Below are 139,005 nucleotides of genomic sequence, written 5' to 3'. Positions count from 1 at the left end.
CTACAAATATAAAGTTATTACTATGTGAGGCAGATAAAGTAAAATAACTTTTACTATTCTAGGCCTAAAATATTAAATATGTTTAACTTTCTTTAGCATTATGCCCATCAATCAGTATAATGACCAGATTTGATAGGTTTATCATGTTATTGTGGAGTTTGTCAAGTGGCTTCATTCTGCATCCACACCGGCAGATTGACAGGTCTAATCTACGAGTTAAATCCAGATTTATTTGTTTATATAAACTGTACATTTTTAAGGGCCCATTGGAGAACACCACCCTGACTATGGGCTTATTTGGCTTTGAAACATTTTCCCACTGTAATTTAAAGATGATTTTTTTTAACAGAAGTATATGATGTGCATGATAGCATTTGTTTTCCAGAACAAGGTAAACACATCATCAATGATGCAGTCCCCCTCCCCTCCAGCCATTGTATTTCATTTTGATCTGGCATTGTGGTGCTCACTTTGAGTCAGAATAACATTTAAAGATTTCATGCACCAAAGGAGTCACTTTGAAACAATGAAACATTTATCATTTCTCTTTATTTTCAGTCACAGATATCAAACCACATAGTAGGAACAGTGCAAAGATTTCTCAGTTAGTGTGTAAATCTAGTATTTGCTATATTACCAAATACTAGATTTAGTTTACTAAATCATTAAATAGCAAGTAAGTCCTTTTAATACCTTTCTTGTCATAGTGCATTGTATGAAATTTGCTGTGCATCTCCAAAATATTATAATAAAGCATCAAAATGTCAAAAACACATCCTGGTATACTTAGGCACATAAATGTTAGAGTATAATAAGACCAACAAACGTATTAGTATTGTAAGGCAAAACAATTTCAAAAAAATCATTGCAGCAAAGGTATGTGTTCACCTGCTGGGCATTACTGCCTGTCACAACTCTAATGGGGGCCATCTGGTCAGCTGCAGTGTGAACTGCTCATGCCCATCACAGATGTTTTGCCCCTTTAAACTCAGAAAAACTCAGAAGTGGTGACGCAGCAGAAGGGAAGTCTCCCTACTGCCCCCTGCAGCTAACCCTAAGATCCTTTCTCCCTCCCTCTTTGGGTAGTTCCTTCTGAGCAAGTTCCAGAGCGCCCAAGCTCCGCCTCCTCTGCTTCTACCTGGTGATTCCGAGGGCCTTTAGGAATAACGGGGGTGGATTTTCCATTAAAGCCTCTGCAGCCAGCTTCCACTGGTTAGGTGGTTGCCTTCCATCCTGCTTTTGTATATGCTGCAGACAGTGCACTTTACTCTTTTTTTTTATCTCAAAGGCACCGTCCTGGCAGCAGTGGACCACTGGACGATGTCTGGCTTATGGAATGTTGTTGTTATCTCGTATGGAGACTGTTGGTCCAGATCAGCTCTAATTTTCCATTCTGCACCAGGTGTGAGAACAGCCAACTCCAAATGGGAGGATTTCTATATTCCACTTCTCTGTCTTTGTGGTGTACAAAGACAATCCTGTTTGCTTCAAATCTGTGTGTCTCCAAATCTACCAGTTGACACAGAGCCCTGGACGTGCCATACCAGCCTTGAGTCAAGGCTGCCTTGCAATCTGACAGGATGTGCTGCAGACTGGGGTTCTGGGCAACACAGAGGTGACAAGTAGGTAAATCACTTGAAAATGTCACAGTTCAGTATGTCGTCCGAAATCTGATGAAAATGTCATAGTTTATTTGTATAGACGGACGCCCATATTCACAAATCACAATTTGTCTCATAGGGCTTTAACAAGGTTTGACAGCCTCTGCCCTTAACCCTCAACACGAGTAAGGAAAAACTACTAAAAAAACCTTTTATGTCGTGTGTAGTATGTCATCCGAAAACACCTAAAAAAAGTCATAGGTTAGTATGAAGGTCTGTCTGTCCGTATTATTTTATTTTTTTGGGCAGATATTTTTTCGTCCGTCTGTTTGTCCAAATTTAAAAAAATTTTGGGGACTTACAAAATAATAACAATACGTCCATCTGTCGTCCAAAGTGTAGGTAAAAAACAATGTTATTTAATAGTGCTAATGCATGTCCTGGAACTCTAATTCATAAAGAAAGAAAACAAATATATTTCTTCTGTAAGTTTATTCAAGAATTTGCAAAATAATTCAAGCATTCAAATCAATGGACTCCCCAACAAAAAGGGAAATGCTGAATACACAGTAAGTAAGGTCATTGGTGGAATCCTTCGATCACTGGTAGACATCGTTTGTTGGATCAGGAATCCTCCTAAAGGGGCTGGCATGTATCCAGGTTGTCCTCTCCGTGGCCTTTAGGTGCTGTTTTCATGGTTAGGAGGATGTCATTTTCTTAAGTCGTTCAAAACCACCTAAAAAATGGTAAAAAAGTCATAGGTTTGCATGTCGTTCGAAAACGGGTCAAAATGTCATAGGTTTGCATGTCGTTTGAAAACTGGTCAAAATGTCATAGGTTTGTATGTCGTTCGAAATCACGTAAAAAGTCATGGGTTTGCATGTCGCTGAAAACTGGTCAAAATGTCATAGGTTTGTATGTCGTTCCAAAACTGGTCAAAATGTCATAGGTTTGTATGTCGCTCCAAAACTGGTCAAATGTCATAGGTTTGCATGTCGCTGAAAACTGGTCAAATGTCATAGGTTTGTATGTCGCTCCAAAACTGGTCAAAATGTCTAGGTTTGTATGTCGCCTGAAAACTGGTAAAAGTCATAGGTTTGTATGTCGCTCCAAACTGGTCAAAATGTCATAGGTTTGTATGTCGTCTGAAAACTGGTCAAAAGTCATAGGTTTGTATGTCGTTGAAATCATGAAAAGTCATAGGTTTGTATGTCGTTCCAAAACTGGTCAAAATGTCATAGGTTTGCATGTCGTCTGAAAACTGGTCAAAATGTCTTTTGTATGTCGTCTGAAAACTGGTCAAAAAGTCATAGGTTTGTATGTCGTTTGAAATCACGTAAAAAGTCATAGGTTTGTATGTCGTTCGAAAACTGGTCAAAATGTCATAGGTTTGCATGTCGTCTGAAAACTGGTCAAAATGTCATAGGTTTGTATGTCGTCTGAAAACTGGTCAAAATGTCTTTGTATGTCGCTAAAACTGGTCAAAAGTCATAGGTTTGCATGTCGTCTGAAAACTGGTCAAAAAGTCATAGGTTTGCATGTCGCTCCAAAACTGGTCAAAATGTCATAGGTTTGCATGTCGCTGAAAACTGGTCAAAATGTCATAGGTTTGCATGTCGCTTGAAATCACGTAAAAAGTCATAGGTTTGCATGTCGTTTGAAAACTGGTCAAAATGTCATAGGTTTGCATGTCGTTCGAAAACGGGTCAAAATGTCATAGGTTTGTATGTCGTTTGAAAACTGGTCAAAATGTCATAGGTTTGCATGTCGTTGAAAACTGGTCAAAATGTCATAGGTTTGTATGTCGTTTGAAAACTGGTCAAAATGTCATAGGTTTGTATTCGCTCAAATCACGTAAAAAGTCATGGGTTTGCATGTCGCCTGAAAACTGGTCAAAATGTCATAGGTTTGTATGTCGTTTGAAAACTGGTCAAATGTCATAGGTTTGTATGTCGTTCGAAATCACGTAAAAAGTCATGGGTTTGCATGTCGTCTGAAAACTGGTCAAAATGTCATAGGTTTGTATGTCGCTCAAATCTAAGTCATGGGTTATGTCGTGAAACTGGTCAAATGTCATAGGTTGTGTCGTTCCAAAACTGGTCAAATGTCATAGGTTTGTATGTCGCTCCAAAACTGTCATGTGTTGCATGTCGTAAAACACAAGGTCAAATGTCATAGGTTTGTATGTCGCAAAACTGGTCAAAAGTCATAGGTTTGTATGTCGCTCCAAAACTGGTCAAATGTCATAGGTTTGTATGTCGCCTAAAACTGGTCAAAAGTCATGGTTGTATGTCGTTGAAATCACGTAAAAGTCATGGTTTGTATGTCGCTCCAAAACTGGTCAAAATGTCATAGGTTTGCATGTCGTCTGAAACTGGTCGGTCCAAAACTGGTCAAAATGTCATAGGTTTGTATGTCGTCCAAAACTGGTCAAAATGTCATAGGTTTGTATGTCGTCTGAAAACTGGTCAAAATGTCATAGGTTTGTATGTCGTTTGAAAAAAGTCATAGGTTTGTATGTCGTTCCAAAACTGGTCAAAATGTCATAGGTTTGCATGTCGTCTGAAAACTGGTCAAAATGTCATAGGTTTGTATGTCGCTGTTCCGAAAACTGGTCAAAATGTCATGGTTTGCATGTCGTCTGAAAACTGGTCAAAATGTCATAGGTTTGCATGTCGTTCCAAAACTGGTCAAAATGTCATAGGTTTGTATGTCGTCTCAAAACTGGTCAAAAAGTCATAGGTTTGTATGTCGTCTGAAAACTGGTCAAAAGTCATAGGTTTGTATGTCGTCTGAAAACTGGTCAAAATGTCATAGGTTTGTATGTCGCTGAAAACTGGTCAAAAAGTCATAGGTTTGTATGTCGTTTGAAAACTGGTAAAATGTCATAGGTTTGTATGTCGTTCGAAAACTGGTCAAAATGTCATAGGTTTGTATGTCGTTCCAAAACTGGTCAAAATGTCATAGGTTTGTATGTCGTCTGAAAACTGGTCAAAAAGTCATAGGTTTGTATGTCGTTCGAAATCACGTAAAAAGTCATGGGTTTGCATGTCGTCTGAAAACTGGTCAAAATGTCATAGGTTTGCATGTCGTTCCAAAACTGGTCAAAATGTCATAGGTTTGTATGTCGTCTGAAAACTGGTCAAAATGTCATAGGTTTGTATGTCGTTTGAAAACTGGTAAAAACTCATAGGTTTGTATGTCGTTCGAAAACTGGTCAAAAACTCATAGGTTTGTATGTCGTTCAAAAAGTCATCGGTTAGCTGTCGTTGAAACCACCTCAAAAAGCTTTGTTTTACAACTATCATTCGATTTACATAAAATGTTCACAGTGTGATGTCCAATTGATAGCGTGGACCGTAATGAGCAATTAGCAGGCAAGGATCGACATCGCGTGACGGACGCCTGGTCATTGATCGCTCTCTCCACTAACCGCAACAGGCTTAAAAATGCCTGTGCTACAACATGATTTGCTCTGCTATTCGACGCAATTTTTAAAACGACATGAAAACCTATGACTTTTACCAGTTTTAAAACGACATGCTAACCTATGACTTTTGACCAGTTTTCACAACCACACGTTCAAGCAAGACCGTGTAATGAAAATTCGAGGTAGTTTATACCTCCATCTTGTTGAGATGACATTCACCTCAATTTGAAGTTGATCTGATGAAATCCCTGGGACAAGTTTGTCAAAGTAAAAATGTGGAAAATGGTCGATTTTCCTGTTGCCTTTTTCATAATGCCAGTGCCAGAGACTTTTTTGTGCATCTGGTTATGATACACAACTGTCGGTGAAAGCTAACTGAGGGGCTTTTTTTCCGTAGGTGGCGCTGTTGAGCCATTTTGCCAGGCCCATTTCAAATTACTCCAGAATACAATTACTTTTTGGGGTTTTGAATTTCCTGCAAACTTTGGTCGGAATTTGAGCATGTCTAGGTCCTGAAAAAGCCCAAAAAGGGAAATAATAATAAGAAAAATCCTTACAATTTCAATAGGGCCTCCCACCGTTCGGTGCTCGGGCCCTAATAATAAAGAAACAATTTTCTGTCATTTGATGTTGTTCTGATCACAGGTGTTTTAATGAGTTTCTTGCTCCTATAAAAACAGTGTGAAACACGTGTATCGATGGGACCTTGTGAATCCGGCTGCTGCACAGACTCTGGCTCCAAATGTGCAAGATGACAGCGTTTGTATGCAGAGTTGTTAAGTTCAGTCCAGAAGGTATTTCTCATTAATTGCTTTTGCAATGTACAGTATTTACCTATCTTTACATATTGCAAGGACTGAATCTGTTGGGTGGGTCGGCGTGTAACAATCGTCAGCTCTTTCTTAATTTCTAGAAGCGAGATCATTCCAAGTAAAGAGTCTCTAATTGGCTTTAGCAAATGTGATTGTATTGTACATTGGGGAATTTGGCATATTCAATGATTGCTTAGGTCTGCTCAGGTGCATAATAAATCACTATAGCTGCATTTACTCTGGTACTTTAGGTTTAGGTTGTTGAACACTACTGAATTTAGTTGTTGGCCAGAAGAATTCATGGTGAACTCGTAGTCACCAGTACTTCTCCAATAATGGATCGTACTGTGATCGCTGAGATGGCCACAGTTTACAATCGACCATTATTAAATAATTGTTAATCAATAAAACACAATAATGTTGTCAAAGTCAGGGGAGGTTAAAGAGCAAACTGCACATCACTAATGCTATCACAAGTTGTTTTAACCCGGCTGGTTCTGCATCACGTATACAATTTACCTCAAGCATAGAACTTACAGGAAGCCTTACATTTTTACATCTGTCAGAGTTTTCTTTGTTTCAATATCAGTGTCTCTTGTGAATAGTCCATGTCATGATTTCTTACCGCAACAAAGCCGGTTTTCTCCATTCAGTCCCTTCATTTCGTCATGGATGCACTGTAGACAATCCTGTTCCATGTGTGAGGCAGGAAGGTGGACATCTTCTCATTCGCCATCGCTTTTCACCTCCTTGTGAGTGGTTGCTGGACTCGCCGGCCTGCATCTGGACACACATAAATTCTGGTCTGCCTTCCAAGCTGTTCTGCTGATGTCAGCATCACCTGGAACAGTTCCTTTTCCCTAGAAGACACAGATACAGACATAGCCTCCGCAAATCCAAGCACTTCAATTTTTTGTGCTTTTATTTTTTTGAAAAAAGCCAGAACAGTTTTGATCAATTTAGCACCAGTATCAGGAAAACGCCAAACAATACCCAACCTTATTCATTATTCCAAAACAACGTGGACTTACCCGTACAGACACACAGCCATCAACACCTCATGAGGTCTTCTAGGGATCTAAAGATCTAGAGAACACATCATAAGTAACAAGTATCTATAAACCATGAAAACATTGCATGTGTAATATCTATATGTATACTTACAAAAAGACTTGGTGGCGTTTCCAAATGGTCACGTCTTCAAACATCTGTGGCTTATTTTGGGGGAATTTACCTACATGTATAAACCTGTGTGCTACAAATGCCAGCAGAACAGACTGTCCAAAGTAACAGACAGATGAATAAAGTACGTAAAGAAGGAAAGATTATGTAAAATAGTATATTCTGTCATAAACAAGTGCCATAGTAAAGCAGGTCAAAATATGCTGTTCTATGCACATTTGTTAATTGAGTGTTTGTCCTCTACCGATCATTGTGTTTCTGCCGATGATACGTTTTAGATGAAAAGGACTTTAAACTGATCGGGATGGAGTGGATGAATAGTGGCCTTCTACTTGACTTTTATAAGGTCCCTTTAATGGTCCGGTGTCATGGTTAATTCACAGGTAAATTCACAAGTGCCTTCTCTCTGTGCGAGGCTCTTCCATTAAGCATCCCCCGGAAATATTATTTTTGGAGAGGATCGGCCTATTTAAGAGGGCAAGTGGTGACCGGCAGTGGATTGTGCACAAATACAATTACAAAGCTAAAAACAGTGACATGAAGTCAAAGTAGCTTTTTGAACTGCCCTGAAATTAGTTAAATATTGAAGATCAAGGGAAACAAGACGCGTTTTGAATGCCCTCCTCTGACTGATGTAGCTTACACAGTGTAATATACAATTCTCTTTTGCATCATATTTCTATTTGTCAGACATCAATGAATCCTGCTCAGCAAAGGACCTTGTTCTGCTGTCTTTCTATTTCTCGTCGTCCACGGTCAAACATGCTCAGTTATTGGATTTAAGTTCTTACATCACAAATTGTTGGAGCTTGGCTTCCTCCAGCCCCGTCAGATCAGCACTGGCTCCCGTCAACAAGACACCATCTATCTTCCCTAACGACGGCTCCATGTTATTCTCCCTATGAGGCCTTGGCACCTCCTTTCCATAATGAGGCAGTGAAGAAAAGGGGTGCAGATTAGAATAACAGCCTTAACTAATCCATAACAGACCGATGAGGTGCCATGTTCGGGGAAACCGTGTCATTTCTCATTTTGCAGTGCCATGGCAAAATCTCTCCTCTCTCGCAACCCCCCACGCAAAAACAAGCCCCAAGAATAGCTGCTGTGGCAAGCCGCCGGCACAAGGATGGCAATCAACAAACATTGCTTCTTCCCCTGTCTCTCTCTCCTTTTTCTCGGCTCCCGCCAATAGTCTGAGGAGAACAGACAGGAAATCCATGTCTCTGACTGTTGCCTTTGGAAATCAAAGATGAGTTTGAGCTTGGAGGGAACTACAGAGGACTCCAACCTCATCTCAGGGACAGACGCTGTTCTGTCAGTGATTGCTATCGACAAATTTTGCTTTTAAGTGATGTCTATAGGCTTTATGGAGACTTTTTTGGCTTTTTTGGGTCAGCAAGGCTGTCCTTCCAATACATTTTGATAATTGGTTCATTTGTCAAAGCTCTCCATCTTCACTAGGGCCCCCTGCTGGTCAAAAATATTCACAGCAGGGGGAGTTAATATTTCATTATCATTAGAGCTGCAGTTGGTAGGATTTCAAAACTAGAGGAGAGAGGGAATGTGAGAATTTGAACAAATACAGCTTCCCGCCTCCCCTTTCCGCCGAGCTCTACTCTCACTTGTACGAGCAGGATCATAAAAAACAACACAAACAATGCCTCTGCATTTCACAACAACATTTTCAGTAATTTCACAAATGCAAAAACACAAAGCTAACTACCAGTAACAATTGTAATCTAAAACAAGCTTAGGTTAGCCCGACTGCTTCATCACAGTTCCACGTGAGCTGGCTAGGGCTTCCTGCCTGTGTACCAGACATGTGGCTAACACAACGAGCAGACAATCAATATCAGGCCAAACACCAAACTGCCAACACGTCTACACAGGCACTTCACAACTTTAAAATCAAACAATTTCTCATCGGAGATAAGCTCACGTTAGCCCGACTGCATCATCCCAGAGAAGACTTTGGAACATTCTTATGAGATTGTAACACCCCACTACAGTATGTCTGCTACTCAGCCTACTAGTCTAAAGGGCCAGTTTCCGTGTGTGGTTGTGCTCACATATTTACATGTGTGCTAGGCGGAAGACGAAGTAGCTGCTGGCTGCGTTGCTCGTGTCTGTTCTGGTGTAATAAGGGCTGATTTAAAGTTGACCAGAGCAGACCAAGAATAGAGCCACAACCCTCATTTCCTCCAGCCAGTGGAGATGAGATCTCTTCACAATATTTACCCAGGGAATAATGATGTTTGATTTGACTCTCTTCTGGGTGTGTCTCTGTGAGGGCTATTTTCGCCCACTGCTGCCAATGAGAGAGAAAACAGACAGAAGCGACGTCCACAGAGGGAAAGAAACGCCTCAGATCACTGTTTATGGATGATGCTACGTTGGGAGTATTTCTGTGCTTGGCCTTCACAATGTAGACCTGCTGGGCTGCACTCTATCTTTTAGCTGATTGCATTTTACTTTAATGCTCCTGACTAGCTATGGTTGTATTCAGTGTGGGGGATCCTGCATTTAAGATGATAAACTAGAGGAAGGAGGAGTTTCCTAAAAATCGCAAAAAACAATGGACACAGACATTTAAAATGCGTCTCTCTATAGCTGTTTTGGGTGTATTGGTATTTTGACAATATTGTTATTGTGATTATTAAACATCACTCGTGATCATGTATACGAGGGCAAATATTGTGGGCTGTATTCATCCACTGTGAGTTTCTTTAGCAGCTCAGCTCAAATGCTGCCGACATCCCAGCTACAGAAACACACTCTAGCATTTACCTCATTACAATCTGCACTCCCTCTGAGGCACAGAGTCATTTGCATGGCTGCTTGTCAAGCCATGTTAATATTGACAAAGATTTGCACCCGTTTTAATCATGCCACGTAAAAGGTATACAAAGTTGTTTATGACTGCTCCACCACTGAAGCAATAGGCACATAGCGTACTGCAGTGCACATTAAAAAAGATTGCACTTTGTTCCGAGCAGCGATTGCAAATCACAGACATCAGAGCGGTGGAGGGAAAATAGATGACTGCGATGGCAGTTTGAGTCTAACAAAAATGCATTTACATATTAAACCACGCAGCAGCATGTGGAGCGAGGCAGTGTTTGAATTGCATGCTCCAGCCTGACTTCCCTCAGTGTAAGGAGTAGCAGGGGCCTCGCCGCTGTGACTGCAGTACCGTAAATTTGAAGTTGTTTACGGATGCTGCCATCTTGGTGCGCTCCGGGAGGGAAACTTGGAGCGGGGCCATTTACTGGCAGCTTGATGAGAGTGCAGTGAGGCGAGTTAATTAATACAACATCCCTGGGCCCACAGGCTAGGCTGCAAAGCTAACCCAGGAGGGAGGAAGAGATGGAGAGAGGAACACGGAGAAAAGGGACAGAAGGAATTATGGCTATATACACAGAGAGGGTAAAACTGAATAATAAGGCTACAGCACCTGCTAACAAAACACAACGGAATGACGTAGCCAAGCTTAGCCATCTTGATCAAATCCAACAATCAGACGAAATGATTCATTGGGTCACGCTGACGTCAACTGACCAACAGACGCCGCACACAACATCTCATCTTGGATCCTGATCTATCACGATGGCCATAGATCGTATATAAAGATGGACGACATGACTGCTCCCCAAAAGTTAAGCCAAAGCTGCAGTATAGGTCGTAAACCACACCTCCTCGACCAAACTAAAAAAGACCTCACTACCGCGGCTCCAATTCGCAAGATGGCGGCATTCGTATATGACGTGGTGTCCATCTTGGAGACAAGGATCGACTCGAGCTAACAACCAACGCAAACACCATAAACCACACATTTTTTACGATTCATCTGTCTGGTCCAAGCTCGTCCAAAGAAAAATGTCAGGGTGAGATGGTTTTATCAAGATGTCGTGAGGCATCGAAACTGCTGTTGATTGGTTTCGACCACAACAAACTTCACTATGTTTTACGCAATGTCACATCTAGAATCTTAAATTCAGCCGATACAGGACATTTAATCACCTAAACTACAAGATAGTTTGAAGAATACCTTAGGTTTAGCTGCTTTACACTCAATTAAATATGCATCTACTACACTCCTACTCCAGTTTACGCCACCTGGATCCCAACACTGAAGGTGGAGTGAGAAGATTCAAAGCAGATAATTGCTCCGGTAAGAGAGACCTTTTGTAAAAAAGTATCATGTTCGACCCACCCCGACATAATCCCGAGACAAATTGATCCATTGGCCTCTGCGAACTCTTAAACAAAGCAGAACGGGAGCGACTGACGCTTCCTATCCCCTGCAACGGATTTTTGGTAAACTAACCTAAGATGTTTTCACCCGTAGCACCGCAGCTGCTGCTTCTCCTTAACTTTGCCTCGGTGAGAAAACTCTGTTGAGCTTCATCAAACAAGAGAAAAACTTGCCTGGAGAAAGAGGAGTCCGTAGGGAGGTCCTCGCCTCCTCCTCCTCACTCTTTCTCTCTCCTACCGTATCCATTTATTTTAGCTGGCAAAAAGCAACTTTGGGACCAAGGTTGTCAAACAACACTTTTTTTTTTGTTCCCCAGTTGAGGTGGAGGAAAAAAAGCTAAAAACAATCTGCAAACTCAGCTTTCCAAGACATTGTAATACATAACTCAATGCATGTAGAGGGAACAACGTCCTAAAGAATAGCTCGGCCTGACCACTGCTCCTCTACGCTTAACAATTGTATCTTTCTTTTTTTCAATAATAAGCTCCCTCATTCATTGACAAAGTTTATCGCGTCGGCACATCAGCCAAATGACGGCAGCAAAATACAGTAAATAGCATGCCTGCCAGTAGACACAAAAGAGATAGGGGCTATAAATACCCTGAATAAATCCCCCTAATCAGGAAGTGAGAGAAGCACGAGTTGTGTTGATATAGGAAGCTGGTGGCTGAATCCCATTTTAAATGCTTTCGCCAGCTTTTTCTTTTGGTTAGTGTTTAGAATTCACTTGATAATTACCATATTAAAATGCATGTAGGAGTCTGTGCAGTTGTGGTGGGAAAAGATAAGGCTGCGAGAGCAGGGAGGGGAGAAAAAAAGTCCACCGGAGGCCTATCAGTCAGTTCTGAATTGCTTTATAATTACTGAGATGCACAGACATAATTTCCGACTAAAAATAATGCAAAGTTTCATTTCCCTCCCCTGCTTTAATACTGTTGTGTGGGGGGAAACTCTCCCCTACTTCCTCTCTCTCTCCCTTTCTCCCGAATGCATTAACTTAACCTCTTCCTGTATTAGTCGGTGTGGTGCCATGTTAAGCACAGTGTAGCCTAGTTTCTGCACAGCGTGAATTCTGCTGCCTCCCAGTTTTGGGAGAAGAATCCAAATTCTGACACATTGGGGTTGTGTTCATGAATATGACATACTGTCTCGCTCAAGTTCTTTTAACTTGTTGGAGTTTTATTTGCATGGATTTCTCATAAGTTTTAATCTTTTGTGTGCTGACACAATTTAGGCACACACCGTTTCCCATATTGAACAGTAGGCATCGCTTGGCCTTAATTAGACTAAACCTGGTGACTGCTGACAGTTTCCTGGGCTGTATGATGGAGGTTTGGGTTTTAGAGTTTAGGAGATTTTTGAAGTTTTAGGCCAAGGGATAGCTGGACGTTTTCTCTAAAGTAGTTCAAGTAAAGGTGGGTCCTTCTCTATTTTTAGCAAACGTCAATGTCGACTGGAACAGAACGAAATTAAACTGAGGCAACACAGAGAAGTCAAAGAATGGCAATCCCACCCTCCCTACGATTTCGTTTTTTGGGGGGTTATTTCCTTGATGTTTTAAAGGGGAACTATACTTATTTTCCTCATACAAATCATTTTATTTGCCACAGAGAGAACCACTCAAACTGGAAGAAATGTTACATATTGTATAATGTACATCCAATGCAGAAAATAACTCTAGTGAGGTAATATTGATTTCATCCGGAGACGACAGATTTATAAGAGAAAGGCTGAGTTACAGATGGGGATGTGGAGCAGGCTGAGGGGGTCTAGTGAAAGATGTTATCAAGTTGCACTATGGGAAATAAAGGATTTGCACGGGGGACTAGAAGACTCATCCTGCTGCTTTGACCATTTTCTTTTCTTTAGCAGAGCGACTTAAAGCATATCAGTGCTGGTCCAGACTGAAATATCACCACCAGTTGTACACATTGTCATTGACCTTCTATAATCAAAGACTTTTTTCTCTTGCATAGGAATTGTTTGTAGTTATTCTATGAAATATCTTAAAGTCACAACCTAAATGGTGGTGATCTGACGATGTAAATTCCCCGATGACAGTCACATCAGCCTCAGGTGTCATTAGTGTTAAGTGCTAATTAAGTAATAGTAACTAATTGCTGGAGTTTCCATTGAAGGTTGACAGTGATTGTACAGTTCCCCGTAAATGTCCTATTCATGCTTAAAAATTGAAACTAGGGGATGAAAAAAAAACGACTAAAATATCAACATGACGTTGGCATGACAGCCAGCAATCATGATGTCATTATGTAGACAAAGGGTGTCTATAATCACTGTAAACACAAGAATGTGGGAAAATACAACTAATCTTCAGGAGGCATCTCGTTCCACAAAAATAGCCGAAGAAAGGACAAAAAAAAGCAAAGAGGTGGAAACGAAAGGTTGCAGGAGTGGGTGAGTGACGACCAGCAGCTTCTCCTATGATGAAATATTGATGCCGCTGACTTTGATTCTGCAATAGGTACTTTTGATCCAGATCTGTCGCGGCAGAAGAGACGCCCCCCCCCCCATTTTCTACCTCAGGTGCATCTCTGGTCGTCTCGCTTTCGAAAAATGCCATCCACCTTCAACTAGCTTTGATCAAATGTGTAGACTTTCAAGAAGAACTTATAGAGATCAATGATGTGTGTATACAGGCAGGCGTGCACTCCAGGTCTATAACTCAATATGTTGCAGCGGGTGCTGGATGAGAGCCAGTGACGGGGCTCCGCAGTTAGTCAGTTGTTGACTTTTATTTATCGCGACTGCCGCTGCTGCAATTGACGACTGAATCAACACAGTTTGGAAAAGTAACCGCTGACTTCTTTGCTTTTTTGAGCTGAGCAGCGATCGTGTCTCTCCCCCGCTCAGCGCTGATCTGAAATTTAAATTGGATTCTTTCCAAAAAAGCCAGGAAAAGCGAGCGCTCCATTATTTAAAGAGACAGATTTCATTCACAAAATCTCAGGGCACTGTTCAAGCTACAAATCCTGAGACTACTCTGTCAGTGTGTTCACATCTCTTGTTCGGCTCTCTGCAGATTTGTAGATCACCCCGATGCATCGCTACATGATTTTCTGCCTCTTTTATTCTCTTAAAAGCGTCAAGTGCTCTCTTCTTTTGTCTGCCTGCAATCCAGCGAGTGTGTGTGTGGAGTGGAGTGTATGATACGTCCACTGCAGCGCTGTGTCCCTGGATAATGGAGCAGAGAGCCATCTGTCTGTCGGCCGGGCCATCCGTCCGCTTCCTCAAATCCTATCATTGTGTCTCACCTGCTAATGAAAAGCTAGCAGGTAGTGAGCTTCAATTACAAATGGATGACTTCCCTACACAGCAGAGGATCCTCCAACCCCTTGCCCCCTCGTCTCTCTCTGTCTTTTATTTTCCTTTCTAACACTTCCTGCAGCCAACACTCAGTTTTGAGATTTCAATTCCCCAAGGATCCAATTGTTTGATCTAAATTTTGGGAATTGCAAATATTGGGAATCCACATTCTCACTTTGCCTCCTTTTCTAAATAAAATCCTGGTATTTGTTTTGAAAACTGAATCGTCTCCTGGTTGTTTACTCTATTGTTTGGACTATGTATTTTTCTTCCCCAGTAACCTGTATTATGTAATACGGAAATAATGGCCGAGTCTCTGGCCATGCGATATCTCTGAAATGCAAAGCAGTGATGCAAACACGCAGCTTCATTAATAATTGCCATAATTGTATAAGTATGTGGAAACTGCAACACAAAATGGAGCAATGACTATTATCAGGTTGATAACCAATAATTACTTACAAACTCTGTGCTCATTAAGCAGCTCCTGTGGAGAAACTGAGCCCAATATAGCCCTCCAGAATCCCCTCCCCTCGCCCACCAGGATCCCGCTGCTCTCTGTCTCCCCCTCGTTATATCCCACTTTCTCTGCTCTCCCTTCATCCAGACTCGGCTTTTCATTCCATCTGTTAGCCATGTTGTTCTGTTTCAATCACGTTCTATCTCCTCACTCAGACTCACTCTTCTTTGTCCCCTTCTCTTTCCCTTTTCTCGGCCGTCCATCCTCTTATCTGTGAGCGGTGATCACCGTAATCTTTCTCCCCTCCACACATTTTCCTGCTAAATCCCAACATCCTGTTTATTTATGTACAGGGCATGCTGCTCTCCGCCTCCCCTCCTCTCTCTGGGTCTTTCTCTCCGTGAAAGATTAACCATCCCCTCTGCATCTCTTCTCATCTATCATCCTAATGGGGGCTACAAGAGGGAAAAAACAACAATTTGCAGAGGGAGAAACAGCCACAGAAGGGCACGGAAAGTGTTTGGATTGCCACTGTCGATCAAGTTCCAGTCTGTCACGGGCTGCATTTGCGCTGGCGCCGGTGCCACAGGACCAGAGCTTATATTAACAGATGAAATTGTCATCTGCAAAGGTAAACGACACATACACGGGCTCTACACTTAGAAACACCTTCACAATACCTGGCTGCATAGGCCTCATTCTCTCAGTGTGGTCTGACCATAGACTGTATATAAAAGATAGACGACATGACTGCTTCCCAAAAAAGTGAAGCCAAAGTGTCTTGATTGCCACCTGGTGGTTGGCTTAGTTACTTGATGCAATTTGTGGAGCGTATGTATCAGCGGTACCTCGCTATCGTGGCTTCATCTCCGGTCGCTACTGCGCAGACTCGGTTCGTATCCGGGACATTTCGGCTTCATTTCTGGACAGAGGGAGATGGTGGAGACGCGTCGTCCATCTTTATTTACAGTCTATGGGTCTGCCACCAAATGGTAAATAATCTGAAAGTAGATAAAAACAGAGACATGAGGATGAAATAATAATCTTTGTTGCTGCTGAACAGTTCAAGAAAAAGAGACTTTCAATTACAAATACAGCCACTGTCTGATATCTGAACTGCTATTAGCTGGTCTTGCCACCACGTGATATCACCATCTGCTCGTTATTTTAGTTTTTTTTAATTAAAGTTGTATTTATTTTTTCATATATGGTGTTCATGCAAAAGGAAAAGACTAAACATTGGATTAAATATTCAATAATTAGAACATTTACTGCATAAACAAGGTTTCTGACATTGTAAAACATGTATATGGACATAATTAGCAGCTCATTTGTCATTTTGTGACCCCTTTACGTTGCTAAAGTTGTAAATTGGAGCAGGAACGGCAACAACTTTGATTGCTTTTAGTCTCTGAACGAACTAAATCCCTCTTGCAAACACTTCTACAAAGATATGACATTATCAGGTTTTATGCAAATTAGCAGCAGCTCCTAACACTGTTGATCCGCATCATATCCCTGCTGGTTAATTTCAATTTGCAACCACTGTTCCTTTTTGTCAGTGCACTTTGTCTTTGTTTGATATACGCTGTCATAACGCGGCTTGTTCCCCTTGACATTTGAAACCATTTCACACTTTTAAAGCGATCCACGTGCACTTTGAGCAGAGATAATTTGGCCTCTTTCGAGCCAGAAGCTGACATTAAAACTGATATGACTCCTGTGACAGTGTTGGTAATTGTCCTAAAATTGAATAATCCCTGTGTATTATGTTTGATTTTCTGTGCCATTTACAGGGGGAATTTAAAAATGCCATTCTATGCACTGGCTTCCCAGGCCCCCGACCCTCCTCTCGCCCCAGCCTCCTGCACTGTAAGTGGAAGCAGCCGACTGCGGGAGGCCCCTGGTAAGCACATGCTATCACAGCTCGGCCTTCCAGCCTCCAACCGCGACACGCTGACGCTCATCCACTCCACAGGGGAAGTGTTGAGCCTCGCTCGCCGACGTGAGAGCACAAACACAGAAACATTCACCCTCCGCTACGATAGGCAGTGCTGCTTATACCAACCCTCCCACCCTCCCTCTCCCAGTTTCACATCTCTCTCTCTCTTTCCCTGCTCCTCCCTCTGCTGTTTTCTACTCGGTTGGTTCGTGTCTCTCCTCCTCTCAAAGTGCAGTTCTCCCTCCAGCATCGTCCTGGTCTCTGTCACTTCTGTTGCTGTTTATTTCTCTATCTGTGTATCATTCTCTCGCTCCCCCTTCTCTATCCCATCCTGTCAATATTAGTCTTTGTTCATCTGCAACTCTAATCTTTATTCCTATATGGTATCTGCAAACTCTCCTACTGGGAAAACTGTGTTAATGCTACTCTACAGTACATCTGCTAGTTATTTTTAGACACTGGGGAATGGTAGTGAATACCTCATATCACAGTTTTTTTTTTTAGGTGTGTACCATTGTATTATGTAATATTAAAATGTGGCCCCAATTAAAGCTTTAGATTCTCAGCGATGGATTAAATAACAACATATTCTTGAGAAACTGATCTTCATAACTTTGAAACTCTGGAACTGTACATAAATGCAGTGCTTGATGTACTTTAGTCCCACGAACCAAGCATCTTTTTAATTGTGTTGTCTCCAAATAAATGAATAAATAAATAAGTGAATAAAATAAAAATGTATGCTGGCGGCTGACAGTGGAGCGTCAGTATCGTGACTGAATAGATTGCAGTAAGTGTGGACGTGAGGGAGACGGATGTGACTGTCGCACGCCGACTCAACGCGAGCGCCCCTTTTTTCCCTCTCAGCCCTGAGGGTATAACTGGCCTCCCTTCAAAGGAGGAAGCTTAAAAACAATCTCTAAAAGAGTGAAAGCGGCACTGGGATGTGGTGGGCGTCAGTCAACCAGTCAGTCAGTTGTCGAGGGCCCTGCTGTCTCCCACTCCATAGAACAGGTGGCCTGAACTAGTTTCTACAAAGCTGAGTCGGAGATTTAACGCAATATAAAGCCTCTGGGCCCTTTAAGCAATTTGGAGTCAACACACAAATACGCCCACGCTCAACTGGAAAGACTTTCCATCCCTGCCCCTTCATGTGCAAATGTGCTGAATGGAGGTGTGTAAGTATGTGCTAGTGTGTGTGTGTGTCTGTGTGTGCTCAGCATGTGCTCAGCTTCCCTCCTGAATCCCTCCCACAACTCCCTCCTTCCCTTCTCGGATCTGTAGCAACACATACGTGGTCAGTCGGTTCAAAAACCCTGGATAAAAACTCTGAGTATGTTTTGTGTCCTCCTTAAATAACTGTCCATTCAAATTGCAGTCTTCCGATGTTGTGAGCACACTGTGCGTGGTGCAGCCCACAGTAATCTAACACATTATGATCGTTGAGTAGACAGAGGAGCTGCAGACTGTTGAATCTCTTTCATCGTGGGCGCAGGTTTTATCTGAGGAAAAGTTCCTTAAGAGACACCATCACATGCCATCCATATGGCAGTGATGCAATACAAAGTTTTTTTTTCCAGATGCCAATGTTGCCTTCTGCAATATTAGACAGAGAGTTGCTACTGACGCTGTGATTGGCAGCATTTCCTGCTGCTGCTGATGGAGGAGCCTGTGCAGTCTTAGTGCTTTTTATGCTGACATCAGCTTTGGCATCTGTTGCGTATTTAAAACGTGGAATGAAGAAGAGATTAAAAATGTAGAGTTCAATTGTGTTGATTCCTTGAGACGGCGGTGCATCAGAATGGATTATATCCCTGGAAAAACTGTTTTTGTTTTGCCTGTTTAGCAGATCGATCCGAGCTTTTGTCTTCACAGAAGCAAAATAAACATGATAATTAAACCGTGCGGTGTCAGATTTAGCTGCAAAAACACATCTCGACAAAATCAACATTTCAGCTAAAAGAACAACACCTAGTATAGACTGTGCATTTTGAGTTTAGTTTTCAACAAGTTTCAGTCGAAATGCCTTTTGTCTGACTTGATTGACACCTTCAGCAAACCTCACTATTATTCAGAAAACTGAAGGTGAAAGCAAATAGATTCGCCATCAAATAGAGTGTGTGTATGGGAGCTGAAGCCAGGTAAATAAAAAGCAGAAGTCCCTGGGCTACACGGCCTGAGGCTATTGCATTGCTAGCAGGCAAACAGCCACTCGGCTGCCCCAGCAGGGTAGGAATATATCAGGCAGCCTATTGGATACCTGACAACTGATTTAGCTGCCGCTTAATGAGCAGAGGACTGAGCTGCAGAGACCCCACAGTCTATTACATAACAATGCATGCACGGTACGAGGCAGACTGCTTACGCTGGGAGAATTGTGTGAAATCATGAGACTCAGTAAACAATGCGTCGCTAATAATAGCTGAAGGTAGATAAATAAGAGTAAATACAGTGAAACAATATGTGCGACTTAAATTGATGTCGCTGTCGTGTACACATGTGCAGAAACACGATTACTATATACAGTGCTAATTGTGATAATTCTTTATTAGTCCCACAAAGGGGAATTATTATACTTAAGGACAAGGCTGAGCTCATTTTATATTGTTTCTATTGTCAACACATTTGATAAAAACGCATACAATTAACAAAGTGTCTGTTTGTCTCTCAATAATTTACAACTTACTCTGTCTGTAGCACTGTCTGGAGTCCAGGGCCCCATTAGTTCCAGCTGAAGACGTACACCTTAAAAGAACGGGCCACAAATTACACAGGTTACATTTTTTAACTGGGCCAAATAATTACCTGAAATAGCTGCTGTGTTACTTAAACAGGAGTAAGTGGTGCATTTGCAGGGGACTATTTTCAGCTGCGGATTCATACACATTTGGTGAAGCTAGTCTGTGCTCATGTCAATCATAATGAAGGGACATCATTTTAAATATCAGCAACATCTTAAATACACGTTAAATAAATAAAATAAAAGTGAGGAGGATCAATTGTTGGTTTCAGTTTAATCATGGATTTATTGGCAATGTGTAAAATAGTGAATATCACTGGACTGTATTTTAAAGTAGCCACTATAATAAAGTAGAAGGTCGTAGTCCTTTAATTTGTGCTTATGAATAAGCAGCAATTTGACACAGCATTAACATTAGCAGCAATGTCATTATACACTGGAACTGATCTACTGCAGTAGCATTTAATTCATCCAATATTTACATAGTAATCTGGTTGAGCCTTACATATAAAACCCTTATGTAAAATTTACTGGAACATAATTAATACTCAGTTTCACTAACTCATTCAATAAATGCTGCTTCCAATAGGTACACATAGCAGAGTTAAAGTAGCATTGTAACAATGAAGAATAAAGTGGTCTAGGATCAGTGTTAGGAAAAATAACACTCTGACCTGAGCAAGACTTTCTTGGAAGTCTATGTTCTGGTAACAGATGTCAGAGGGGACCCTCAGGACCCCGGCCTGCCACTGGCTAGGCATTTGGATGTGTGGAGGGAGAGGGGGGCGGTGCCCAGTCGGGTGAATCTAGGCTAGGCCAGTGGAGGAAGGGGTCACAGTTCACTGTGTATGCCCCGCTGCTTTAGCACCGGCTGACAGGCCACAGGAGTCTGAAAGTCCATGATGTACTGGCATTTGCTGGGCTCCTTCACCGATCGCAAGGCTGTCTCTGTTCCGCATGTCAGTGTGACCTAGAAAAGCACAAAGAGAGGAAAGTTGAGGTGGTGCGGAGAGCTGTTGTTCGACTGAGTCAAGAGCCACGCCGGCTTCAACTCACAAAGGTGGGGGGAGGTGATGGAAGACGCTCTCCTACCTTGCCTTTACTCCGTCCTTTCTAAACTTTTGTGAATAAGTACGAATCACTACAAATGACGGGATTATGCAAAGACACTGCACCGGAGGAGCTGGCATTTCACACATATTCAGGTCTCTCGTCACACAAAGTGATGGTACTGTTCACGGAGAGTTTCATCACCACCTCCCCTGCCCATCGCGGCGGACGAGAACCAAAGTGTTGCTGTGACTGCGGGACACTGTGGCATTAAGGGACGTCGCGGGCTGTCGTCCCCACGTGTGAACGAGGACAGGGGAGGATGTGATTACCGCTGCCGTGCCGTTTAATCGGTAACTTTTGACACCCTCTGCGAGAGATTGGAGAAAAAAAAAGGGAAAAACAACTTATTTTACTTCTAGGGGGTTTCCATAGCAACCCCTCACATCACGCTGCACCCTGAACAGACAATCCCTCTGGTGAACAAAAGCACCTAGTGAGGGAGAGCGACGGGAACTTGACAGGTATTATTGTGCTGAGTCTGGCACAACTGGTGATTTGGTCACTTGCATTAAAAATAGAGGCTTTTGTTGTGTCACTTAGTATCTTGTTGCATGCCGATATCAAGGTGGGCGTGTGCCGCTCGCTGAGACAAGGTGCGTTATTATTGGTTGTTCAGTTATGACTTGCAGGTGCCATAGATAAGTGTCGGGGGGAATAATAATAATAATTAGACTCTTTAAGTTTTACAAGCAAATACATTTGATATTGTTTTCTGCTGCATCTGCGTGAGCTTGGTCAAAAAACAACATAACAGGAGCTTTGACTCGGGGACTGAAATTCCTCTGTTTCATCTGTATGGTGACCTGACAGTTCATGTTTCTTTCCCTGTCTCCTTCCTGTTAGCAATGACCTTAGTGAGTATATTATTATGAGTATAAATGATGACCATAAATACAAAATCAACAATCTTTCTTTCAGATGTCCTCCCCTGCCACAGCTACAGTTGTGCTAGCTCTACCTAAACCCGCTGCTCCCATGTAGCCGCCACAGACCAGCACTTTGAATTTAATTAATAACTGAAACAGTTGAGTTCACCCTTCCCCACGGACTCCAGATACACTGCACACTGCTTGAATTTGGATTACCTCTATATCCACCAGTGAAACAATACATCACTGGTCCCACTAGTCAAGTATAAAGAGAGAAGTGTGTTTCAGAGCAGAAAGAGAGAGCACTACCCAAAGACGAGGTTCAGCATTTCAAATATAATGAGCGTCGACTTCTGACGAGACTTCATTTATGCCGACTGCACACGGCTAGGAGGTCGTATCAAAGGAATTCAGTTTAGTTTTTTCAAAGGGGGCCCCTGGATGGTACGAGTACATGCATTCGCAAACGACATTTATTGGACTCTGATTTGAAGAGGGGGGCCAGGCAAAGAAAATGAGATGATTAAATGTGCTACATTTTTAATTGAGCTAATTCTCGCGCAGAAAAAAAAATATATAAACGGAAGTCACAGGGGTGACTGAAGGAGGAGGGAACCCTGGGACGATGGAGAACAGACGAGGGGGAAGCGGAGAGAAAAAAAGAGAAAGCAGCATTAGCCGTAAAGATCAATGTGGACTGACAGAGAGAGAAGCAAGTCAGCCTCCATCACTCCGCTTTGGACAAAACATGTTTTTGCCAGGCTGCTGAACGCGCCATGAACATCTCTCACTGATTGACTGACTCTCCACAGCTGAGATGCACAAGCACAGGACGTATGTGTGTGTGTGTGTGAGGAGCGTGAGAATGCTTCAAATTGTCAGAGAGCTTTGTTTGGCTGTTTTCTCTCAGTCCATGTGTCTCTCTGCAGTTTACTCAAGTTTGTCAAGTGGATGGTTCAAGTCGTTCTCTGCAGCATCTTTGGGTTGTTGTTGTCGGGGGAAGAGTGTTTTCTAAAGTGGGTTACAAAAGAGATTTCTCGGTCTTACGTGGAGAGTCATGTGTCAAAAGTAAAGTGTAGACCACATTGTTTAATTTTGTGTTAGTATTGTTAGTACATGTTATTGTTTACTCTCATCGGCAGTCATATTATTCTCTGCATGTCAACTTTGCAATGTCTAATTTTGTGAAACGTTAACAATATTAAGGTAGAGACTTCAAAATAAGCCCAGCAAGTTTCCTGTATTTCATTGTTCGTCATTTTTCGATGTTTTTTCTTCTAAAATCCGCGCTAAACAAAAATCTAATCTAATACTGAGCGCTCAGCTCACATTAATGAAGTTGCACTCATCTCTATTATTCTGAGGTGGCGGCAGGAAAAATCTCAGAGGGGGCCAAGTTTCATTCAGCTCAGAGAACACAAAGCCTTCATTTTTGGATCAGGATTATATCAGAGACTTTCTCCTCTAACTTCATGTTAACCTGGTGTCTTGATTTCCATGGCTATAATTCCATCATTACACCAACAGAGTAACAACAGGGCTACGTCAGGTGATCTATATTTCTCTTTACCCCGAATTTCTCTTTACAAGAAATGAAGCCCAATCCGTCATCCAGGATTTTCAGAATCAGGAATTTTCAGAAGCTTTAAATGTGACAAAACAAAAATAACAACCATGACCGTAGCTTTACATCGATGAGGATTACAACTACTGAGAAATGAGTGGATTTAACTATGTGTAAAAACATCATGATCTACTTTTTTATCAACAGCAAAAAGGAAGTGACTGTGAATAATTAGTGAATAACGACAGGATCGGAGAAGTTAGAGAAGAGAAACGTGGCAACAGATGAGACGACCATGTTATACTGATAGAATATGTACATGGTAGGAAATTTGTCAAGACAGGAGGAAGAAAAAAATATGATATTAAACATGCAGGAACAGCTTCAACACTCAGTACATAAAGGGATGTGTGGGTTGGGTATACATGAAGATATCGCATTTTCCCAACATCGTAGTTTATGTAAATTACAAATGATTAAAAGCATACTTGGTAATTTTGTACCAACTTTATTAAAGTGTAAAAATGTCCTCATTCACTAAAACAACAACAGAGCCCTCGTTAGGCTCCTGTCTTCTTTTTGTTCCCTCTTTCTTCGCTGCATCATCTGTTTATTTGACAGCCAGTGTGCACTTACAATTTGTTCATCTGTCTATTTATCAGTTTATTCTGCGCTGCCTCCGTGCTCTCATATGCTCCGTCGGCGTGTATGTTTTTGTGTGAGACACTTGTCGTACTCACTGTAGCGCTGCGTGAACCTCCTTGCCAGCAGGGCTCTCCATTTTCATACACCATCTGACTGTACTGGTTCTGCTGTGTTCCTGCCCACATCCCCCACTTCCTGAAATCCAAAAAACAGAAATGATAAAATTTAACATTTTGGGTTTTATCGTTGTTTTGAAACTTTGACAAAGTGTCTGTCGGAATCCGAGTTGGAATCTATTAGTCAAGCCGAACAAAAATCGGTAATTTCTTTTATAAACAGTTGGGACAATTTGAGCAGAGAAACACCACTGGCTTATTACTGGAGAACACTCTCTCCCAGTAAAAATAAAAAGCTGGCAAGACGGCGAGTCTGGCACTTCCCTCCTTTGGTTCCTGGCACCAGCGCTCCAGCATCCCTTCTCCTCTTCAACAATGGAGGGGGGGTGGGGGGGTATTAATTACAATTTTGTCAGAGTTAATATGCAATAACACACCAGGGACGGTGAAGAGGAGCCCATCTCAAATGGGCAACCGCTGCCCGGTGCTAGCTAATTACATTCTCACCAAATATTTCAAAGGGAATTAGGAAACCAAAGCAAACCAGGACGCCAGTGGACTGAGGCCAACACAGCACCGACAGATGCCATTTTATTAACTTCCACCAGCTCATTTCCTCTGATCTCTTGTTGACCTTGAGCCTCTTTGAGGTGGCGTCGCCTGCAGCCGTGCTGCTGGTGTGAGTGTTGGTTTTTTGTAAAACATTGTAATCCTGTTAGAGGGGAAGAAATCGGTTCTGCGTTTGGTCGCACGGACTGAAGATTTGACTGAATCGCGTCTCGCTCTGATCTCTGCACCACATCGGGTAGAAACAGTTTTCTGCCTGCAATGCGAAAATACTCAGGACAGAGGATAAACTATGAAATCAATCTTTTCATTTTCGGGGAAACATACACAGTCAATGGAAAAAAATAACCTGACGGCCTGCAGGAGTCTTTTTTTAATCAATGGCTTGTCAATTATCTGTTAATCATTCTGGATAAAGAGCGACTAGAGGCTATAAATTCAACTTTACTTTTAATATGCCTAAGTGCTTTTCTCTGCAGTGCCAACCCTGTCACAAGTGCACAACTCTTGATCAATGTGCCCACACTGACCTTTCCGCAGGACATTAAAGTAGCAGGATCTCATCTGCGCCTGCTTTTCTTATTATAGGAGCTGTGTTTCATGACCTATTATTATATATTTAATAGTCCTAATAATTGATGTTAGTGGCCTGACATTGAATCCTTGTGTCAAAGCGCTCAGCTCACATTAATAAACATGTTTATCCACATTAAGCAAAGGTAATCGCAAATCTCCAAAAATGACACAAATCATAAAAGGTAAAAGAAAAATGTGAAGGGCTGTAAAAACATTACTTTTTGTCTTGTTGTCCAAAAAACTGAATTTATCTCCCGCATTTCTTTAAATGCCATTTTACTCTCATTTGACCTTGACCGGGGGAAACGTGGAGGTCTCTTTGATTTCCAGAAGCACTCTTATAGACACGTGGCTCCCTGGGTCCCTGAGTGTGGCTTCTCTGCGGACCGCGATGTGCATGGCTTATTTAAGATGCCTGAACAGGTCAGTCAGAGGTGAATTGCTCACACAAGTGGAAGCCGGCTGGGCCCGAGCGTCTCGCCTTTCTCCTTCCAGCCTGTTTGATTGGGTTTTAGCACTCTGTTAGCACCTGGAGGCCCTCAAATGGATTGCTGTCAGGGCCGGCAGACACGGCGAGCGGTGAGTGTGTGACAGTGCCACTAGTTGACCCGCGATCCCTTGCGCATCACCTCTGCGCCTTCCTCGTCCATCGCAAGCCCCCCCCACCCCCCCAATCCCCTAACGCAACTCATTCCCACACCTCACCTTCGCTCACTTCCTTCCTTCATCTCCATTCTCGCTCTGTCAGCCCTCCCGTGGCCCCAGGAGGCAGCGTGGGCCCTGTCAATTAGGCTTGAGTTATCACGGAGATGTGGCCGACACACTCCAGTCATTTGGACACAAAGGAGGAATCTTATTGACAGATCATTCCCGGTAATAATACTTGCACTCGGTATTGACAGCCCATTTTCTACAGTCATTCCGCGCTTATCACCAGAAAAGTGCCCAGCTAGTTATTTACACCTCTGAAAAACACAGCACGTTGCACCTTATTGCTAAATTCCATGGCATTAACATTAGTCTATGTTACTCTGACTCTGTGTCAGACAATATAGCACAACCCAAATGTGCAAAAATAGACCCCCCTGGCTCAATGACAACTTCATTTTCTCATTCAATTTATCACAGTTTGGCTTTAAGCTGCAGCCGCGGTGATGCACACGATGCAGCAGGGGCCAGTCTCCTTAAATTATCTGGGTTACTGTATGTGTTCTCTTCATGTCGGCCGATCCACTGCACCTGTTTTACTGCAGCCAGGCTGTAAAACCCTGTTTGTCTGCCCAACATTACTATTCAGAAAGCGGATTTCCAGACGCTTTTCTGTTTCCAGTCCAACAAAATACACAGAAGTGAAGATAATTTAAAAAATTGAAATAGATTAACGTTGGCAGTGGAGAGTAAATCACTTTTTCCCACCAGTTTTTGTGGAAATACATTTCAGACCACATGGAGACAGGGGGCTTTCAAATGTGGATTTCCTTTGAATGACTAATGATGGAACATATTGAACATGTGCTACTTTTAAAGACTTAAAACGTCGAGAATCTTATTTACAGATATCTGGGTTATGACTCATTCTTTGTCCCCCCCCCCTCCTCTAATGCCATCTAATGCACCTTCCATCACAGAAAGACCTGTGACAGCAGCATATCTCGCCGGCTAAAACCCATTATCCCTGCATTTACCTTCGATTGTGAGATAGTGGGCCTGGGAGAACTCAGCCTCTACCTGCGAACCTTAAGGAGTCAATTTAATTTAATTTCCTCTCTGAATCACTAAGGTGTGATGCGTATGGAAGTGTGATTTAATTACATCCAGGACCCACAAAAAAAAGCATTCAAGTGCAGTTTGAGCTCCTTGAAACCTTCAGTTTCCTGAATAAAGTGCAGATAAATAATATAAAAACAATATAATATCATTCCAACGTCCAAACTTACAGCTTTGGAAGAACATGTAAAGTACTGTTTTGACAAAATTGGTCTGTGAATATTGTTTTACAGTTTTTTCCCCCATAATCTAATCCTCATTAGGAATAATTAGCATTAAAAAAGCTGATTAGCGTCCTTTTCTTCTTCTGATAATGGCTTGAGCTGATATAAGCTCCTCTTATTTCTTTAAAATGATGCAGTCGCCACTGATTCTGTTTTAAACTTCACCGCGGCGCTAATCCTCATGCCTCGAGTGATAAATCCCGAAGATCCACGGCTAATCTCGCTCAACACTGAGTGGAGAGTTACCCCCTCTGATATAGTCACAAGGCAACCTTTCAGAAGCAATTATCATTTAGACAACTCTACTCTGGTGTTTAAACACCCCGCAGATACTGAGGAGGGGGAGAGATCTGGGCCAAAAGGGTGTGTTTGTGCACGTGCAATGTGTGTCTGTGTGTGTTTGTGTGTGTTTGTGTGTTGAGACCCTGGGCCTTCACTGGAGAGAAACTAGATGAACAAAACCACAGGGAGAAAAGAACATCATGGTGGCCCTGTTTGGTATGTCTGTGGTTTCTTCAAGTAAACTGAATATAAATATGCTCATTTGCCTTCAGTGTTTTCTCTGTGTGTTTGTGACATTAGAAAGCAGCCTGCTGCATATGTACGACACTTGTTTACGTACTTTGACTGCGTGCGGAGGAATTTTATTATCACAACTGTGATGATAAAGACAAAAAAAAGATGAGTACACTTAGGTACAAGGTTTTAACTTCAGTAATTACCTCCACCCAGGATGTTCTGTTTTCACCCCTGTCTCTGTGTAAGCAGGATTACATAAAAACTACAGAACAGATTTCCATGAAACTTGGAATGATGGAACATGGGCCAAGAACGATCCCTTCATATTTCTTATGACATTAAGAGACATTTTTGGACAATATACAATTATTGTTGATGTTTCTGGTGCATATACAGAGCAACATTGGGTATGCACAAAGTAAACTGCGACGTTATCGTTTCCCAAATGCACCGTTTTACATGTACACACACAGATACCAGACTTTTTAAACATCTGTACTTTGCAAGTGTTTGTAAAAAACGCTGTTTGCATGTGGACGAGACCAAACACGGAGGAAAAGCTTTGTTTCCAAAATATCTGCATTAGTGTGGACAGGACTTTAAGTTTCAAGTGACAAAAAAAATTATCAATACTTGGGTTTAAATCAGATTGGAAAACAAAAACGGTATATAAATCTAACAACCAATTAAAACCTTAAAAAATATTATGCTTTTTTTACATTTCTAATGATTTTTCAATGAGTAATGCATGGATTTATTATTTGTTAGAGGGTGACTCTGGGCAGATGTATAAGCTTTTACTGAATACCATTAGTATTGACCATTAAGTGCTACTTTGAAACAACTCGAAAGCAAATGGAGAAAAAAACCATAAATAAAAGACATTTTATTATTTCCAATGTGACTTATCAAAAAAAAGACCATGAGGTGCCAAGACTCAAATACTTTTTCTGGCACCAGTATAGAACTATTTCAAATGATACCCAGCAGCCCTACAGGCAGCTCCCATCACTTTGTGTTATTACCAAGCATCAGCATCAAGCAAGGTCACACTGACTGTCACAGATGGGAGGTGCCAACTCAGCATCAGATTCCATGTAAATACATCTCTAACCACCGGCTCCTCATTCTGAATCCTCACCTCGTGCATTACTAATGACAAACAGTACCTGTGTTAAGACGCTGTAACGTCTCTACTTATTACTGTCACCTCCCCACTGTAGCATCCACTCATTAGCTGCCTCTGCAATGAATTATACCTCATGGCTATGCTTTCCGCTGCTTTAACAAGGGGTCTGGAGCAGCAAGTTAGTCCCCTCACTATGCCGTTAATGCGCTAATCATTTACAGCATGAGACGCGGCGCTGCACTGGCAGGTAGACAGAGCAATTTGGGAGCCGCTGGTTAATTTGGATTCGGCGCTTCACGAGGAAAAAAGAAAGAGAGGCCGCCATTCTCATAGCCAGGCAGCGCCAAGCATCGGTGACCTCTGCCACTCGCGTAAGGTCACCAATCAGCGAGCGGCGTTCTGAGATGAGCCCGGCGACCGTCATTACCGTGCCAGTCACTGATGCTTCTACCACCCATTGTGCCCGGCACCTTCATAAATAATTCATACGCATTGGAACATGTGAAGGGCACACGCTCAGTCGGGGCTTTGCTTTCACAAAAAAAAAAAAAACTGCATTTATACCGTGTTTTTCTTTGCTTGCGAATAATGGAGTGCAGAGCCGTATTTTAATATATTATTACTTTATACATACTAATGAATGCAGGGATATAAATACACCTTCAACAGGTCAAATGTTGAAACTGCAGGCAGCATGCTAGATGTTTCTGTTTAATATTTGATTTATATTTATATATTTTTTTGTTACATTCATGTGTTTTGCATCAACTATAAAATTAGTGAGTAACATCCATGGCACATTTGGTGTTGCTTTCGCTGCACAAACACCGAGGCCACTTCTCTCTGCGGTTACACAACAAACACACGGTGCATATTTCATCAACAGCTCCTGACAGATATGAATCAGGGGCTGATGTCAAACCCGAATCAGTATTCTGTTAACAGCTCACTTGTGCCTCATTAACGACCGGGCGAGATGTTGCCATGGCGACCCGGCGGAAAGGCCATCGGGGGTTCACAGTGTCAACCCCTCCCACCCTCCTCTGCCTACTATTTTAACCCTCTCCTCAGACACACGAGAGTCATTACCCCTTCACCTTGATTGTCTGATGAAGGGTGGGCACATCGAGTCGCACAAATACACACACACAGGCGTAACGTGGTCTACATTAGTGTGTGTGTTGTATGAGTTTCTGTGTCTGCACTCGTACAACCCGGCCTGCTCCTCTTGAGTGCTGGGCATTAAGCGGCTGCAATGTTCCCAGGTAGAGAGGGGCCCTCTCTTTGCTAATGGCACTCCAGCGAATGACCTTGACAGCTTGAAAATGAGCGCATTAAGTAGAACACTTAAATGTATAATTATGCACTTGTTCCAGTGGAACCGTCGCTACTTTGTAGGTTAAATCATTACGGCTTAGATAAGATGAGAAAAATAATTAATTATAAAATGCATCAGCACTGAAAAAAAAAAAGGAGCCTATCAAAACAATTAAGGGATGGGATGAGCTTTGATATGAACACATGAAAGGGAGCATCACTCTACTCATTAAGTGACCACATTCATAAAAGCAACGCGGTGGAGAGTGAAGCAACAAATAGCCAGTTGTCACTTGGCTGTGATGTGATTGTGCTTGTTTTCAATGTGACAGTTTGATGAACATTTTAATCTAGATTATGTAAAAAGGACAGTAGCACTTTGTTTAACTTTTATTGGCTGTTTTTACAATGAAAACTTGCACAAATATTCAAATCTAAGATATGTGTCTATAGATTAGAAAAAGATCGCACTGTCGTAAATATATTCCAGCTATAATACAGAATAGCGTTTACAGCATAAACCTTAAAATGTGACTTCTAGGGAATTAAATGTTTTTGCAAAGGCATAATAACCAGATAATGTCCATTTGCGTTCATTGAGGGGAACCAACTAGATTTTACACATTTGTCCTTTATACAGATTTATAGCGTATGGACATAAACTGGATTCCGCTCCATAAGTAAGAAAATTCATAGTTTTGTTTTCATTAGTGTATAATCTCCAGAAAGGAAACTTTGAGTTTTTGTAAATCTAGAATGAGCCATTCATATACACGTCAGGAGGATTATCGAAGAAACCAAATTTTGGCGCATCAAGTTCAAGTTATGCTGTGCAGGTTAATTTAGAAGGAAATAAAGATGTAAAATGCAATATTAAGATAATGCCCACTATGATGTTTCAGGTAGTAAAAATACCCAATGGTTCTGTCATTCTGGGAATGTAATGACTTAAGGTTATTTCAGCCTGATAGCATTACATTGCATGCAGTTAATACTCATTGCCGTGGTTCTCCATCTCCCTTTCAGGTTATGTTGCTCCTACGTTCATGTCCTCGCTCTTCATCTAACATCGTTTGCTGACTCATCAACTAACCCTCATCTTCAAATATCAAAATTACCAAAATGCCCCTTTCTGTATTTTCCGCCCCCGAGTCAGACCATTTCGGTCGAGAGGTGTGGAACTGTCTCATTTCCTGATTCGATCCCGGGTAGCTTTTCAGTTTCTTTGTGCTCATTTGTAACCCGCTTGTGCTCGAGCGCTTTCACAGTAATAATCTTACAGCTCCCTCGCGATTGCTGTGCAATAAAATGGCCACCAATCGAGATAATTAGCCGCAGTAATTTTCTCCTGTTTATACATGCCCGAGAACGACGAGTGAGCAGTAATTAATCTTAGACGGAGAAGGGACATGATTTCCATCACAATTTCATTCCTTTTTAGATCATAAAAAAAGAAAGACGTTGGGCTTTTTTAGGCGGCCTCATGCCAAATTGACTCTTATTGATCAAATGAGCATCTTTCCATTTTACTGTGTCCACAGAGTAGAGCCAATAAATTTGCTCAGCTGAGGCCCTTAAAAGGAGCTTATCAGCCTGGAGGCATCCACATCGCTGCACCTCTTTCTCTCAGCACCTGGAGATTTTCTCTCTTACATTCTGGGGGATCTTTTATTTAGAGCGCTACAGGAACTACACGGTGGGAAAAAACAACAAAAAAAACAAACAATATAGGGTCACCAGCCTGGCAGTCGGTGGGAGAAAGTGTTGTTATGCTGAATCTGTACGTGGGTCAAAAGGCAGATCTGTAAAAAGCCTGCGTATGTCTCCAGTAAAACGCTACAAACAGCCAACCTATTTGTATTTTCCACGGTGGCCAGAACATCCCACTCTCTCTGGGGTTGCTCTGTGCTGTCATTTTCAACTGCCTGGCTCCATCGCAGTGGGCACACGCAGTCATTCACTGTGGTTTCAATGTTGCTAGGCTACCTCGCTGCTCCACTGTTTGCTGTTTGAAAATCTACTGTTCAATAAAGCAGTTCTAGCGAGACCTGTGGGTTTGAATACTGAGCGATATGAACCTGCAAGAGTGACTGACAACACTAATAGCCTTTTTTTTTGGGTCTCTTTTAAGTGTCACAATGCCCCCATTTCTTTTTTTATTCTCCTCGAATAAGTAGAATATCAGCACCACTTGTGCCTACCTCTACAGCCCCTGCATCTCTTTCACTCATAATATCCATACGTCAGAACATTTTGAACCTTCCACAGCTATGTTTTCCTTTGTTTGTACAATATGAGTCATAAGCAGAGTGGAGAAAAATGTTCCCTTTGTAGGTCTTTAACGGTTTGTATATTCAGATCTGTCCAGCAGTGTCTAGGAGATATTATTATTATTCCGGCTTTGTCTATCCTGTTTTCAGCTTTGGATGTATTCCAAGCTTGGACACAGTGTGTTTCCAAGGTTGAAGGGTGAACAAGCAAGCTGCTCGCCGGGCCCCGCACTATTCCAGCACTGCCTTTTCTCCTCTCCGCTTGTGCGCCCTCGATGATGACGAGTGCAGAGCGGTCTGACCTCCGCACAAAGGAAGGCTCGGGCTCCTTGAACTTTGCCGGGCGACACACGCCGACCCCTGCGACCCCGACTGCGTGGCCACCTGATTTCCCTGGAGTCCCAAAACAAAACCTCATTGGATGACCCCTCAACTGATCCCTTCCTCCTCCACGGCTACATTTGAATCACCCCGCCCTCCTTTGTCTGGAAGAAAATGCATCTTAGAAAGAAATATGTCTACAATTCATCTTTTTTAATCTTTTGTTTTGGTGAAACATATCAAGATTTCCCTCTTTATCCAAATAATGTCTGCATGTTCGGTCTTCACAAATGAAGATACTTCTTTCATCAGGATACAGAATGAAGGTTTCCAAGTTCCAACCTCTCTGTCTCTCCTATATCACCACAGCCTGGAGCTATTTCCATGTATTTATCCTGAGCTTACTCTAAAAGCGGCAACATAAATATTGCAAATGCACTTCTGCTCACGGTGAAAGGTTATTATGGCCGAGCGCTGTTGTGAGGGCACACTTTAAAGAGCAGTGTCTTTTTTATAGTTGTAGTCGTTAGCAGGGAATGTTTTGAATACTAAGCTAATTACTGGATGTTGACAATGTTCTTCCTGAGACTTGTGTTTTAAATAGTTACTGATAGTAAGCTGTGCCGTTGAATGTGTTTACAGTCATTTAAAAGAAATGAAAATGAGGTTATATACTGGGTGCTCGCCGCCAACTGGAAGGAGCTGGTGTTTGGTGTTATACATTTGATTTCTTGTTAAAAGTCAGATCCACACTTGGAGAAATGGAGTCTGAGCTTAATCTTTTCTGCAACAGTGGTATAATGACACTGCATTCAATCAGTACTCTATGATTTTACATTATGGTGTGTTTCATTTTAATTTCCTCCAGATCCCACACAGGATTACCAAATTCAATGTTGCGTTAGATTAAGGCCTTTATTTCCTTTGCCTAGACTTCTGACCAATGAGCACTCTCATTTACCACCAAATAAACAACTACCTCAACCAATCAGCTGTAACTTGCATGGTAATAGATCAGTATAAAGAGTAGTGGACATTTTTGGCAGCTGCATATAGACCAAAATGTCTCAATCTCCCCCTGGTGGCTGGCTGCAGTATAGATCATAAATGCCGCCTAGTGAATGAGACTTTGTTCAAACTAAAAAGGATATGTCTAAATTGTTTTTTCTTAAAGTTTGTTGTCATTTTAGGTAGTTCTTATCACACTTTAAAAAAAATCTTCATGCTAACCCCATGGATCTAGCTTCAGAAGAAGAATTTTTCCCAGTTGTCTCTCTTATCCCTTTGAGTTGTTTAAGGCAACGTACAAAGACACTAGACATCTGCTGCCTGAGCTGCTGATGCATTACTTGTAAATTACATTATTGTGTAATTAGGAATGGGGGCGGTCATCAATACGATCACACGCTCAACGCCACAACAAACTGCAGCCTCAGAACTGACCATCGGGTCGAAATCGAAACCTGTGACACCCGGCGCTGCACATCCTTCAATACGTCATTATTTACTATCACTGATAGCAGCTCACACTTCAGTGGTGATATTTGTCGAGCAACACGTCAATAACACGGAGGCTGGTGGGAAATGAATGTGGCACACTGGTGACAAAGGGTGATCAATGTTCTGTTTGTATGTACAGTATGCTGTGTGTGTGTGTGTGTGTGTGTGTGTGTGTGTGTGTGTGTGTGTGTGTGTGTGTGTGTGTGTTGTTTCCTCCTCCATCAGGGCGTAAAGTCAATAGTTTCCTTCTTTTTAAGCTCGTATAAGCACTAGCTGGTACAGCAGCACCCACCCTGTACTGCGGCTGCACATTACGGATTTATGCATGTGTGTATTTGTTTGTCTTTTCAGATTGTCTGCATTTTTAAAAAGCTCGTGTTTGCTGTCCTGTCATTGTACCCAGCGTGTCTGGCGCGGGTGGGGGTGTGGACATTATGAAGATGGACGACGCTGTCAGAGCGGGATGGTGTTTGTCGCAATGCAAGCATTTTCTCCTACTCTGTTATCATTATCGTTGCTGATGTTATTGTTACAATGGCCATTTCAGGAAGCGGTTGAGCTGCTGAGACCGAAAGGCAGAAAAAGCGAAATGGAAAACGGAGACATTGGAATTCAAGGGGTGAATATGAGTTGTATAATATCTACATTTACAGATAATTGGGAGCATACAGCATGACTGCTGTGCCTTATGAAATCTTTATGGCTCTGTGTGTGGCCACACTATAAGAGCAAGCGGCTACTAAAGAATGTTCCCAGGCTGATTTATTGTTCCTTAAGAACATTTGTATAGTTAATGGTCTAGTGCCAACTATGCTGCAAAACCAAGCATGAAGGAAGGTTAGGGCTCAGGGAACAATTTCAACTTTTATGAGCCTTGACGCACTTCACAAACTGAGTGGTGGCCATGAGCCATAATCAGAATTCAGCAGCAACACCATCCATTTAACACAGCAGAAACGTAACATAACTAATACAAATTAGAGCAAATGGTACAAGGGAGCATTAGCGATGTCATTGCCCTGATAGTCACAGTTCCAGCTTCGCACTTCCATTGACGGGCCACACATGTTAATGCCGTTTCTCCTTCTCTCCTCCCCCACCCCACCCTTTTTTCTCTCTTTCTCACATGGTTGTCCTTTAGGAAGCCGGAGCAGGTGTGATAAATGCTGCCGTTTAAATCAAAGCACTCCCCCCTCACCCCCTCTGGGGAGAAGGAGGATGCCTCCATGCAGATTGATATCAGGAGGCCCAGCCATATCCTGCGAGGGCTGACTGATGGTCTGTCTGGATAAAAAATGAACTTTATTCCCAGCGTGCGAGCTATGATTCATGTACCTCCCCTACCCCTCCTTCCCCAAAACCATTCCACGTATACTCTCTGGAAACAGTATAGTACATCATATAGTGCCGCACCGCCTGACTACACCCAGAAAATACCAATCAGGTGTTTGTGTTTGCGAGTGATAAAACAAGTAAAGAATCGAACTAGCATTACTCTGACCAAACTATTCTTTCTGAGGGAGGGAAGGAGATGATGCCTGTCTCTTATATTCAGTGACGTCCATCATAAAATGCTGTACATATAAATACACATTTGAAATAATCTTTCCCTCGAGTCTCATTTGGCAGCGATTTTTGTTGCAAACAGAGCAACCGACTCACATTAGTTAGAGACGTGTTTGACCACTGGTTGCGTTTGGTCCCTCTGCCCTTCCATACCATCATGAGTGACAGGCACACAGAAGCTCCGGGGTCACATTACTCACAGCTAGCATTCTGTTCTGCCTCTTTTCCTGCGCTAAAAACATGGTGAAGCATCGCACTTTCCGCTCCAAAAGCGAGTGGGTAGTGTGGGAGGTGGCGATGCAAAAGAGACAACACAGCCCTGCTTTAGATTTCCAATTAATTTGCCATCTGAAAGGAAAAAACTATAAATGCTGGGAGGGACAACGGCAAATGAATCACACTTAACGTCTAACTACAGCCGCCAATAGAAAAGGGAAGCCTAATGGCATCTTAAATGACTCAAAATGTTTTGACACTTGTTGTTGTTGACATTTTCTGTGGTCATCTGGGCTTTTACATTGTCTGTTCGCAAAACAAGTCATTAGCTTATATCCGCCCGCCACAACCGAAGCAGCTCCGCAATTGAGTCGTCCTCTTTTGGGTGGAGCTGCGGCGGATGATAAAAGCTTTTTTTTTTTCCTGGAGGGTGTCAATGTCGATGGAATCGCGTTTCCATAATTGCACCCTATAAAAGTGTCGGATGGCTGACGGTTAAGGCTAATGAGAGAGTGGAACAGGACAGGGAGGTGACATCCCGTAATTATCACCTCAAATCAAAAATTCAAAGAAGTGAAAAACAAGGAAAACGAGTGTGATGTATACGTTCTTTTCTTCCGTCTGTTTGACAGAGATGTTACAAAGAGACGGGGGGAGGGGTGAAAGGTGGTGTGGCGTGAGTAGAGACGTAAAGCTCAGCCACTAAATGACAACCCCTGTTTCAAACTCAATCAAGTCTGGGAAAAAAAAGGAATCAAGATGACATGTTTGACCAAGAAAGTTACTGTTTCAATGAAGGTTGTGTTTCCCTTTGAGCAACATCACATACAATCAGTATACTGACACTCCCGGGAAGGGAGGAGTGAGGAAAATATGAACACGTCTTCTGACATCTAAGGGTGCATGTCTATGGGTACTGAATGGCATTTCTCTTATCACACAGGCATTCTGATACACCCCGATGTCCGTCAGTCGACACAGTCAATCCCACGGGGCTGGTAAAAGGCCAGGGCATAATCCGTGAGATGAAATTGAAACCCTTTGGGGCTGAGGAAATATAACCCCAGAAGTATATGAAACTCGCCCCCTGTTTGTCATTGATCAAAAGGTATTAAAACTATAATAGACATCTGTTAGCGATTGATCAAAGGTCATATGAAGCCTAACACAGATTGAATAACAATAAAAAAAAATCAATAGCTCAAATATTGGTTTTAGGGTAACTTCACATGAGCACTGTAACAATGATTAAAGAGCTTTCACGGGAGGGCAGCGGTGGGAATTGTTTCATGGCCATTCACTAAATGAAGAATGTTTTTTGAGTAAATTTATCTGTGGTGTAAATAAGAAATGAAGAAGGTTTTTCTGGCTTTATTAGGTGATGAGAGACCAAGGACGAGACAGTGTTTTTTTGTCCTCCATAAAGCTGCCTTAGGAAAACAGTTTTTCTGGCTTTATATTAAAAGTGAAAATGTTTTTTTTGCAACACAGTATTCAGCTCTTTGCTAAAAATGTCCCTCAGACATTGTACTGTTAACATCCAGTCCTGGTTAATGCTTTCGTATATCTCCACTGTCCCTGACCTGCAGTGACTGGTCATTGTTGGACATTTTATCTGTGCAGGTGATTGAGGTACTTACCCTAATGAGACCTCTGTTCCTGCGGTGTCCTCTTGTGTGACTTGATTGAATGGGCACAGAGTGTAAGTGTACCTGCAGAGGAGAAAAGAAGAAATGCCAACAATGAAAAAAAGATTTTATGGGTTGGGTTGTTTAACTACACTTTTCCTTCTCAGGATTGTTTTCTTGCTCTTTCAACCCAAAAAAACAAAGCTTGACTGCATCACACTGCCCAAAATGATTGTTTTTAGTTTAAGTTTATCAAAGAATAGTTTAATTCGGGTATTTTTCAGCTGGAAAGTACGTAACAAAATTCAACTAGAGAAATGACAAAGATGTTTGACTAATTAAGAAACAGTTTAATTTTCCACTCGGGAACACTGTCTGTTTTCCAATTGTAAAATGTCAAGCTCAGTATATATCTGACTCTTAATTCTTTAATATCATCATTAGGCGGATCTTTATCAAAAATGTTATGCTATGCATTTACATTAAAGCTGTTTTATGCAATAGTTTTAGATTCAACATAGATTAGATGTAATGTGAAATGTGTCACAGAATCAACACTCCCCCTCTTCAGTGTTTTTCAGCTTCTTGTTTTGGTTTTACTGCCTGCAAGTTAATTCTCACTGCTCTTTTGAAGATCACTTTAAGCTGGAAGTATGATTTCTGTCCCAACACCAAACAACATACAGACAAAGCTGGCAGCTAGGTGGTTAGCATAGAGGAAATAGACATATTTCCCTCAGGAGTTGGTGGGGACCCAATCAGAGCTAAAACGAGTTTGAATTGTGAGTGTCGCTCTGTATGTGGATGTATCAAGAACAAATATTGGAACAACTTCACAATCTGTGTATTTTTTTGCTCCTCAAAACTGCCAAAAAATCTAAAATACAGGTTTACAAAAATGTTTTTGTAATTGCTTTTATTGAACTCTAAAATATCAATATCTGAGTTATAGGGTCCACTGTCTGTTGTGCTCCCTGAAAAACAAAACTTGCATTGCAGACAAGCAGAGTATAGAGGACACATAAGTACCAGAGCAGTGTTTTACCGAACAGTGAGACTTCAGCCTCAGTAGCTACTCATCGGGACAGAAGATCGACAAAGATCTACCAGTTACCACCACTGCCACCCACAGCTCCTCAACCACGGCAAAGAGTTGCACAGAGGAGTTAGCAATTAGCAGAGACCATCACTAATGTACTTGCTGGGGATATAGCGGTGGAGCGTAGAGGCAGGATCACTAGCTCCGGTAACAAACTGATCAAAGGCCTTTGTGGTGAAAGCGACAGGTGGAAAAGGCAGCCGGGCTTTTTCCTTGACATTCGCACCATTACACTGACGGCTATAAAAGAGCTGAGGATGCCCAGACAACCACAACGAGGGCGAGAAAGAGAACGGGACGAGAAAGTGCAGGGTGGAGCGAAAGAAATGGCTGTAGTGTGAATCGATGTGGTTTGGGAGGAATTTGGGGGATCAAAAGCAGAGAAAAGCAAGATGAAAGCAAATGATGAAGAAAATCTGAGAACGGGTTAGATAGTGGGAGAGAATTAAGCGACTGGCTGACTGACTTCGTTTGCTCATGCCCTTGTTTGCGGATCGTATTAAAATGCCTCTCATCTCAAAGACTTTCATTTAGGCATTTATCCGTCTGCATGTTTTCAACGAGGATGCCCCTTCCCCCATTTGCCAGATATGAGGGGGGGGGGGAAATAACAGAAGCATCTCTTTTGACTGCAGAGTAAGCAGTAGAGGAGCAGCAGTTGAATTTAATGTGTCTCACCATGACTAAGCCTACAGGCCTTCTTCTCAGCAGACAGTTTGACTTGTCATCGTAGGAAAAGCACTGGTATTCCTGATAACATTAGAGAGGCCTCCGTTCTATTCAAGGGTCAAAATAAGACATGACAGTTTGACAGAGACTGCGTTTACATGGACAGCCATATTCCGACTGTTGACATTATTGTGGATAAGACATTTTGATTATGATGTTTAAACAAGTGGCTAATAGAAAGGTCCATTCATATTTGCATTGTGCAGAGAATAGTCTGATGACTCAACATTATGCCCAACTACATTTTTAACCCTATGTCGAGCAGTTGTCTTTTTGCTGTATGTCGAAACTTCAGACATACGCATGTCCTCATCAGAAAATGGTGTTTACACGGCAGTGTCTTACTCAGACTATAGTCTTAATCGGGTTAATATCGAAAATATTGGTGTATAAACATGAACAGAACCCTGAAAATAAAGCAGCTAAATGGAATTCAGCCATTATTCATTTTATTATTCAAAACTGCTTTACTAATGTGATATGTCTGCTATGAGAATCCTTTGCCCCCTACAGGGAATAAGACTCAGTGCAGCAAGGTTCCTACAGGGCTGCTATATTTCTGTCAATTGGGTTAGCCCGGCACTTAATCAAGACTCAAATACCTCACCAACTATTAAATGGATCGCCTTGAATTTTTGATGCAGGCCCTCATGCTCCCCTCAGGATGATTTGTAAATACGTTAGAGATCCCATGACCTTTCATCCATCTCCATCAACAAACCAACACTGTGCCTAAGTACAGCCTGACAGGGCCGCTAGCTTGGCTGTGGAGTCTATTTCGCCTCTGAAGAAGAAGCGCTAAGAGTTAGTTAAAGGTTTATTCACAGCTGGCCTTGACACCCTCGTTCAGCTACAGAGTTATATGACAAGTTAGCAGGACACCCACACACGAAGGACCTGAAAGAACCTACCACTGCTGCATGGTGTTTGAAATAGAATCTGAAACTCTGGTGTTTTTAGTTCCTAAATTTTAACATGTACAACAATGTCTGAACATTAAAAGCACAATCGACAACACAATGTGATATTAGCCAAACAGCCTCCCATTCTAAACAAATGACCGATACATTTGAATTCCCTTTGGACACTTCCGTTATTGTTTGTTATATAAGACACTCGATTCATTAAGCTTGAAGGTGCCGCAGCAACAACAATCATCCTCATCTGAGCCCAGAAACAGATGGAACCTGAAAGACGGAGGTATACTGAGCAGAGGAGGGGGGGGGGGAGGAAAAGGGGTAACACAGTGAAAAAGCAATCAACTGGGTCCCATAAGGGAGTACCCCTGTATGTCTGCACCGTTCTCCCCCTCTCTATCACCCTCTTACCCTTAAGGCATAACCATCCATCCCTGCCCACTTTTGCTGACACTCCAGCCCTCACACACACACACACACACACAAACAAAGCTGGGCTATTTGTGTGCAGGGGCACTGTGATCTGACCTTGGGTGCTCGCCTCAGTGTGGCAGCTTGCGAGGAAACAAAAGCAGGCAAGGCCAAACCGAAAATGTCGCTAGGGGTTAAAAAAAAAAAAGTTAGGAGTGACTGGAAATGCAGAGTTGCAGGTTGATTAGCTTTTACTTTCTCTGATACAGACCCGTACAATTCTGCCGCCTTGGTTACATAATTAGGACACGGCAGCAAGAGCAAACACGTACATTTACACGAATTATCCTCCTCGGCTATCCTTAGCAGATGAGCACGGTGTGACAAGAAGGGGGTAATATCCACTGAAGGACAAGGACAAAGATTTGGAGGAGAAAGGACTGACAGGGGTGTAAATATAAAGGTAAGAAAACAAAGACAAAGTCAGAAGAAAGGCGATGACAGAAAGAATAGAAGTGCGCAAATGAGTGGGAGTGAATAAGATTGCACTGATAGTGACGCTGTGCGCATGAATCACCCACTGAACAAGCCGCAAATATGACGGAGGACGGCAGATACAACGGATAAGAAAGAAAATAACAAGATAAAACCTGCTGGGTCACTGATTAAGCCTTTGAGAATAACTAGAAAACTGTGGTGAGCAGAAATTCAAAAATCGAGGACAATGATTTTTCCCATTTTGTCTCGTGAACTCCACACTGCATCTCTTCCCCTCCCCCACACTTGATCAGTCACCATCTGACAATGCAGCTCTGACACCAGCCATAATAAGTTGGTAGCACTGTGTCAATCTTCGGCAGGTGTTCTGGAGCCAGAAGGTACACAGTTAGAGAATAAATATCTTAGATGCAACCAGGCCCCTCAGGCAGTGTTTCTTGCTTCACGGGATCGGACTGCAGGCTTAGTTCACTGCTGATGTATCTGGAGCAAAACTAATATCAAATCGGAATTTAAGTTGAGTGGATTTAATTTAATACACAAAAACACAAATTTAGCACTTGTGGGAGGCCAGATTAAAGACCAAGTACTGAAGGTAGAGCCCAAGAAGATGAGGGTGTACCCTTGATAACATGGGTTCCCTGAAGACAATGCAGTGCTGAGACAGGAGGCTGGGAAATTATCACTTCTGGTTGGGTCGCCTGGACGAGGGTGTCTAAAGGTCAAAGTTGACCCCCACTATGAAGCTGAAAGTAGATACGAGGACATCTTTAACTTATTATTAACATATTTGTGAACATATATAACAAATTTCTGTGACATCAGAAGTGCATCAGGAGATACTGTATGTCTAATAACACAGCAAAGTTCTCATCATAGTTATTCTTAAACACGAATGAAGCGTTTCTTAGTCAGAACATAACGACCTTTCAATCATGCTGCCTTGTCATATAGCAAGAAGAGGAGGTGTTTACAAATACCTACGGTAAATATAATAAGTGACCATAATAAACACTTACATACATATAATTACAATTGCGATATATTGTTAAATTGTCATGAACTGTTCATATAGTCTCTCACAGATGCTTCGTGACGGAGTGACAAATAAATTGAGAAAAAGCTTAAAATCAAAACACATTTAAGTTTAAACCTCCTGCTTATAAACACTAAAGAGTTATAAATTAAGGTGTTTTCATGGCTTTGCGGACCTTAAAATTATAATTATGGATAACGGGATAACGTATTTTTAGTGACATATTTACGTTCGGTGATTGCAATAATTACAGATCAGGACGATCACCAACCATGTGAAAATAAGACCCACATTGTTGTAGAGCAGAGCTAACCTTTAACGATTCGTTGTTAATTACGGCTCCGACACAATCGCCAGACTAGTGTTAACGCAGGATAAGCATATTTATTCGTAAGTCCACTGAGATCGAGTCAAGAGAGGGAGACGGAGAGAGAGAGAGGGAGCAATTAAGCCCTTCTCCCACTAGACTGTTATGTGACGGCGTGGGTGGAGTTCACTGAGGGTGACACTGCAAACTCCAGCAACGTCAACACTAGCTAATTGGTTTACATGTAATACTGGGTACACTCGGCTGGCATGTCAGAGGTCAAAGGTGCCTCGGAAATATACAGTGACGCGGTTAACTGTTTAGCAGCACTTTAATAATAACTTTCACAACTTTATAGAAAAGCAGCACTTTATGTTGACGGCGTAGCGGCGCAACCTCGGGTCAAACATCTAGCAGAAGAAATTCAACAAGATAGTCAACAATGCATAACAGGTTTTATATTCGTCTCCATGTTGGTCACAATATTTCAAGATTTAAATTATTTTGCTGTCTTTAAATAAGAAAGGAAAATCCTTACCTACATTTTTAACGAATTTAATCAACAAGTGAAGCAAGATAATATTGTATTTAGGTTGGAAAATACACAGGGCAGACAAGGTCTGGCTGAAATACACCATGGAAACAAAGTGTCACAAAAACAAGAAAACAAAACTTCCCGTTCGTTTGAGCCGAGTAATTGTGTGAGATAAAAATAATAGAAAATGTAATTGCTTTAGTACCTTTCTCATGCAACGCGCAAGGTGTTTACAACCAAACGCTCATAACAGTCACATTTACAGAGAAACAAAGGATGTTTTACTAGAGGCAGAAAAATGTACAAATATGATCCTAATTAAATGGACTTTAAATTTAATTCAACTGTTGATCATTTGGGGAGGAAAATGTGACTCTTTTGTTTTTGCCTTACTGGCAACCAACTAGAAAAAGGTAGCGCAGGTGAATTGTCATTACGATGATATTGTCAACTATTAGCTAGACAGTGATATCAAGTATAAATCTCCTTTAAAATTCAGGGCTTAGTGTAGATTAGTATAAAGTCCACAGAAAGTCAGGAGAAGACAGGGGCTGGACAGAACAACAGTGCGTCATTGTCAGTGACTGGTAAACATTTTGAAGATTACCATAGGAGCGAGTCTTTCAATGTTTTCCTCCACGCTGCAAATTAGATATGTCTACTGTCAGTTCAAAGCAGTAATTTTAATGCTTCAGTGGGGAGGGATCGGAGAAAAGTGAAGATGTTCAGGCGGCAAGATGCAGCACAACAACACAAACCAGTATGTTTTAGTGCAGTTGGTGTAGTAAACAGCTGAATCACACATTGAGATTGTGATTCGTTGGGGAAGGCGCAGGTTGTGTGTATGTGTGTGTTTGTAAAAGTCACAGCATGCCACTGGTATATTTATTCACTGTGAACATCCAGTAGCCCTAAAGTAACTAGAAGCTTTTTTCTGACTATCAAGAGTTGTTGTGAAAAATAATTTTTAGAATCATTATTGACTGTTAAGACAGAATCACACATCTTGATAGGTGGAGACATCTAATGTGTGTGTGTGTGTTTTTTTATAACATCTGATTTGTTAGTAAAAGCAGCGGGGTTGTCTAGCGCCTCTTTAATCAGCAGATCCAGATTTAAGCTTTACCTCGACACCTTGCTTAAGTGTGGTTTACAGCTGCGACTGCACCCTGCAGACGGGTTAGAGCAGGTCGTCATACAGCTGTATCTCTTCTGTGTATCTCAATAAAGCTGCTTGTTATAGCCAATAGCTCCGGAAATTTTATAGAGCGCCTGTATGCGAGAATAGAAACATCCACATCAATATCCGAGTGAGACCATGTGAGAATACAGCAAGAATATATCCGAAAAATTCACAGTGAGCAAGTGGGCGTGTTGATGACTTGACAAACAAGCAAAATATGTGATTTCTGCAAACCGGAGATTTGCCTGTTACTGTGAATGCGTCTGACCCTGACAATCTCCTGCTGTGTTCTTCATTCACTATATGGACAAAGGTATTGGGACACCTACACATCAACGTACAGACGAGGTGTGTCCCAATACTTTTGTCCATATAGTGTATGTGAGAGGCAAACTCCAGTAAAAATGTCCTGACACAACTTTGTGGCTTTTTCTCATGCATTCAGAACCACCAAACAGAAAACAAACACCTATACTCTGGATTATAGCCCTCGCAGTGAAACCTGCCCTGCACAGTGTGTACCCTCTTTTAACACGGTGGATAAGAATGAAAGTGGCACCTGGAAAAGGGGACATTCCCTGGACTAAACTTGGATAAGTGCTGATGATGTGACTTTTCAAACTTACAAAAATGCAGAGCTGGTAATGTTACAACACAGTATTTCATTGTGCTTGGTGCTGTTTCTCTTCCTACTGCCTCCACCAGTTTATTGTTAAGCTGCAACAATATTTTCTTCTTTTACAGTGAATCAATATAAATGCAGAAAATTAGAGGAGCATCTATGCGTGCTAAGAATAAATGTGCGTTTAGAGGAGTGCATCAATATGAGAGAAACTATAGGAGATGAAGGTGGGTGCCTGGTACTTTTATTTATGTCTTTATGGTGAAAAAGTTCTGCAGCGTCGGGATCTTTCCTCCGACAGTAAAAGTATTAAAGTTCAGCCGTGATTAAACCTTAACTTTTTAGTGCTCGTAAAATCTGAATAGTCAGCTCATCAGGCCACTAGTGCAATTATGGAATCAGATTCCAGTGTTATAACTAATATTAAGTGGGCTATTTAAATTTCCATCACGATCCCTGTGAGGTTGGGTCACTGCAATTCCAGCCCAAAGATCCAGTATCAGTTCATACTCACAGAGGCAGTTTCAGAATAGAAATTCTCAGTTTACCCTCATTTTCCACATGGCAACCCACAAATCTGATCCGAGTGCTGCACAGTGTTTTTACTACGAGTCTGATTCAAGTTTACTTTCTTGACAGCTCATCTTATTTCTGCCCTTGAAATTCTTAATGCAAAGCTAAGAGTCTATGCACAGGGTTGATACAAATATATAGATATTTGTTTTTTATTTCTTATCTCATCATTCTTCGCTTCTGTGAAACAACAGAAAGAGAGATGGTGCTCGTGGAGCAGAGACTTCTTTCCCACGTAAAGTACCCAGGGATAGAAAAAACAACAACAACAACAACAACAACACAGACAGAAAGAGCTTCTCTCCCTCAATAGATGCCTCCATTTATATGCAAAAGATGGGAAACAAAACAAGGCAAACTTGAAGCCAATTTAGCTTTTAGAGCCATCACTAAGGGCCATGAGCCTCTGGCAGATCATTGAAAGCTACATTCTCCCTGCCATCTCTCAAGATATTACATTATTATTGCTGCTATTCTCTCCTCAAAATAGGTGAAGGCTGAGGCATGTGGAAGATTTGATAGGAGCTAAGGCGGCAGCTGCTCGGTATTGGGTCTTTAAAATCTCCTGAAAATGCACTGAAGTGAATTGTGGAATCATTTAAAGTATTTTATATTTGTTACATAGGGTTAGACTAATCTCCCATATCTAAAGAGATTAACAATACAGTGAAATTAGATCATATTGTCATGTTAATACCTACTACGACATTAGTTTTCTGAGTCACTGCTACATGACTCTAAAGAAACTTTTCAGACAATCTACACTGTGATGGAACTGACAGAGAAATTATCACCAGACTTACTATTCTAAAGGGACCTTTCCTGTAACGTGATGAACAACAATATATAACAAAATGTAAAGGAGGCAATGTAGGTGTGGAGCAAGCTGGCTGAAAATAATATTTTACACTTTTCCTCCTCAAAGATGGTGAAGAAAACGGCTCCTAACACGAAAAAGTGTTAGGAAATCAACAACATGACTTAAGGTGATAATGAGAGTTGACACATTAAAAGTGAAAAGAGAAAAGCTGAACCAACAATCAGAGGCTCGGAGACTTTTGAGAATCACTGTGAAACCCTCTGCTCACGAGAGACTACAGCTCGGTTTCTAAAAAAGAAAGTCTCTTTGCACAACGAGGGCAAGAGACGCGCTAAAATAACAACAGGACGCAGGTGCAGCTTTCACCGTTCACGTAATTAATAAGACAACTGTCAGGATGCAAAAGAAAGAATGGATTTTTTACTGTTACCAAATTGCACACACTCATAGATATCAGACCCCTAAATATAGAAATTCCTGGAATCGTCCCTTTGTCTGGACTCGCCCCAACATCTTATGTCCCCATTTTGGGCCAAACTTCATGGAAATCAGTTCAGATGTTATTGTGTAACCCTGTTGACAAGCAAACAAATGGGGGTGAAAAGTGACGACATCTGATGAGGAAGGGTGTGCATGTCCATAAACTGTTGGCTATGTGCATACATTAGCATCGCAACTACATATGAGTTATAATCTTGTGGGGATGAGCAACTGATGTTTTGACCTTAGAAATAGTTTAACAAAATTATAACAATGCAAAGTCCCTTTATTCTGGACTGTTTCATCTATTTCAACAATGACTAGATGCAAAGAACTGTGTTTATACAGGTTTCATCAATTCATACGTGCATCATCCCCTCTGGTCTCAAGGTGGTGAGATAAAACCATTAGAATGTCAATTTGTATTCCTAAGTACGACTTAGTAGCAGGATGTAAATGAACCGTTTGAAAATTACTCCCTTTCAAATGTCAGATGATCAGATGAAGTTCTGGGAAACAGACCCACAGACATACCTCTCTCTCTCAGTGCGAGGAGCTGAGATGTGGTTCCTCTGGCTGTTAAATATCACTCTCATTTAGTGTTTTACTTTTTTTTTAAAAATGAATGGGAGGGAATCATTTTAATAATTTGCTCCAATTTAGACCCTAGCATCGCCACTCCTCGAAATACAAAGTGGGCCAAACACACTTAAAGTCTTGGTCCCATTTCCACAGCTTTGCTAATGTAACCACACACCCTTCAGTACATACAAATAGGAAATGGACAGAGTGCAGAGTAAACTGTATTGTACTGTATTTTATGCAGCATGTATTATTATTATTATAAAAACTGCATGTATCCCTCAGTTGCATTCAGCTGTTGATAATTTGTGCATTTAGTAAGAGACAGACGATATACTTGTCTTCTGTCAGCATATCCAACATTGCAGGACAATTTATGTTGACATTCAAACCTTTTTTGTTTGTTTTTCAATGCATCATAAAATATTCTCCTGATATATCTAATGTAAAATTACACTCATCATTTTCAAGGGCTGCAGCGCTTCAAATTCAGAGAAAGAGCAGTTGCGTTCTGCAGGTATAGATATTGCTGTCAGTCTTTTGCACACTGACGGCTTGCTATCCGCAGCAGCAACACACATGGCGACAGCAGGATATTTACAAGTCTGAGAGCTCATTGGATATTTGGTATTTGCTTATGTAAACTGACAGGAAGACAAGTCCTTACAGTTTACTGCACACAAACAGAAAAGCCTAGATAAAAAAAAACTTTTGTTGTCACTGTTGTAGGTACCTGTCAGCTGGGCCCAGCCGACCCAGGCAGATATAACACATGCAGACTCCACTGTTGGTTCATGGTTTCTTCCATGCAGAGGAAATTGAGATTGAAGCTCATGTTTTGGTGGCTTGGTTCGGTGTTTTGGAAAGTGATGTACTTTTCCACTAAAGCACAATGACTGCGCAACAGCGTGCAATTGAAATTTTATCTTAAGCTGCCATAATACTCACCAAAGTAGGACACCAACGACAAAAATAAAGATGATGAACTTGGCTCTAATTCACCTCATTGTGACTAAGACACAGGAAGTCCCGGTGCGCTGTGACAAGCTGCTCTAAACAAGATATGAAAAGTTGTGTTTCAGCACAACCAACACACAGATACTCTGCCCATTTCTCTGGCCGTGAAGCTGGCAGGATAACAGAGACTGATGAGAGATGATGATTTTATGACCCCCACCAGGCACACGTGCGCTCACTGCCAGCCCACTGGTCTACCGGGCCAACGGAAAAACTCCTGCTACTTCAGATGGTCACCCCTGCTGATATCTGGGCACGGTCCCCAAGAGTTCAGTTGCTTACAGGAAGCAACCAGCATCTTGACAGCCAATGGCTTTGTTGAATCACAATTAGATGAGGGAGGCAGCGATTCAAAAAAAACATAAGGAGGACCCAATCCTTTCCAGACCAAATGCATAATAGAATAAGCTTTACAAATAAATGCTGCACTAGTTTTTAAACATTTCTGATGAAAAGCAAAACTGGGGTCCGGAGTATAGGTACAGGTAGACAATATCAAAGGCAAAAAGGCCTTTTTGGAGCGTGACCAATAGGGGGAAAAGAAAATTTGGCATGTGGTTTATTGCTTTTTCTGTCTTGTCACAGTCAAGACAAAATTTATATTTTTAATTTTTAAAATGTCTTTCTTTAGAAAGTAAAATTATTATTCACAATTAACAAAAAATGAGCTTTAAAAGGATGTTAAAGGGGACTGTTTATATATGAGTGATTCTACTAGCAAGTATTATCTGTGTACTCAAATGCCTGATATAGCTTCCTTCTCTGTGCCATAGATATTCTTGTCATGTTTATTTTGAGTCCTACCGCCGTAAATATTTGCTCGCAGATCCAAATCCCTCAGTAAAAAATTGTCCCAACAAATGCTTTATTTATACCTGTAAATGTAAAATATCGTGGCCAGCAGCTGTAGGAAATACAGGAATTTGTTATGTCTATTTAAAGATAAATTGATTATGTCAGAGAATATTGAGATGGACGAACATGTTGGTTTTGGTCTTTACATTGAATTTGATGTTAATAACAATATTACAGAATATTGCCAGCTTTGCTTTATGAACAAGATCAGATCTTCCTTGACACGACATAACGCATAATGTTTTAAAGCAGACTCGTGTCATCTCTCTGCCCCCTCTGTTATTGACGAATGACCAAATGTGACCTTTTGAAGTTAATTAACTGCATGAGCAGCTCATTAAGAGCAATGTTAAATTTCATGCTTTAATTTAACAACAGTGTCTGTGCCACATCTATCATAATTTGAAAGCCACTGGCTGTGACAAAGTGCTCATGCTCCGAGGCACGGACCTGCATAAGCAGCTACCAAAGCACCACCACTTATTTTAGTCAATTTACGGTTAACCAGACCTTCTGCCTTTCTGGGCCTTTGATAAACCAGGACAAACAAGGTTTTCATTTCATTTGTGTGCATTTGTACGTTGTTAGCTGTTTGTCTCCTTTGCCTTTTGGCATTACATCAATTTCCAATAGCAAAAGGCCTCTTTATATGTTGAGGGTGGGTATATTAAATTACTGTATTAACATTTCTTCTTTCAATACGATTTTAATTTGCTGGCAGATGCTCTTAATAACCTTATTTCCCAGCGAGAGGTTCACTGAAATGTTTCCTTTTCTGACAAACACTTGCCATCCACGCACAGCAAATGACTTAGTGTTGAGTTTCCAATGGTTCCTGTCACCCCTTATTTGCAACAAGATATTATTTATGGCGCAGCTGTTATGAAATCCACCACGTATAGGGCTCTTCATTTCCATGTTGCTCTCACGGCAGTCAACAGACACATCGAGGACTCCACACCACCCGCCTTGGTTTGTATCCAATTTGAAACAGCTCCCTCTAGGCCATCCTGATGGAGTCTCTTTCTTCCCTAGAAGACCCAGTGCACTGTTAAGGCCATGTGATGTTCCGCAGACAGTTGGAAGTGTCACTTGTGCTGCGTTATCCTTCTCCCCTCTCTGTCAGAGCTGAACCACAGTGGCGGGCATGACTCACTGAAGTGCTGTACTTTCTAATGACACGAGAGCGGAGGCTGAGTCAATCTGACCTGACAGTCTTGCATAAATCACGGCCCTTCGATTTAAGTTGCTTTGAGGAGTGTCAACAAATCCACAGGAGGAATATTAGACTCTGCTGTAGGTAGGGACTCCGCCTCTGAGAACTCATTATAGGGTGTCTTCCTTCATGCTGTGCCAGGCTGTGTTGACTGAATTGCCAAGCTTATTTCTGATTCACTGGCAGGAGCCTGCGTTTTTAAATTCCCGACTTGTGATAAGAGCCCATGCATGCAGCAGCACCGTAAAGACCATTTCAGGGGAAATACATGGATATTTGATGGGAGCATTTTTGAGGTGAGCGTCAGTCTGATGTAATGTAAAAAAGGCACGTCAATAAATAATAGTGCACCGAAAACAACCCTGCACTCTTAGCTTTTATTCATGTTGTTTATAGTCTTTAGAGAGGGCAGTGTGGAGAGAGCTACTACGCCGCGTTAACGTTCTAATCTTCACGTTAATCTTTCCACTTGAAACTGTTCGGCAGCAAAAGGCTGTTTCAAAGTTTGAAATCAAAGTAATTATATTTTTCCTTGGACAAACAAGAGACAGCTTCAAACCCCAGCTCTCAGAAGGGATTCACGCCATCATGAGGCAAGACACATGCAAGGAAACAACTCAACAAAGGGCTGCAGAGAAGAGAATTCTCCTTCGCTAAGGCAAAAGGAGGAAATCTCAGCTGACACCCTTGGATAGGAATGAAACGCATTTTCAAGATTAACAAGTTTGGCCCAAAGTATATAAGACCAAACAGGACTGAATCCAGAGTTCCTGTGCATCTCCTGAAAAGCAATCAGCTACTTCTATTTCCTTGCTCCATTAAGGCCGTCTAATAAACCAAGCTGCTCTACACGTGTCAGTCTCACCAAATGATCCTCAACTGGTTTAATTTGAAATCTTCTCCCTGCCAGGCCCCACACCAGCACCAGTTGAATTCCATTCATTTAAATAATGCACATCTATTAGTTATATTAAAGATAGGCAGCCCAGGAAACTTTTATGGCTCCCGGCGTTTTTTCCAATATTGGCCGACACTCTAGGAGGAAAAAAAAAAGAGAGGGGGCAATTTAATCAAACGTGAGAGATCTCAACAGGGGAGGGCGGATGTACGATGGTTTCAAACGAGGATGAAGAAGCAGGAGAGAGAGGCGTGTGCTTCTGCTCCGTTACTGGAGAGGAACTGTAGCTCTGCTAGTTTGCTACTCGAGGCCATGGGAGGGAGTGCTATAGAAAGCCACTGGTTTATGTGTCTGTCAATGTCAAGTCTTTTCAGGATCACGGTTCAAGGCAAACAGCACGAATAAAGGGGGGAAGGGAGGGGGACTGGTACATAGCTGAGAGGGTGCTGGTAGGTCAAAGGACCTTCAACTGAGTTGACACTAGTGGATATTGTGCTCTTCAGTGATTTGAAGGATGAAAAATAACAGGGAGTGTATGATGCCAATAGGCCAGGGGAAGAAAGGTAGCAGAGCGCAGTATGGGTTTCTGTGCAAAAGGCTGAGAGTGTGAGATTGAGAGAAATAAGCCAACTTGATACAGCTTATAAGAACAAGATTAAACCTATATCTATTTCACATTTCAGCCGCTGCTACAGCCATTTATAATACTAGTGAAGCTAAAGTTACTTGAGTTGATCTCTGGCTGATTTGTGTAAAATAAGAAGATGTAAATAGGGTTAAAAATTTACAATCGAAGGCTACAACAAGCTTTGTGCTGAATTGTTTGTATTTTCCAACATTGTTTCTCTTTTAATGTGACAATAGAAAAGACAGAGTCATAACTAACCAATGAGCTCATGTAACACCAAATCAAATAAAGAATTTGGCTGCAGTAAACACAAAATTTCGAGATGCTAATACTAATCACAACATGTTGAGGCCAAACATAAGCTAAAAATAACAACGTAACATTAACACAAAACAAAATAACATGATTAGCGACACAATGGATGTTTCTTTTTCCTGAGAACAGGGATATTTGAAATTTAATCTTTAATCTCAAACGTCTAAATCTGTAAATGTGTATAGTTCTCCTCCAATTGTGTCTCTGCAACAGTACCAGTATCATAAAAGGCCTACATCACCACATTAAAGCATCTTGCACCCAATGTGCAGTGTTCTTATCTAATACTGTCCAGATAAAAAAAAAAAAAAAACGGATTTCTCCGGTTTAAGTACAAACACTGCAACTCTCCTTTTCAGATTTCTAAATGGCAAAGTAAGCAAACAAATCACGCTGGTGGGGAATGGCATGGGGAAACCACTGATTCCAAGGATGTCTGAAAAATGTATTTGCAGTGCAGATCTCAGAGCAGATCTCAGATAATTTTCTTTCAAAACTGCAACCACCCACAGGCTTCTAAAGCTCCAGCTGGCAAGCAATCCTGAGGAGAACAGATTCTTCCCCAGCAGGGGCCATAGGGATGCAACGGGAGAGAGTAAAAGAAGCTCATTCTGTTGATTAAATTTAGTTGATTTAGCTGCTTGGCTTCTCCAGGGCGACTTGGAGCTCACAAATTATCAACTTTAAATGGTGGATCTTAACCGAGATAGTTCACAGTCGCTGCAGATAGAATTTGTTTGAGTACAGATGCGCAAAATAAGATGGATTCCAGCCTCCAGTTAACAGAAAAGAGTTTCTGATCTTTAAAACGTTTTTTACTTTTCTATCCAGTGAGTTTTATGGCCACCTGCTGAGCAAGGGTATTGTGCAAGTAATTGTTTTCCATGATTTCCATTATTGAGAGAACATATAACTATACAAAGCTGCAATGATTAATCGTCAAAACCATGAAAATGCATCTGTCAGTGAGTGTTTTTTATTATTATCATGACAGTGTGTTTTTAAACGCAACGTTTGAAGTATTTTCCACATGCCAGATAAATATATAAATCAGCAAATAAGTGTATATATAATGGAAATGATGTAAGTACTTACTCATATACTCTCAGCTTGTAACACTGGCTGTTCAAAAACAGAAACTCCCAATCTGTTCCATAGTCTATGGCCAGCTTCCTCCGGAGATCACTGTGGAAACAAACATAAATGTATTAGATCACAGTTTTTTGAATTATGGAAGATGATTTTTACTGATTTTGATATAAACAGCTGCAGCAGAACACACGGCAGTGGTATACAGAATAGTTTTAAGCTAATTATATTATTTACCATAATGCAAACGTTTAAAAATTAGCCTAAAGTGAACATATATAATGGTTTTTAGTAAAAAATCTGCAGCACAACAACACAAATGCTCTTTTTCACGCGAAAGAGACAATTGTTTTTAAATTAACTGGATGTGGGCCAGTGAGTGTAAATCTCAGACAAGCGGCTTTAATAACCCCGGGATGACTCCTAACTGTGCTGACGATGTAGCTTCATTTTCCTTAATACTTTCAGCGACTGACTTCTTGGATAGTGTGTTGATGAGGTGGCCCTTTAAAGCTCATTTCTATTCAGCGTCTCCAATTATCTGAGCTGGCGAGGGCTGCTTTTCTTCACTAATCGCAAATAAGGATACCGAGCCCCATCTCTTAACGGCGCGCAGGCCCTAATTTCCATATTCATAACGCCGAACTGCTAATGGGGTTAACAAATGTTTAGGGAGGGTGATTGTTTCGCTTGAGGTTGATAAGGTAGGGCAGCGCAGGGGGAGGATTTGGGGTCAGAAAAGAAATGCAAGTTGCGTAACTGTGTGCATGTGATTCTCGGCGGGGCAGGGGTCGTAACACTCGTGCAGAGAGTCAATTTTTCTGGAAAATGGAAGGAATAAGATCCTAAAGGTATTAAAACAGAAATGCTAACCCACTAATATCTACACACTGATAAAGGACTTGGCCTGAGGAGAGCATGAGGGAAGACAAAAACATATCTAGTGCTCCAACACGCATAAATGATAGTGAGTAATTTGACCAGGAGCGATCTGAGCAAGGTGGACAATGAAGAAATAGAGCAACTGAAGTCATGCCAGATCTTTTTCTCCTCCTCCCCCCCCCACCACCATGCTGGCATTTGTTCAGGGGGGAAATTCTTGACCTTTCGGTAACTGCCATCTCTGTGGTCGGCTCTCCTTACTCCCTACTGTAATGAACAGTTTGCGGGCCTAAGGGCCACTGTAGCTACTTATCAGCTCTGTGGAAACATCCTTGAGGGAGCTAAGGCATGTCACAGGAATTCTCACCCAAACCCGGTCACATTTTTTCGCGATGAATATAAAATAATAAGTGTTATTTTTTTTGCCAAAACTGTCTTTAAAAATGCCGGAGGAGCTTTAATAGTTTGCAGGCAGACTGTGAATTAGGGGGCCTACCCACCAGAGCACAGTAGGCACTCAATTGCATTTGTTTTTCTTTGTTAAAATTAGCCTTGTGTATCACACAGTGCAAATTCATTACTGTGCAGCTTTCCTCTCTACATTAGCACAGACGGATGGAGTCTATTTTAAGGCCCGGTTACATACCATGCCATCCTGCTCACAATAGAAATGTGCGAAGCAAACGCCGTCCGCAGAAAGTGAGGATTTAGCTGCAGACACATGACAATGAGAGCTATAACCTCTGCTGCTATTTCTCTGTAATCTCTCACTTACCTTATTTCCAAGTTGACTGTATCATAGGCTTCTTCTACCTGCTTCAGATTGGTAGCCTCCCACTTTGCAGCTAGACAAAACAAAAGGTCAGGCGAATTAACAATGTGGAGTCGTTGCATCTCGGCAGCTGCGTGTTGCCAAACAGTGGGCTCTTAATATAGGCAGTTACATCTACAGCTGGGAGAGGAGCACATAATATGCACATAAACAGAAAAAAGTGCTATTTCCAGGTGCGGTAACAACCACAAGGGCCGCAGGCTTATTAGACTTCACACCAACGACTGTGTTAACAGAGGCTGAGAGAAGAGAAGTCCGAGGGTGACCACAGCTCCATGTAAGTGTGTTCATAGTGTCACAAGATGTCAGACTCAAAGGGAAAGCAAGAGAGAGTCAATCATCTTTCATGTAATTGTGACAGGTGACTATAAAGAAACTGTGGGTTTCCGATGAATGATGCCTCAGCTGGAGACACCCTTCATTTTAATCCACATTGAAAAATCCACAGGACCATTCGACAAAGCTTGAGTGTTAACTTCACATTAAAAAACATCTGGTAGATAAATATATCAAAGAGGTAGCGAGCAAGAGAAAGTATGAGAGAGGTCGAAAAACTGCCACAACCCCTGAGGGCCTTAACTTCTCAAGCAATGAAATCACCACAGTTATCACAATCACAGTAATGTACTGCAACAATACAAATTAAAGAGATTTTTTGTTTTTTTTTACGAAATGCTCGAAATTAAACCTATTCAGGCAAATATTTAAAGCAGAAGAAACCAAAACAATTATTTCACAGCTTACTATAAATATGAACTATAACAACACATACTGTAAACAATACAGTTCCTTTTCAATAGATGTAATTAGGTGTTTTACAGTTATTGTACTCGGGTTATCAAACATCACATAAACTGCATTGAGGCTCCTACAGAAACTGAAAATAATGTTACCTGTAATAATAATAATATTTAAGAACATAATCTTGAAATGATATATCAAAATGAATTAAAAATAAGTTTGATTACGGTTGTTTGCAGCCACATCATTAGTAATTATGTTTTTTTGGTATTAGCTGCAAATACAATATTGACGTACCATTACCTTATAAAGAGCTGTTTACCTACACACAGCAGATACAAAGTAACATTAGCTTTCATTTTGCTCAAAGCAACGTTCTGCTTTGAGCCACTTGATGAATGTCATCCTAATATTCACTCTCCTTCTAGCTCTACTCTGGTTCATAACAACCTCTGAGGGGAAAATATTCCACTCTCGTCATTTCATCCTTGTTGATTTAGAAAGAAAGATTGATTTGAGTAGCTTTAAGCCTGTTATACCCATAGAAGCAAAACTAGAGCTAAACAAAACTTTTCCAAATGGAGGATTTGACGTTTTTTCCTGTTATATGTAAACTAAATCTTTAGATGCTACTCTGCTGGTTAAGGTTTTGCAGTCTGGAGAAGACATGGATCTATGAATGTAAACTGAAATAGATTTTTTAGGGGTGATTTTGGACATTAGAAAAATAATCAATCATAAAAAATAATCAAATGACATTGAAATGACATGTATATTTTTGTAAAACAGAAAAAAGGCATTACAAGCTTTAGTTGACGTGATATACTCCCATTTCTGAAATGCACATTGCACTCCATTTACCTTAGAGTGAATTCATAATGAAGTAGAAGTAGCTGCACACTGATCAAAAGCCACAAATTGATCTAAATGGATGATGATGCAATCCTGTGAGGAAATCTGTCACATCAAAATGTTTTGAAATAGCCCTTACATAGAACATCATAAAACACTCAGATAAGAATATGCAAAGTAGATGCCCATTCCCATTTAGAGCGACATCCAATTAAGTCGCTGATAATCTGCTATGTTTCACATTTCACAATAAAAACGCAATTTTGTAAGTGAACACTGTCTCTCACTGCAGAATGAAACGCGAACAAAGGGGTCAGAAAACCTGAAGATGGAAAAGATGGCAGCGAACAGAAAGTGAGGCGAGGCTGCAAGGACTCTGATGGACCTGGGGATTTACTGGGTTCTCTGGAAGCGAAACAGGTTCGTCTCTGTCGTCGAGGAAATTCTCGCCGGGGCCCGCCGCCGTGGCAACAGAAAAGGAATGTGTATGCGGTGAGGACTGTGTGGGAAGCTGTCACAGCCCTGGCCTGAATACCAATTAGCCTGTTCCTTGCATGTGGTCTCAGCTGGTTGCCCATAAAGATACCCTCCCCACACACACGTGCACAATTCCCCCAGCACCTATTTCTTGCCGAACCCAGTACAGATGTGGTGTGTCCAAGAGGCAAGCTGTGATTTTCCATGCTGTAATGGCTATTTTTATAGTGCCAAGAAGGGAAGATCTGTCCCCAACTCACCTCTGATCCCCTCAAACTCTTTCAGAAAATCACAGTCGTGCACACAAAAATGTTCTGCACAGCTCGTCCATACAATCAGGTTCCTTCTCTTGCCCTATTTCTCTCTCTCTCACTGACACACACACACACACACACACACACACACACACACACACACACACACACACACACACACACACACACACACACACACACACACACACACACACACACACACACACACACACACACACACAGAGCAATCATCAGTCTCAGCAATGACAAAAGGAGACTCAGAATCCCAAGTGGGTGACATTTGACCCCTTGCAGCAGCCCAGTCGTATATGGAGAGAGTGGTGTTGGCGAGTGGGGAGCTGAGGAGGGAGGAGATAGACTCGGGGAGAGCAGCCAGGCGTGCAGAAGTACCCAGAGCAGGGAACACAGGGCGAGTAAAGCCTCCCGAATGCTCTCTGCACCAGTCAGGCCGACATAACCTGAGGCTGATGTACAGTGTACCAAAAAGACCTCTTGCTTATGGTCTAATGAACGCAAGGATTAGATTATTGGTCGTACGGTCAATGGATGTCATGGCTTCACGATTGGAAACGAGCATAAATTGACTGTGTGAGCCTGTTTTCTATATGCTACGTCTTTTTTTTCTGCAAGTAAAACCTAACAAGCACATCTTAATTGTTTAATGTCATGCATAGGGAAAAAAATGGCTATTATCTGCATTTTAGGGGTATTCGCATCGAAATGTAGGACAAATGATTTCACATTGAAGCGAAAAATTGACCAGCGGAAGACATTTTCCTCCTCAGGAAGTGTACTGTACTTCGCTTTTAGCACTAGGCGCTACCAAGAGGGTTGTTAAATCACAGAGGCCGTGTACAAAAATAGAAGAGGAGGAATACACTGTATGGTGTATGTCATCTTCTGCCCGAAGTCTCCTGTGCATACATGCCTTGAGTCGGAGAGACCAGAGATGCTCTGTTTGCGTGCGAGTGGATCAATAGGAAAGGTAATTTCTCTGCAGCTCTAAGAAAAGAAGCCTGGCTTTTTGATGCAGCGCGCGCCACGGCCAATGCTCAACAAAACAAAAGCAGAAATGCAGTGAGGCCACCCTTGAACCTCAGACAAGCCGCAGACACCTTCAGCATGATTATGTCAACTACCAGGCACATGTAGGAGTTTCCTTTGTTGCCTGCATAAGGCTGGTCTTTAAAATAAAGACCGGCAGAGAGCTGGAGTCTCCATGATGCTTCCTATTCACTTTCCTTCATAACTTCTTTTATTCACGCCACCCATCACACCGCTTCTCCCTTTTTATTTTGACTTTAACATTCTCCTCGCCTTCAACATTTTCAGCCTGAGCTCCTCCGAGTCTTCCTGTCACCCTCACCTCACTCTCTCTGGCTCCGTTTCCTCCGTTTCCCTCAGTTTTTCTCTCCTCAACATGACGAACTTGCTCCGACTGCAGGGGGAGGAGTGGGGAGGGCTAAAATATAGGTTGAGGATTCCTGTAATGAAATGTTTATGGCAGCCTATAACAACGAACAAGGGGACTTTCAGATAGTGTCAACAGGGTTGGTGAGAGCATTAACAGCCACCTGCTGTCAGCAAACACGAACGCCCAGAGGTGCAAATTACGCTGTTTTGCCTTAAAAGAAGCTGTTAAAAAAAATAGACTGAATAAAAGGTAATAAAACAGACTTTACATGAGCCAATGAGGGGGGAGTGTTTGCATTTAAATCTTGTATACCAAGATCATTTAACTGGAATACAGGGCTACATTTCTGTCTCCTTCCGTTTCTCTTCTGATCCATCCAGATCTCACAAATGACTCTGAGTCTGCAGCACAGGCTGCTGGGAGTTGAGAAGAGGTCAATCTCGCCCCCTGCATAATCGCTGTGTTGGAGTGTCTGATTGTATTAGAGGTGAGTGAATAACAGTAGCTGGCAGAAATAGCATCATGTTTTGAACTATCAGTGCAATTCATAGCTGTGTGACTGACTCAGTTTGTATTCATTCTCCCACACTCTCCTGCAACTCTCTTTTTTATCCACCATGGTTGAAGGACAAGTGCGGCAGTCGGGCGAGGACATACTGAAAATTAGGAACGGCACAGTTAAATGTTTCAGTTGAGGTAAGATGTACTATTGGTATATACACACACACACACACACACACACACACACACACACACACACACACACACACACACACACACACACACACACACACATACACACACACACACACACACACACACACACAGTGTTTTAAGTTCAAACACTGAGGCCTTACAGGTTTTATACAGTATTGATCATCATCCATGAGGGCTAGAATTAGTAATGGAACAATTACCCAATTATTAAATTGACAGGAAATAAATAAATTTAACAAATAAAGTGTTTTGAAACTAGATCTACCAGTAAATGTTTGGGTTGTGGGCTAATGTCAATGGTCTCGACTAAGTTCGCCTTGCACATCGTCCCTCTGACCTTTGTTTCCAGTCCTTATGATATATACAGAATACTCATTCTACTTGTTTAATTCTAAGCAAGAAAGCAAATAAGCATAATTCTCAAAATATCACATATTTCCTTGCTATCAAGTACTAAACTCACTTTCTTCACTGTTTCAACTAAATGTATTATTTCCAATGTTTTAAATGCAAATAAATACATGCCTAACTGAGATGGCGAGGTGTTAATGTGATAATTGTATTCCGTTCATGCAACAGAGTAAAATGCATGTAAATGTGGCACTCAGAGTCAACTGCTCATATTACCATGACGATGCTTAATCACGATTTAACATTTAAACGGAGAAGGGGGGGCCCGATGAGCAGAATAAACAGTCTGTGTGGTGGTGTGAGTTCACTCTGCAACAACTGGGTGCTGTTTATGAATATGGATGATGTAACAAATGCCTAGGAGCTGACCTACTTCTGCGTCTCCTCTGCTCATGACTTGGTCCCCTTCCGGGGTAACTCTGTCATTTTGCAACATGCTGTAATAGCAGGAAGCATGCGACTCTCATGTACAAATCAACATGCTCCCTTTTGACGGTTTTCGCTACCGCTGATCTCTGTGTGGCGAGGAAGGGCGCTCAGTAGGTAGCCGTGCAGCTGCAGGAGCAGTCCAGGTCTGGTAATGACGGGTTATTCATTCACCGCATGAATACTGACGCGAGAGTTTTGACAAGTTGATCGTTTTTGCTGTAGATGTTAGAATCAAGCATGTCGATTTTCAGTGGGAGTCGTGTTAAAAAAATAAACAACTAGCGTTTGAATGTGTACTCAGGCAGTCATGTGACATGAATACAAGGAAATAAAAGAAATGGAGTAAATGTATGATGGACAAGTACGCACAGACAAAAGTGAGCTCTCGACATAACTGGGGCTGCACACTGGAGAGTACTCGTCTGCACCATCTCATAAAATATCTTTATCTGGGATCATCTTGGTGCGTTGCCAAACGCTGTTAGCTTCAGGAGCTGGGAAAGAAAAAATCTATTTCAGACAGCGTAAGAGACAGAAAGCTGGCAGCTGCTCACATCAGACTTCCAACATTTGATAAGTGAAAATGGGCTGATTTGGTGTATCCCTCCAATGGTTGCAATCCAATACATCCCTCCTGTGGCTATCAAAACACACAAACAAGGTTGAGAGAGGGTGAGAAGCAAATCGTTTCAACCTCTCAACAGCTTAATGGAAGAAGAAGGAATAAATGCACTAATAGCTCATTCTATGGCGAAAGGAAGATCTGTGCACTTTTTCATCCTCTCTTGACTCTGCCTTTGCTGGCTCCGTCAGACCAGCACTCAAGGTGAGCACAATTATGTCTCAAGGACGCGTTACCCTCAGCCGGGGTCAGGGGGTCTCGCCAAGCACCACGTTAATGGCAAACCCCTCCTGCTTAACATCTCACATCTAATTTGGAAAGTGCTGAACAGAGCCTTTAATTAACATCAGCCCTAGCCAAGGTTTGCAACCTGCCAGAGCGCCGATCCCCGTGCTCTCTTACACGCCAAGGCCCCGCTGCCTCACATGCCAATTCATTTGTTGAGTGCTGAGATGCATTGGCTTTGAAAAGCTCCCTGGTCACCCCAATGTGAACTGAGGGACACGCTGAAGTATTTGTATGTGGGAGTCAGAGGTGTAGGAGTGAAATTTATGTAGAGAGCCATCACACCAGCATTTGCTAAAACAAGATGCTTGTTAAATGAGCAGCTAATCTAACTTTAGCAGTAGGATGTTGACATGAAGCAGTATACCAGAATTATTCTATCATAGATTGATTATTCCTGTTTAAGAAAAGTGTATGTGCGCATAAATAAAATAAAAGTCTGCAGCTTAAAATACTTCCTGTCACACCAAGCTAGGGCTTTACCACATCATAGGCAAAGTCTGCACTAAGCTAATAGCTTTTGGTTTTGGTCACACGTAGGGTTTCCTGCAGTGTTATAAAACAGACGTGGACCACAACCACTGACATAAACTATAGATATGAATAAATAAAATGTATATTCGGGGAGAGCAGATGTGCTTTGTTTGTATAGTAAATGTCTTTTACTCTCTCTGTCATCTACTGATTAAGATCATCATGAGATGTGTGAGGACCTTGGGGGCGTACCACCTACGTTTACCGGTTTATACATCCCAACCTTTCATGAGGTATTTATGAGCAAGACTTAATACTCTTTCTGGCTTTTTGCCACTACTGGAATAAATATTTTTTTCTGTGATATAAGAAACCAGAAATGAGATTGATAGTGAGAGCGGAAATATGCATTATAGACGTTTTTTAAACATTTTTTCAGCTTAAAACCAATGTTCAGGTGTTGATTGATTCAGGTCCAGATCGCATAACATAAAGTGTGTGGCTCTGCTTCCTTCACAGCCAAAGCTATGTTTTTCTTTTTGTGTTTTTCATCTTTGTGTCTGTCGCGTGTGAGAAGCATCATCAACCCCCCTCGCCCACGGTGAATGCAGCAGGGGATCCCCTGCTGTGTTCTCACATCGGATTCTCCAGACTTTATGCGGACTTTACACCAGGGGGCCAGGCAGAGAAAGTCAGAAGATAAGCTAGAGGCTTTCACTCTGATATTTGCGTCCACACATGCACCTCCTCCGGACAAAGTGCAAATAAGTTCAGTGCATGTCTGAAAGCAGCATCAGAGACGGACTCAGAGTCTGACTGTGCAGAGTGTGGGAGAAGAGGAAAACAGAAGAGTGGAGTGAGCGGATAGGTTTAGTGATTGAGTAGTTACTGCAATAGAGATGTGGCAAATGAATTCCTAAAATAAATAAAAGCTTCCTCCGTGATTCAGTGCATCTCCAGGCACATATTGTGAGAGCTCTGGAGAGGCTTTTACAAGGAATTGAGTTTCTCGCCTGACGACTGAGTTTCCCAGTTCAGAGCCCCATGATGAGCAGTCGACACAGACACTGCACGAAGGAGTGAGTCGGCGTGTCTTAGCCCCACCTCCCAGAACTGCAGTGCAAAGGTATTTTTTTTTGTATTTCCAGGGTAGAGGCACTTCAGCCAAAACTTCGAGAAGTTCAACTTAAAACTGCACCTCAACCACTTCCAGAGAATAAAAAGCACAGAAGTTGGGTTCACAGTGCCATCCAGCTGAGAGCAGACAGGCAGCAGATGGCGCAAAATGTGGTCAACCAAAATTGCATTGCGCTGCTGGACTGCCGGTGACACCCCCCCCCCTTCTGCAACCACACTGAGTCACTAAATTACTGAGGGAAAATCCTCACTGCACCTCAGGAAATGCCACGGCGACTGCACGAAGCTCGATCCCATAATCTCGAGTGATGACAAATCTGCTTCCTGATACACATTTAACTGGCAGGATATGAGGCATGTGTAAAAAAATAAAAAAATAAAAAAATAAAATTGCTCCTGAGGATTCGGGGGGAATGGATCCGGAGTGGCAGTTAGCGGTTTATAATCTGTGGCACACACTGGCTCTGCTCGCACTAAGTGGTTACTGGGCAGCTCAATCTGCATCGTGGCCCCAACCAGCAGCGTTAGCACTATGGATGGCACGCGCTGTGCGAGGAAACAGATGAGGTAGCACAAAGGACGGAGCCGACACAGGCAAATGCAGCCGGCTGCAGCTCAGCAAGGACCAACTGACATAGGAGCAGTGATGATAGCACCATGGACAGCACCAGTTTGCCCCGTCTAAGTCAGCACCATGGAGAGCGCTTGCTGAGCACGCACCAAAGAAACTAGACCACACGGAAAAAGGCTGCGTGAGCTCCACTAACACAATGATGCCAGTACAGACACAGAGTCAAAGCAGTTCCCTTCATGCTGTTTTTAGTTTTTTCACTTTTGCCAGTCTTGATTTGCACCACATCTGACCAGAGGGCCTAAAAATTTGACGCTGCATGAGGAGACGAAACTTGTGCCAGGATCATAATCCGTGGTTAGTGGAAGTGACAGTGTTCGTTTAACGCTTTCAGGGGACACTGCGAGAACAAGAGCCCCACAGAAAAACATATCCGTTTGCGTACAGGAAGTGACTTCTGTCGACACCGCAGCACTCTGAGTGCCGCTATGCTAATGCATCTCCAAATGGGGGCTTTTCAGGGCATGTCAGACAAATTAAAGAACTAAAAGGCGTGAGGGGAAGACAAACATGCGCTCTCACACATACAGACATGCTGACACAGACACAAACACCCACCACTGTGCAGTGAGGTAACAACAAAGCGAGCCTATGTGTGACAGAGGTGTAGCCTGTAGAACAACGGAGTATGGGGGAAGGGTGATGGGTGTGTGTGTTTTTGTTTGTTCCGAGGGGCAATAAGAAGCCTGGGAGATGTTTTTTCTGGAAAGTGGTGGGTTTGGGGAGGCAGCAGCTGTTGTTGGGCTAAACTGGACGTCACTGACTGGCTAATCTCAGCAGCGCCACCATCAGTTGAGTGAGGGCACTGCTGAGCAGCACTGACCTCCACCAGCTTCACAGCCCCTGAAGGAGGGGGTTGGTGCAGACGAGCCTGTTGACCTTCAGTCTTCCTAACGGCAGCAGCTCTTTGTCAGATATATATATATATTACATATAGTATATGCATGCGTGTGCGTGTGGTCCTGACATACATCTCCACCCTACATCAGTCTAATCGGGGGGAAAGAGGTAGAAGGGAGGATGACAAGTGTGAGTCAAGTAGTCACGCTACGGCTGGAGATACACTCCGGGATAGATCTCACTGGCCCTGGAGCGTGGCTCTTTATAGCAGCAAGCTTGGTTCTGACACACACACACACACAGAATGAGACGATGATGGCTCTACACCTGCATGTTACCAAGAAGACAAGTCTCCAAACAGTCCATGCAAAACTGCATTTATATATTTTTTTTTTGTGTGATGCACATGCTGCTCTATTCGGCATTACTTATTACTTTCTACATTAATGATGCATAACTTTAGGCTATACTTTACTGACTCATGTACCTTTGAGTGAAAATCCCAAACTGCAGGTTTGTACAATCAAGTAGCGCTGTATACTTACTGTACTTTAGCTTCACGTTATTCATAATGCAGTAGTGTCAGTACAGTCGTTTTCAAATTACACAAGTGCTTCAAATTAACTATTCCATCCTCATTCCTCAAAGGAGCGCCTTTTATTTTTTTCACACCACATTTCCAGACAGACCCATCTGCCTCATTTACTTTTACAACCGTCCTTAATCCCCACTGGGATGAGCACGTTACCTCCTTCTCTCCTCGCGGTGTCACAATTATGATCAAAAGCTGTACGTGCGCACGTTTGTGTGTGTATGTTTGTCGGTGCGAGAAAACAAGTGTGGACAAAACAAATGGGCGAAGCCAACGCCAAAACCCTCATGTGTCAGTTAATTATTTCCTGCGCTCCAGATGCTGTCGTGGACTGAAGACGCAGCTTAAGACTTTGCTGAGGGCACTGCTTTGCGAAGGCGCACCGGCCCCTTTATATAATACTGGAACTAAAGGCGAGGGATGGGGCTCTGGCTACCAACACTGATACAGCAGACGCAGCCTGATGGCAATTATTTAGACGTCCACTTGCTAATTATAATTGAGGATGACAGGTGCCCAAAACAATTTGAGCGCAAACTGCCTGTGAGCTTCCGCGTGTGGTTGTGTCTGCTTATGGTTGGAGATAAAGATAGCCGAGCCAATGTCTCATCAAACAAACGTCTCTCTTACTCCTCAGCTGGGCTCCGCTGCTCCTGATGCTTTCTGATGAGCGAGTTGTTACTGAGATGCTGCGTGTTGGTGGTTTCAACAGTTACCTGAAGCTAATTGTAACAGACCCGAGAGGTAAGAAGCAGATTATAAAAAGGAGATTCACAGGCCCCACAAAGACGATTAAATGAGCGCTCAATTTCAATGTTTTGATGATTCTGATGAGTTTTGTGTTTATTTACTTTCAACAAATCATGTGTAATCAGAGTTGGAGGGATGGGGTCAACTGGAAGTATTTAATTTTGTTAAATCATTGATTTATAAATACTTTGGACGGAATTTAGCTTTTTATTACCTCATTTGATATTATATCTTTAAATTGTGATGTGTGTATATTGTGAAATCCTAGTGCCTACTTCAGGACCCGCTGGCAGTTCAGTCAGAGATTCAGGAGTGTGATGTGATGCTACTTCCAGCTAATGTAGCCTCAAACAACTGAGGAGCAGAGATGAGGACTACGGAGACCGACGACAGGGCTACAGAGATCTACAGAGTTCACTTCTTTCTAATACGCACATCCACAATTTGCTTAATATTCAAACCTGTAGTCCTCAGATAAAAGTGAAGCTGACTCAGCTTCTTTTAGACCAATAAAAGACATTATACAGTTTTACTTATTTCCCATATGCACCTGTAGGCAAAAAGAAAAATCTAAACTACTTTAACCACTACATTGTACACAAAAATCTCAAATGCTGTCTTTCTTTCAAGGGCCTGAGCAAATCCATCCAATCACATGTGCCATCTACTCATATCCCGACAAGCAGCACCATTTACCATACATAAACCACACACACACTTACAGCCATCCACTAGGAGCTGAGGGGAGACATTGAGCCCTCCCATGGGACTGAGGGAAGTGGGGGGAGGAGCCAGTAGGTGGTCGAGGGTATATCCAATCACCGAAATCAAGGCAGCTGACTGGTGAATAATGAATATAAATTGAATGCTCTTCGCTGGCGTTCGCTGCGCGGGGCTGCGGTGAGAGCGAGCTGATGCACAGCTGTTGATGTGATGGGGTGATTGTGGGGTGTGTTTATACACACTTAAGACAGGACTGTATTACTGTCTGTCTGTCATTTTGTCTGCTTCTTCACTGCTGTACTGTGCATGCGTGTGTGTGTGTGTGTGAGTGTGAGTGTGTGTGCGCTTCTCTGTGTCTGTGAATGAGGCCTATTGACATCCTCCACTGTGACCCTCTGACTCCTGACAACTCCAATCAGCAGGATGAGTGGGAGGCGACGGGCGGGGGTGTGAGTCCACAGTGAACGGTTATGATGAGGGTGTGTGTGTTTGTGTGTGTGTGTCCGTGAGAGGTGTCTACGTGTGAGAGAGAATGAGAGACAAGAGAGTGCTGCACGCAAATTGTTGCAATCCATGAACAAAAGTTCAAGAACTGTCCAGTGTTAATGAAGACATAATGTCGTTGCTGTAGTAACAGGTCAAGTTTTTTGAAATTATCTTAAAAATCGGTGTTTGTATTAAGACAAATATTTATAAAATTGCACCTCTGAATAAATATTTCAGCCGATTGTCAAGAAATAAGTATGAACTAGAATGGCACTGAGAAGAGTGTGCCAATGTCAGCCAAGGCCCAAGCTGCACCAAATTTCAGATACACATAGATAGCAGTCCTTCTTTTTTCATCAGGACCATGAATAATTCTCAAGGAGAATAGTGAAAATGTTGAAAAATCCTGCAACGTTAAAGAAATGTCCTCGATCTGCCTTCTAATCTGGATCCACAACAAAATGAAATGGATTCTTCCCTGACCCACACCGCATCCCTCCACAAAGTTTTGTGTAAATCTGTTGTGTAATTAATTGTGTAATCTTGCCAACAAACATACAGGGGTAGAAACATAACATAAAATATATTATTATTAATCAGGGCTTCAGAGTAAAACAGAAAAGGCTCAGAGATTGTATTTGCAATAAAATGCTCTATTTGAAGATGGAGTCACGAGTGCAACATCATACAACATGTCACCTCCTATTAAGCTGGCAATTATCTATTAGCACCATCGCCTGCACTGGGGTTTGTGAGAGTCACATGCCAAACAGTCTGACCTGCCATTTTCCATTAACAAGGTCCAGATTTAGATCCCACATTAGTCCCTACATGATGCCAGACGCCTGTGTGAATGAGAGAGAGGAAACCCGTTGCACTTTGCTTAACACAAACACAATCCCAGATGGTTTTCTTCCCCGCTCAAGCGGAGCGCGAACCCAACGCCGTTTCGTGCTCACGTATGTGTGATTTTTAACACACCCCCCAAAAGGGATAAATAAAAAAAACAGTACTCTGTCAGCCTCCTTCAGCCAGTTAAGCCACTTGGAGAATTCAGACTCCCATTACAGTGATCCTGTCAAAGAGTTGTGTAGACAGCAGACAAGGCCACAAAGAACGTGGAAACAGTCTTTTAACCTGTTTGGAGTAAAGGTGGTTGGTTTGATCACAACAACACGACTGAGACAGTGTGATGGAAACTCGCAAAGCAGTAAAATAAAACTAGGATTGCCAGCCATAACAAAAGCGGTACTTATTCACAGTAGTGGTTTTAGCTTAAAAGCTAACATGCTAATTCACTATCTCAGTTTAGTATTTAGGCATGATAACAATTATTAGCATACAAAGCTGATGAACAGAGCACAAAATGTATATATATAAGATACATTATTATGTAAAAGAAAAGTATTTTTTTACCTGATGATGGCATTAGATTAAAAGTTAAATGATCATTTATGTTTAACAATTCATCCTGGGGGTAAAACAGATTTTGTGGGAGTGCAGCTAGAATTTGATATAAACTATAATGGTGGCTCTATCGGAAAAGTCTTTAGGATTCATCCTCTGATAACCATGTATATCTGTTCAAAATGTTGTACCCGTCCATATGCAATGATGAGATATGTCACTGGATAAATTGTCGAGATATTTTAGCCTCTTGAACCACACTAATAAAAAGAACTTGAACTTTAAAGATTCAGTGTGTAGGATTTAGCGCCATCTAGTGGTGAAGTTGCATGTTGCAGCTGAATACCCCTCACCTCACCCTCCCCTTCCAAACAGGAAAGAGAACCTGTGGTAGCCTTCAGTTAAAAACTCAAAAAGTGTTTAGTTTGTCCAGTCTGGGCTGCTGGATGTAAATATAAAGTATTTAAATATAAAGGGTCCATTCTATGATATAGAAAAACAACAATTCTTACAGTTTAGATGAAACACATTAGTGAAAACATCACTAACATCATTTTATATTCAATTTTGGCCAATAGATCCCTTTCACCTACACTTAATTTTACACAGTGGAACTTTGAAGCTGAAGAGTTAAATCCTACCTTTTCCCGACTGATTTTCATTCAAATGAAAGTTGTTTGTTTATGCAGCCATGTGTATGCATGAACTCCAGTAAATCAAGCAGATGACGCGCTGAATAATATTCACACAATAAACATGTTTCCAATTTACACAATTTATAGGGCCAATGAAAAACGTCACATCGCTTCATGTTCTCATATTTCTCCCTCGACACACAGAAAAATAAAATAAAGCGTGTTAGCATGCTTGCTGACCAGGCAGCTAATCTGAGGAAAGATTGAAAGGGCACAACATGAAGGAATGTGATTTATGTCTAATCTGAGCACTCAGTTTCATAACGCTGTTACTGCACTTTCATTTCACAGGGTAGTTTGTTACTCACAGAGAGCCCTGTAAAAAATCTCCTGCCCGGCTCCGTGCAGTGATATAGTAAGGGTACGTGGGACTCGTGATGCGCCCCCGGTCCGCAGGTAGTTTCCCATTTCTATACGGGTGAAATTGAAGTGTGTTCTATTCCAGAGGTCCTTCGCGAGAGGTTTAATATACGTTTCAGCTGCATGACATATCGGCCAATAATAGGCTTTCTGTTGTTTACAACTACACGCAATTTTCCTTTTTTTTTGTCCTGCCAACACTAGCAGGCTTTCAGGCACTGTTTCGTAGGCACGTAAAAAAGCGTCACATTATAAATTCCCAGGTCTATTATTACCTTTGCTGTAATGACACATCCCACACAGCCAGTGCCAAACAGCTCCGCTTGGGAACAGGCCCAAGGCACTGTGTTACACCTCGCTAACTGCATTGTAGTGATTGAAATCTGAAAACCGAGTGTAAGACCTCGTTTTTCTTTTTGCTCTCTACGCCACGCTCACCTCCTCCTGGTTTTGCTCATTCACGCGCGTCCTCTATCTCTTGCTCTTTTACACTCGTCGTTGGCTTCGAGAGCCCGATAAATATGATGAATTATATGACCCTCAAGTACACTTTTTTATTTTTTTAAGAATGGCACTTAAAAAAAAATGTATTTTTGGCCTTGAAGGATGTGGTAACAGCACCGCAGAAAAAAACTTTGCAGCAAATACAGGCGGAAATTGACTGGAGCACCGACGAATAGAAATACTAGAGTTATTATATATAATTAAACACATCAGTTCAGCAGCACCATTTGTAAAATGCTATTACATTGTGTTCAATTATTTGTTATTCCCCCACCTCACCTATATCTACAGCCTCCTGCATTAATTTCTCATTCATATGTATGTACGAACATGTTTTGAAATATCATATCAGATATCAGTGTGCTACAGTTTCCCCATAAGTGCAGGCAGCCAGTGTAAAATGTTAGGTAACCAAGTCTCAGCTATTTAGCCCCTCTACAGATATGATTGACTTGCCTAATCCAATTACATTAAGAAACCATTGTTCATTTAAGATGTACATTAAGCTCCAATTTGAAGACTATTTTTTGATTAGCACACAGCAGCAAACAGACTAATTGTTGTGTCTGGTGATTTGTGCTGCATAACACGATTCATGCGCTGTCAATCAAACTCGACTCCTGGACGCTGGGATGCACCGCTGCTGTCAATCGCTACAACCCTCGACATGCAAATTGCACCGGGGCACATCTTTATGTACAGTGCGTGTGCATAGTGTGTGCATATCGGTACATTGGGCTCGCTTACATTTGTTTATCCATAGTTGTATTTAACAGCCCTGACATTTACCAAAATTGATTTCCTTCACAGCCTTGCATTTGTTTGAACATACAACGGCGATGACTCTGTAATCCCATTTTAATTAGAAAGATGTAGTGAGCACGCTAAGCTCACGCGCTCTATTCCCCGCAGCGATGCCACACTGGCAAGGAATCAATCACCAAGGCGCCGGTTGCCAAGGCAACGAACAGGGGGCTTCTGCACTACTGTCTAAGTGGTAAATGATTGCCGGTGTAACTCATTGGCGGATGTGAGGAGTTTTTATCTATCTCGCTGTCTCTCGCACTCTTTCTCCCCCAACCCTCCTCTCGTCGCATTTCCAGAGAGTTAATTAAAAGCAGCCAACATGAAATAAATCTAAATCTGAGCAGAAATGAAACATACAGTACAAATTGAATTCCCACGTCAAGGGGTTTGAGGCTGGGCGGATAAGGTGGAGGGGGGGGGGGGTAGGCAGAGAGGCAATAGTAGTGAAAAATGAATATGCAGAGTGACAGGGATGTGAAATGAAGAAAAACATACACAGAGGCTGGTGAATGGAGAGAGGGAGAAGAGAGAGGGAGGGAGGGAGGGAGAGAGGGAGGGAGGGAGGAGTGTAAGGAGGCAGGTGCACCTGAGGGAAGCATCGGTTTAATCGTGTCAGATTTCAACTTGGACCTAATTCTGCATAACCTTGTGTCAGAATTCTGCCTTAACCACAATCTACATTACTATTGTTTCACCTACACAGCCTTTACATCTTCTTTCAACTTTGGAGCTCTAGCTTTCATGAATCTGGTCAATTTAACATACAAATAACAGTTAAATAAAATGTTAAAATGTATCGGGTATAATGTGAGCAATGTTTGAAAAACTATAAATTAGCACATAGAGTGAGTTATAGAGACGCATTCTTTTTCTTAGCTATTTTCATTCATGGAATAATACACGTCTGGACATAAACTGAGGTATATGGCTGTGCCTGAGTATTCCTGTCTGTACACAAGCATGTAGCCAGGTGGATAAACATTCCTCTTTGGCCTGAATTCTTCCTATCAGCCAGGTTTCGTACTGTTCCCAAACAACAACTGTATATTAAGATGGACGATATGACAGACCCCGAAAGTGAAGTAAAAACATACAGATCGCCCCCTGGTGCCTGGCTATGGTGTAGGTCATAAATGCTGCTCCCCAAGTAGCCTAAAAGCTGAACAACAACAACAAGGCCACTCAACAAATATCGAGATTGGTTAAATTAGAGGTTTTCACAAAACTATCACCACATCACACAACGAAGAGCAGAGTGAAAGGTGAAATAAGCTACAGAGACAAGTCAGCTGTGTTGAAACAACAAGTGACCCTTCGTGACAAAGCCCTGAAGGGATCCCTTGATGTCCTCGCATCAGATTGGCCTGCACGGAAACTACCGACCGTCTGCGAAGATCCAATTCTGCTCTGCTATAAACACATTGTTTTTGAAATACCAGGGGAAGAATCTGCTGGGGAAGTTGATACAATACAACTCGGCACAACACAGTGGCCCCACACAGAATTTGTCATTTCAACATTTCAAGTTTTGTGGGAGCTCGCGCACAGCACTTCTTTTTTTTTTTTACATTGCAAGTGAATAAAACCGAAGAAAGGAACACAACTGCTTGTTTATATTCAGTTTCACAATGAGGAGCTTCGTGGAAGAAATCTACGACTCAATGTATCAACAGACCAACGGTAAACCTGTCCCCATTCTCTTCCTCTCCCTGTTTGTCTCGCAAACATAAATTGCAGAGCAACCACTGCAGACCTGGTTCACAACATGTTCATACAAACATCCCTGCATAGAGCCAATGTGGCCATGGGCATCTTTTCTAGTTTTCCAGATTGTCTTACAATGACAAATGCTGATGCAGCCAGTGCACAAAAATATCCCATGTAAGCTCTTACAATGCATCACAATGGAAACTGCAAACAGGCCCAACATGGTATTACATAGTATTAGGAGAACTGTAGGATGGGAAAGTAATGTATGGTTATAGAAAAATATCTATACGACAACAAAGCCAAACCAAAGTTCAGCGTTTCAGAAAATCTGCTCATATACTTTGTTTCTGAGAGTGAGATTAGATGATCAATATCATGTCTGTGGCACTAAAGCCGTGACATATTCAGCCGAGCTTAGCATAAAGAAAGGAGGCGGAGTGAAAACTGCTTGTTTGGAGATATCTTAGAAATATGTCTGTCAAAATATCTAAAGCCGTCTTGTTTAAACAATGCAGGTTGTTTGTTTGACCTGCAACTGAGCAGGATGATATGGGCCACAATTTGAGATTCAATATTATATGTTATAGTATCTTTTGGAGCAATTGCTCAACAAACATCAATTTATCCTGTGCTTTGTAGCAGCACCTCCGGCTATGGCTCATGTTTCCATCTGCTTCCAGGAAACAGGTATTGGTCTCTGCACAGGAAAGATGGTACCGGTCCGTGGAAACTCACTGTGATTAATTAGTGCAGCAGCCCCTAAGTGCATATTGATATACAGTTAGCTTGCTAATATAACAGGGTCAAATTGGACCACAGTTAAATGTAATATCTGTAAATCACATGAATAATTATATAATTAATGTAATTAAAATTATATAATATAATTAAGGCAATTGCAATCATCAATGCAAAAGTCACAACAAGATTGCAAAATCCACAACACAACTGTAAACGCCACAACACAAATGCAAAAGCCACAGCACAACTGTAAATGCCCCACGACAGAAACACAACCACAACGGATGTGAGTGACAACTTGTGTTGACGATGAAACATGCAATTTTGCTTTGATTTGTACCATTTACTTTGATTTATAGCAAGTCGTTATCTAGACATCACCACATCTACATTGATTGATCAGTCTGTCTGTGAGCGGAAATAAAGTCGCTTCTCCTGTGTTTCTGTAGTTTGGCTTTGGCGTTTTCCTTAAATGAACTTGTGTGAGACATCTCAGCCACTGTAGATTCAATACTTCAGAAATTTTAAACCTGGGTTTCCAAATCAACCAGTGCCAATAATGATTACAATCAACTGTCATTTAACTGTCAATACTGGGACCCACGTCATGACGAGTTGCATGACTGACACAATTTTCCAGAAATAGAAAAATGTCTTTTCCTTAACTATCCGATCGAAAGTCTCAGCACTGCCCCGGTCTAATTCTGTGCTGTGAAAACTGCACCATTTTTGCAGTACTTCAGACGTCTTGAGCCAAACTGCGGCTGTTAAATAGAACACACACACCACATTGGCCTGAGAATGAAGTGGTGTGCACTCCAGCAAACTCAGGTTGTCCATCTGGCAGCAGGCACTGCCTGTCTATCCACTGGGATCATTCCTTCCTACTCTTCTGCCTCCCACCACTGTCTCCCCAATTAAAAGTTACACATCAGCCTCAAGTCTGAGCCAGACTTCCAGATGGTTGGAATGATATAGCAAGCTTTTCTTCTGTTGCATTGTCAGTGGAGAAATCAGTTACCTGTGAGTCTATTTTTCCAAAAGTGCTGTGCAGTTGGGTGGTTGGCGGATGCTTTGGGAATTGAGCTGAGTTCTCGCGCGTAGTTAAATCCCCAAACACGGCTCTGTACTTTCAGACACAGCAGTGTGAAACTGAGCAAGGACCTGCAGTTTTCAAATGGTAATGTAGAGCTGCGATGTGCTTCCTGTTGGGTTGGATGGCATTGCTCATTTTTCACTTATCTTTCAACACTTGGGAGACTTTACAGGGGCTCGCTCAGGTTGTCAGTGAAGGTCTCATTTGCTTTAATTTGAGCAAATATCTTTATATTTAATTTTGGCGAGTTTTCAATTGTCCTGAAATAAATGAGACTCTCAGACCTTGATTGAAATGTGAAGACAATGTCAATTATGACTGTGCACTTGGAACGACACGTAGTAATTGAATCTGCTCTCCTACCATTCTGTAAAGCAAATGAAGCAAAGAAACGAATCAAATAACAGAGGAGCACTTCATAAAACGTTGGCCTACATGTCAAATATTTGTCTGAGGTATAAGCCGAAGCCAAAGACACTCTGAGGGCCTCAAAACACAGACATCCATCGAACCGTGGTTTAATGCAAGTTTATTTTCTGCTTAGCTCTGAGGCGCTGACATACAAGAAGCCGTCAGTGACCGAAGATCACGGGAAGAGCATGCCAGCCTTTATTTTACCATCACAGCGTCGAGTGTATGTTATCCCACATGCTTAAGTGCAGTTGACAGGTAAATCCCATGGCTGAGTATTTCTGCTGCTCTCACGCTTCCTTGTGAAAGTCTTTCTGTGTATGAGCGACCATCACATCCCCGGAGACCAGGAGACTGCAGCTCTTGCAGAATATAGAATCCAACTTAAACAACCGAGGATGCAATCTTGGCAAACAAAGGTTGGGCAAAGACAAAATAGAGAGCGTCCCCTCAATGTATCCACAGCCAGGCCCTTAGAAAAGCATCATACTCTGTATTTACCCCGCAGTTAACACTTATCAAATGTTGGAGGGAACTTATGTTTTGAATGCATCTTAACGAGGAGTTTTTCTTCCAATAAAATGTGACGGGCACATTTAATGATGAACAGATCTGCCAATAGCCCAGTTATTCTAAGCAACGCAGGACTTAAGCAGAATTTCATCCAAAGGTTTCTTGAACTACCTTTCAGTCGTCTGCTGCCAGAATGGATTGTAACAGACCTCGCCTGCCTCGGATGACGGAGCTGAATATCACGGTGGCAGATATTATAAGGAAGCCAAGAGAGGGAAGCTCATGCACAGAGCAAACAGAAGCGTTATCAAGCAGAGGCTTAAAATTTCATCAAGGTCTGAAAAGAAGCCTGTTTAAATCATCAGTTCTGGTATATTTTCATGCAAAAAATGAACTAGTTCTATCAGTTACACTGTTATCCCAATGAATTAATGTGCAGGAGCAACAATAACACCAGCATTGGGATTATTAGTTGATTGACAGAAGAATTCTGCCAAATTTCCCTCTGGTTCCAGTTTCCAGGGGAAAATAAACAGGTCAGACAAAAGAAGCAATCTGATGAAAAGTTGTTTCTTGCATTTTATTTAACTAACAACTGATTCATTAAACAAGGAAATAATTTGTATATTAATTAACCAATGAATTAATTTATCATGAGTGAACCTGTTTTAGCATGATAAAGGCATTTCAATTATAAACAACATGTCCACACTGAGTAAGGGGGTGACAAGAAAAGACTTGTGAATAGATGATAGGTGTGAATTCAACTCAAATAACTTTTGAGGCTATAGTTAGAGGTGATTTAATTGACTGCATTAAAGTGGTATGGTTAATTAGGGAAATAAATTAGTAAACTCTTTCAGTCAAATACAAAATTACTCCTAAGAAAGCTTTAGAAAATACACCCCTCAAAAACTGTCACTTCAAAATCTCAGTGACACATTTTAAGATTAATTTCACCAAGATTGCCCCGTTATGCTGTTATTATAGATTATATTACAATAATGTGTTTCTGCTTTTCCCAGAAGTCAGTTTGTACCCGTGTGCAAAAGGTCCTTCACACTGCGATTACAGAAAAAACATGATGAAATCTTTGGTCATCAACCAAAGCAGTAGCTCTTAGGTTTGATTGGAACGTGTCGAGCAAATTCAATTAAGAGATTTGAAAACCAACGACGGACTGCGTTCACTTTGAGAGCGTAGGAACAAAATCCCTACAACACTACCAATCGGAACACAACATGGAGCATCCATCTGACAAGGTGCACCATGCAATGAATTTGAGAGATTATAGACACTTTGATGTCTGTCAGCGTTCAAGCTGTAATACTTACGATAACAGAGCTCAACAGATCTAAGAGAAAGAAGGCAGACTGTGATACAGGTCGCGTCACCCTCAGATGCACCGACAATTATTTGCAATTATCTATTAAATTAGACTTTTTGACCATTACTTCCATTTTGGAGCCACATATCAATATAAATGTGTGTGTGTGTGTGTGTGTGTGTGTGTGTGTGTGTGTGTGTGTGTGTGTGTGTGTGTGTGCGTCAGTGTGTGTTGCTGTCTCCTCCATCAAGCTCATTACCTGCCAGAAGTGGGCTAAAGGGGAACTGTGTGGGTGAGCCTCGAGTATGTCCCCCTAATAAGTGCTAAAGCAGCGTGGTGGGCACTGGGGGAGAATACTCGGTGATAATTGAGAGCATAATGGTCACTTACACCCTTTGTGTTAAATATAGGCGGGCACATCCTGGGAGTCCACAGTGCAACACACTCCACCAGGGCTGTGTTTGAACTGGGTAAATTCCACTGAGGATGGGAAAGATGGAAAAATCTTGTAGGATTACAATCTTACATTCAATGGTATGGACGGGGCGTCGAGCACAAAAACAAGGGCTGGATTACTCACCAGGAAAAGTATGGTAACTGTGCCTGCCAGAGTTTTTACCATCTTTCCCATACTCAGTGTCCCTGCACCCAGAACTTCAAGTGGCCCCTAAAGCCTCTGGTTTACTACAGCTGCTTTCAGACAAGCTGTTGTTTTGAACATGTCTGACCTGCACAATCTCCTACGTTCTCTATATGTAAAAGGAAAACTCCGAAAATGTGCAATCCCAATTTTTTTAAGCTCCTACCTCAAAATAGCTGTAGTGTGTCATAGTAGTCATATATATTTAGGAATGTGCACCACGGGAGCAAATTATAAGAGCCTGGAGGCAGGTGCTGTATCATTAATGTTGAGAGTTGCCTTGTGTCCACATCTGCTGCTGTAGAACTTACATTTATAATGCACATGTTTCTGTATCATACACATTATTAACAAAGATTGTCTTCAATCACATTATTAAAACTGAAGTAACTGTCATATCACACTCTATGAGAATTGGTTGGTTTCTGGGGATCTTGACAAAATATAATGACGCTGCCACAGTGTGTCCTCTGTGTTTACTATAATGGAAGGTCAGGCAGGGAGCACACAAAGCAGAGAAGGGAAGAAATAGGGGAAATAAATAATCCTGGTGTCAATTAATATTTAAACATTTAACATTACACAAGGCATCTAAACATGTATCGGTGGAAATGCTGACAGCTGCTGTGAGAGAAAACACTTGTGAATACCAAATGATGATAAGATGTCATATAAACCTCATACAAAGGCCACGGAAACTCATCTCGATTGAATAATCAATGTAACAATATAACAGGCTTATTAATAAGTGACATCTCGCACACCAGGAGCTGAGCGAAGCAGGGAGGGAGGAGCTCTTGAATGAACAATCTTAAGAGAAGGGAGCAAATTGGGTGTACACAGGTTTGTCATTGAGGTTTTTTGCTGTTATAAAACTGATCATTTGCGAATCCCCTCCCTCTCTAAACAACAATAGCGATATTAGGAATGCTACGGTGGCCCTGAGATCTAACTTCACTGCAACTGGAGAAAAAACATGAAGAGACAATTTGACAACAAGTGCACATTCAAATCCACACCAGAACCAAATACAGAAATTATCTGCAAATACGGACAAGAAAATAAATAAAATCCTAAAATTACTTATTAGCCCAGATGATTATCTACATGCATCTATCCATCCATCCATCTCACAAGTGCCACAAATCAACAACCACTTTTAAATCAAAGCTGTTTACTGTGTCCGTCTCCTGGAAAAAGCACAATGTCTTTGTTGTGTCAGTGAGAACCAGAGGTCAAAGCAAAGTTATTTATCTCTGCTGAGTTGGAAATTAACTCCTGCCTGCGAGCAGTTTGACCCAGTGAGAACCCTGCTGCGCCGCTGACCTCTCAGGCAACGCGTGTGGCAAAAATAGCATTAATAGAGGGTGTGTGACTCCAGCAGATCAGCATCACATTGTTGATATGACATACATTCCCAGGGAAAAAGGAAATGAGAGAATCTTTCAGCCATTTAGCTGGCAGGACAAAAGATTGTAAGAAGAGAGAAAGAAAAAAAAAGGTGGATTTTTCAAATGACAAACAAGGACAAGAACTCAAAAGATTGCTTATATTGAAAAGCCATGGGGCTAAAATCAGTAAATCTGATTCATTTTACAAGCAATAATGATTCCTGTCTGCTTACCATTCCACACAGGGAATTTTGTTACAGTGATTCGCATATACAGAATTAAATTGGGCAGCCTGTCCGAATAGATTTCTCCCAACCAGTTTCTCTTCCAAAACTCAGTGGAAATCCAGCTAAAACCACAGACTGATGTGCAGTCATTAGTGGGCCAGTGTTCTTCGATGGTTTTCCGACCCTCAACACAAACACTAATAAAATCTGAAAGTGAGGGAATCTGTTGCACATGTAAATCTGTACAAAGTGCAAAGACTGTAGATTCAAAATAAGCAATAAAGCTTCAGCCATGATGAATTGAATACAACATTTAGAATATTTAAACCTTTCTCTACAGTTCGTTATAAGATAAGTACTCATCTCAAATTTACATAATTGAAATGAGTGTAAATCAGCATACTTTGGGGATATGATACAACATTAATCGTAGATATGTAAAATATTATAAAATCTTAACAGCATTTCCTGCTTTAAAGAAACAAATACAAAATAAAACCTGTAAATATTTTCCTAATGAGTATTAAAACGTGCATGAAACAAAATCTTTGCACATTCTGCTCGACAGTCTTAAGAGGAGTTGGACTTAACTACAGGATTTATTCCCCCATTTTTACTGCTCTCTTTCTACAGCTATTGGTGTCGCTGTGACCTTTTATTCTTGAAAGCTGGTTCAGGACCACAACCACTGCAAATGGTACCTGCTTAGAAAAGCACCAGATATAACCAGAAAGCCAATTTCAGGCAATTTGCTACTAATACGCACATGGTTACAAAGACCCAGTGTGATGTGGTACAAAATAAGCCCTTTAATGTGTTCTTCAGTTAAAATAACCTGAAAAACATTTTGCCGCTTTAGCTATTGGTGTCTTGGCATTCGCTTTCCGAGCAATTTTCTGGGCTCGGAATAAAAACCGTCACTGTTTGTTAGAAAATCTGCAATGTGCAATAACGTTGTTCCATATTGTAAAGACGTTATGACATGCGATAAATAAAAAATGGAGCCTGCATAGATGATTGTTCTCTTCCTCAGCCACAGAGTAGCTGACCTCAAAGTCACCTTCAAATAAAGACCACTTATCCTGAAGATAGCTGACAGCTTGCTGGCGCTTCATCTGATTGGCCGAACGGTCTGAATGCACACAGACCATTCTGTCTCCACAACACACACAACACCTTTTGATTCTTACTATAAAAAATAAAAAAAGAATCCAATTTAAGAGGATTCAAAAATAAAATGTTTCCAGAGCATCAACAATAATCTTTACAGCCGCAAAGTCATAACAGTGTAAAAACTCGAAAATATCACAATGGAAATAAACATATAAATAATATAAATAAACCCTATTTGAAGGTGAACGAAGAACACCTCACCTCCTCTGACCTCCTCAGGTGGCTACTGTTTAAACCTTTAGCTTTACGTTTACAAAAAAACGACAAATTCAAAACCAATAACCATGATTTAAGATAAAAAATAGTATTTTCTCATATCGCCGTGTCAACGATATACAGCAATATATCGGTCAGCACATCGTCTTTCGCGCTATTCAACGGGACTCACCTGGAAAAGCACAAGCTATGCGGTACAGAGAAATCAACACTACAGGGCGAATGGGGCTCACAACTCATACCCATGTCTACAACCCAAAGACAACAAGAAGCAAAAATTGAGTGTGACATGCAAGAGTGTGCATCTTTTAGTAACCAGCAGAGGGAAAAGGGCAGCTCTACAGATACAACACAGCTTCTCATCTCAACTTCAGGTCTGAGCAAATAATTCACAACACTGGATGGTTGCATGAGGTATAGTGAAGTACATTCACAGTTAATAACCATCCTTTTACATTTTTTAACCACCTATGCTTCTTAACTACAACGTGCAGGATCTCAGGGCTCGTGTGGTCACGGAAAATATTTACTCTCTTTTCTTTTTCCGGAGATTATCTACTGGAGCAGAAAACCACATCAAAACAACTGATTCATACATGTCGGTCACACAATCAGTATATATCCCTGTGTCCTGTATAACATAGTAAAAACTCAGCTTACAACACATTGGATTTATATTTCATGCCCTCCAGTGCTCTGATATACAAGCATCCACAGGTTCAGGTCATTTTACTGCCTTGAAAAACAATGATATCAAAGACATCAATCATATATAAAACTATAAGTAGAGAAAATTAAGATTTATCAATATCATATTACTATAAGAATGTATTTGTGTGTTTTAAACCTTAGGGCTGTCAAATATCCAGATAATTGGGGACAGGAAACACGTTTGACACAGATTTTTCATCACGTGATATTTGCATTGTTTTTTGTTTTGCTTCACGTGTTAGTAACATCATCAATCCCCCCCACTCGCTCCCTATGCATTTTACAGACATCTTCCTGCTGTATTCTCACATGAGCTCAAGCTGACGTTTTCTGGATGTTTAATTTCCGGGAAATGTTCGGAGAAACTAACATTCTTACATTCTCTAGTCTAAAATTCCGGTCTGAAAAGTAGCCTATGTCAACTGTTAGACGAGTAGAAGTACAACAACTCTACGGATTTTATCCTAACACTCAATGTAATGATTTGTAGGTATTGTACCGTAAGTACATATATGGCATGTACTGCATAAGCAGCCACACTTTGTGTAAACAATCTACCCTCACCAGAATAAATGTAACAGTTTCTGAAGCTGTGAAACAACCAAGAAATTGCCCGACACCCTTCATTTCCTGATTTGGTTGCTGGTGCCTTTGTGCATACACTGTATGTTGGTGTCTATGGTTGGGGATGTCTCTCTCTCTCTCTCTCCCTCTCCCTCTCTCTTTCAGACTCTGAATCAGCAGGTCCCTTCGGTAAACAAGGCAGAGTGATTGTTGGATTTGCATATTCCTGAATAAATTATATTGCATTTCTGCGATAAGCAGTAGACTACTGTTTGGTAGCTTTTCCTCCATCCTTCTCTGCCTCCGCTCTTTCTTTTTCTACAACATTCACACACGCTGCCACGAATTAACCCTGATCATGAGGGACCACGGCGAGAGAGAAAGTGCTGCTCAAAATTCATATTTTCAGCGGTAGAAAAAAAAAAAAACATGCCATTGGCCCCTGGTGGGGCCCTGACTGCCAACTACGTGGATGGTTAATCAGGCCTGATAATGATGCATGCGTATGTCCGCGACCAAGGACAAGGATGGCGGCCACGCTCAGCAAAAGAGGGGGGGTGGGGTAGAGAGCCTGGGAGGAGAGGAGGTGGAGATTAAAGAGACTGAAGCTACAGAGAAGCGAGAAGATGGAGGTGGAGAGGAGAAATGGGTAGATAAGTGGGGGAGGAGAGGTAAGGAAAGGAGAGGAGAAGAAAGGAAATGAGAGGAGAGTACTAACAAAATGAGTCTGTGTAGGAATGCAAACACTGTTTGATCCCATGGATGAGGTTATTCAACGTGGGTGCAAATTACTATTTTGTGTATGTGTGTACATGTGTGCAGCCAGGCAGGCATATGGACAAGTGTGCATATTCACATCAGTGTCTCAAATGGAGCTGGGGGATGTGGTTCTTAATATGAACACATCTACAGCTACAGACTTTAGCCCCGTTTTAATTACAACCCTGGCGTGCTAAAGAAGCGACCAGGAGAAGAAAAAAACTCCTCCATTAAGGCCGCATGTAGGCCTCAGCCTTTTCCCCGTCAGATCAGCTGATGACTGCTTTTTTTCCCTCTCCCCCCCCCCTATTCCCCTCACTTCCTTCGGAGAATTGGGCTGGTGGTATTTTGGCTGTGAAAAGGAAACCATCGGACGGCAGGGGCATGAATATTCCAAATGACTAATGTTGCACATGCTTATTTTTGACATATCTGGCTTCCGCAGGGAAATAAAACACTTCTAATGCAGGGGGACCATCTGTTATCTGTTGCTGGTGTTTCAGAGCAGGCGGGCTCGGTGCACACACACACGCTCGCTTGAACACAGCGAAAATACACACAGGCACACAGAGAGACGCACACATGCACACACGCGCAGGCAGACAGGTCGGCGCGTTCACGCACAGCGGGAGGCGAACGTACACAGCGAGACACATGCGCACACACATGTACCAACAGCAGAATCGCTGGGAGCATGCACAACAGACAGGCTCTAAACTCCTATACAAATTGAACACTCCCTCTTTTTTTTTCTTTTTTATTATTTAGTGTGTTTGTCAAATGTGCTGTAAATCTCAAGCTGTAGGGTGACAGGGAATGCACACACTTTTTTTTTTATGCTAGCCATAAATACCTGGGCCTGTCTCTCTGCAGCAGCTGGAGCACGATAATATGCTGGTGGTGTGAAAGGGGAATAAACTAGCTGCATCACCTTGAAAAACCAAACGTGAGACAAACAAACAGCCTCCTGCATCAGCCACACATCTACACTAAAGTGCATTCTCACTTCGGTTTGTGTGGCGCTACGGCCAAAGGAAGAGGTGCAGTATGGTAAACAAAGCTCTCGTATGTGCCTGGATAATCTGTTTGTTATTTTCCTCACAACAGCCGAGCTTCTAGGTGCGCAGGGATACCTGGATTCAATAGAATGTTTTTCGGAAAGCTAAATTTGCCGAAGAATTCCCTTTCAACTCCCGTAGCTGAACGTTTCCGAGGTACAAATTACATTTTTAGAAAACAATCCCGGGTATATCAAATATCCCTGTAAGGTCCGGATTTCTCTATTTTACTTGTAAACAGAGCTATTTTTAGACCCGTGCTCCTGCAGCAAAACACAATGTGTGTATCCTCGAGGTCTAATAAATGTGAGGAATGCGCTTCCTTCCTTAAAAAATCATTCCCAAAGCCAATTTTTGGAAGAATTTTAAATAATTTATTCGTACATTTTATTGTCCAGCGATTTACACAGAATCCCGCCGTATTAATGACGGAGAAGTAATTTGATTTAATTAGTTATAATCCTACAATCATCCTCAGGTGAGACATTATAAGCTCCTGTTTTGAGAGTATAAATTATTACCGAGTATTAGGGCCACATGAAAATCGGAGATTACGAGAATAAAGTCACACTATTGCAAAAATAAAGACATAAATTTAGGCGAGGTGTCATTTCAGAAGATTAGCCTGTTGTCTGTGTTAAAATAAGTTTTAGTATAACTTGTTTCTCATTTAATTATGACCTTATTCTCATAATATTACAAATTTATGCTTGTAATAGTGCAACTTTCTTCATTCCGATTTTAATATTGCTATATTTCTCAAAATATTAAGAATTTCTTCTTTTTGACTTTATTCTCGTATAATAGAACTTTATTCTCGTAATAGTTCTTGTAATATTACGACTATTTCCTTTATGGCTTTATTCTCGTAATATTTCTTGTAGTATTTCAACTTTCTTCTTTACAACTTTCTTCTTGTAATATGACTTATTTTTCCATTATAACGTCATATCTCGTAATATTACTCCTTTATTCTAGCAATATTATGACATTCTCAAAATCTCAGAACAGTTTCACACACGTTTTACGAATAATGTAACTTGACCGTACATCCATAGTAGAAACAAGCAGAATAGAGGAGGGGGTTTAGGTAGACTCATAAGATCAGTGTAGGTAGCAGGGTTTGATAACTTACCACTGTCAGCAGCCTTTACGTGAGGATCCTCACCCGCAATACTGTCTGGTGCACTGTGCGTGTTTTTGATCTACAAGCACATAATGAAAACAGAGAGGGAGAGAAAAACAAGGTCAAAGATCTATACAATCATAAGACCTTGGGTAGTGCCTGCATTAATGTACACGGCGACAACAGAAGTGTGTGTGTGCGTGTGTGTGTGTGTGTGTCAGACCACGAAAGTGATTTTAAAAAGATCATTTCAGCTCAATCCATGACTCTAATATGCACCTCCCAGAAGACGCTGTGCGCTTGATGTTGCAAAATACAAGGCTCCTTTTTTCTGTGCTCGAGGAGGCTCCCAGGAGCCTTTGAAAGACAGTTTAATGATGAAAGACAACATGCCTGGATGCTAGTGTTCTGTTTTAGGTCACAAGGGAAAAACCGGCAGTGCCAAAACAATTTCAGGTCTTTAATTTTTCTTTTTAAAAAATGCACCACGTTCATTTAGCAAGATCCAAATCACACCTTGTGGAAGTAATACAAAAAAATAAAAAAGTCACTAAATCCCTCCAAGAGTAAATATTGCTGATTGCTATGCTGCAGTGAAAAAATATTGATATATGAAATATCATAATATTGACATTTATCTGTAGCTGGGAATCTACCTGAGGTTAGAAAAATGTGGGTTATTACACTTGTGCTATACCCTGTTGTTGATGCTTATAGGCATTCTTCTTTTTTTTAAAGAGAACAGTGAAAACATTGCGCAGGAACATCCTTTCTTCCCGTGTCATTCATGGCGCTGAGGAGGAATAAATGTGACAAGATTGCCACATATGGGGCAGAGGAAATATGGGTCTGATTTGACGACTTGTCACATGCTGTCCTTTTCTTCCAACAATGGAAACCAGACTGTAAACTCCACTGTGCAAGTAAGAGGTGTTGCCGAATGCGTTGTGACTCACCACCTCAGAGGAAAACAAAAACCGGCTTAAGATCAGTGTGACAACGCATGCAGTGTTCGCAACTCGGAGTATTTGGAGGGACTGGACTGAATATACAACTGTGAAGAATGTCGTTTAGAAATGAAAAACACTTAAAGCTCCAGTGTGTAACTTTTTCTTTCCTTTTTCAAGATGAAATTAGCTCCAAATATGTGAAGAGGTCTTGCCCTTCTAACCAATCAGAGAAGGCCCAAGTCTGGAGTAAGAGCTCACAGGTGTAAATCAATATATGAAAAACTCTTCTGGTCGACTACTCCTCTCACACTAAGTTAATATTAGCTGCAGGAAGACGTCACTATGGCTCACTCACACGTTAGCTAGCTCCCGACTCCTGCATCAGCTGAGACAGAAGAGCAGGACGAGGATGAAGGTGAAGATAGATATACTGTTCTGTTAACTTTACCCTGGTATTTCATTGCACGATCAAATAAGGTGGAAAAATAAAGCTCACAAGCTCTCAACTGGTAGAAAGCTAACTTGTTTGGATGCTAATGCGACAGAGTTTATTCAAAAAGCATATTTGTGCCATTGACACCTATCACATAATTGTCTGTAAAAGATTGCTTCTATGGGAGAGGGGTGAAAACTCCGGCAGGCAAACATTTATATGGATCCTCAAAATCTCACTTCTAACACTGTGACTAGTCTCATAGAATATGTGAAATATACAGTTGTTTTCTTGTTTAACTCTGGTCTTCGTTGCCCATACAAATTTAGGAAAAACCGTACAACAGCGGAGGTACAAATAACTGAAGCATCCTTGTGATAACAGTCGATGCTCACCTAGCCACATTAGCCTCAAGAAGATAAGTCTCCTGCATTGATGCACTGCGAGAGGGAGAAATAATGGAGGAATCACTTGAAGCTCAGTCCTCACAGTCTACCTATCCTCATCATTCTCCAGTTCTTGTTTGTGTCGGAGAACGAGACACCGGCAGAGTAAAGCCTTCAAGCAGCCTTGTACGCTGCTCCCAGGAATCAGCCGGCCAAAAAAAGAAACAGAGGCTCGCTCTTGAAAAACTGTCTGCCTTTGAAGGATCTTTATTCTCCGTCCCCCAGCTGCCGGGGATGTGTGTAACTACTTAGACATACAATGGGTGCATCAGGTATTTGTCCACCGAGAGCCGGGCCCAGCAAATGAAAAGCGGGACACACCAGCCCAGGAAGCGCCTAATTAATTGACAAGCACATATTTCTGAATTTATAATCATCAAACAGACTTCATGTTGTTCCTCCAACACCATTCGCGCCAGCTCATCTTCCCAGGCGACTAACTTAAGAGACTTATCTTATAAATACAGCCCTAATCAAAATAAATGACTAAAAGCTCCAAGGGAGTTGAAGGCTATACACATTTACATCAGAGGAACTGATGCAATTTAAATAGCCGCCTGTGCACCGACTTCAGGTTCAAACCACAGAGAATCCTAACTTATGTAATACTTTCAGTGTGGGGGGGGGGGTTCGGCTGCTTTGGTTGGCAGACCTATATTCATGACAGCCAAGTAGGAGAGACACGGCCTCCTTCTATGTGTGCTGTGTTGAATTCCCTCAGCTGAGTGCTCGGTTGGTGAGCATGTCATATTTTACAGAATATTATTTTAATATTTAATGTGTCACATGCTTTAAGTCTGTTTGAATGCATGTGTGTCCTCGGCATTTGTGCACATCTTCCTACATATGTTAACTGCTCCATATTCTCCCCCTTATTCTTTGTGAAAGTGGGTTTTCTGTGTGTTTCTCTCTGACATAAACTTGTTACAATTAATATCCCAGATTTAATATTTCAATGGTTTTAAACAAGACTTCTGACTGCTGCCATACAATTATATTGGAATATAGTTTTGGGCTGCTTTAATATACAAGTGCAGTGCGCATTCTAAACTTGCCTGTTTGGAATGGGCTGTTAACTTAACCTCAATCAATCAAATTGTACTTCTATAGCCCATAGTCACACATTTAACTTAACAATACACACGTTTCAAGTGTGAAACCGAAAAGGTAAACAGTTCTCGAGATATGTGAGCCCAATATAAACAGACAGACCAATAACAAATAAAGAGATGTGAAAATGTCAGCCAGTGGCTAACAGGTGCTGTTTCAGATTGATTGGTGATTGTCAGACGTTTCAATTAATTCCAAGTTTTGATGACAGCCACAAAGCTCTATACAACAGATGGCTCAGACTGTGGAGCCCCACATCTCCTTGTGTATTGAAGTCTAACAGGTCTCCGTCAATTCAGAGAGGCTCGTTCAGCAACTGAACACACAGCTGCACTAAAGTCACATTTAGGGTTCACGTGGAGACTTCAGTGTTCACGGCAGGACCGCTGCCTCTGCACAGGCTCAGAGTTTAATGGTAGAGGTGGCAGGAGCACAATGTTTGCCGAGACTCCAGAATCTCGTCTGCCTCGTGACACTGTTGCTAATACAAACTGAACTTGACTGTGACATTTGTGGAAACCTTTGCAGAGTTTAAAACTTTGGGATGGGAGTGGAGGGTCGATGCGGTCCCTGAGAAGACTTTAAAAAGAGCTCAGCATTCAGCACACGGAGACCTCGTAGATAAATGGTAAAACGGGTTGTTCTAAAAGCAACGACTTATGACTATTCCAAGAAGGACTCATGAGCATTTTTTGCATTTGCCAACTCAACCAGGGAACTTAAGTTACTTAGTTAAATTCTTAAAGTGAAAAAAAAAAACACAGATCACAGAAATGCCATCAAAAGGAACAGATTTTTGATGTTTGGAGCATAAGAACTCAGGACAGGTGATTTCTAGAACAAGAAGACTTCCTTAATGAACTAATCATATGCAGTAGGTTAGTTAGAGGTGTATTCCTTTACAAAAAACAAACTGTCGGAGTAATAGTCTGCATTTTCCCCTGTTTAAATATAGCCGTATTTGAGAAGGTGATGCTGGAAGCGTTCGGGATGAAGGCAGCACAAGGACGGCGTGCGGGGGTGCAGGTGTGCACACGAGCTACGGCGCGTGTGTGCTCTGCGAGAGGTAAAATAATGACAGACAAGAACGGATGGCTGGTGACGCGGGGACGAGGAAAGGCGCCACATATTTTCGGGGCCTCAGGCTGGGCAGCTGTGAGAAACTTCTTCTCTCATCCCGCCACCCCTCTCCACACACCCCCCCACCCCCACCCCGCTCTGCGGCACTGTTCAAACAGAGGACAGAAACGCCCTGAGTGATTTTCCTCTTTCCGATCTCGTACATGGCTGCCGGCGCTTTCCTCTTCTGTATCTCCAGCTCGCAGCGAGAAGAAGAGTGTCGGCGTGAGTCATGGTGGTTCTTTTAACGAGCGAATCTTTTGATTAATTTTAATGGCACTTCCTTCCAAAAGCTTCCACTCTGAGATGCTCATGTCTATTATTATATGTTATGACGGTTAACTTTCATGCATGAGCTGAGATTCTGATTGATGGTGTAAAAAAGTTAATGCAGCTGCCCACGTGGCACCTTTGACTGAATGAGAAAACCATGTTTAAACATATATACCGATGAATGCTGTGTTTCTACAATTAGGTGTTTTTCAGGCATCACTTGAGTGTTAAACCTACAGTCAGTAAAGCCATGAACATATGGCATATTTATATGTGACTTAGCTTGATGAAAACCCACAGCTTTATGGAAATGAAGGACACACATGCACAAACACAAAGCATCCTTCACTCATCACTGGCACCCCCTACTGCAACCTGGGACGCCGGTTCAGACAAGAGTGAGAGCCAATTAAAGTTGTTTAATCTTGCAACTCTCCGTATTGGATGGAGGGGGGAAGAAATGGCAGCTTGCGTGTTGCCGTCACACTTTCAGGTCGTGCCAGTTGGCTCCCCCAACGTGTGACAGCCGAGCGATCCAGACAGAGCAGGAACAAGAAAGTGAAAGAGCAGAAGGGGAGAACATGGCAGCCGAGGACTACCACTTCCACATCAAACGAATGTTGTCACAACAGAGCAACAGAGCCGCCCCTGTTAACTGTGACATCATGCAGCTGCTCGTCACACTGAGCAAAGCAAGGCGGAAACCTACTGTAAGTCAAGCAAGCACGTTTGTTTATTGAATAAGGGAGCAGAGAGAAGGGAGGGAGCGGCGGCGGAAAAGCGAGCGTACAGTAGTGGTGTCAAATCTTTGTAAGTAGCACGGAAATGCAGCTTTTTTCTCATCTCTCCATGAAATTGAATGTTGGGGAGGGAAATGAAGTGTGCCCTTCAATAACAGTAAAGGCAATCATTGAGGCTTGCATTTGAGAAATATGATACCGAAAGGTTGGCGCTGGCGTTTGGGTTGCGCTAAAAGAAACAACAAAAGTGATTACCTGGTGTTTTTATTTAATGGTTGATGCAGCACATTTCTGTAAATGTGCAGCTAAATGAAAGGGAAGGCTGAGGTAAGCTTAAAAAGGTAAAATCACTCTAATGAAAATTAGTGGAATGAAAAAAACACGGAGAACACTTCCCTTTTGTGAATTAAATCATTTTTTATCTCATTAATGTCAATATCAAAGTTGGCAACAGAAGCTGCGGTTAAAGTTTTCTGTATGATGTTAAAAGCGTGTAATCGTTTCATTAAGTGCTGTAAATGTTGCAGTCTGTGCTAAAGCAGATTTGCATCCATATGTTGGCGTTTTAACTAAGAGGATCAGATGGATCGGCAGAAGTTCTGTAGTCATACTCAAATTTAAAAAGAAGCAGCTAAATCGGCGGCGGCCAGACACTCGGCTGAAAGGGACTGTTGTCTGTGACAGAAGGAAAACAGGAGGGAAAAAGGAGTGGGAGTGTCAGGACAACAGACCAACAAAAAAAAAAAGGCTGTCTGGCGTACAGTCCTGTCAGTTGTCATCAGGTACCACTCTCATTGCTTGATACAGTGAAACTGAGGCAATGTACCCCATGAAATATTCACCAAAGTTGTCTTTGCTTTAGACTGATTGTAGAGAGGTGGGAGGGGGGGGAAAGTGCTGCGATAGACAGACGGTGAGCCCCCCCCCAAATGCTCCTCATGTCTGGTTTGCTTAGGCTTCTGCACCTGCTGTGGGGTAGGGACAAGGACGGGGGGGGGGGGGCAATGTAGCTCAATGAAATATTCACCAAAGTTGTCTTTACTTAAAAAAAGGATTGGACAGAGGTGGGAGAGCAGAAACGCTGCGATGGAGGGAGGGAGAGTCCCCCAAATGCTCTTGATGTCAGGTTTGCTTAGGCTTCTGTACATGACAGGGGGGCCAGCAGGGGGTCCATTAAATGTTCCCAGAACAGTGCGTCAGTCTCCACAGCAAAAGCCCCAGACCCCAAAAACCCTCCACTAATTCTGCTGTCCTCTCTAAAATACCTCAGGCTTGATTCGGCTTTTGTTGACAATTTTAGTATTTGTTTCTTTATTTTACAAAGGGAGAAGGTGGAGATGCGTCATCCATCTTCATCTACGGTCTCTACACCAATTTTGAACACTGAGGCCATGTTTACTATCCTAGGTGTTGATGCAGAATATATTTAAATGCAGCTGAGGTGGACAACGCAAATTCACCATCTCTCCAAACACCGTTCACTTAAACCGAGGCCAGCATTGATCCGGCAACCCTCTGACAAGGCGAGGGAGGACAGGTTAAAGTCATATTAAAATGAGAGAAAAGACGGAATAATTAGCTCCTAATTAGGCTAATGAGAGATGTGGTGATTCATTAGCAGTCATTGTATTTGTGATGGCCTGTTATGTAAGGGACGCAACCACGGTGCAGAGTGTGGAATGCAAAAGCTGCCATTAGCCGCCGTAGCTACCGTGCGAGGCTTTGACACGACAAAATTAGACGGATAGCTTTTGCATCTGTGAGTGTGATACATCGTAAAATACACTGCTTTCCTGATCAGCTTTGAAGAAAAAAACGTTAAAGAAGGGCGTCACGCTGAATGAACTGCACATTCGGCCGGAGCGTAACAGATATGAAAGAGATGCTTGATCACGCCGTGAAGAGCAAGACACCAAGAGGTGTGGAAACTCGAAAGCTTACACGAGTGGCTATTGACTCCTTGAGACTAAGTGTCATGCTGATGTTTAGGTGTCATACAGGCACTCACGGCTTCCTGGACACTTTTCACAGTCTGGTTTGTGATTGTGCATATAACGATGAATACATTGACAAACTATTCAAAACGAGAACAAAAAACGCATCAAATCCAGTCAAACTTTGCTTTTCACACGGAAATAATTAAATATCAACACAGCCGAATTAAAGCAAAGTGTTATTTAACGACATGCTGCGTTCAGACCTTTACACTGTATCAAAACTTTGAGTGCACTCAACAACAACAAGCCTGTGGTCAAACACAAGTTTTTGTGTGTGTTACAAATGGTCAAACGAGCATTTCAGCTCCATAGCGAACGCCATGAATAAACAACATGATTCCTTGTATAGGGCTAAAGCTCTGTGTCTCTACAGCCCTTTGTGTTCAGTCACAGACATCAAATACTTGTCATCTAAAAAGAGGTAGACGTTTCTCAGAAAATGAACATCTGTGTTCTCTCAAGGGTTATTTTGGAGACTTCAAAAAGAGGCAAGAAAATCTTTCATATGTTATTTCACTTATTTTCTTATCTTTGTTTGTTTTGCTTTTAGTTGTGTTTTCGAAACTGTGTGGTTTTAAATTCTTATATTGTGCGTACCTCAGGAATACTAACCACTGCTTTGTGGACACTAATGGGGATCTAAATCCTGAAGAAATATACACACTGTATACATTAAAACCTGCTCTACCATAATCCACATCGCAGGCATTTTAGATATATGTCACAGGTCCCCACACAGATTCCTGTTTCATCCAGTTTCTGCAAACACACTGACTCTAATTTGGTGTAATCGAAGGTTAGTGCTGACCTGGAAAACGACTGACGGAGGAGTCTATGGCTGAGAATTAAATCAGCACTTCATTAGCATAATGTCAAAAAGCATTTCATTCAAATGTTCACTGAATAATGACTGATGCACTGAAGGATTATTGGCCTGATTCAGGTCCAATCCAGCTCTCCCGATGATGGCAGGGGGGCTACCGATCTGAGACATATCTGATCAGATTATTTGATCAAATGATCCGGTAGTATGAGGGGTTTTACATAATCTTTCGGAGCCTCCCCCTATTCAGTCCCAATATCTGAAAAACAAGCGCAATCTGCGACACTAATGTACTGAAACGGGGGGGAAAAGGTTCAAATATGTTAGTAGTTACGAAATAATGTATTAAAAAAGTATTGTTTGCCTTGAGGTTCTTCCAGTGCTATTACCAAGGTAGCTTTGTTGAAACAGGTCTGGTGATTAAGTCTGGTGCAATAATGGTAGAAATAAAATGAGTCCGTTTCAAATCCATATGAATTTCAATGGTGTTTTCATAAAAAGACGGGGGGACACAAGTTTTCCTTATAATTCACATTCTATGATGGAGCAACACCGAGATAAGCCAGGCGAACGGTGAAATCTAATCTGAACCCCAATGTTTTTTGTCTATGGAAATGGCGGGCGTCTTATCGGCAGAGTGGGTTATTTGAGCAGATTCTCGCTGTGGCTTAGCGAAGGGACTCAATCACTGCTGCCTGCCGATAGGCCTCACTTTCGTCCTTCTCCCTCTCTCATCTTTTTATCTGGAGGAGCGGAAATGAAAGGATGCTATCTCGCGCTCTCTACGTCCCCGGTTCAGGAGATGGAGAGAGACGCGGACATTTTCTTTTAGGCCTTAGCTGTCAGATGAAAAACATTGGGTTTGTAAATCTGTGCTCCGAATGAAATACGCTGACAGTTTAGGGACTCTAAATTAACTCGGGCTCAAGAAAGGTATCGTGCTGTAATTTGTGGTGAGGCTGTCATGGTGGGATGCAACCATGAGATAAATCTAACCACATTCTGATGACTAGAGGAACATCAGTGTATAAAATCAACTGCAGAGTAAACAAGCGTTTGCACATTTCGGTTAAAGGAAAACAAATGTTCCGCATTTTGTTCTTATCTCAGGTTTTTCTTGTCCCTACATTGTTCCTGCAGGATATTACACACAGGAAAATACAGCATTGGTTACGTGTGTCCCAGCATCTTAAAAGGGGGCAAATGGTACAAAGAGCCTACAGCCATGCTAACCACTCTCTAAGTCATAGTAACATAGGGACTGAATGGCCGAATGGAAAGTAAAGCTGAAGTTAGTAGATTTATGTCATAAACCAAAGTATAAGTAAGGACTAAAACGGTGGAGCAACGAAAATGTTCGCATCAGTACAAGTATAAAAGAATCTGCGAGAAATGACACCTGAGCTCATTCCTGGAGAAGCAAGTTCCAACATGCGTAAGATCCACAAATAGTCACTTCTCTGTGTCACCAAGGTTCCAGCACCGAGTGAATATTTAACGTGGAGGCAATGAATTTTACTTTGCCAGTTTCTGGGGTAACTGGGACAAAATCCAGGAGATATAAAGGGAATGAAGTATGTGAATGAAGAATACAGCTGGCTAGAAAAATGGGGGGGGGAAGGCAGAGAAAGAAGCAGGTGGTGGAAATGAAGAATAATGTATCTCACCTTGACACTGTCTCCTTTTGTCAGGATGTCCCAGAGTGTGTGTTGAAACTCAGTGAGATCCATGTGAAAGTCTCCTCCCAACAAAGCCTGAGGAAATAAAGTAAAAGACTTTTTTCAAATCAAAGTAAAAATTAACATTGTTAATGAGCAGCAGAAAATAATTAATTGCATTTTCAAATGGCATATGTAGTAGAGTATTAGGGGCCATATTGAAGAGGAAAAAAAATCTGGGTTTATGAGAAGAAAGATGTAATTTAATGAGAAAAAGATGTCATATTTCGAGAAAATTAACAAATAATGAGCAAGGAGAACGTTGTGCAACAGACTTCCACTCCTTATGGATCCTGAAATCTTAATTACCAACCCCATTTCCCATATCTGACTCTTGAGTCAGCAAAAGGCTGATATTCTGATATTTCCCTTCTATAATGATGCGTAGCCTAAAATTACGACTATATTTTTGCAATATTATAACTTTTTTACATTATATTAAAAATAAATGGTCAAAAAATTACAATTTCATTCTCGCAATATTACAACCTTATTCTCAAAATATTCTGTCTTTACTTTTACGATATGTAAAAAAAGGTCTAAAAACTGTATTCCTTTATTCTCAAAATATTATAACTTTAATAACTAAACATTAGTATTATAAATATGAATTCACACAATATTAGGGCCTTTACTCTTGCCACATTATGCCTTTACTTTCTTATGCCTTTATTCTAAAAAATATTAGCCCTGTGATATAATGACTTTATTCTTGTAATATTACAAAGAGGAAGAGGAAGACGCATTAGGTGGCCGTAATGCACCTTGATGTTGGTTGCCACCCGCCAATAAACCGTACAAAGAAGAAGAAGAAAAGCTTGTGTTTTTTTTTTTCTACATTTAAGTGGCCTTAATGCTCCATTATGAGCAATGTGCAAATGGAGAATAAATCAAACATGAGCCCAATAACCGCCCAGAGGCTTTGTATCTTCACAGGCACTCAACATACAATGTGTTTTCTTCTCTGGTAAATTCTTTATACAACCTAATACATGACCCGCACCACAAGTGTGCAAGTCTGCTCAAAAGCACATGATATCACAGGATGCACACAGGCTCACAATCTCACATCTAGTGCTGAGTGCCTGCTGGCCCCACAGGTATGGACTTAGAAAAAGTGCATTACATAACCGATAATGAACTGCGCATCATCCATCTCCCATTCAGCTCACCTCGCAATAATCCCCGCTGCCATATCTGCTTATCTATTCAAGTCACTCTCTCATTAAATCAGCTTTTACAGCCAAACGGAAGAAGTTTACTGCTTATAGAAGTCAAATACCATTCATCACGGAGAAGGCTGTACTTGTACAGATATACTGCATGTTTTAATTCACTGAGGGACAAACACATCATTCCTACTATCTGAATAAACATAGACCCTTGCTTGGAGGAAAAAGGAAGAGAGGGACTGACGACCAAATTAATCTGCAGCCCTTTGCCAGCTGAAATTGAAGTCAGTGAGGCGGTGTGCACCAGTGGATGCCCATCAGTCACAGGACCTTGTGCAAGGCCTGAAAAAGCCGAATGTGATGCCGCTGCACATTGGGAGGTACAGAGTGAGGACGGAGGGGTGGAAGATGGTGCAGCTTTCAGTGTTTATTCATCTGAAACAGTGTCCCCTGGAAGCCATTTTGGCAGCGATGTATCGCAGCAGGCGATGACCTTTAGATACCATGCACAATTAAACTAAGCTAATAAACACGACTGCGGACCTGGACACTTGGACTGGAAGGCAGGTGCAGTGAATCACCTTGGACGTGAGCGAGCTCTTTTGTGCTTAGTTGGTCTTTTCAAACTGAAATGTGTTTGTTTGAAACATCTTTCAGAAAGATGCCAAGAGCACCGGGGGGAAATGAGCTGAATGGGAGTTTTGTTTGAGGACGAAGTTGCTTTGACCTTTGCTGAAGAAGTTTGGTCAGATAGATACTGTGGCAGAGCTGAAACAATTATTACCATTATTTAGTTGGTTCATCTGCAAAATTTTTATCATCACTCAATTATCAATTGATTTGTTATTTTACGAGCATATATATAATTTACTGGATCCATCTTCTCATATGGATTTGCTGTTTTTATCCGTTATAGATCACAAACCACAAATAAATGCAGCTTTAAGAGGAGACCAGTGATTAAATTTGCCATTTAGATATTCATTTTTTTTTAGATTCAAACCCTAAAGCACAGTCTATCCTTCCATAGAAATCATGTCACAGAAGTATAAGCACTTTTATACACTCCGCTGTGGAAGAACTATAAGTCTGTACACTGTGTCTGAACTGCAATTTATGAGATCTGACTCCTGCCATGTAAAAAAATCCACCAGCGGTTCTGACAAATAAGCTCTACATTTGATTTAGTCGAACTTTACGCGAGGGGCTGATGGAACAGTATGCAAAGATATTGCCTTACAGAGGGAGAGGAGAGAGGGAACGATCAAATAACATGGTTACATACTGTGCTATGTTATTTGATAGATCCAGCTTGTTCCAGAAGCACAGTTCTACAAATACCACTTATATGCACCTGGCAAGAGAATATTAGGTTTCTAGTCACAGTTATGAAACGTATCACCTTGCAAATATATGGAAACAGCACAAACAAAAAGATGAGACAGCTATTACCACGAACCCACACGAATGAAAATATTACAACTCCCACGCAGTATTTAAGCACACAGAGCATGTGTGCTCATACTGAATGTACATATACATAAGCAGAGAGTCACATATGCAATAATGCGGTCAGCCGTTTGTGTCGGTTTGCCTCATCTAAGCATCTCTGGCATACAGTTCGGTCTTTTATCCTTTGCTCAGTCAAGTACCCAGAGACAAACACAGCAGCACAGCGTGTTGTACAGAGAGGAAAGTGCTCGCGAGTGATCCTCCTCTTTCAGGCCCTTTGACAGACAAGGACGGGGAACATCGACCGAAATAATAGAAGTCAGGGGGAGATTTCCCATGATGGCAAGAACACTGGTCATCTAAGCCGATACTGAATGGTACACACTGTACGACACACCCTCGGGTCCAAAGGTCCGATTCGAGGCACAGATGGCTTTCACTGAAACCTTCGCCGGGTAATTTCATCTGAGAACAAGTTTAATTTGGTGATGAGAGATTATTCATGCAAATGTGAAATGATTGCCTCACACAGCTCTGTGGAAATTACAGTACTCTTCTGCCAGGACAGGAATTGTACCGTCTTTTAAGATTAGTAGTCAAGTCAAAGACAAAGGAAAAATGTGCAGCAGGTATATTTCTGTCATTAAAAGAAGAAAATAAAGACACTTCTTTGTGTTCCCTCAATGTCCGTGAACGTAGAAGTGGAACCAGGGGAGAATGATACCAGATAACTGAGGGAGGAGATGACAGGCTTTTTGTACAACTTATTATTAAACTGTAACTGGCACGAGGGAGCGTTTCACAAACTAAATGTATGTTTAGAGTAATTGTGACTTAAGCATCAACTGATACATCCCTGAAGCTGATAAGCCACAAAATAATCTTGTAATGTACTGAGCTGATTAGACCACCTGAAGCAAAGTAATTAAGTAAAGCAAACTCAAACTTAATACCAAGTTAAACTGCTGCTTGTGTCTTAATGTTATGAACACTGTGAACTCAGTGGAAGTCACACTGTGATTCACTGAAATTAGCCTCATGCAATTCCTGTAAATGTCCCCTGAACCAAACCAATAAGGATTTAATCAATGCAAAGTAAATTGCTTACATTTTCGTAAATATTTTTTGGGTTTTATCCTTCTGTGATAGTAAAATCAATGAGATGCATTGGAGGAGCAACACATACCCTGCACCAACATTGGGAAAATATATATATCTACTATCTTTCTCTCACAACAGTTTTATAATAATACCACTTTTTGACTCTGAACTTATGTTGTTAGGTTCTAAAAAAAGAATCTTCCAAAAGGTCTACCATAAAATAAATCATCACAATTTAATGGTGAAAAGTAGAATGTTTCATAACTCAAAATGTTCCCAGTGGGTTATGATATTCATTTACCTGAAATAACTTCATCATCACCTGAACATTCAGTTATACAATCCACCTATGAGCAGAAATACAGCAGGCAAGTTTAAACCAAAGCTCAGTGTCCGCCTTTAATGATGTAAACATCAGGTGTCGTTGTGAGATTTCTTAACCGAGTTAATGAACAGTGGCTCTTAAGATAAAAGCAAGAGAAAACAGGCACATGATCGATATATAGCATCGCATCAGTCTATATTTTGCTCAGTATCCAGGCCCAGGGAACATTTCATAAAGGCCATAGGGTCGGCTTATCACGGAGCTAAATGCCAATGTAATTATTAGTGTCTGAAGATAGTGGAAAGGGAAGCACATCCTGCGGCAGTACACCATATTTAATTAATAAATGTCACTCTGTAGAGGGAGTGAGGGAGAGTGCGTGTGAGAAAAGAGAAAGAAGCAGGGAGGGAAGGAGGGAGAGTCAGAGTGACAACAATACTGATCCTGACTTTAGTACACAGGCACACAACCACACCGGGAACAAGCAGAAACACACACACAAACACAGAAGGTCGAGCTTGCACAAGCAGCTGAAGACGAGTACAATCAGGTTCTTGGTTTAACTGCTTCTTTCTGTAAAACATGCAACAATAGGGATCCAGGGATGACAGCAATTACATGATCCTGTCTCAAATTACAACACAACAATTTAGCTCCAAGCAAACGGTGTGTGATGCTCTTAGAAAACCGAGTAAATGAAGGCTGAGGACGCTGTGTCATTGGTCTGGAAATGTTGTGTTAGACTTGAACGAAATAGTGGCTTCTTATATGTATTGATGACCTCAATCATAACCCGAACTAAGTCCTTTAACTTCCCTGAAAGCTATACCTCAATGATGGAAGTTGTAAGGATAGAAACTGAAAACTGTTGACAGGGAACATTTGGTTGAATTGTTTTTATGTTTTTAAATAAATGAATTGGATTTATACAATCACCCATTCAGTACCTTTCCCAAGGAGACTTTGGAATGCAGATTGGAGGAGCTGGGGATCGAACCAACAACCTCCTGGTTAGTGGACTACCCTCTTGCCTGGTACATGTGTTTGATTACAGACATATTGACAGGGTAATATGTTGTTAACTTGGAATATGTGCGAAACGTAACGCTGCATGCATCAAATCTTTTAATCAACATAATGAGGAGATGTTAAAATCTGGAAAGTCACAAAATAATACTGGCTGACATTAAGGCAACTCACCGCCGTTGTTCTGTTAAGGGAAAGGTTGTGGCGAACGTGTAATGTCGAAAAAGGCCACAGTGTCGAGAACAAAGACACACGACGGGTTTACGGGTTTAATCTATTAATAAATATCACTGACTGTAACCTTTTCTTGTGCTTTTGTTGGCGATACCTAACCGCAGTGAAAGTCAGGATTCGTATCCTGGTGTTCACGATGCTCAGTTCTCCCTGACCACCTCTCAGTTAGCATATAGGGTGAATGCAGTTCCTACTGTGGATGAAAATATCGCCAGGCGGCATAATTCAGGCTACAGTTTCTCATCGGAACATAATTGGGAAAACAAATTAGTCTTGTATAAATGTAATTTCAGGGGGAGCAGGTTGAAATACTTTTATTATCATTAATACTTTCATATTAATTCATGGGAGAAAATGGTGGAAAGTTTCCAATTATGGAAGTCTGCTCTTTCCTGAGTGTTGCCTTTGATGTGTGATTGACAGCTTCATTACATGGCGAGCTAGACTTGAAAGAATGGCGTAATAATAGCGACGGAACATTTTAGTAGAGCCCGGCCGTGTAGCTCCTTTTTTTAAATCATTGAAAGCAACTAATTCCAGCTGATAATGAAAAATGAATAATTGCATGCAGCGCACATTTCAGCATGGCATCAAAACCAATTGGGTTTGGTAAACAAAAAAGTATACAGCGATAATTTATCTGAAAAAAAGGAGCCAGAGTCTGCCCGGTAGCCATCGGGGGGGCAGCTACATCTCGCCGATACACGAGTCCAACCAATCGTGAGTCCGTCTAGGCTGTCAATCATACTGTCTCACACTGTTTTTATAGCATTGAATAACAAATAAAAACTGGGGAAAATGAACACTTGGACAAACTATAAGAATTACGAAAATGACCAAAACCATCTTTGAGAAAAATATATCTGACGTGCACTTTGACTTTGGTTTGGCCCATGTCCCATCCACTAACATGGAGGAGGCATGGTTTATGACCTATATTTAGGGGGCAATCGTGACGCTTTGCCTTCAGTTTTATAAACGGTCTACGCAAAGATTTGGAGTAAAGCTAATATATGACTTGAGAGGCCAATGCCGATCTAAAAGATTCAACGGTATGTTTAAAATTTCCGCATACACAAAAGTAGTTTCGTAGTATTTGGGCTTTTCTTATCAGCAAAAGACTTCTCGTGTCTGAACTCCAGTCGCGTCAAGCAGTTCAACCTAACTTCACTAACATGAATGCAGACACTAGAGAGGTGCACACTCATGCCACTGTTGTTGAATAGCACAAGTCTGAATCTCGTCTCACTTTGGTGGAGGTCAGAGGGGTCAGGTGTCCTGTCTCTTTGCTTTTCCTGCTGTCAGGGAGTATGCACACGACAGGCAGCTTGTCACACAGGACGCAAGCTCCCATGATGCCCCCATGCTTCTTCTTTGCTCCTTGCCCCCTCAATCCCCTCCACATCTTCGAGTGCTACTTGAGTCATGACTACACCTGGGACCCTCTCGCCTCGGTGCCATTTCTGTCATTGGATCAGCTGCTGACTCCAGCCCTATATCTCTTGTCTTTTGTTCTCTGCCCACGTGTTAACTCTGAACTGCCTGGAGAAGAGAAAGAGGAGTTGAGGCGGCTATGAAAAAAAAATAGATCAAGGTCCTGGAAAACTGCAAAAAAATACTGAATAAGATGTCTCTAAATGTTTCTTATGCAACAATTTCTATCCCTCTCTCACATTTCTTCTGAAGGCGACACTCCTCGGCATACAGAAGTGGGTATTCTTGTTTGGAAACAATAGCAGGCGTGCTTCTGAGGCAACTGTTAAGCTATTGCAAAGCAGATGCTTTTTTCTCTCGCCAATCAATTTAACACCTACACCTCCCCTCTCCTCCTTCATGCTGGCTTTGGCTCATCAGTTTTAAATGGCACAAGACATTGTCGCATTGTTCTTTTGACTTACTCAGAGGACAAGAAATGTCTCTGCTGGAGTAACAGCCCTATCAAGCCTGAAACGCCAATAGGTTGGGTCAGCACAGACAAAAAAATATAAAGCGCTGCACGACAGCATATAACAAAACACAATAACACACTGGCGCAGTATGAGAAGACTTTGGTTTCTCATACTTTGTAGAGGCAATTATATTTCAGAGTCTGTAAAAACAGGATGAAGACTTGGGAAAATAATGTTTTCCCCCCTCTCTTCTGAATTTTGTGCTAGACTGAATTGCAAGGCAAAAGCCATCTGTGTCTGACTCTTATCCCTGGCTTCTCCAGAGCCTGGATGAGCCTGAGCCAGCAAATGTCAGTCGGATAAAGACCAAGCCTGACAGACAGACACAGGAGTTTTGTCATTCCGTGTGTCATCCCTTTGCTAGCAAGCCCAATCTTTGCCGGTCTCAAAAGCCCAGAGATGATGGGGGGAAGAAACATTCTCAGGGTGAACGTCAGGTTGTGTAACTCCTCCAAGTGCCACAGTAGCTGAGACGTCGAGGACGTGCACTATTGTGGTGCCCCTGCGGCCTTTAAGAGCTTTCATTATTGTCTTATGTGCTGTGCGGCGGGGTCACCATGGAAACACAAAACACATCAAGCGTTTCCCCCACAAAGGACATCAGGGTCTTCAACAAGATGTTCTTTCAGGAGCCAGTGTGGGTCAGAGGATATTGGATGGGACTTGATATTCAAAGAAAATTCTGAATTCTGCAGACAAATGCCGTTAAAGTTATGATAGAATGGAAGTGTGATGTTTTAGACAAAAAATGAATTACTAAGATGTAACTATACTGAAGGTCTGGACAAAAAGCTATTGTAAAAAATATAACAATTGCTTGCTATTGTTGTTAAGAAATATGTTATTAACATTAGATGTATTTATAAACTGCAATTACGTCTTTTATGTATTATAAGTACTTGTTGAGTCAGCCATTGCTGCCCTGTACTGACATGACCTTCCTATTCATGAGGGATTCAAACGAAAGGTCTGCATATAATCCAACATACTGTCACATCCACATCACTCTCCTAAAGAAACAGAGGTCTCTTATTGTGAAGCAGTCACAGGAAATGAAAAAAAGCATTTGTCACCAAAACAAGACGACAGCCTACAACTTCTCTGCAAACAAACTCACCCCCAGCTCGTGGTACTGACCTTTGCTGTGAGTGGGAAACTTGCCGATTATATCAAATCGCGATTACAATTATATATGACTGACTTTACATTTTAAAAAGTGAGTTTGTTTGGCTGCTGCTGATGGTGTGTCAGGAAACACAGCAGATACTGGTCAACAAGCATTTGCTGCAGAATCAAAGCGCATTTGTTGTTACCATAAGTAACCACAGCTGTCGCCAAAAGAAGCGAGGACTGAAATCTTAAGGATTTTGAATATACTATTGTGGTGCTGACTGTAACTGTATCATCACCCACCCCAACAACACTGTAGAAAATGCATGTAGATAAAATAAGCAACGTATCTGGCTCTGTCATTAGCATAAGTAAAGAATAATCTGTCTAAAATGTTCAGGAGATTTTCAGCGACTCCTCAAACATGCTTTCTGTTCTGGTGATGCAGTGCAAGATCGCTGATCAATGCATTCACTTGGGAAGCATAGATTGTCCCGTTGCACAGTGTGTACCCTGTTCTCAGGAGCTGCACTTACACGGGTGCAACATCAATAGTATTTGTCAAGTGGTTGAAACTGATAAGAAGGCAAACGATTGCCTTAAGCTTGCTTTAAGGCTTTTTTGTTAGTACAGCTTGTAAGACAGAATCTTTTCAGCGATGGAGTCAAAGCGATGCAAACACAGCGATGTGATTCAACTTCATGAAAGGTCTGACGCTGTGTTTTGATTCCCAAAAATATTATATTTTGGTATTTGTCGTTGTTTCAAGTTAAATTATGTGTGAAAATAAAATAAACAAACAGTCATACAGAGAGATCAAGAAGACACCTCTTGATATGAGACACCTCTGTCAGGACTTGTTGGAGGAGCAGAAAACAATGCCTCTTCGCTCGGCTCCTTCCCTCCTCTTGCCTTTGACCTCCCACTGGTTCCATTACCTGTGCCACCCGCGCGACCTCGAGCGCATCCAATCTCGGCGGTTACGTAACAAGAGATGAGTGCGGGGAAGATTAGAGGCGCGGGGGAAAGGAGGAAGAGCAAGGCAAGAGATTGAGGCGCGTCAGGTGTGCAGCATGAAACAAATAAAAAGAAAAAGTATTTCACAGTTACCACCCAAATCATTCGCTGCACCCCCACCCCACCCCACCCACCCTCCACCTCCCTTCACTGTCCTCCTGTCTCAAAAGAACATGACACATTACAGCGTTTTTTAGCAGGTCAGTTTTTCTGTACGCCGCCTCGACAAAACCGCATATCACTCCACCTCTGGTCTCAGCCCGTCATTTCACATTATATAACTTGAAAGCACTGGGAAGCAAAAACATGACGCGTGTGATGGGTGTTGAGGTGGTGGTGGTGGTGGTGGTGGTGGGGGGGGTGCACAGACAACGCCTCTTTACCATCTACCCTCATATACCCAGCAGGCTTTTAACACAAGACTATAATCTTGTTGGAATATATGGCTGCTAGTGTTCACGACAAGATTCTGCTCGCCTGCACACATGCCTCACTCCAACATTGGTTAGTGAGGTGTAAGCTTGTGTACAGTTTACCTTAACCATAGTATAAACCCGCAAACAAACACAGCGTGCAATGTGCCAGCCTGTGCAGAAGCTATAAAGAAACATCATGGCCTACATCCATTTCATACAGTCAGTTAAATAAGACTGGAATCCTAAGTACAGCTTAGGTCTGCAGATTTGAAACTTCTAGGTTACTCTTGGTGACGCAAGATTGTACAGTGCTTCCAAAAAAAAAAAAGAGAAGGCATTTCAGAAAGTTAAATAATAAAAAAGAATCTGTTCTGGTAGTCACATGCAGACCCCAGAAGTCTCCTCGGAACACACACATTAAATCCTAGAGTCACCGCGAGCTTTCGAAGCCGCTCTACAAATGCATGAAAAAGGAAATTCTTGGCAGCAGATGAGGATTGTTCATTTCTGAGGAGGATCTCTCTCTCTCTCTCTCTCTCTCTCTCTCTCGTTTGAGGGAGCGAGGCAGGGAAACAGCTCCAGAGGCCCTGCCCATGACAAAACAAAGAGATTAAATGACCTGTGAATGTGACTTTCCATTTTTCCCCCCCCATTAGCTTGCATTCAACTTAGAGGCCTGCTGCCCCCTTCTGGAGGCTGGCGAGTAAAAAAAAAAAAAATAACAAGCCACAACACAGTTTTAAAATCTGAATCACTCCACCTCTCTCTTCACTAATATCTTGCACCTTTAGTCAACATCTTATTTCTTGCCTTTGAGATAAAAAAAAAGCCACCCTCTTGTCATCCAAAAAAGAAAATGCAAATACCTCCGCCCCGCCCCCACCCTCGAAAGTGAGATTTCACCGTTGGCAAGGGCCAAATGTCAACCAGCTCAAACAGATGGTGTGAAGAGCCGGGCAGAGTCGCTGACCTTGCCTGGCAGTGACTCAGAGTGGGGGGGCAGCAACAGGCGGCCGCATGTTGGAATTCTGTGTACGGATGTTGTGAATATATCACGACAGAAGGAATAGTCGCACAAGATAGAGGCGAGGTCAAAACTGGTCTGTTTGCTTTTTGGCCATTATTATGATAGACGGGGATCAGTTAAAAAGAAGCTGGCACACTTTTCAAAATAAAAGCATCGACAAACCCAGGGGGATTATTTGAAAATAATAATAATGGCCACACAGCTAAGGATGTGTTTCAATCCAACAACTGGATTCAAATAAGAAATGTGACTTCAACACAGTTTCCTTTACTGTCAAATGGAAAAAGAGTCATACCAGTGCTATAACATTACAGGATTTCATGAAGGTTGCTATAAAATGTCAAAGAATTCATTATAATGAGATCTTTATGGTTCTGTTTTTCCCTTTTTCCATGCACCGCTACCTCCCAACCGCACTACAGCAGCTCCACCGTCTTCATTTCCACCTTGTTACCAACCAATGTCAGCTCCTCTACTGTGTATAGGAACCCCTCGGGTATAGCCAATATTATTAAACTGTGAAACAAGCAATAATTTCATACCCACCAGCAAGCTGTTATTGGGAATTCCCAACCGTTCATGCACCTACAGCAATGTTGTGCATCTGCACACTTTCAGAAAAGTGAAATTCCCCCCAAACTTCTCTTGCCGAGAGTTGCTGGAACAACCAATGTTCTCGCACCTCTCGGTGTCGATAAGAAAAGATAAGGTCGCCTTTTTTTTTTTATTTAATCAGGGGATTTCTTGCATTCTCTTGTTGAAGAGAAAAACATATTCTATGCTCTGGCTCTTTTCCTTTCTGGTAGACTGAGTAAGGGGCTTTGAAGGGAGGCGGGTGGGTAGTAGATGGATAAGTGAAATTCACCTCTGCACAAATGCCTATTTCTTGAGAAAAGGCAATTTCCTGCGGCTCTGTTCATCGCTACAGTCCGAGCTCGGTCACACGTCACTGCTTCTGGGGATGTTTTGTCCTATGGTTAATATCAAGAGAGAGGACAGGCCACTCTTTGCAGGATGCTGATTTAGTGCAAGTGTTTTGGTTTGGGCACTGAAATGATATGTATTCAGGTCTGTGTTTAACATACTGAAAAAGGTCGAGACAGTCCGACAAGAATGGCACTATTTATTTTTTTTACTTGACAGCGACGAGACATTCTTCGTGGATGCCGATTATTATCTTCTAAATGTGAGTGAACTTGACTCTACATTTACAGTGGTTTCTACAGGAATGGAGGACTATAACATAATGATAGAATACTGAGGGAGCGCCACTTCAGAATATCCATTTTCCCTCCCGAGTGGAGTGCCTCCTTTGATCATCAAATTGTTCTCCTGAAAATCCTCTCTGTTCTTGAATTATCTGGGCCGCTGAAGTGGAAACTGAATTTTCTGTGGAGGCCAAAGCTTCTTAAGAGAAAGGAAAAAGACGAGGGAAACTAATAAAAAAGGTGCGAAAATGACACAAATTGAATAAGCGTGCAAAAAAATATATTTACCTCGCGAGTGGGACAGAAGTAAAGTAATCAAGCTCTTCGGATATTACTAATAAGCACATATGAGGAAATAACTATTTTCTTTCCTGCCCACCAAAGGAAACAGCGTGGAGACCCAGTGTGTCCGTAATGTTCAACAGCTTTGGTATTAAATCTTCAAACTGAAAGGATTTACACATATTTAGGGTCTGTACAGAGTGTGACGGAGTATTATGGACGTATTGACAAAAAGAAAATTCAGCGATTTCAAGAATCATGTCAAAATTGAGAAGATGTAAGTAATAAAATGAGAATAAAATCATAATTTAGTGGGAATAAAGTCATATTTTTACTATAGTAAAGTCGTTACAAGAATTACAAGAATAAAGTTGCAATTTAATGAGAAGGTCATGATATCACGAGAATAAAGTCGTAATTAAACAACAAAACAGTGAGACTAAAATCGTAATTGAGAAGTCATAATATTACATGCATTAAGTCGTAATGTTACAATATAACGTTATTCTCGCAATACTACGACTCTCTTCTTGCAACATGAAGCCTTTGTTCTCCCCTTTAAGTGGCCCCTTATACTCTGGCACAATACAGCCACAGCACTGCAATGTTGAAGTTGCCAGATACTGTACTTGCATGATAGAAACGCTAAGGAGGCGATGACAAAAGGTAATCAACTGTTACAAAACAAAATCACTTAATCCCTCCCAACACATGGAATTAACTACTTCTTCTGTGGTACAACTGTGGCTGCCCCTGGACCCTGATTAAAGTGCTGCACACGCAGCCGCTTGTCAGTTCTAATGCAAGTTGCCTGTTAACTACTGTCATTGGCACCCTGTTTAATTTGCCCAGCTTGATCACCGTTTGTTGTGGTTGCAGTTAAGTGCATATTTTCATATTCATGAATATTCATAATGCCGATTCATCCTCCTCAGATGCAGTTGAATTCATTAGGAATGCCTCCCCGTTTGAAATAACAAATGAGCACTGATTTTTCCCCCCCCCCACATCCCTTTCATGTTGGTTACAGCTTTGGTGCCGCTCAAGTTTTTTACTAAAACCACAACATCCAAAACTATTTCTAACTGGACATTTTACACGGGTAAAAATTCGTAAGTCTTTGGAAAATACACACGTACAAGAGTGGAGGTCATTTCTACTACTCGTCTCTGCTCCATAAATTCAGTTGATTTAAAACATCTCAGAAATTTCCTGCTCTAACCTAGCAGCTGTTATTTTCATTCTTTTCTGTGTGAGGGTATGATTGCTCATACCAATCGCAAGAGAAAAGGAATGAGGAGAAGAGGAGGAGAGAGTGAAAGGAAAAATTGAGCTCTAGCCATTTTGTTTACAGCCAGAGATCCTGATATCTGCTGCCTGGTAAGAGCGAGGCTCAACAAGTTTAAAGTGAAACAGACAGCGCCGTTCTCCCACAATGCAGCTTGAGGGGAGAAAAAAAAAAAAATCACTGGGGAAACTGTTGTGCTCGTACTGCTCAGAATTCAAATGAATATGGAAGGGACCCTGTTGTTCGAGAGGAGAAAACAGCAAAACCAGAAAGACAGATACTCGATACAGAAATCACAAAGCAGGGGAAGTGGGTGTTTATAGATGTTTTATATCAGCAATAGCGTGTATTGTATTAGCTGTAGAAGTCCTATGATATTCAACCTATATTATGTGCAGTATATGCAGGTATGGTGTATGGATGAATCGCAATGGTGGCCTGCAATAGGCTGCCCATTGTCCTGTTAGCATATATACTCTGTAGTGCACCAAATGCAATGTAATCCGCTGCTGAAAATAATCCCCAATAAATTAACCATTCACTCCTGTTTGAGTAGCATCCGTTTAAAACAACTTACCTCTGCTTCATCCTCCGAGAGAATCCGCTCCTCGTCACGGATGAGTGCCACTTTAGCCTGGACTTCATCCACTGTTATACTGTTGTGAAAGAGAAAAAAAACACAGATGCAGATGACAATAGTGTGAGTTGGTTTAAACAAGGACAGGAATATTGTGCATTTATTGCCTTTCTGTACCAAAGCTATGAACATATAGCACTGCTATTCGATAAACAATAAACAACGGCAAAAAGCGAGTAGCTGAGGTCGTCACATATCCGGATCAATGTCTGTGTAAAAGGATGCTGACGCTATTGTGTCACGCCTCAGATTCCACATCGCACAGCTATCAAAAAGACAGGAGCTGCATTCTGCTGGCCTTTGTTCTGTTTAGTGCATCACAATGGAGGCTCTTAACAGTAATAGAGCTGGATCTCTACTTAAAAGGTGTTTAGGTAATTTGGTGCAATGCTACAAAATGTCAGGTTTGTATTTTTTTGTTGCTCCTTCATTAAAATCATTTTCACATGATGATTCTGTCACAGTGCTCACACCGAGGCCTTCACAGGGTTTCACGAGGTACTGTGTGTGTGTGTGTGCCAGAGCACCTGAAGGCTCACAAGACATTTGAGTCTGTCTCTCTGTAGGGGCACTTAAATATTTTTGAGTTAGTGAGTTAATTATGTTTTGGTTTCACGAAACATAACATTTCGGCGCACATCCTGTTTGGAGATATCAGACTTGTTTTTCACCTGATGGTAAGTTTAACACTTTGGTTTTTGTATCATCTTATTCTCCAGATTGGGTTTATTCAGCATTGACTCTGGTTCTCACTGGTTCCTTTTAGCCGATCTCATTGAGTCCTACACAACACAACGCTGCACAATCTAAATCACACCTGCCACCTCTTATCCCACAACACTTAGATCTTTTCTTCCGCCATTCTTCCCTGCTGGTGTCTTTCTTCCAGAGGTTCCACCTAAACTCACACTACTGAGCTGAGGTAATGTCTGCATAGCCCAGATCAATCCCGGGAGTCCATCAAAAGCGGAAGTGCAGGCAAACATACAAAGCGAATAGCTTGTTCCACTACAGAGGATCAATGCTGCAGGGTAAGTGCTGGGGGAAAAAAACAATGCCTCTCTCCATTGTGAGTCGGCACAGAGAAGCAGCGCTGAGAAACTCGTACGAAGAAAAGTGGCTCTGGGCCCCAAATACAATGGGCATTTATACACGTATAGATCGTGAGAGCAGGTGCTTAGCAATGCACACCTACAGTAGGTTTCACAGAGAGAGGGAGAGGGAGAGGGGGAGAGGGAGAGGGAGAGGGAGAGAGGGAGAGAGAGAGAGAGAGAGATATGAACATTGCTCGCTCTCACTGCACTGATAAATCTGGACAGAGGGGTGGGGATAAAAAGCACAACCTGTTCATGGGCCTTTGGGAGGCTCCATCATGGTTCATTTCCTGAAGCAGTTGGTAGACTCTATTTATAGGCCAGCACACTGGTACCAGTTAATCCTGCACTGGGCTGCCAACTGCCTGCCAGCTGGCACAGTGGGCCGCACTTGTGTGTGGCTCGGGATGAAATAACGGTGAGGAAGTCCGCAAGCTACCTTAATGACCAAGGTGTGGGAGAGATGTTTTTCATACAGGAAGAAACTTTCATCTTCACTTCCCATGTGTAACACGTAAATCACAGCAACAGCAGCGTTGATATGCGACCTAATTCCACAAACGTCTGTCTGTGTGTGTGGAATGAAAACCGTTGGCGAACTGTCGATCTTATCAGCTTCACACTTGGCACGTGTATTGTTAATGGCCCAGGGAAGTGAAGGGCTGAATTTGGTTTGACTTTAACATGCGATACGTTGATTATAATAAAATTTGAATATAGAGGCGACCAGCTCAGTGTGACTTCAGTCTGTGGGCCGAGTAAAACATGTCCACCTCTACATCTTCAGATAAACTACAGCAGTTGGAAACTGGGTCAAACCGCAGGTCAAATTCGCTGCCAGATGATTTGATAATTCGATTTAGTTCATTCCACCATATCGGACTGACACAGATATTCGGGGAAATTCAGTTTTATATTAAGGAAAACATTGTCAATGAAATCTACATTGCAGATAAACCAGGTAGGATGAACACAAACTTCACTCTGCACCATAGACTGTTTATAAAAAGCTCTGCACACAACATCCGGTTCGTAAACAATAAAAAAGTGACAGTATATTGTAGAACTGTTTGAGGGGGACTCACTAACGCCAAGGAATAATTCTGAAGTAGCTCCGGAGCATTACCAAAGGACAATGCCACATTCCAAACAGGCAGGATTATAACGGACACGCCACAAAAGTTTTTATTACAATAAAATTGAAGTGGAAGTGTTGATTCAAACTTCCTAAAAAAAAAAAAACGATTAAATTATTAAAAAACAAAATTATTGGTGGCTAAGTGGACACAAAAGTGCGTGTGGCTCACAGTGTACTGTAAACGAGAGAACAATTATCTGTGAATCTGCATAAAAGATAATTAGCAATTCCAATCGAGTGGATTAAGAACGGGGGTAGTGTTTTGCTAAGTGTCATTAGGGACAAAGCCTCGAGTCTTTTTTTACAAGATAAAGAGTCTGCACCGTGCATGCTAATCCACTTCAAAGTCAGCAAATCGCCGGGCAATGTGCGAGCGAGCAGGTATACCGCCGACTTTCGACTTTGCATTTATCATAACGGCGACTAAATCAAGCTTGACACCTGGGCGTGTGAGCCGCAGAGCCTTACAGGAAAAAATGGTGATGTAGCATACATATACAAAGTCTCCGGCTCCTGCTTTATTCAACAGGGCATCAATACATGTCCTGCCTCAAGATAGCCAGCTCACCGAATCCTATTGACTGACGGGACTGAAACAATGGCCGTGCAGAAATAAGCGGCACTTGCAGATATTTCAGCTTAGTAATGTGTTTGTTTAAGCGCAGAGACACCGTATGGGATGGAGGGGATAGAGAGGATGGATGGAGGCAGAGCTGGGCAGGGTAGGGGAAGGGATTGGAGGGGGGGCAGAAGGGCTGAATAATGGTAGACATCCAGGCGCAGGAATGCATAAGTGGGCACATAGCGCTCTCTGGGAAGAAAAAAAAATCGCTGCACAAGCACTTCGTCCTCGATGCAGCCATATGTTTTATAGCGCTTTCAGTTTACTATGCCCGGCCCTGCTTCCTTTCCAGGAGAATACGCCCAGTTAGCTTAAGCAGGATTGATTTTTTTTTTCTTTTTTCCAGGCGTGGCGTGGGGAAGGTGAGGAATGTGAGGGAGGAGAAAATGCATGAAGGGGGACATAGTCATTGAATATCATGTGCAACGTTTTTTTTTCTGCAAGTCACCAGAAAATGTACACACCTTTGCTGGAGAAGCAGAACAGATGTCGTTCTCTTTTTTTTTTTTTAAAGGTAGCAGTGGTTAAACAATGCTCGCGACAGCAAGTTAGTCAGCTGGGGGGTGGCAGAGGGGAAGCTGGGAGTTTGGGCAGGGGGGCCACAAGTGGGTCCGCTGGGATGTGAAGATTAAACAATGCAAAGATGGCAGTGACTTTTTGAATTTCGCTGAAGAACAAAAAGGTGTAGGAGTTTCAGGGAATGAAACGTGTACACTGAACTCAGAAGGTGGAACTAATGGATGTAGTACATAAACATACTGATGTGAATCAGGTACTCACTTTATATCATAGCAGGAACAGAGAGAAGAAATGTGAAAGCAAAAAGGTGATTTTAACCCAGCAGTGAGGATCTTCTTTATCTTACTGTCCTGCCTCTGTTGTGTTTTTGTTCCACTTTGCTGCATTAGCTGTATTTTTTTGACTTTGAGAGTCAGTGAACATGACGTCTGTGACTCTGTGGCCCCACCTGACACAGTAATATTCCCTGAAACTCCCCTTATCCACACTGACAGACAGCACAGTGATTCCTTAGGGTGTTACACAGAGCTTTCGTGTACAGTGTTGTGTCTGTAAAACTAGATACCTCTCCTATAGGAAGTGTGATTCTTAGGATTTGCGTCTTTTAAATAATAAATGGAGTTTGTAAATGAAAAAATTATTCAAAACATTTAAAGCATCAGTACTGGAAAAAAAAAATCTCTGTCAGTTTCGTCTATCATTTATAATCCCCGTCCATACTAACCCACCGGAAAATCGTATATCATGTGCGTGCTGCTGTGAACAGGAAGCAAATTGACTACTCTGCAGTTGGTTGCTTGGTTACAGAAAATACTACGAACGTGGAACAGCAAAGGTAAAAAGTTAGAGGGGGGATTGATTTGCTTGGACCGATGATGAGGAGGAACTGTTACTGACAGTACGTGTTTTTGCCCATTCATACTAAATCGCAACCCCAGAGTTTTCAAAAATAAAACAAGGCCAATATCTCAGTATTAGGCTCTCAAAAACTCAGGAGTAATGTGGACGACAGGCGTAAACGTAGCAACAGTGATCTATTTTAAAACTAAAACATAGTATGTGTGGATGTGGCCTTAGTTTAGAGACTCAGATCCTATAAGCTTAGTTTTTGTGTTCGCTTGTATTTCATCACATTTTATTTATCCATAAATAGGATTCGAGATAACAATTTCAGCCATAGTGGCGACATTTGAACACAGAATGTGCCCGACTTCAGCGTTCAGCGGTTAATGGAGGCTGCTCAGTTGTCGAATGAATTGAATACCAATGTTGGGGAGATCATTTGTCGAGGAAAAGAGGTACCGCTGAAATATGAAGTTAGATTTGAAACCTGTGACCTTGATACTCTTTTCTCAGTCGTTATGCCCACTGTTTAAAACTGCACATAAGGAGGTGAACACCCAAAGGGCGCTTTAAGAATTTCTTTGGTATTGGATTTCATCGTGATCTAAATCCTGTGACAGAAGCATTTACAGCCTGGCAAGAGCGAGATCCTGAGGGAAGAAATGTTTCAGGATAAAAATAACAGTGGTGGCCCCAAAACAAAGCAGCAGATCCTCATCATCTAAAAAAACTTTGCCAGTGACGTTTTTTTATTTCAAACTAACCAGTGTCATTAACAGCATATTTCAATTTTTTCATGAACATTTTGGGAACAAATCAGACATAAAAAACATAAGCACAGGCCAAAACGTTGATATGAAAACTGGTAAATGAAATGATCAGCATGTTATTTACCTGCCGTCTTTATTGGTGTCCAGTAACTGGAACATGCTGGTTACTGTGCCGTTCTGATTTTTGAGACCTAAAGACAAAAGGACATTTGGGTTAATGCATAAATACTTAAGAGTTAAAAGAAACAACATTGACCATAATAGCATGAACCCTGATGACAAAGCGGGAATATGTTTCCTTAAAAAAAAACACCAATCCGTCTGAATGCAAACTCAGAGGCTGGGGTATGAGAGGAGAACAGAGCTGGAGTTGGATTTTAAACATGGGGGAGCAGGGGGAGAGGATGGAGGTTCTTGGGCAATCAGGCAATGAGTCAGTCACGCTGTGCAAGAACATTTGGTTTCCCTGTAGGAAAAAAAAAAAGCATGTCAGGGTCCAGAATGCAATCAGGAGGCTTTGTGCTGTAACGGCTGCTATGACAGCGATTTCCCTCTTCTCCATTCATATTCGCAGGCAGATGAAAAAAGGGAGACGCACAAACTTCCTCAACCCCCTATTTTTTCCCAGCGCACATGTGACCCCAGCTGATTCTTTTTGTGAATTGCATTCATTGGAGTGGGAGGGAAGAGGAAGTTCTCTTATGTTCGACACTAGGCGTCTCCCACATCATCAGCAGAACGGTGAATGTAAAGGGGCAAACTGATTGGCCCCGAAGTCTGGGGAAAAGCACTTTACATAATGCTAATTGCACATCCGCCGCAATTACCTTTCCGTACTAATTACAGAAAAAGCTAATTGTGAAATTAGCATTTATTTCCCCCCCCAGTGTACAGTAGCGAGACGGAGTGTGAGCTGCGCTGGTGTAAAGAAGAAACAGAAAAAACATATAACCCCCAGTTCGTGAGTCCAAATGAACTTTAAATCAATATTTATTAAGTGATGCTGTTTTTCCGATTTAGGTTTAAAAAGATTCACCCTTGACATTTCTGAAAGCAGCAAATATCTGCAGAGAAGTCAGACTCCTCTCGGTTGTTGTTGACTCGACCGAGAGGGGGAAAAAAAGGTTTGCTAATATCCTCCTGCAATACACACAACATCTGTCATATTAGCGGCCTATTCTTTTGTTTGAACCGCGGCCTATTCCCAACCGAATGCTTGACATTCTCAACCCATCCTCTAGTCGCCCGTCTCGCAAAAAAACCCAGCACATGGCGGAGGAAGAGAAATGGTCTCATCCCTCCCTCCGCTGCAGAGCTGTAGCTATGAAAAACAACCGTAAGGAGGATGGATGGAGAAGGGAGGAGAGGAGGGAAGAGGAAGAAAAAGATGGAGTGGTGGTGGAGGGGGAGTGAGAGGTAAGAGGAGTGGGGAAGAAAATAAGTGAGGAGAGAGTGGGAGAGTGGGAGAGTGGAGAAAAAGAGGAGAGAGAGAAAGGAGGTTCAAGACATTGGCTCTTTAGGCCGATGGCACATATAGGGGGCTATGTTTACTAATGGACACCATCGCTCATCCGCCCATGTTGCCCTGGCGATAGCGCAGCACACTCATAAAATAAAGACAGGCACAAAGAGAACAGAGAAAATGGAACATATCAGCAGGAGACTGCAGATCTTTGCTTGGGCTGCAGACCATGTTATCCACATAAAAAAAACAAAAAACTTTCTTTGTTATTGTGGGCTCTGCACTCCAAGGCTAACAAAACACACATTCTGCTTGCTTTCATACACCACGAGCAATATTTCCAGGCAGGAAATTACTTCTGTGAGGGTGGGAAAGAAATAAATGCCTCGAGATGGAAATGGATCACGAGCTGCAGGTGTTGCATTCAACTTTTACTTCACTGAGACGAGGAGACACTGTGAAGAACAAAAAAGATGGATTGTGTAAATAAGGTTTTTTTTTAACCTAAATGGTGCATTTGATCAATGACTTACTAATTTTAATATATTCATCAGGGTTGTGATTACGGGGGAATGAGCCAAATGCCTTATTATCAGCTCTCGTCTCAAGGTCCCTACTTGTGGGTTTTTTAACAACCTACAGCTGATATGACAGAATTAATGTGAAGTGAGAAAACCAAGGATTGAGAGTCAATGACCATCATCATCAAGCTTTATTGAGAGAAATATATTAAGGCTGCAGCAACATGAATTTCATGGATCCAGATAATCCTGCAGGGTAATTTCGACTGAAATCCTAAAATATTGTGTTTCTTCACTGCATATTATATGTGTATTTGATATCTATACAGCCTTATGCAAACGATGTCCTCAATGATGAAATACATTTCACACAGATGCTAAATTTACTGTAGTGCTTTTAATATCAGTTTTGCCCTATTTACAGTAGCTGGCCCTATAGACCCCTTGTGGGACTGCGTGACTTTAACATTTCATTCTATTGCCTTTATAATCCAATGTGCCATTGACCCAGATGTAAATATTAAATTTATAACTGCCCAAGTTCATTTACAGATAATTTGGAGAATCTTTATATATTTATATATTTATAACTATATGTATATTTACACTATATGTATATAGTGTTTAACAATCACTTACAATTGAAAAACATTCCTCATTAAATAATTGTTTGTTTTACTGCAGAGATTAAATATGAATCAAGAAAATAAACAATTGCACAGTTTTCTATTTCTATATTGCTGTAGTGAGAGCTTTGGAAGAAGTTGAACTTGAAGATGTAGAGATAAAACAAAGTCACTCAATAAACTCACGAGTGACGTGAGGATGTGTCCTGGTTGGTAGTTTATGAATTTATTAATCATTGGCTCTGAATTTTTGGTCCAGATTATTTTCGGCAATAGGTAACAACTTAATGAACAGAATGGAAACATGTATTTCTGCAGTAAAACTATGACGCCATTTGCACCACTACTAACATGGGATCTATATCCATATTTCTGTATGGATATAATATATGTAAAAACCCATATTTATCTGAGGTGTAAACACACGTTGTGAACTAAAGGCTCGGGGATCAGTCGGGCCACAGAGGGACAGAACTGATTAGACAAAAAGAGAACTGTGCCACTAAATTTGCACAACACCGTCAAACAGATGGCAAACAGGAGTGACAGGAGATGGCTACAGGGCCATAGTAAACAACAACATCTGAAGACACTTAGCAAAGACCCAGTAAGTTCACCACATCCAGCGACAGAACGAGCACATTGAGATCTGATCACATTGCTGGAAGAATCAAGTAACAAAACTCGTTAGTCATACCAAACAATGTAAATGTGAAGACTTGTGTTTAGATTTTATTACCAAAGTAATAAAGACAGGCGGCAGATGTCGTAATCAACATGTCTTGTGCTTTTGTAAATCATGCTTTTATTGTGAAATACTTCTGCAGCTCTTCTGACAGCCAAATAAATAACTCTGTATAATGTTATAAAAACTAAAATCATCTCACTAGGGTTTAAATATTGCAGGGAAACAGAAGCCTCTGTTATTCTCAGAGGATTACATTTACCACACACCCCCACACTAAATGAATATGTTTTTCTTATTTATGAATTAACTATATATAGTAATAAAACTATTCGACGAGGACAAGGTGGGTGTTTTTAGTGGTTTTATGGATCGTTAATGACACAAATAAATCAAAAACATTTGTATTGTTGTATCCTTGGAGCATTTTTATTGTAAAACAAAGGCAAAATCAACAGCACCAGTGATTTATAAGTTAATTTATCAGTTGTTCAATTTACCATTTAGTGACTGATAAATAGTTTGTTATTCTTCCAGCAAACATATTTGCTATTAATATATTTATAAAAATAAATTAATATATTAAAATAAATATTCACATCTGTACTTAAATAGTCACTGGGGATTTTAGTCATCAGAAGTTATAACACACGAAGTCCGGAAACAATTTAATCAAGAAAAAGAAATGTGAATTATCTCGTGTGATAGAGTAATGTCAAAACTGGATGAAATTAAAGCTGAAATACGCTAACACACTAATACACTAACTTAACACTTGAATTGACAAGCCATGAATTATTTCCATATTTGACAAAACTGTATTGTGAAAAGATTTGACAAATGCCACGCTCTGACAAAAATGTATATTTACAAGCACTAAGAAACATGAAAAACTATTTATGCAGCTTTATCCTTGACGACAAACTAAGCTGGTTTGACAGCTGCAGCATTAACTCGTGCAGTGGGCTGCCTATAACTGCACTCATGCACCTTTGGAAAAACACGAGTAGTGGTTTGCAAAGACGGTCCGCCGGAGAAATCAGGTCAACCGCTGGATTAGCGGTGAACTCACGGAAATCCCCTCAAACTGTGGGTGAACTCGGAGACGATGTAGGTTTGCATATTGGGGGCGTAACATTAAAGTGGGTGCCAGACGTAACATACGGTACAGATGAAGGGATCATATCGAGTAAACATCGTTAGAAAAGGAAGAAACCTTTATGTGAACCCAAAGCTTATCAAGGACGGCATTAGGAGGGGATGTTTTAAAAAAAAAAACAGACACACATGATGCTCCAGATTTCCCAGTATGCTACGCAAAATGTAAATGAATGAAGTCCACCACATGGCTAACAGAAGGACAGGGGAACAGCTCAATTTTCCTACAATATTCTTTACTGTGGCACACACACACTGCAACATAAACTCATTTTCTTTGAGTGCACAAATAACCTGGCCCTTTAAGACTTCTCAATAAGTGTGCGTGAAGCCCTGGAGACACGTTTGAGCGACAGCCGCAGTAAAGGCGAAGACGGTTGAGTTCTACTTTGCCGGCTCAGCTGCTTGTTCTTCTGGCCTTTCATTCCTATTATGACACAGACTATTGACAGGTCATAAAGGGACAGACATGACGGTCGTGAAAAAAAAAAAAACTTGTTTCTTTATTGTGATGTTCCTGTATTTAATTGAAGCAACTCTCCATTCGTCCTCATGGGCCTTGTGTAGTTTGAATCCCCTTTAAGGAACCCTATATAGCTTCATCACCTCATAGCCTCATAGGGTTTATAGGGTGGGAGATGTGTACTGTATACAACATGCACCTCTATTAGTCAGGGGTGAAAATGGTCTCAGGGAAGCGCAGGTTTCTTTATTGTTGATCCCCGAGTCTGACGCTGAGTTAACAGGTCACATGACTGTAAAGAGTTATGACAACATGGAATCCATTTATCTAATGATTCAAGGAATACAGGTTGGTTTGAATATAGACGTTTTCACACATTATTGCTAAAATGTCTGAAAAATGTGGGGTCAGACATTTTCTGGAATTTTGCCTTTTCCATAAGAAGAACAAAGCAGGAGATTGTCCAGGTCAGATGCTGGACTCATTTCCAGATATTTTACGTCCGGAGCAACTGACTCGGTCATTTGCGTTCTCACATACGGGGCCTCCAGAAAATTTAAGGAAAATATCCAGAGTTCAGCGCACGTCTAGAAGCAGCATAAGAAACTCCCTAATATTTAAGAAGTGCTGTCGGCGATGCCAAACTGCTGCCTTGCACTTTACCAGAAAATAGTAATTAAAAAAGGTATTAATTCTCAACTGCTTATAGGTCAACAAGCTCAGGCTCAAATATAAAAGTTGGGAAAATGCTTCCTTGATTATTTCACCTCCATAATCTCTGCTCTTTTTTTTTTTACTCGAGGAATGAAATCAAAATGTGCATTAAAGTATTGTCAGCTTACTCCCTCAAATAAAAACAGCAAGTCCCATCGAGGAGCTTTGGAGTTACTGGCAGATTAATGATGCTCATTTACTAAAATTCAAATATTAATTAAAATGTAATGTCATAGGCTGCAGGCAGGGAACAAAAAGGTTGGATAAGTAGCCTCTGAAACGTATGTCCAACTGGAGCAGCCACACACACACATGCAAACTGTCATTAAAAGTGCGGACTAAAAGCCTGGATGGATCGCCAACATGGACAAAGACACGCCAACGTGACCACGGAAATGAAAATTGATGGTTGTTGAGCCCTGAAGATGAGCAGTAATGGAAGAAAAAGGGATGACAGGCGCGGGGGGCCACTGACGTCTAACAAAGGTCAGCTCGCACGGCGGGAGGTGTGATGGATGCACGCTCAGAGGAACCACCAAAGTTAAATGACCTTTATTGCAATCAAAACTTTTACTTGAGGGACAGTTTGACACAAGATAATTGCCGACATTTCCTGACAACAGAGAAGGATGTGCGAAACCCAACAGCCAACGTATTAAAAAGCAGACGACTGCCGTCACTCTGAATAAATGTGCAGCTGATATATTGAAACGCAAAACTGTCAGTTTAGGAAACTAAAGAAACTACACTTGTAAAAAATACTGATTCTTCACTTTTCCCATTTTGTGCTTCATAGATTTATTACGAACAGGAATAGCAATCAAAACTCTAAAAACTTTGAGCTCATTTAACTCCACCGGTTTCCAGCCTCCCTCCTCACACAACACACATGTAATGATTCTAAATCCTTAAAGACCTCAGTGCAGAAAATGATTGAGTCCATTTCCCCATCCAGCCCCACAACTTTCCGCACATTCACACGCGCGCGTCTGAGCGCCACTTAAATGCAGAGCCAGCTTGTGCTCGGAGCGATAAGGGAATTTTCCTGTGAGTCATAAGCAACTTCTCTCTGATGGTTGGAGGAACGTAAAAAAGCAGAGCTGTGGGACTGTAATATGCTGCTGCTCAGCACTCCTCTCCTCGCCCATTTATTTCAATGGCGCAGGCGTCTGTGTTTAACCTTCCAGCTGTTTCTCAAGGTCTAACATTTGCCATCCTGGGCATCTGGCCTGAGGTTCCCCGGTCAATTTACTTTTGTTCAAACGTACGGCTGCGCTGAAATGAAATGGAAGCAGCCCCGTGGCAGCTCCGTGGCAACGACCTAATGTCTGCAAACTGAAGCAATTCTCTGGATTGTGCGAAGTGCTTGGAATTGACTCAAAACAAATCATGGCAGGTTAAAGGCGGCATGACACTTACCGCTGTCGCCTGCTCCCAGCGCCTTTAACGTTTGCTCTTTGAGTCGGTCGGCCTCGTGTTTCCTCCTCCTGTGTTCCTCTAGTTTGATCTGTAGGTCCTCTGCTACCTGCTGGAGCTCCCTGAGCTGAGCCTGAGGAGAGACAAACAACATCTACAATCAGCATTACGGGTACAGCAGAGTCAAAGCCTAGTTTCTGTCTGCTAATGCAGCAAGTGGTACAATCATACTTCATGTATCACATTTGTTCATACTATCCCTTATTTGTTGTTAAGGTAATCAGAAAATGCAGATTATACGACAGGGTCTTAATCGGGTTAACATCAGGATATTGCTGCACATGTAAAGGTAATTGTATTACTTCATAAACGTACAGCCGAAATGGTGTAATCTTTATACTTAATCCAGTAAACAACTTGTTAATAACAACAACGACAAAATGTTCTTACATGTGGGCCAATGCCACAGAAGATGTATAAGTGAGCCCCTCTCTCCACAACCATGCCAACACTGCTCTGATACATTATGACTCATGTTCTTCAATTTCCGTGGAGTTACAAATGTTCTGAACAGAGTCGCCATCTGTATAATTCTATACCTATCAAAATGTGAAAAAAGAGCTTGAACATCATATCATCGAGTCCCACTGTGACAAAGAAGGGGATAACAGGCTGTAGGTCTGAAGCTGTGCCCCCCTCCCACAGACAGCGTCTTTCTGTTCGTCATCAATATCCTCATTTGTTTCCACAGTGTAATACACTTTGCAACAGAGATCTTTGATGAAATATGGCTGAATTTCTAATTTGTGATCACAATGGGGAATAAAATGATTTACTCAAGGAGCAACATGACTTTATTACAACAAAGGATCAGTCATCAGAAAAGATTGTTGGTCAAACTAAATAGCTTAAAGTACAACAGAATCATCTCAGTATGAAGCCGAATAGGAGGAAGCAGATAACAGTCTGGGTCACTTGAAGTCATGTCACGATTGTTATTGTTTTCTTAAGAATGGAGACTCTCCCGTCCAGAGAAGGGCTTCTATGAAAATATCCATTTAAAAAGATTGATTAAAGATAGAGAGATAAAACAGATGAATAAAAATGTGAAAAAATATAATATACAAAACAGCACACTCAAACTAAACATGACAATTCAAGTTTGTTGTCACAATATTCAATTCCAGCCACATTAAGCTTCCTACCTCCTAATACAAGAGATATTTACTGTTATGAGACAAATAATTGGTAGAATTACGACGTATCCCGAAGAAACTAAACAATTGTTGACTCAGATAATCGACTCATATTCTAAAAATGTTTTCTTTGCATATCTGCCTTTATGTAAATCTATCTTCAGACCAGAACACGCAAATGTATTTACAAAAAACCTGAACGACAGCACCCGGGGTCTGCACAATGCACTTTTTAAAATCACTTGCGCCAGGAGCTGTTGTTGTCACACCAGAAATGACAGCTTTTGACAGCCAAGCATAACCTATCATCACTCTCTGTAATGGACCAATTAATATGAAAGAGCCGTGGCTCCTTGTTTGTGCCTCCCAATCTCTCCTCAGAGACTCTCATAATGCAGTGATGGATTCTGCCGGGTTCGGACAGGGATGACTACCTTTCTAGGCCACGCTGCTTTGCTTTGCCACCTTCAGTTTGCTGCAGTGATTTATGGGCTCCATTTGAAGAGCACAATAACATATTTACCTGCGAATAGAAACCTTAACATATAAAAGTGTGTTAAAGTGTTGTACACAGCACCAGATAATAATGCACACACAGTATATGCACGTGTTCACATTTTCAGAAAAATGCGTTGAAATATCTGAGGTTCATAAAGACAAAAACACGTTTAAACACAAATTCTTCTCAAGAATAATCAGTATTAAATGGAACGTGTGGAAATGAGGGTTTTTTTGTTTTAAAAGATTTGTATGTACTTATTTTTTAGACTTGTTCCTGCTGTGATCATGTTTTGGAAAGCTCAGTTTGGACAGGTCTGAACTATATGTTTCTTTAAACATACAATAACTTAGGCAACTCTGGGACTCTGAAAACATCCTGAATAAATTGGGGATTTCTCTGCGTTTTACCTTGAACATTGTTTGAAACATTTTGCATAATGTTAGTTAACAAATATAAAACGTCAATCCAGTCGTTGCCAGACATTTTAATGAAGAACTGTTACAAATTAGCTGTGTCTCAATTCAGGGGCTGCATCCTTCACACTCTGCATTTGAAGACCAATTGCATCACAGGATCCTTTCATCCACCTTTAAGTGAGCCAATCAAGAGAAAGATAATCACAAACCCCCACAAAGAGGATTGTATTGAATACCAATTCGTTTTCAATTAACAGCAACATTCCCATTTCTGCCAGTTCCAGAGCATGCAGTGCTGACATGCTACGCTCATTTTGCCAAGACTTCCAGTTTGATTAAAAAGTTTTCTAGTGTGCAGCTCCTTTAACAGCAGATTCCTTCTTTAACCCCTGAACCGTGGGAAGAATTCACTTTCCAGTCATTGTGTAAGGTTTTTCGAGACGAGGCCCCCGAGGTAACCCTGCCATATCAACAGAGGCACAGCGAGAGGAAGAGGATCACAATGTGCAGCGGGGCTCGGAGGGCCGGGTGACACTTCAGCCTCGATCTGTCAATCAGCCGCCAAAGAAAAGAACATGGAGGAGAAAAAAAGAGAAGAGTGCAGGGTACACACTCAGAGACCATCAGCTGGTAAATCAGACGCGAGTGAGTGAGAGATTGTGTGTGTGTGTGCACGTATGTGTGTGTCCTCGAAAAAGTGGCCTTCAGTCAAAATCTCTGTTGTCAAATAAGTGGGGATCTTTTTAACTGTATCATCCATGTTTTAAACACTTTGTCAAACACTGACAAAACTATTTCCGTGAATTGCTTCAAAGCATTGAAATAAAATCTTTTCTAAAGTGCACAAACATGCAACACAAAATAACAAGGATTGAGAGGAGGCTGTAATGTTTTCCAACTACAAATGACTCCTTTACAATCCCAGCTAAATATTTTAAATTGGACCATAGTCTGGTCTGATCAATTTCCGATTTCAATTACTAAATGTTCTACAAAAAAGGTAAATTAGCTTGCAAATTGCCGTTTGTGAGCCAGCTCTGACCATCCATCAGCGGCCGGGAAGGCAACTTGTATTTCCTAAAGCACAATAATGCATTAAGTAATGAGACCAGTGAACCAGTAAATATAACTTACAAACATCTAAAGAGACCCTTGGCTGCCAAATTTACCAATTTAATTTGCTCCGAACTCCAGGGCTCCGGTTTCTCATTTGGCCTCGTGCTTGTTGAAGCGAAAGTGCAAATGGAGAGCGGAGGAAAAAAACTGTGAAGACGTTTCTACTCTTCTTGAAGGAACACATCGATCCAAAACCGCTCACTTTGAAAACATTTACTTCTTGCAAGTGTTTGTAAATAAAGTGAAGACCGCTGAAATCCTTAAGAATATAAAATCAAATGCAAAGTTGATGTGGAGAGACGGATATGATGACGTTTATAGATTATAGACGACAGTTCAAACTAGATTGGACAGGAGCTTAAATCATTCATAAGATACATACGTCTCATGCTAAGATGGGAGGACGCTCACTTCTAAATGGCAGAAATTGATCAACTAAAACAAAGCGATAACGGCTGGAAAATGCTTTTTTTGACAGTTGTTAAGAGCGAGAAAAAACACTAAACTTATCACGTCGACAGGGCAAAACACTAACGGCACAGCAGGCTAAGGTTGGTGCTGAAAAACTGTAGAGCAGATGCCTGTAGCAGCAGGTGCCATAAACATGTTTGGTCACAACAATATCATAGAGCACAAGCTGCTCATTTAGACCAGGAATACTCGGAGCGCGGCGCATATAAAAGCAAATTAACCTCAACGTCCCTATCAATCAAGTGTGTTAGCTTGCAAGCCAGGTAATAACGCGGCAGATACTGACTGGCAGCGCACGTAGCCAAGGTGAAAAGTTAATTGAATCTATTGAAACAATATCTACACAAAACAGCCACGAGGCAGAAGCACATCGGAGCATTTTTATGAAAAACATTAGGGCCAGTCTTCCATAATTTGTTTGCAGACCACAATAATAGACTCACAGCCGGTACACTGGTAATGACAGACACTGAAAAGCAAATACTAGACTTACAATGGTATTTCAGGGCAACACACTGTATTCAACAGGGTGTCTCGGTTCAACAACTTGACTTCAATGGGCTCCGACTACAGCTCAGCATATTCTTACGGGCCACAGGTGTTTATAAGCAAATACAAATAGAGCATTTTCAGTCTTTCTAGTTCTCTGAGAATGTTTTTACAGACGTAAATGTTGTGTACAACGTGTCAAAATGACTTTAATGATCCTCTGACTCTTCCCCAGCACCACCATGGGGGTGACAATTATTGTCCTATCTCGCAATGTTAAAGAAAGTGAAAAGAAAATCCTGATTCCACCCCCTGACCTGCATCCACACCAAAATTGAAAGGCTACTTCCCTGACCCATACCACATCCTTCCACAAAGCTTCATGGAAATCTTGCTTACAGACAAACAAACAGAAAAACACATGGACAGGGGTGAAAACACAAGTTCCCTGGCGGAGGCAACTACACTGAACAAAACTCTCATAATCATCACGTCAAACCAAAAAGGGTTTTACTACTAATACCAAAGGAAAGTTGTGAAATACAGTCAAAAAGTCTGTTTTTGGTGATATATTACTAATAGAGTTAACATCTGATGACATATGATTCAGACTGGTCAAGAAAACGCCAAAAAACACATGGAATTACATTGAATATGCCTTTAGTAAGACTCCTGTAATGTTTAATCTGATTATATGAATATTAAATCATAAAGAAATTATCATGAAGTAGCATGAGCAAATTTAACTATTAATCTTGCTGCAGTCATGTTTTCATTAATTCAACCAGGTAATTTCCATTGTTTTGACATCTTTAACGTCTGTGTTTTAGCTTCTGTTGTTCTGTTTTATGTAAAGCATCTGTCGCTGACTTTTAGGCTATTTATAAATATAGTTTACCATCATTATATTTAAAAAATGCATATTAGTTTTCCAATATTTTTGCTGTGGTACTTTTGAGTATTTTATTAATAAACCTCTCCACTTCGGGAAACTCCCACTTTCCCATTAATTTAGGGTTACCACTGATATTTGGTATAGACATATATCATTATATCAATATATCATATATATATATATATATATATATATAAGGTGCTTTAGACTACACTGTATATGGATAATTTATTGAAGCTTAATATTTTGTAAAAGGTCAAACTCAACATAACTTCAACAACACTCAACAACACAAAGAAATATTCCAAAACCTACTGTTAGTAACAGAATTAAAGGTTTTGAGGGGAAAAGCCTGATTCATTTTCCTGTTACTACTACTACTACTACTGCTACTGCTACATGCTGGATGGTAGTAGTTACTTCAGTAGAATACAGTGTACCTGCTTCTCCCTCCAGAGCAGCACTCCCTCCTCAATCAGCTGCTGCTTGAGTCGCAGACCCTCGTCCAAGGTCCTCATCTGGCCCTCCACGTACGCTCTCTCTCTCTGTCCCAGATTCCTGGAGGAGAGCGAGCGAGAGAGGAGGCACAGCCCCATCATTACTGAGAAAAAACCTCGGCCACCCCTGCTATGACCATTGAGATGGCGCGATCCAATTTTTAAGGGCCTGCAATATGGCAGGAATCCAAATGGGAAAATAGAAAAGTAAATAAGACGGGGGCTGATGTTCTGTGGCTGAACTAAATTGTTTTTGAAGTCTGGCAAACACAATAAGAGTGTGGACCTTGTGAAAACATAATGAGATATACTCTGCTTATATATGTGGTTGTGAGGCGAACGGCAGCAAATTAAATAATGGGAGGAATGTCAACAAAAGATGTGGGTTACTGTATTAGAAGTTACATTTACACAGCGGGCTACATTTCAGTATCCCAGTATGGTCAATGTTCGCTGTGACGCTCGGAGAAGATGATGAATACGAGCTGGCAGGAGTCTTGAGTTCTCGTAAGTACTTTTATTCACAGCCAACGATCTGTGTAGTATATGATTTAAATCCTCAAACTAAATTTTCTGCATGAAAAACACCCCCGGATCCTCTGGACTGGGTTATTGAGAGAACGATTTACGGCGGGGGGAAAAGTCTTTATCACGGATGAACTCTTCAAAACAATACTGTGATGCATTTACTCGACATTACAAGAGACTGTCTGAACCCCATCAAGTTTTTTAAATCACAGTGACACTATGCCCCCTGGTGGCACACTGAATAAAACATGGGCACAGCAAGTGAAGAGTCTATCACGCTGATGCTGTGATAAACGGCCTTATGTTTAAAATCAAATTGGAAAAAAGGAAAATCTGAAATTGCTCTTAGAGGCACTTTTACATATCCCGACAGTGAATGGATTGGATGAGGGTTTATTCTTACAGCCATGCATGGGCCTCTATTGTGAAAATGTGCACATGTTATTTTACAAGTATTGATTCTTAGTTTTCAACTGACCAGCAAGTGTTCTGGCAGCGAGCGTGGCTGTTGTATTCATCTGAGGCGTCGCAGCAATCTGGTGAGAGACACAGGAGAAACAGATTCAACGCACATACAGGAGAATAGAAGAGAATTCAACACATCGACAAGGAGAACTTAGCAATGTGTCTTTATTACCAGCAGCGACAGCATGGCTGGTGTTTTCACCTTTTGTGTCTGAGTGTGTGTGTATATGTGGGTGTGTCATCATGGCAAAATGTGGTCCTGGCGACACCTAGTGGCAGGAGCTACCACAGGACTTTCGGGTTTCGAGTACCTTGGCAGGTGTTTGTGTGTGTGTGCACAGATTTGTATCCCTGCATTAGCATCACAACTGTGCAAGATACCAACTACAAAACTACACACCTGTTAACTCTCACAAAATATGACAGATGTGTAGTCGAGATGAAAATTAAGGCCGGGTTCGAGGATGGGCGCGATACTATCCGCATGGGTGGGAATGTCAACATGGTGACGGTGTTTTGCCGATGGAGCGATCCCATTGGGAGATGGTTCTGTGGTTCTACATATGATCCGTGCATGATTTGGCAAATAAAGTTAAAAACAACACATGATTTAATAGCTTAGCAATACACTATAAAACACAACTAAGAATAAATAATGATTAGTTGAATAATCTTTAGTTGCTCATCATTTATTTTCAGATATTTTTGAGGCATATCACTTATCACTTGGTTTTTAATTTTAGCACAAAGTCTGGAAACATGTCTGCCCTTTGAAATCCTCCACAAATCAACATTTCACATGTTGTTAATCTGTACAAAAAACAGCAAGAGCCAGGCTAGCAGTTTCCCCTTGTTTCCAGTATTTGTGCTGAGCTACACATGGGACACGTGTTTCTCATTCAACTCTCAGCAATATGGAAATTAAATATCCCTTGAAAAATTTAACAATTGCTTTAATTGATATGAAATTATAGTTACAGCCCTAAAAATTATCACATGATCAAGAACATGTTGTGGAATTTGTGTGAAATGTTTGTATCGGCACCAAGAGCCATCCACAGTCATTAAAGGGCCTATGTTCCTGAATCGCACTAATTGCCTTCCACTAATAAAACTGACACATCTGTTTTCTCTTCAGTGCAGATAATGATGATCCATCCAGTCACTTTTCATCCTCAAAGCCAGAGATTTGATCTTGGTTTCTGCATGATATCTCTCTCTCTCCGCTTCAGAGAGGGTCTCTTGAGATCAGTCATTTATAAGATCAGCCGCATGGTATTTTGTAAGTGCTCAGATCTGGCTTCATCTCAAATGTTTTAACCCAAGAGAGTGGGCACAGTGTGAAACTTCTCAATTATCCAGAACCCCGTCGGTGACCGCGGGAAACAAGAGCATTTACAGCCCAGAAAAGGAGGTCGGCGAAAAAAAACTCTCAACAAACCAGTTGACGAGGAAAAGCGACGACACGTTAGCGATTAAGTGGCTCCATTCAGGGCAGGGAAGGTATGAGAAGACAAGTGGGAGTAGAATAAAAGAGGGAGGGGAGGAAAGAAGAGGGCTTTGTGGAACATTCCCCTTCATGTTCTTTCACTCTTCATCCCTTAATGTTTTTGGCGTTGCATGTCGTCTAACGCTGCTGAGAAAGCTGGTGACAGAGAGAGGCCGTGTCGACAAAGGGATGTATTGATTTTATTCGAAGTGGAGAGCGACTGGAGAACAAAAGTGGAGGAGAAGAGGGGCTGAATAATTACCTGATTAGGCTCAGATTGTGGCAGATTTTACAAGAGCATAAAGCCTTGAGGAATAGAACAGGATGTTTTTCAAGGAAAGCAAAGGGATGGAAATGAGTGTGTACACGTCCGTTTGTGTTACAATTATTGTGCATCTGCAGGTTTCTCCTTTCCCATTGCAAGTAGACAACTTCACGAGCTGGGCAACAGGGTTAGTAAAGCCTCTTTTTCAACCCACCAACATCTTGAATGGAATGGATACAACCAGCATTCACTCCCGGGTTAAATTACTCTGTAGTAGACAGGTTTTTACCAGCAGTGATGGATACATGACAGGCGGGTGAACACGCAAAGTTGACAAAGGTCATTTCGGTGCATTTGTGGCGTTGAGAAAAAACAGAAACTCTTCAACTGGAAATGGGAATAGGAGTCAATCACCTTTTTAGCAGATTCACTTAAAAAACCTACATATACCTGCTAATTTCGGTTTAAAAGAAGTATGAGAGTAAAAATACTACAAAAAGCAACAGTGATCATGTTACAGCCGTTACTTTTCTATAACTTTTTTACATCTTTTACTTCAGTGTCTTCAAACTTGATGCCAAATAATCAATTTTTAAGGCTGCTTGAATGGAGACAGGGTGAAATTGTGGCTGAGATGGCAACTAGTGGTGCCAGTTAGTGAGAGAGGCGATGAGCCGTCATTGCCTCCACCATGTGCGTCATATAATTATTTCATCTGCTACAAACCAATATGAACGTTCTTACCACAGATGCCATCATTGACTCTTGATGATGGGATGTAGTGTGGGCGGAAACCCAGATTGGTGCAGTAGAATCGGCCACGAGGACAAGCTGACGTTCCTACATGGGACCAGAAGCTGAGGTCAGCATTGCATGGTATAAAAAAAAAAACCTTTTTATCATACATTCACAGGAGCTACACAGTTTTTCCAACACAGCAAGAGTCTAACTGGGAGTGAGCTACCCTTAACTGCAACTATGACCTAATTCTAATCTTCTTTTCAACATGTAACGAGTTATTCTTTAACAAGGCCTCTGTTCTGTGACTTTTTAGTGTGGTTTAGTGAATTTTGTCTTTTTTTTTCTGTGGAAATTGGATTTCAAATTATATCAAGGTGAGATCCAGGGATTGTTTATCTTCTTTTAAACTCTCCATTGACCTGGCTGCATCGCCAATTAATATGTGATCAATGATTCTAAACCCTTACAAGGGGCATAGAACACAAACAAAATGCTTTTTACTGGGCTTTGTTTTCCTGTGTGTTTTCTGTTATGCACAACTATGATTTTATGTTTATTGCCCTGTTCAGCACTTTGACTCTTGTATGTTTAAAGTGCTTCATTAATAAACTTAACTTACTTACAAACCATCTTATGCTAAAAAATGGTTTAATGGACAAATCAGCTCTTTTAAAACAGGTGAGTGTTGATTATGAAACAGACAATTAAGCACATTCATCTCCAGATAGAATTTCAGCTGGAACATGTTTTATATATACTGTATTATATATAATATTAACAAATGAAATGAAGTACAAGGTACAGTACTAAGCAAACTTGCATGCCTACTATGTCAGTTTTTACATACATTGAATATCAGTTAAAAAAATATTAGAAAGAAATACAGTATATATAAAAAAAAAAGGGTTAACAATAATGAAACTTTATTTCTATCGCACTTATCTAAACAAGGTAACAAAGTGCTTTACAAAATTCTTGGAAATAATTGTTTTTGAAAAACAGCTAAAGTGCCAACAAGTCCACTCTCCACAGGGAAGGAGTTCCAGAGCCTCGGGGTCCTGATGGCAAGAGCTCGGTCACACTTATCAGCCTCGACTGAAACTATACCAGCAAGTGCTGGTTGGAAGATCTTCGATTACTGCTTGGAGTTAGTGGCTGTGTTATACAGCTGGGGGCCAGACCGTGCTGAGCTTTAAAAGTTATCGAGTGAAACTTTAAATCATATCGATGAATGAGACAAGAATTGGACAGATATGGGCCCCAATGCTTTCTGTTGGATAAAATGTAAGCAGCAGCATAGACACTGAGGTACATATAAACAGTGCATTGCAGTAGTCTAAGGCTGCATCCACACTACGATGTTTTCATTTGTAAGCGCATCCACTCTGCTGTGGGTACACGTGGCGTCCACACTACAGCCGCGAATACAGAGAACTTTGGAAAAGGCCATTTTCAAAGTAAAACACAGTTGTATTGACGTAGCCTATAGGTGTGAGAAGAAAAGTGCATGATTAAGCTTTCCTAGGTCAGAAAATGAAAGAGCAGTTTTGATTCTGGCTTTATTTCCTAGGTAGGTTCGCGTAACAAGTTTAAAAGGTTATTGGCATTGGGCTTCAGAATGTAGTCAGAAATCAAACACACAACTTTTTATTTATTAACACAGTTTTAAACAGTGGTAAAACAGACACTCTGGCCCCACGGGTCTGTGTTATTACCTGGTTCATCGGAGCCATCTTCACAGTCGCAGTAATCATCGTTCACCTGCTCGAAGGGGATGATGTTGGATCCGTCGATGCACAGAAACGACTTCCTCTCTCTGTAGAAGCGTTTGTCTGTCACACAATAAGACAACATTACACACTTAAGCAACACAATAACCAAACAAATGTGATGTTTTTATGATTTATTAAAAGCTCAGAGGGGCAGGGCGAGGGTCTGGGTGGACACCTGGAGCTAGCTTGATCAAAGTGCTCACCAAACTTTCTATCCTGTGCACAACTTTTATTACTAATTCTTATTTATTAAGCATTGACAGTAACTTCATGGGCTCGTGCATCGCGGTGGCTGTGCTGTCGCCGAGCAGCTGCTCGTGTGAGGGGACGCTGCAGCATCTACTTCAAACATTTGGGGAGAGGAGCTCGTTAGCTTGAAGCTAACACAGAGGACGGGGGACTCACAGGACGAAGAAATCCCTCTCATCTTCCGCGCCTCGGCGAAGCCACACCACAGCATGGCAGCGACCACGACGTGGAGACGCATGTCCGGGGACACGAGCTGCGAACGGCTTCCCTCCGTCCTCGATTCAAAACCCGCTCAAAACGTGTTTAAAACTCACGGCGCGTCCGCAAACGACATTTAAATCTGGTCGAGTCCACGACTTCCTGAAACACGCGGTCACGTGGCGTCAGAGAGACGTACGGTTGCTTGCTTGCGAGGTCCCCCCGCGACCAATCACGAGTGAGAACGGCTTCTGAGGCAAATAAGAAAAAGGAAATACACTTGTTCACAATTTAAAGATTTAAAAACTATGTTTTAATGATTTGTGTTGCAGAATAAATATATTTATTTATTGTCTAGTGTATGAAATTATTTTATTAAGTCACACTGTCACCAAATCTTGTTTTTAACTCTCTTAACTGTTCAATATTCTCACACTGCACATCTTTCTTGTTTTTACACTGTATATATTAGTTTTTATTCCATTCATATTTTCCTATATTTTTTACATTCCTTACACTTAAGTATTATTATCCTTACACTTAAGTATTGCATGTTACTTATTACTTGCTGATGCCTATATGTTGACTCTTGCTGCTATAATATTGCAAATTTACCCATTGTGGTACTAATAAAGGATACAAATAAAGGGATTTAAAAGGAAATTAAAAAAGAGTTACATAGAGAGTTAAAGATAGATAAGAAATAAAAGAGTGAAAGTAACAGTGCCATGTTTAGAAATGTGAAATTATTTTGTGGGGCATAAAAAGCAAACGCTGTTCCTCCGTGTTTGGTTTTCACTCCGGGGACAGAAAGACGACTTGTCCCATGACGACCTGAAGGGGTCTGGATGTAGCTGTAGATCAGAAATGTGTTTTGGCCTCAAACTGTTCTTTGATTTATAAACCAACAGGATTTATTTTGACAGAAAGTTTCCCTTACAACCAATCATCACCAGTGACATGTCGTTCCAACGTTCTGTTTATTTCACTATAAAGCAACATTTCAGCTCTTTGACCTTTACTCACTCTGTAACATTCTGCTCATTTGCCGCATTGTGACACTTCCATTCTGACATTTGACCTCATATTCCTTCACCAACTGAAACAAATACTGTGAGGCATCGTTAAATCCTCATGTACTTCATCGGATCATGTCACTTTGTGTTATACAGGCTGTAATAAAACTGAAAATGGGTGACGAAAAGTTTTGATGCCTGATTCGTGGGCATCAATCTTTACCCTTCTTCCCAAAACTTAAAGGGCCAATAGCTCCCACTGTACCTCAGCTTTGATCGTGCACATTAAGTTTTATTTTGTGTTTACAAAGAGTATTATGACTCTGTCCCTTGTGTGAATATGTGCTTGAAGGAGAAAAGCATGTACTTATACTAGTAATGGAGGAGATACTCATACATTTAACTTAAGTAAAAATAAATAAAAACTCAAGTAAAAGTACCACGTTAACTTCTCTACTTGAGTTAAATTAAGTAAATACTTGCATTTTAATATAGTTAAAGTATTGGAAGTAAAAGTACTTAATGGACTTTATAAGTACAGAGACAAAGTAGTTACATCCCACCACTTACAGTTGTGTATGGCTATTAATGCATTTTCAATAGATAGATAGATAGATAGATAGATAGAATAAAACAAGTGCACCTTTTATTGCTTTAACAATTTATTAACAATAAACCATTTTTACAACATTTACAATATAAAAGCAGAATCGTCAGGATGCATAGTTTTCTGTAGTTCGAAGCTCTTGTAAAAAGAAGGTAATCAGAAAGACACTTTACAATATCATAAACTAAAAAAATATAAACATTTTCACGTGTTTTTCTTTTGGTTATTACTGTCATTTGTCGCTGTTCAGTCGTGCGTACAGGCCTGTGTTGCACAGAGCCTCTTTGCTCTGCAGGTAGGAAAGGTCACGGATCATGCCTGGGAAAGAATACGAGTCCAGGGGCGGACGCAGTGGAAACATTGGCATCAGTCCGGATGACATGTACGGGGACATGAAACCTGCAGAGGAGTAGGCCAGCCGTAAAGGGCTGAAGCCGAGGCGAGGGCTGAGGCCGTACATGCTCTCTCCCCCGGCGGCCGGCGGTGCTATGTGGAGCGGGGAGAAGGCGGATTTGTTCCCCAGCGCACCGAGCGCTCCGGGCAGTCCCACAGAAGGCCTGTGCGCGTTTGGGTGGTTAGACACAGACGAGCTGTCTGAGTCGATCTTGTTCTCTTTGGAGCTCAACACCAGCTCGATGGATTTGACAATGTCACCTTTGCACGTTCTCACCATAGACTCCAGCGTGTCCCGCGTCTGATGGGGGAAAATCTTAGCCATGATGTCGGTGGGGTCGCGCTCCAGGCTCGGGTATATGTCCCGGGGTTTGTCCGTCTCGCTCCCTGACTCGGGGTCCGAGGAGGAGAGCGACCTCTGCGGGCTCTCCGTGTGGTCTGAGCGCTGATCGAACACCGGGGACGGACTCGCACTGTCCTCGATGAATGAAGCGGTCGTGCTGGTGTCTTTGCCTGGAGACAACTCCTTCTTGGCACATGGGGAGTGCAGCTGTGTGGAGTTGGGTGCAAAGAGGTGTCGACCCATGAATCCGTTGTAAAAGTTGTACTTGTTCAGTTTGTCATCTGAAATGTACATGAAAGAGAAATGTTTAGCTTAAAGTCATGTTTGCATGGTTATGGTTGCATCCAAACTGTGCGTAAAATGTGGATAATCATTTCATAATCATTTCATAATCAAAATCGCTTAATTGGTGTTGTGCATATAAACCAAATGTAGTAACACATAATTGGGAATATGCATCCAAATTGTGATAATACAACATGATGGAACTCACAATAGACACTTTTTATTTGAACTTACCATCCTTATGGTTCTCTCTTCCAAAAACATCAAAACTGGGAGCTGTTGAAGTGTTGCTGGTTGATGCAGGCACCCCGGGGCCCAGATGTGACCCCTGAGGGATCCCCGCTTCCCCTCCGATCCCTGGCCCGGAGTACAAGAGCCTCAGCTCCCGGGCCTCGCTCTCCTCCTGGGCCTGCTGCCTCCTCAGCGCCACCTGCGCGGCCATCACCCGCTGCCGCTCCGCTATGAGCGTGCACTTTGCGCACACGCAATCTCTCCAGCGGCAGAAGCGCTTGTGGCCCTTGAGCGCGGACACCACGCCGTGGTTCCTGCATCTCGCGCACTTCGGGGTGCGCGGGTATCCCCTCTCCAGCCCGGGGTTACAAGCCCGGAGGAAGAGAGGCGGAGGGCGCAGGAGGGAATGGGGCACCTGCAAGCCACCGAGTGGGTTCGCGGCGAGGCCAAGCGGTCTGAGTCTGCTCTCCATTGCCTGAGGGAGCACAGTCTTCCTTCCAATACAGTTATTCAGGTGAAGTCATTCAAGTGATGTGGCCCCTCTGTGCGTGAGTGGAGTCTCTACTGCCGCTGGCACCGTGCACCAGCGCGCCTTAAGTGTCTCCTCTCCAGGTGGTTTGACGTGAAATACAACACCCTCGTCACACCCCTTTCCGCTGCAGCCTCTTAAAACCCTATCCTGTTTATTTGCATCCCGGATGAATAGTGGTCTAATCTGATGCAGTTGAACCTATAGACGCAGCTGCGGTTTGGAGGGGAAAAAAAGTGAGGCCTGCTAAAACTGGATGATATTTAATTCCACTTTTAAAAGTTGAATCTGGTGGTTGCTGGAATTCCATTGCTGCAGGATTGACAGAGATTTAATATGCATATGCAAATGCAGGGAAGGAACGTCAAGTAAAGAAAATCATGTGGCCTCAGGACAGCTACATACAATGACCCCCTCTGGTTTTACCCTGTACTGAACAATGAATATTCCCTGTTAGGATGTTTTTAACAAAACAATGGGCCCCTAACAGCCACAGAAGCAAACAAGTAATTATCTACCTGGTTATTCTGTTGAACAAATTACCTCGACAAAGGACCCATCTGTCAACAAACACTGATTGGCGGATAACTAATCACACCTTGTCACATGTGTCATTCATTTCTCGCCATTCAACTGGGATCCGGTTGCATGTGGCAGATTGTCTTACCGTTATTACAACAACTCGGGCATAATGTGACAAGCACGGTGGCAATCACCAAGGGAAACACATAACTGAACCATTGTTGGCCATTTATACAATAATACATACTGTCTCAGCCATTCTTATATTCACTGTACATGATAATACATGCTTTTGTTCAGTCTAAACATCCAATATACAACTGTATTAATACATTTAAACAAGTTAAGTTAAGTTAAGTTTTGAGGGTGTTGTAGAAACCATAATGGCTTAAACCCACACCCAAATATAGCAAAAATAAATCTATTCTATATCAACAGAAATGACATACAAAGAGGGAAGAATACTATAAATACAGATGAATAACAGAAGCTAAAAGAGCTCAATTTCATTACAAGTAAAAAGTTTAAACAGCAGAGCAGATCACATCATTGTCTATTGTACTTTAAGGTGTTTCTTTGGTCCGTGCACATTTCTGAGCCGTCATGTGCAGGCAGACCCCAAAACAATAAATGAAATGTTAATACTGGTGGAATTCTAAGCATTCAGACATCCCCTGATCATCTTTAGTTGTAAGAGCGAGACATCAGTGGCTTCTCCCGCTCTCCCTGTAGATCAGCCTCCACTAGATTCCCCCTGAATAATGGATGCGGGTTAAAGAGGTTGTGTGTGGAAGCACTCGAGCCCCTCGTGGCGTTTTATTGAGATAATGATTCTCCGAGGGCCATCGCTGAGGAACGTGTGCTACAGCACAGGCCAGAAAAAAGACTTTGAGTGCAATACACTATGATTTGATGCAGATCTTATTGGTCATTGATGTCATTACTCAGACTGGGAGGTGTTTCAACTTGCTGATAAAAGAAGCTTGCTGTTCTGGAAACCAAACCTAATGAGTGACTGGTGCTACTTTTCCCACCTCTTCTTTGCACGGACGCCTGCTCCATCGGTCCCTAAGTGATGGATCTTATTAGCAGCCCTGTGCCTCCCTACTTTGCACCAGGGGAAGATGTAATATGCACATTGGCAAAGTGCAAAATGCATATTCTGCAGAAAAACAATCCCTGGTCTTGTGTGTGTCGTAAAACAAAAGCATCCTGATGATGACTTTTAGAAAAGCGAGTTTGAGATTTACAGAAAGATGCACCTGAAGTTACGGGCCTCCCTCGACAGATAGGGGTTGGTACAGACGCACTCCAGCTAGGCAGGACGTGAAAGTAATCAGAGCATGCATCCATCAACACGGAGCGCGTTCGCTCAAAACATAAATAAAGGCCAGTGATGCGGATGCAGCGTGGACGTACATGCAGCTTTTATCACTTCATCCACTGTGAAGGGGAATTTGAGGTTTGGATTTTGTGGCTGGCAAGTTTATCCAGGCTCATGAAGCTGCTCTCACCTGGATTTATACAGACCAGTTGCAGCTCTTCTCTGTATATTGAGATTAAAATTAGACTCATATTCTGAAAGCAAGACAAAAACTGCTTTATGGTAAAGCCTGTCTAAATTGGATCATTGATAAAAGCTTCAGTGATATATTTACTCATTTACTGGCTCTTGTGTTTGCCTCTGGATCATAGGATCACAAGGCCAAGCCAGGCCGCTTGTTTAAAGTGCCTTCAGTTGAAAAGGTGATTTCTCAACTAGTGTGTGCCAGTTGATCATAAACTAATCTACAGGAAAAGTACACCACTGTTATTTTTGGCAAAAAAAAACATGCGTCCAGTTCCACGGTTTACATGGAGGATGGGTTTTTAAGTCTTTTCTTCCAACCTCACCCCCAACACAGAACAGAGGGATTATCAGGAATAAGAGCAGTACGAGTAGATATGGCCAGACAGTGTCTTAATTGTGTTCTTAACAGATCTGCTCACGTCAGATATGGTGTTTCATCACAGCCATGCGCCCCCGAGGACAGGGCTTTATCAGTGCAGCTTCTTATCTGACACAAGGTGGCTGCTAATCTACTCACAAAATCTCACAAAACCTGATTATGTCTCCCACTGTCAGAGAGATGAAGGGGGGAGGGAGGCAGGGAGGGAGGACAGGTGAGAAGGTAAGGCAGAGAGGAAGAGTCATTTAACTATAAATCATGGCATCTGGACACATGATTTTCTTATATAGTGTCTATAGAATTAAATATATATTTTATCTCTCAATCCGACTTTGGTGTTTTGGATGTTTCTGAGCATTTCCAAGTTTTCTGACGCACAACGCATGAAAATCAGATCACGTTATTGTCTACGACTCTCACATGACTCGACTTGGACATGGAAACACTTCAGCGTCTCCAGTTTCACGAATGCAGCATTGTTTCTGAATATACAGCTCTCACGTTACCACCGATTCCCCCTTTCTTCCAGTACCTGGCAGGTCTTGACCTTTGTGTGTTTGCTTTCTCATCTGTCACTTCACACCCTTGTCAGTCAAGTGCCACACAGTAGCCTCCACTTCACTGGTGACGCCCGAGCGGCCACCAATGACGGCCAGCAGGTCGCTCCGGTTGTTGCGGTTGAAAATAGAAACATGTATTTATGTGAATGTAACTTTCTCCCTGCACCGTTGCACTATTATGTCACTGACACTTTGATGTGTTAAAGCTCTGGGGATAAAAAAAAAAAGCTGGTTAAACCGATTTGCCTTAAATGTGATGTACGTGGCCTCAGCGGAGTTTCAACAAGCGACTTTGCTTTTAGTGGAGCTTTTATGATTATGTTTTTATTTCGGTGCCGGGGGATGTTGATTGTCGCTGTGCTGTTGGACCGGGTTTCTCTGTTTACTTCGCCCGGGGCATAAGTGACGACTTTGCCAGCATCATATGGAAAGATTCTTATGCAAGTTTCTGACAACTTCCTTTGAAAGAAAATTGCATTGAAATGTGTTTTGTTTCAATCTTTGAGATATTTGAAGAAAAGGTGACATTTGGTCAATGAGTTACTTTGCATTTCTGATGACATATGCTCTTATAAGCATAGATTGAAAGTAATTTAATCAAATAGGCCTATACTGCATTTATATTTCACAATTAATATATATCTACAGTTATTATATTAAAAGTACTTGCAGTGGAATTTGGTACTTTTACAATTTTAAGGAAATATTGCAGTTTTTAACAACTGTAACTAAAGTAGTGTATTTGATTAATAAAATATTGCTATGATTAAAAATTGACAACAGTGCCTTTTACTGGATGGGATGTTTTTACGTTGTGAAAATACTAATTTAACTTATAAGTATAGGACCTTTTAAATTGATAATTCTACTATAGGTGGGTGAAAATGTGGGGGCTACACCTAACTTTCATATAGTGGAGTGTGTTTCC

General features: G+C 41.6%; 2 protein-coding genes and 1 long non-coding RNA gene across 4 annotated transcripts; all 3 read right to left on the bottom strand.

Annotated features, from left to right (window-relative positions):
- Positions 1–2,078: 2,078 nt before the first annotated feature.
- LOC118102564 lies at positions 2,079–7,679 on the bottom strand. 2 transcript variants are annotated; one of them, XR_004694709.1, is made up of 3 exons: positions 6,875–7,679; positions 6,469–6,703; positions 2,079–2,337 (listed from the first exon to the last, which is right to left on the bottom strand). It is a non-coding gene; the product is annotated as an uncharacterized LOC118102564 (long non-coding RNA). The 2 variants fall into 2 exon arrangements; XR_004694708.1 differs by having other exon boundaries at positions 6,469–7,679.
- A 12,333-nt stretch (positions 7,680–20,012) lies between these two features.
- Positions 20,013–131,830, bottom strand: LOC118102563 (glucosidase 2 subunit beta). Its single transcript, XM_035148839.2, has 15 exons — positions 131,601–131,830; positions 131,139–131,255; positions 129,427–129,522; positions 126,942–126,999; positions 125,879–125,996; positions 120,357–120,486; positions 113,433–113,499; positions 108,263–108,341; positions 94,028–94,114; positions 84,479–84,548; positions 55,121–55,190; positions 53,470–53,559; positions 37,666–37,737; positions 24,033–24,132; positions 20,013–20,716 (listed from the first exon to the last, which is right to left on the bottom strand). The coding sequence occupies exons 1-15, from the start codon at positions 131,680–131,682 to the stop codon at positions 20,579–20,581; spliced, it is 1,374 nt and encodes a 457-aa protein (XP_035004730.1). The 5' UTR covers positions 131,683–131,830; the 3' UTR covers positions 20,013–20,578.
- Positions 131,831–133,307: 1,477 nt separating this feature from the next.
- LOC118102653 (doublesex- and mab-3-related transcription factor A1) lies at positions 133,308–135,136 on the bottom strand. The gene is made up of 2 exons (XM_035148987.1): positions 134,521–135,136; positions 133,308–134,282 (listed from the first exon to the last, which is right to left on the bottom strand). The coding sequence occupies exons 1-2, from the start codon at positions 134,987–134,989 to the stop codon at positions 133,498–133,500; spliced, it is 1,254 nt and encodes a 417-aa protein (XP_035004878.1). The 5' UTR covers positions 134,990–135,136; the 3' UTR covers positions 133,308–133,497.
- Between the last annotated feature and the right edge of the window lie 3,869 nt (positions 135,137–139,005).

Source organism: Hippoglossus stenolepis, chromosome 23 (genome assembly GCF_022539355.2).
Source record: "Hippoglossus stenolepis isolate QCI-W04-F060 chromosome 23, HSTE1.2, whole genome shotgun sequence".
Classification (NCBI taxonomy): domain Eukaryota; kingdom Metazoa; phylum Chordata; class Actinopteri; order Pleuronectiformes; family Pleuronectidae; genus Hippoglossus; species Hippoglossus stenolepis.
Note: the sequence above shows the minus strand (reverse complement) of the source record. Positions and strands in the feature narration are given on the sequence as shown.

Excerpts from the sequence above, each read along its gene's own strand:
- LOC118102563 (XM_035148839.2), bottom strand. The coding sequence starts at position 131,682 with ATGCGTCTCCACGTCGTGGTCGCTGCCATGCTGTGGTGTGGCTTCGCC. Across the intron at positions 120,487-125,878 it reads TGCTCTGGAGGGAGAAGCAG|GCTCAGCTCAGGGAGCTCCA; the intron begins GTACACTGTATT and ends GTCTCTCCTCAG. Across the intron at positions 94,115-108,262 it reads TCTCGGAGGATGAAGCAGAG|GCTTTGTTGGGAGGAGACTT; the intron begins GTAAGTTGTTTT and ends TTATTTCCTCAG.
- LOC118102653 (XM_035148987.1), bottom strand. The coding sequence starts at position 134,989 with ATGGAGAGCAGACTCAGACCGCTTGGCCTCGCCGCGAACCCACTCGGT. Across the intron at positions 134,283-134,520 it reads AAGAGAGAACCATAAGGATG|ATGACAAACTGAACAAGTAC; the intron begins GTAAGTTCAAAT and ends TGTACATTTCAG.